General features: G+C 43.5%; 1 protein-coding gene across 1 annotated transcript; it reads right to left on the bottom strand.

Annotated features, from left to right (window-relative positions):
* Positions 1-33,982: 33,982 nt before the first annotated feature.
* Positions 33,983-140,421, bottom strand: LOC147692893 (parapinopsin-like). The gene is made up of 4 exons (XM_086936855.1): positions 140,094-140,421; positions 92,726-93,054; positions 54,133-54,375; positions 33,983-34,998 (listed from the first exon to the last, which is right to left on the bottom strand). Exons 1-4 carry the CDS (start codon positions 140,419-140,421, stop codon positions 34,864-34,866), a joined length of 1,035 nt encoding a protein of 344 aa, XP_086792981.1. The 3' UTR covers positions 33,983-34,863.
* Positions 140,422-144,179: the final 3,758 nt, after the last annotated feature.

Below are 144,179 nucleotides of genomic sequence, written 5' to 3'. Positions count from 1 at the left end.
CCACGTAAACTTTATTGCACGCACATCCAATAACATATACGGTAAATGTCATATTGCAGTTCATAATGGTGTTAATTCTGACATTTCTTTCTGTATTATATTGGAATTCAGATATTTAGTGCATTCCAAATTGGCAAAGATTACATGAACCGCACGTAAAAAAAACCCATTGGTTTCTTAGGTAGCCATGTAGTCATATCGGGCTTCTGATTTTTCACATAGTTGGGACAGAGCATGTTTTTTAATGTTTTGCCCCTTTATATACCACTTTCGGTTTATCGGAGAAAGTTTCAACTGGTAACTATGCAGATTTTAATAGGTGCCAGTTTCGCCATAGAATGTTATAGATGTGGTGGCTATGAGCATTGTATTGGGTTATAAACATAACATTTTCACTTTCATTTCTCCCTTCAGCTTATGGTTTTTGGATTAACATGCTTTGTCTATTTATTTTCTTAATCCTTGTCCCCGCCTTTTGAAGGCATCTGTCTGAATAGCCTCTGCATTTAAAATTCTTTTTTATTGTCTCTATATTGGCCTGAAAGGTGTTTTCCTGGCTACAATTTTGTCTAGCGCGAACCATCTCGCCATATGGGATGGCATTAATGGTTGCGCTAAGGTGTGCACTCTCCGCGTGTAAAACACTGTTACATGAGGTTTGTTTTTTAAAGATAATACTTTGAATCTTATTGTCTAGGACATACAGTCTAAGATCCAATAATTCAATATTGTCTCTTGAATATTTGATGGTTAGCTTCAGGTTGAACGTATTTGTGTTAAGATAAGACAAATACGACAACCGTTCTTCCTCTTCACCATTCCAAATAAGTAGGACATCATCTATATATCTTGAATAAAAGATAATGTTGTCACTCCATTTGCTTGAGCCTGGACCCAAGGCATGCTCCATCTCATAAAAACCCATAAAAAGGTTTGCATAAGATGGAGCAAACCTGGATCCCATGGCCGTCCCTTGCTTTTGTAGGAACCATGTTTCATCATGCAAGAAGACATTCATGTTGTGTATCATGCTCGACATTTTAAGAAGCATCATGGTGTGCTCAAGATGTTTTGCATTATTTTAATAAAGGAAATATTTGAGAGCTTCTAAACCACGGTCTATGTGAATGCAGTTGTATAAACTTTCAACGTCCATTGTCACGAACATAAGATCTCTACTGTCCCAAACAAAATCCTCTAGCTTGCAAAGCACATCTCTACTATCTTTGATGTATGCCGGCAAGTTTCTAACTAAAGGTTGTAAAAATCCATCAACATATTCTGAGAGGTATCCGTTCGACAACCTTTACCAGAAATGATGGGCATTCCTGGTGGAAACACTCCCCCTTCATGAATTTTGGGGAGTATATATATATGCATGGATATCTACTGTCATGTGCATGTAAGAAGTGATATTCTTGTTCAGAAATAAGTCCTGACTCATGCCAGTCCTGTAGGCGGGCATTAATTTTCCTCCAAATGTTTGTTATTGGATGTTCTTTCAATTGCTCATAGCAGTCATTGTTTTTTAATTGTCTGTCTATCTCCCCAATATAGTCCTTATGGTCCATAGGGACTATGTCCCCCCCTTATCTGCTTCGGGGATGACTAGCTGGGGATCATCCTGTAATGTTTTGAGGAGGGCCATTTCTTCCCTGGAGAGATTATACTGATGTTGACAGTGTGAATTTTTCCCATGTTTATCCTCCAATTGATACAACTGTGATGTGACCTTCTCTAGAAATTCATCTACATGAGGATCCTGAGGTCCTGGTGGTACAAAACGAGACTTATTACGTAAACTACTATCAATACTGGTATCCTCACATATATTCAGTAACCTCGCCTTCTGAAGAATATCTACATCAAGATCATCCTCATCTAAGGTGGCCAACAAATGAACATTATCTAGTTCCGCATGTCTAAAGCTTGAAACATTTGCATCGATTACAAACGTATCAATACGAGCAGATTGATGTTCAGAGAAATATTTTTTTAATCGCAACTTACCCAAAAATGTATAAACATCAGTACGTACATCTACAAAATTACAGTTCTTGGTCATGCAAAAGTTCAATCTTTTTTGTAGAACAGATACTTCATTAGCATTCAAGGACTTAGAAGATAGATTCACAACAAATAACTCATTGGAGGTCAAACATTCTGCCCCCATCTCCTGACTTATATCATTCAGAGCTGACATTATTTCCTTATCTGAGTCAGTTTGCTTTGTTGTCTTGTTTGGACCCCTGTTCTTACATTTCTTCAATCCTCGCCTTGTTCTGTACTTTGATTTCTTTTTTTGTTCCCCAGCCTGTACCGCTGGACTTCTTGTAAAAAAAGAGAAGTAGGGGGTGCAGTCTCGCTATTGCTAGTCCCATCCCCAGGGTCACTTCCTACAGATGACAAAGATGTGCTGCTGGAGGAAACCCTAGCAGGTGTTTCTATATCTTTTGGCACAATTACAGGTCTTGGTGTAATGTCATCATATTTTTTGGAGAAGGTAAAGATCCTACCTCGTTCGTATTCAGCTTCATCCCTTAATATATTTTTTGTTTTTTGTCTTCAAGATAGATTTGGTACCAATTCAATTCTTTTTTCATAATCTCATAATTCTTTTGGGTGGCTTCCTTAAGATTCATTTCTAAAATTTCTTTCTCTAAATTTTTAATATCCTCTCTAATCTTTTTCACCTTTCTCTCTGCATTGGTAATCAGAATGCCCATCATTCTGAAGGAGGAATCATAGAGACCTTCCTCCCATTCCTCCAATAAGTCACTCTCCAAATCTTCATAATTAGGGAAGATCAATATTCTTAGGCCACAGGGTATTTTTCTATTTTTCAAATATTTTTTCAATGTGGCCCCGTCCACCACTTTCCAAGCTCTTGTTTCATCAGTCTCTCCAGACGGAAGAATTTATCTTTCAGACCCTCACACTTCTGGTTATTCTTATTCACACTCTCTGTTGGTGAGCCTTTCTTTTCTTAAATAGCTCCCCCATCATTTCCTCACAGTTATCCTCAAATTCCATTTTAAATGATGTAAACCCTAGGTAGTGCTAGTCTGCCCAAAATTTGAAATAAGGACACAAAAATTCACAGGGTATTGGGCAATAGCGACTGCACCTATCCCCTAATTGGGTTGAGGTGATTTATTTGGGTGCCAAAGGGCCTGAGACCCCTATGGAACACTCCACAAAAACAATTATGAACAAAGAATAATCTGGCACTCCACTCGGTAATGCATATGTTATAGAGAACAAATTGGCCCAAACAAAGATGGCTTCCCTTATTTCGCTATATTGAAGGATATATTATTCACACAAGTGGCGGCAATCCTAATATATATATAAATATTTTCCGGTTTGTGGAGCATCTGGGAAATTATACAATTTTGGTATGTGGTTAAGGTGTCAAGATAGAATTTTGTTGGCAAATATCGATGCCATTGCTTCTCATGGCTTTTTTAGCGTTTTTACTCCACTGCAAGATGGCGGCTATAATTTGGATAGGAGATCGGTGCGCTCACCGTCATTGACTTCAGGTGTGAATGCAGGGGGTTATTTAACCGCCGGTTTTTTGACAGATTGTTAGAATGCGAAATACGGCCAGGACGTTTTCAGTCAAGGACCTAAATGATGTTGTGTGGCAAGTAAGTTTTGGGATAATCTTTGTTCCTATCTTGGTCTCCACATTAGCAATATTATTTTTTTATTGTTATGGGGACATAAGGGTGGTTTGGGTTACGGTATAAAAGCCCAAGCATGTCATATGCAAGCCACATGCCCCTTTTAGGGTTTTTACTTTTTTACCTTGAATCTCAGCTGTTGACCAAATTAGGACGGGCTATATGATCCCATAGATAATATATAGTAGGTATCATGCTATTTTTGGACCATTATAAGATGGCGGTCAAATTTGTTTATGAGCTTCCAACACGTTTAACTTGATTTTGAAGGAGAATGCGGGAGTTCTATTTAAACGCCATTCTTTTTAACCGACTTTTGGGTTTGGGTTACGGTATAAAAGCCCAAGCATTTTATATGCCTTTTTATGTATTTCATCCTTCTATCTTGAAGCTCAGTTATTGGCCGAACCAGGATGATCTATAAGATCGCTTAGATAACATATAATGGGTATCATGCTATTGTGTCCCATTATAAGATGGCACCCATAATTGATTACGAGCTTCCTACACTTATAATTCGATTTTGAGTGCGAATGCGAGCGGTTTACTTAAACACCAATTCTCTAACATACTCAGATTAGTGTTTAGCAAGTTAACAATATAAAGAATATATTTTGCAAGTAATGTTTTATGGTGTTTATTCTTATAGGTGACGATAGGTCTAAATACCGTACCTATATTACCGATGGATGATGACTTTGAACTTATTACTATAGTATTATGGATTTGATATTATTCCAACCGAGGTATGTCTACATAGATAAACAATTCACACCTTCTAATGTGTTTAGTAATGGGACTAAAACTTTAACATACACTGTACTGTACCTTTCAGGATTGCCTTTTAGGAAATTATTTGAAGCGATTGACATGCCGCAATCTCTTCATCTCTTTTTGCTTGCATAAATCTCATTTAAATATCGGAAAGGGATATTACAAGAATACATTTGGTAAGCGCACTTACAGCAATTCACGGGTAGTGCTTCACGTCAGATTGTAGAATTGCCATAATATATCCTTCTTTTTCAAACTGAAGAAGTCTCTCAGGGTACTTCATGATAACACACACTACTCAACAGTGGTGGATGATGTTTTTTTCTTAAAAGTTATGATTTTCCTCCTCTTTTTAAAGAATCAAAATGCTATTTGAAGTTAAAATGTAGTAAATACAAGAGAACTTAGCTTGAATTCTGACCCTCTTTTGTGATCTCTTAAACAAGATGTAACTTAGACCCTATTTGAATCAGCAGGTCATGGTTTCATCGATTTGTGTCAGGGGAATTTAATTATTTTCCTCATGCTTTTGTTTGTTTCTTTAAAAATGCAATTGCTTACTTCGATATATTAACTCAAATACTCATAAATGAATAAGAAATTAACTGGATACCGTTTGCGAGTCTAATAAAATCCATTATTTTTTTAGGTTTTTCATAAACAGGTGTTTTTAAATGTACATAGTATTAATTTGTATATATTGGTATGTAAAAAAAGATTTTGTATACATTGTCTAAAATTATGTTTATAAATATTTGATTGTAGACCTGAAGAAGTCCGAATGGATGAAACATGTTGGCTACCTCGTGCCATTTTTAAAGAAGAATTTTGAATAAATAAGGTACACAACGACCTGCTGATCTGTGTTTGAAAATGTGTTCTCTATAACATATGTATTACCGAGTGGAGTGGCAGATTATTCTTTGTTTATAATTGTTTTCGTGGAGTGTTCCGTAGGGGACGAAGGGGTATTGCGTCTCAAGTCCTTGGCACCCAAATAAATCACCTTAACCCAGTTAGTGGATAGGTGCAGTGCTGTTTCCCCATACCCTGTGAATTTTTGTATCATTATGATACTGAATAAAGAATTGCGTGTTTGTAAAGAGAGGGTGGCTGGATATTCAGGAAGAAAGAGTATCAGGCATGGGTGTAAATCCAATAAGAAGTTTAATCCAATATAATCGGCATCACACGGTAGCGCCACTGGCAAGTAGCAAGCACAGCAATGAAATGACAAGTTGAATACACAATTCAGTTATGCAGAGGTTAAACAGGCATTGCATCCTCGAGAGATGCACCTTCAAACATAATCATGTTTGAAGGAACACACACTCTCGAGGATGCAAGGAACAGAACATAGAATGTAAAATAGGTGACCTAACACGAGCAGAGAAAATCAAGGAAATAAAAGAAAGACTACCTTACATCATCTCCCTTCCTATAACAAAGAATAAATAAACATAAAAGAAAAACTAAGACATATAAAAATCCTTAAACCTAGAAGGAATGGAACAATTGCGACTTGGCCTAACAGGTTCATACATTTCACTTGACATTGGAGAAGTTTGTAAAACCATACCTGCAGATGAAATAGAAGGAATAACAGAAGAAGAAACATTGTTATGAAGATAATCAGAGGGAGTACCTAAAGGAAAATGTGAACATTCAATATCACTAGAATCAGTTTTATATACACAAATTCTTTTGGCTTGATCATTAGAAACTTTGACAAGAGATCTTTTACTCCACCACCCCTTTTCCTCAAGAAAAACTGAACCTTTAGAAGTCTTGACAATCTGACAAGGAGAAGAAAATGTTGACATTCCTTTCACACATTTCTTGGGGTTCTTAAACAAAACCCAATCACCCACTTGAAAATCTTTAACAACAAAATGAGAAGAAGCATCAAAATACTTCTTTTGTAGAGCCTGCTTCTTCATAACATTCTCCTTAAAAATACTTTTATCATGACAAGAAATACAAGAAGAAGTGTCCTTCCTTAATTCCTTCAACCAGTTTGGACAAATAACACCATTCGGATTTCTTTTTTTCAAAAGTCTGAATGGAGAAATACCAGTTTTAGTATGAGGTGTGATTAAATAGGACCAAATTTTTTTTCTCAAAAAGTCTTCAACTGGGAAATTACTAGCAAGAGCTGTTTGCACACCCTCTTTTAAAAACCTATTAAATCTCTCAATTAAACCATTAGCAGCAGTAGAATAGAGAGCTACTTTCAAATGTTTAATGTCGTGTGCTTTACAGTAATCTTGCATGGCCAAGGAGCAAAAATGTGAACCATTGTCTGTCACAATTTCTTTTGGATAGCCTTCTACGTGAAAAACTCTTTCCAAAAATTTGATAACAGAAGAAGAAGACGGAGAGTCACAAAAATCTATGTCCGCCCATTTAGAGTGGTAATCAATTAAAGCTATTATAAAGCGATCACTAGCAGGTAATAAACTAAAAGGACTAGAGAAATCCAAAGCAACTTTAGACCATGCCTCATCTGGAATAGACACAGGATGAAGAGGCAATTTATTGACTCTCCAATGTTTGTCCGACAAAAGACAAGATCGCACTTATTTATAAACAAAGTAACATCCCTGTCTAATGCAGGCCACCAGAAAAACTCTTCAAGTTTTCTTGAAGTGCTTCCAACGCCCAAATGACCCTCGTGAGCACATTCCACCAATTTCAACAGTAAAGAGAAAGGTGGAATGCATAGATCACCGCGCATCAAGATTCCACTTACAATAGAAAGATCTTCAGCAACTTGAGCAAAAGATTTAAGGGAAGCGGGTAAAGAACGTTCTTTAGGCCAACCATTAATAACCATATTACTAACAGCTTGTAACGCTTCATCTTCACTATAAGCCTTGAACCATAAATCTTGAGTCAAAAATGGAAAAACCTCACTTGAATCAGAAATTGAAGCTACAACACACTCAACATCAGAAAACTTCGTCTCTACATAATCCTCCTGGAGGGGAAGTCTCGACAGACAGTCAGACCTTACATTGAGACCACCAGAGACATGACGGATCGTGAAATTAAACTCATGTAATCTGGATAATAAACGCACCAAACGTGCCAAAGCCTTCCCTGTGCCATTTCCATTCAACAAATTAAGCAACGGTTTATGATCACTTAGTAAAACAAAATGCGTACCCCAAATATAACTCTTAAACTTTTCTACAGCCCAGGAGCAAGCCAACGCCTCCCTCTCAATGGTGGAATAATTTCTTTCTGCAGTAGACAGAGACCGAGAAGCAAAACCCACTGTGCGCTCCAAAGAACCTGTATGTTGAGACAAAACTGCGCCTAGACCTAACTGGCTGGCATCAACTGAAATAGTACATTCAATTCCTGGGGTAAAAGAAGACAAGGCTGGAGAGTTCAAAATTGCTTCCTTAATTGACATAAAAGACTTATTAACAGCAACAGACCATTCAAATTTAATATTCTTCTTGATTAAATCCCGTAAAGGTTGAACAATCTGAGAGTAATTTGCAACAAATCTAGAGTAATACTCTGTCATGCCAAGAAATGATCTCAAGGAATCTTTGTTACCAGGAGCTGGGGCATCTGAAATGGCTTTTGTAAGTGAAAATTTTTGTCTTATGCCTGACGAGCTAATGCAATGGCCTAAGTAATCAACCTCAGATTTTAAAAATGTACACTTATCCTTTCCTAAAGTAATGCCAACATTTTTGAAACAAGACAGCACCTCCTTCAAGGTCTTAACATGGTCCTCCACACATTTAGAAAAAATAAGAACATCGTCCTGATATGCTTGAACATTTTTGATTTTACCCAATAAAGAATCCATAAATTTTTGAAAAACACTTGCGGCCGAAGCCAGGCCAAAGGGCAACCTCAAATACTTATAAGCACCAAATGGTGTAATAAAAGTAGTTAAATCAGCTGATTTTGGAGACAAAGGAATTTGGTGGTAAGCGCTACGCAGGTCTAATAGCGTGAAAAACTTACATCCATCAATACCAGTGAGGAGATCCTGAATTCTAGGAATGGGATGACAATCAATCAAAATATTTTTGTTTAAAGACTGAAGGGCTGCACATAAACGGATACTAGAATCCTTTTTACGAACAATAACAATTGGACATGACCCATTGCGAAGAATTTGTAGGTTCAATAATTTTGTCTGTAACCATGTTATCCAATAACTTTTTCAAATCATCCCTGACACTGAGAGGAGTTGACCTGAGTTTGTGAACAACTGGAATTGCACCAGGTTTTAACTTAATAAAGTGTTCAAATCTTTCAACTTTACCAACGTTTGAATTAAACACTTTGATTTAAATCCCATCCTCGTCGCCAAATGTAAAGAGAGGGTGGCTGGATATTCAGGAAGAAAGAGTATCAGGCATGGGTGTAAATCCAATAAGAAGTTTAATCCAATATAATCGGCATCACACGGGAGCGCCACTGGCAAGTAGCAAGCACAGCAGTGAAATGACAAGTTGAATACACAGTTCAGTTATGCAGAGGTTAAACAGGCATTGCATCCTCAAGAGATGCACCTTCAAACATAATCATGTTTGAAGGAACACACACTCTCGAGGATGCAAGGAACAGAACATAGAATGTAAAATACGTGACCTAACACGAGCAGAGAAAATCAAGGAAATAAAAGAAAGACTACCTTACAGTGTTTTACAATCAACGTATGCTTATAAGAAATGTGAATGCCATTACTTAACTAGAGATCTGTAAGCAAATATTTCTGTCTTTAGTGTAGTTCATTGTTCCTCAGTGAAACTTTTAATAAATGATAGAATTCACACTGCAATAGTCTTCTGTGGCAAGCAAGATTAAACTTTTCCCAGTTATACAAATGTTTAGCATGGTCGGATACAAATTGTTAGTTGATCATGACCTCCATGTGTTTGCTGGGGGAAAGGAAGAATGAAGCTGCTCACTGTCGGAAATTGTCTTCTCATTGGATGGAAGCGACCAGATCCACAACTTTGTTGTTAGCACGTTCTCATGTCTTTAATATTAGTGAATCTTTCTAGTTGGTTAGTGCCACTTGCCATTAGCTTCTACCCTTTGACGGAGACCCTCACTCCCTATTCAGCTATTTGCTGTGAACTACTTCTTTTGGTGATTGCTGTTGCCTGACACTTTGTAGGTGACGATTCTTTATCCTTTACCTGGATAGGTGTAGCTACTGCAGCCTCTGTTTCCCAATTTTCCTGACTGTGATTTATTTCTGTACAGTTTGCTACTGCAAATGTATGACAATGCCTTTGGAGAGATGAGACTCGGCTGAGTTTGAAGAACTACGCTTTATGGGGAATTTAACTACTTAATTCTGATTTCATTTTTGAAACTTCTTTGATCTTGCTCTCTTCCAGGAACTCTTTAGATTCTTTTTAGATAGAACCTCTCATACATCCACACACATGTCCTCACAACCACTCACATACCCATTCACAGACCCATGCAAGTTCACACACAACCACTCACTCATCCATAGAGTCACTCACTCACCCACTGACTCACTCACATAGCCACTCACAAAACCACTTACTCACCCATACAGTATTTATACAACTAGTCACTCACCCGTACAGTCACTTATACAGCCACACACTCACCCATATAGTTACTCACACACCCATGTATTCACCTATACAGCCACTCACATACCCACTCACTCACCTATACAGTCTCTCAACACTGCCATTCATTCTCACATACAAGCACTACCCTTCCCATTGCCACATCCATACATGCATTCCATACACCTGCTAACTTACCCATACAGCCATTCACACTGACTCTCCAAAACAGCCAATCACACGCCAACTCATTTAATCAAACACCCACTCAAATACCTACTCACTCACCCACACAGTCACTTACTCATCCAGTCACTCACTCATACAGCCATTCCAACACCCACTCACTCACCCACAGTCACTCACACAGCAACTCGCTCACACAGTTACTCACTCACCCGCTCATACACCCATACAGCCACTCAGACACCCACCCACACACAGATACACACAGTCACACAGCCACTCACAAAATTTGTGTTAGAATTAGTATCACTCATTAGTAGTACATCTAGTATACTACTGTAACTTTTGTAGTATCTTAGTATATATGTTTAACAATCATAAACTCTTACACTTACTGGATGGATGAACAAAACACTTACACTCACTGGATGATTTAATCAGTGATGTCATTTCAGATGTTACAAGTGATGTCATGAGTGATGTAATATGTGAGGCCATAAGCAGTGAATTGTGGGGGCGTGAGTTATAGTTAGCTTGGGTAACTGTAATTGCTGAATTTCTAGGGTTTTGTCCGAGTGAAATCTGAGCCTAACTATAACATCCCTGTAACCTTTGGGTTTATTTATTATTCCCCAAACTTCACCAGGAAGAAAACAGAGCACTCACAGTTCTGTAAACATCCATTTTATTGCCCAACAGATGCATTTTGGCCTTTTCGCCTTTCTCAATTTTGGTATAGCAATCAAATGTCATGTTTGCGTCCTTTTTGAAGGGTTGAAACCACTCCCACTGATTGACTTCAAATCTCATCGGGTTACCTTCAATATGCTAGCGTACACAGCAGCCATTACTAAGTGTATATTTTAGTACTTGTTGTTGCTTATTGGCGTTGACTTTGCAAGGTTTTTGCTTTAGTAGTGCCATTCACATAATATGTAATGGCTGTATATTTTGTTTTCTATTACGAAAAGATCTTCTGATATTTGTAATCCCAATGCCTATTAAGAGTGGTTTCACTCACAGTCCCTTGTTGCCACATTCACCAATGTCTTTGAGGGGGCCTGAAAATGTAGATTATACCAATCCTGTTTAGACATTTCAGTAATGTTCCTTCACAGGGCGGGCATTTCCTCAACACAGGCATGCGGCGGTTCAGGCAGCGTTGTAAGTATTTTCCATCAAGTTCGTCATAAGCTCATAAGCTGCTGAACTCCTTAATATGGGTGCTTCTGGTGTGCCAGTAGCTGCACATAACAAATTATTCACCAAACTTCACCAGGAAGAAAACAGAGCACTCGCAGGTCTGTAAACATCCATTGTTTTGCTCAACAGACATGTTTTCGCGTTCTCGCCTTTATCAATGTTGATATAGCAATCAAATAAAAAAACAATTGGCCGGTGCCCGGGGGAAGGATCCCCGGGGCTGAAATCTGCCTGGGAAGGGGGGATGCACGGCTCCCCTCCCCTTTTAAATAAAAAAAGAAAAACATAGGCCTAGGCTCCCTTTTAAAATAAAAATTATAAAAAGAAATGTCCTGGCCTGGTAGATGCGGCCCTCGGGCCAAAAATGGCCTGGGGGGCGGAGGGCCTCTCCCTTATATATATATATATATATATATATATATATATATATATATATATATATATATATATATATATATATATATATATATATATATATATATATATATATATATATATATATATATATATATATATATTTTAATTGCCTGGGCCTGGGGGGATGGCCATACCCGGGCTGAAATCGGCCTGTGAAGGGGGGTCGCAGATCTCCTCTCCCCTTCCAAATAAAAAATAAAAGCAAAGGCCTAGCCCCAGGGATGGAGTTCCCGGGTCCGAAATCTGCCTCTGGAGGGGGCCCGCACAGACCCCCTCCCTTTGTATGTCAATAATAAAAAAACAAATGGGTCAGGCCATGGGGGATGAGGGCCCCTGGGCCCAAAAGTGTCAAGTGAAGGGGATGCCAGACAGCCCCCCTTCCTAAAATAAAAAAAAAGAAAGGAAGCCGGCAACTCGCCAGAGGCCCCGCCCCCTTTCTCCACCACTCTGCAAACACACCTCCTGGTGCACTACTGATTGGGGGATGAAGTCCACTTTACTCCTGAAGGACCTTTGGGGCCAAGAAGCCCTCCTGGTACCTCCTGTAAATCCTGTGCAACAGAATTCCTGAAAGCTGATCTGAGGCGCAAACCCCTTTCTCCACCACACTGCAAACGTGACTGCTGGTTGAAACACCTTAAAAATTCACACAAAAAACAAAGGTCACAGGGACGTTATAGTTAGCAAATAGAATTTTGAAAACCTTAGACATTCACTAAAAACAACAAAGGTTACAGGGACGTTATAGTTAGCAAATAGATTTTAAAAAACCTTGGAAATACATAAAAAAACTAAAGGTTACAATGACGTTAAAGTTAACAAATAGAATTTTAAAAAACCATAGAAATTCACTTAAAAAAACACAGGTTTCAGGGATGTTATAGTAAGGCATTAGCATTTAAAAAACCTTAGAAATTCATTGAAAAAAACAAAGGTGACTGTATTGGTGAGTGACTGCTTATATGAGTGGCTGCATGGGTGAGTGAGTGGATGTGTGTGTAGACATATGAATCAGTGAGTGGGTATGTACTTAATGGTATAGGTGTGTCTATGGTTTTGAGAATGGTAATCTTAATTTTGGAGTGGGTGTATGAAAGATTATATTAGGGTGTGAGTAGGTGCATCAGAGATTATGTGGATGATGTCTATAGTCATGTCATTTGAGATGTCATCAGTGATGTCACTGACCATGTCATGAGTGATGTAATATGCGACATCATCAGCAGTGTATTGCGGGGCGGGAGTTATAGTTAGTTCACCTAACTATAACGACTGAATTTCTCTGGTTTTATATGAGTGAAATGTCAGTCTAACTACAACGTCTCTGTAACCTTTGTTTATTTCTGTGAATTTCCAAGGTTTATTAAATGCTAATTTCTAACTATAGCGTTCCTTAAACAGGTGTTTTTTCAGTGAATATCTATCTATCTATCTATCTATCTATCTATCTATCTATCTATCTATCTATCTATCTATCTATCTATCTATCTATCTATCTATCTATCTTATCAGGTTGGTACACATATGTGGAAAATCCTGACTTATCAATACATATTTTATTTTGTCCTTGATATTGTGTGTCATCATTATTCTGTTGTTCATAGTCATGGTGCATGCCATAGTATGTGATCCACTGCTTTACCTAAGCGCATGTTTCCTATTGCATTCAATATTACATCTCCTCTTAAAAATAGCAGTGTGCTTCCCCCCACATACCATCATAAACTACGCTTTTTGTTCAAAGTATTGCAGTCCTCCCATTGGTTATCAACTCCCCAATGAGGATAGCTGTCACGTCATTTAAAACTAACCAAACGCTTTGTACTATATGTTTAGCACTTTTGAGCATGGAAGAAGGCAATACGCCGAAATGCGTCTGCTGCTGTTGATAAATATATTGCAAACTCTGTACCTCTTTCTGAAGCAGTTATTTATTTATTTTTTGTCCTCATTTGCCTCTCTCGTACCATTTCGCTTTTCTCGCCAGCCGAAATGTCTATAACCTCATTTGCTGACATGAGACCCCGACGGTGGAGCAGCTGTAGGGCACCATGGAGCCACCAATCACACCGTACCGAGCCCAATACATATACCAACCCGGTGAAGAAATAACCCAATCACCATGAAGGAAGGTACTATCAGCCGAGGCCAAAAAAGGGGGCTTAATCATAGGACTCCCAAACTAAATAGCTGTGCTATCAACAATTCATTATAGGTGCCCAAAATTCCTGTCTTCCACGCCCCTTAATTGCGTTATCTAGTTTTGCCACATTTCTTACAGATAAAAGCCAGCCTTCCTAACTTGGAGGGATCGGCGACACCCACAATTTACAAATTTCCCGGCGGGCCAGTAGGATCGCATAGAATATCAAATTTAGATGATTCTTATTGCTTACACTTTCAGAGTCCAACAATCCAAATATAACTAGTAAAGCGCTTACCTCAACTTTTATAATCAAGGAATCAGATAGAGCTTTACTCACGGCCATCCAAAAGGGCTGGATCTTTGGACAAAGGAAAAACATATGAAGGTCGTCTTCCCTCATACCACCACATTTTGGACACGCCACATCACCTCCTCGACCGGACCTTAATAACCTCCGAGGAGGCCAATAGGCCATGTGAACGGTGAAGAGATGATTCCTTCTCAGGTATGCAGGTTTTACTATTTTGTATAAAGTACGCATAGATACTTGCCATTGATCTTCAAGCGTAGTTGACAGCAGGCATCCGCCCCAAAAATCATCAGGAAGGCTGAAATTCCCGTCCTCCATGTCCACCATGAACCAATAACAAAGTGCGATCTTCTTGACTGGAGACTGCCTGGAAGCCACTTTCTCCTCGAATTCATTATATCCTCCGGCTTTTGCACTAGAAGCTTGAAACCAGCTCAAAACTTGGAGATATTTAAATCTTGATACTCTATGACCTGATATCCGGTTACATTCCTCCCTTGAAATCAACTGATCTTCCTGTAAGAGATGATTCCAAACTTCTATGCTCGCTTCCCTCAAGGGTGCGGCCAATGCATCTTTGGACCATTCGGGGGACCCCGGAGAATCACAAATTGGAGCATAATGGCTGAAGTATGGCAGCTTCACAGTTCTCCTTACTCTATACCATGTCTCAGCCATGCCTCTTAAGATTTTAAGCCTTACTTTTTTGAAGTACCTTGGGTCGGCGTACTTAAACATAAAACCCCCTTCCCTCAGGTTGTGGCTTTTCAACTGGACCTCAAACAAACCGCCTATTTCTGAATTAGATGGTGTAAGAAAAAGCATTCTTACGTTTTTTAACAAGAAAGACCAAGAGTATAGCACCAGATCAGGTAATGCTAGGCCCCCTTTGCCAATCTCCTTCTCAACTTCTTCCAGGAGATTCCTGGCCCATTAGAAGCCCAAATAAAAGAGCTAATCTGCCCCTGGAGTTTTAAATACCAAACTTTAGGAAAGGGGAGAGGAATAGATTCAAATAAAAACGTAAACTTCGGCAGTATCACCATTTTTATAAGATTAACCCGATCGAACAGGGACAAAGGTAAATGCGCCCAGTTATTCAGCAGGGTGACCACTTCCTTCTTAACAATCCCAAACTTTACTTCCCTGAGCTTAGCGATATCCTGTGTAATCCTTACCCCTAGATATCTCATGTCCTTAGTGAATCTTATCCCATCTGCAGTAAGATTCCAGGTTATGATCTCAGTTTTCTGCTTATTATTCCTATACCCTGAGATATTCCCAAATTCATTGGTAATAGCTAAAACAGCCTTAAGTGCACTATGTATCTCACTGGTAAAAATTAAGATATCAGCTGCATATAGGCCTATCTTTTTACTACACCCATTATAATTAAAAGTTTGGATTTCTGCGTAGCCCCTAAGCCGTCTAGCTAGTGGCTCTATATATAGGTTGAATAACAGGGGAGACAGAGGACAGCCCTGTCTCGTTCCCCTTGATATCTGAACTGGTTCTGTCAAAGCTCCATTAACTAATACCCTAGCATGAGGTGCCGCATATATACCCTCCAGCATTCTACATATATTTGGACCCACGTTAAGAGATTTGACTACTGTTTTTAAAAAGACCCAATTGACACGGTTGAAGGCTTTAGCGGCATCTAGTGTCATTACCGCTAAAGGGAGATTATATGTGGTGGCCAGACCTATTGCCCCAATAAGATTGAATGTCAGCTCTTTAAGCATTCTCCCTCAGATAAAACCCTTTTGATCCTTATGTCCCACCAAGGAAATAGCCCCGTTAAGCCTTTCTGCTATGATCTTTGCAAACGTTTAAAAGTGACACTGGCTTATATGAATCACAGTTTTTTGGGGATTTGCCAGGTTTCAAAATTAAAGCTATAGTGGCCTCTTTCCAAGAGTCTGGAAAACCCTCTCTAGACATAAAAATATCATTAAACATATGAAACAGGATCGGTCCCAAGATATCCGCCAAGGCCCTATAAACTTTGTGAGGGAGACCATCTGGTCCTGGTGCCCTCCCTTTCTTTCCCTCACTTGTTGCTTTCTGTAATTCCTCAATGCTAATCTCTCCATTCAGATGCCTAGTCTTCTCCATTGGTAGCTGCTCATACGGATCTTTCGCCAGCCAACTTAGCACTTCTTCTGGGGTAACCTCCAAATCCTCCTTATACACATCCGCATAATGTTTATAAAATGCAGCTGAAATAGCCTGGTTATCCGATAAAAGAGCCCCGGTTTGTTCACACCTGATCTCCTTAATTGTGTTCCTAACTTGGTCGCTCTGGACTTTCCAAGCTAATAACTTACTAGCCCCCTCCCCATACTCAAAATGCTCTAAGCAGCTTGTTTCCCATCTCTCCCTAATCTTTGCTTGAATAGTGGCTGACAAGGTTGTCTTCAATGACTCAATTTCAGTCAGCCTGGGATCCTGTTGTCCCTGGTCCTCTGCAGTGATCGGACCGGCCTCTATCCTCCGAATTTGTTCCTCTAAATCCAAAATCTTCCGATAGTATGTTCTTCTTCTGGCTGCTGCAAGATTGCCCAGCCTACCTCTCAAATAGGCTTTATAAGAATCCCAGACTATTCCGAGTGAGGTGGAACCCTTGTTGTTATTAAAGAACTCTGCTGTCTCTAGTTTCAGCATACTAATGGACTGTGGGTCTAGCAAAATAGAACAATCTAATGCCCATCTAGACTGGGGTCTTGCCTCCACCAGACTTATACAAAGGACTATAGCTGAGTGATCTGACAGGTGTACACCTACATGTTGAATATCCAAAACCAGGTCCCTTAGCCTATTATTGATTAAAAAATAATCGATCCTAGAGTGGTGTCTGTATTTCTTATTATGGAATGTGTAGCTTCTACAGGGACCAACTCTCTGCCGCCAGATATCACACAGACCCAGTTTTTTAATCATATGGTGTACCAGTGCCGACATTTTCGGATTCACTGCTTCTCTACTATTAGATGATCTATCCAATTTATGGTTGATCACAGCATTGAAATCCCCCGCCATAAGGACCGGATCAGGGAAGTTTAGTAACTCTGCGTATAAATCTTCAAGGGGACCCGTGTCGTCTTGATTTGGGCCGTAATACCCAACTAAAGTATACTTATGTCCATGAATCCTTAACTTTGCTATCAAATACCTCCCCGAGACAGTTGAGACATTGCCTTCCACCATGATATCCATCCCCTTTTTTGTCAAAATTGCAACTCCTTTGTTTACCTCCACCTGCTTTGTTACAAGTGAACTAGAAATCCATTTTTTTGTTTTAAAAAAGTCCTCACTCTCAACCTCTGTCAAGTGGGTCTCCAGTGAGATAATAATTTGGGCCCGGCAATCCCTTAGGTGCTGCAGTATTTTTTCTTATCTTGCCCTTACCCGCAACCCATTCACGTTCCATAAGAGTATTCTTATTTCCTTAACTACTCTTTCAGGCAGAATGAAGAGATTTTAAACTGAATCAATCGCTGGCTTGAGGCTAAAATACTGATATGGCAAATGAGGATTAGTTTTGTTTTTTTCCCTTGATGCTCCCCACCCTGTGCCCCCTACAACAAAACCCCCCCCCCCAGGAAAACCCTCCCCTGACTTCCCAACTAAAGCAGTTATTGTGTAATCTATGAGACCCTACCCTCACTACAAGAATGCACTCGCCCTGAGTTTTGCAGTCACAGATGGGAATTCCAAAAATGGATTTAATTGCCATACCGTTGAACCGCTGCTGATGGATCTTCCTGTTGACTGATGAAGGTTGTGAATTATTCAAATTCATGGTCATCTAGCCATTTGACTAACACCTGCGGATACATCATGGCTGTACATCCAGCGGCTGTGACGAGAGGTTTATAGAGACATAGAGACTTGGTTGTCCAGAATGTAGGGAGATGTGGCATCCCAAGTGAGGCTTTATTGGACTGTGTAAATACTATGGCCAACAATGTCTGCGAGGCACAGTGGAGAGCATATTAAATCCATTGGGGAGAGAACGGTTAATTGAGCCAAGATTGGACACAGTGGAATGGCAGTGTGGTTACAATGTGAGAACAGCATGTTGGCCCATAGAAAACTGGAACAAGTATTGTAGTCCTCCCGCTGGCTATCAACTCCCCACTCTGGATAGCCGTAAAATTACTTAAAAGCAACCAAGCGCTGTGTACTATATGTTTAGCACTTTTGAGCATGCAAGAAGGCAATTACGTTGAAACACATCTACTACTGCTAATAAATAGCATGATGTTCAGAGGAGACAGGACTATAGTTTTAATACATTAATGGGCTAAGCATGGCCAGGCACTTGTTCAGCTGATCACCAGTATGAAGAACTGTTAAATTTCCACTGTTATTTTGATGTATGAAGTGTTGTTGGTGGTGTCCAGTCTCTTTCCGTCTTTACCTTTTCCCTTTCTCACCTTTACTACGTACTTATCAGATGGTATAAATATGTTAATGTATTAAGACTATAGGACTGTCTACACTGACTGAATCGGTCCCAGAATGCTTGTTTCCGGTCCAGGGAAGACCTGGTCTGGCAGTTTGGTCTGGACTGTTCCGATGAGGCACAGGGTCAAGACTGGTTTGCATATATAGCTGTGTCTGAACAGAGGTGGCGAAGTGAGCTAAAGAATAATGATGGATTCAGTTAGATCTGTGACCTGAGGTGAGTGTCTGAAAAGTTTCAGCACTCCGTCCATCATCTCCTTGTGTTTGCTTAGTTCGCCTTAAGTTGGCAGGGTATGCCCAGACGTGGGTCCTTTGCTCACTTTGCCACTGGATTCAAGCTAGCCTGGCTGAAGAGGGGGTTACCCCGAAACCGGTCCCAGTATGCTTGTTTCAGGGCCAGGGAAGACCTGGCTTGGCAGTTCGGTCCAGACTGTTCCCATGAGGCACAGGGTCAAGACTGAATTGCATTTAGCTGGGGCTGAAATGGGGTGGCAAAGTGAGCTAAAGAATGATGACGGATTCAATCCAGATCTGTGACTTGGGGTGAGTGTCTGAAAAGTTTTAGCTCTCCATCCACCATTTCCTTGTGTTTGCTCATTAATATATTACCAGCATATGAGGGATCAAGTATAATGTACACATGCATCCCAAATTGGGTATGATTTCTTCATCCCATCATCACCATTATATGTCCTCACTGGCATGCCCACATTGGTACCCTGTGACCCATATACACATGCCCTACGGGGCAGTATAGAATTGCTTACCAGCACTGACGTGCATATGTTTGCCCACCGCAGCAGCATAGTAGACAAACTGGTTAAGCCAAACATGCCCACTTGCCACTATTGCAGCACAATAGTATTTGCAGTCAAGCATACAAACTCACATGCACTGCTGCCACAGGTCACATTATCGCATTATAACTTATAATATATTATTCTAATGGTTTCATATTCTTTGATTGTACACATTGTAAAATGGATACTATATGTTACTTGATTACAAAAACAAGATCTATCGCTATTTGACCCGGCAGTAGACAAATAAGATTGTCATGGTGCATCATCATGATGGGAACTGTTGAAAGGTACAGGCCCCTGTACACATGCAAAATTTTGTATGTAAACGGCCACTTGGGCATTTGTGGACCCCAACATTAGTAGGGGAGAGGAGTTGGTCTAACGGCTAGGGCAGCCGCCTTGAATCTGGGGAACCGGGTTCTAGTCTCGGCAATGACGCTGAACTTTCTATGATTCTAGACAAATCACCTAATCTCCATGCCACAAACATGAATGTGTCCTTTTAAAAAAACAAATATATATTTTATTTTTATTCATTTTTTCCTAAAAAATCAAAACAAGGCACAGAATGCCAACTCAAAGCCAGCCAGAATACATCTACAGTTCAAACCATAAATTAGACATAACATTTTGCATCACTGTGCCCAGTACAGTTCTCAGAAATATCTCTACTTAATACCATATCAGATTCTAGTACAAGTACATTTGTAACATGCAGTTTCAGGAGTACACTATTAAAAGTTAACATATACAATACAATACAACTCCATGCATTTTACATCCAGCAATTAATGTACCTCCACACATTTACACATTCATAACGGCGCTTGCGCTCCCTGTATTGTCAAGCGGCAGCCCCGACTCCTCTGTCTGCCCTTCATCGCATTGTAGCTCTTGTAATTCCTGCTCCTCAACTGTCCTTGATCATTCCAAGCATGGTTCCCATATATCCCTTGGATGGGATGCAGACGGCATCTGCTCCCAAAAGAACTTCAATTGTGTATGCCCATAAGTCACATCCAGTAGCCAAGTTTTAAATTGCGGCACTCTTTTTCTACCCCATCGCATAGCGACTTGTCTACGAGTGTATAACAGCAAAAGAGCATGCAGTTTACGTCTCTTGGGCACCGTTTCTCACACGTATTCCAAAAGTCCCAACAGCAGAGAAGGCTGATCAGTTCTGCCAATTATCTTATTGACTGTGCTAAAGATCTTACTTCAGTATTCACGCAGGTGCTGGCAGTCCCATGCCACATGCAGGAAAGTTGCCCCATCTAGCCCACATCTCCAACATCTGGCATCTTCCCTCAATTTCATGCGGTGTAAGCCCACCGGAGTCTGGTAATATCTATGTAAAAACTTGAAGTGGATCAATCGCAAACGATAGTTAGGAGGCAAGTCTGTCAACTGCCCACAACAGTACCCCCATTGTTCATCTGTAACCTATGGGTACAGTTCCCCATTCCAAATTTCCATAGATTTCGGCCTTACAACAGGATATGAGGATTGCATGAGAGTCTACATCCTCGTGATAAGTTTTTTTGCCGACCTTGACCCCAATATATTTTCCAGTGGCAACATGATCGGGGGTGCCTCAGGGAACTCCGGGTACAGTGCACGACACGCAGTGCGCAGCTGGTGATGAGGAAATCGTTCAACAAACGGCACCGTTCTCTCTTCAATGTCCAATTGGGGGGGACTTAAAACTGCCATCTGGATAGAGGTCAGCAAAGGTGTCCAATTTCAGTGCAGTATTCAGGGTTTTGCCGACACCACCCGCCATGCAGGCCAGAATAGGATTATTTTCAAGCACCATTGATGGCGCATATAGCGTCTCAATCTCTGCCCGTTTCTGAAGCTCTTTCCATGCCCAGCATAACATCCTAGCAGTATAGACATCTTCTCTGGGCCTGCTAACATTGCGATACAATTCCACATTTAGCGGCGTTGGTGCCACCACATCTCTCTCAACTGCAACATGTGGCTGAAAGGGTGTCTCATGGACCCAGAAATACAGAAATTGTGCCTGTGTGCATATCAGGTGCTCCCAGCCCACCCTGTTTCAGGAGAAGAGTCAAGAGATCCCACAATACTCTTGCCTGCCCTCCCGCCCACACTAGGGAAAGTAACTGCGTACGCAGCAATGCAAAAAAGTGTTTGGTAAGCGGCACAGGCACATTTACAAATAGATAAAGAAATTTAGGCAGTATAACCATTTTGGCCAATGCTACTCTTCCCGCCACCGTTAGAGGCAGTGTAGACCAAAGAGACACTTTTCCTTCCAGCAAAGCATACACTTTCCCAAAGTTTAGTGTCCATATGTCTTGCAGGTTACGGCTGAGCCACACCCCTAGATATTTAACTTCTGATGCTTCCCATCTAAGAGGGAACTCAGAATAGATTTCCTTCATGCCATCTGTGAGCGGAAATACTACAGACTTAGACCAATTAATTGTAACGCCCGTAAGTCCTCCAAACCTGATAAATTCTCTCAGTACCGGGTCAAGGTTAACTCCCGAGTCTAAAATTTAAAGGGTAACATCATCAGCATATAATGAGATCACAAGACTGCATGCACTAAATCCTATACCTCTGGCAGTGTGATGTTGTCTTATCCTCGCAGCCAGTGGCTCCATAGCAATGGCAAATAGTAACGGTGACAATGGACAACCCTGTCTCGTGCCCCTCGATATTTTGAAGGGATCTGACACCATGCCGTTAACCTGGACCCTTGCGCATAGGGACCTTGACAAAACGGGTGTCCTGTAATGCTCGTTTTAAGCTTATTCATTTTAACTTTCTTCATCGCACCTATCTTACCCCCAAAATGGTGAGCCGTTACTCGACGGATGGACGGGACAACTGCCCCAGGTGTGGCGCAGCAGGGATAGGATTTTTGCATATGGCCTGGGAATGTTCTTCGGTGGGGAGCTTCTGGACCGGGGTGGTGGGTTGCATTGCGGCCACTACCGGCCTCCGAATTGACCTTTCCCCTTGCATTGTCTCTTGGGTTTGGTCCCTAGGCCCAGGAAGCGGAAACCTCCGTGTAGGCTGCTGCAGTTGATGCTAGTTTTAGCTAGGTGCAGGGTTGGTATTACTTGGATGAACAGAGGGCCCCTGAGGTAGATATTTGGCTTAAGGATGTGAGGGAGTGGGTACTTGCAGAGGAGGCACATATGCAGAGCTTCAGAGAAGATGACAAATTGCAGGAAGACCTGTTGGCTTGGCGAACCCTGTGTATGGCAGGCTTTGGAGCGGAGTCACTCTCTGATTCCGATGGGACCAGCGGCAACCTGTTCTCTTCATCTGAATCAGGCCCGGAGGGTGGGAGGGGGGAGGCACGTCTATGAATACCTGAATGTGGGGTGCGGCTCTTGGGTCCTGCTCTGACTTCCTCACGTATACTTGAAATGTAATTGTGGTAATGTTTCTCTGTCACATGAACTTCCTTGTTTACAGATGTAGTTCCTTCTGTAGAGTGCCATAATGAGTCCATCGACCTGTGTACTATTGTTTGTAATGATGCCCATGTGGGGGGAGAGGGCCTTTTTGCTTTTTGTATTTCTCGTAAAAACTTTTGAAAATAAAGATTTTGAAAAAAAAAGAAACAAGGGGCTGAATCCCATACATTGAAGTATCAAGAATAGTAGACCACTCCAAGGAATCAAATGCCTTGGTGGCATCAAGAAAAACTGCAGCAGCCTGAACACTTGGATGTAAATAATGTATGACAGAGAATAGCGTCCTTAGATTGTGTGATGTCGCTCTCCCCGGAATAAAGCCCGACTGGTCAGGCAACGCTATCATTGGCAGCATCGGTTGGAGTCTGTTTGCCAATAACTTAGTGTAGATCTTAACATCTACGTTGATTAAAGATAGCGGTCTATAGGAGTCTAGCTCATTTTCAGCCTTGTCAGGTTTCAATAAAGTGATAATCATAGCCTCCCTCATCGACGGAGGTAAGATTCCCGTCTCGAGCGCCTCCTCGTAGACTGCTATTAGTTTTGGGGCTAACTCTACAGCGTATGCTTTATAGAAGGCAGTCGTCAGGCCATCTGGACCTGGAGCCTTATTTAAGGGCAAGCTTTTTATCACCTGTATTATGTACTCCTTCGTTATGGGGAGGTCCATATATACTCAATGTGTATCATTGAACCATGCCAAGGCAATGTAATCCAAAAATTCTGCCATGTTATCCGGGTCAACCATTCCCATCGTGCTGTACAAATTGAGGTAGAATTCCCGAAATGCCTTCAGAACGTGGTACTGGCCTCTAACAATCTCTCCCTTCCCGTTATTAATTTCATGCACAAATGTAGACCCCCTTACTGGCCTAATCATATTCGCCAACGTGCGCCCCAGCCTATCTCCTTCACCATAGCTCCTCGCCTCAGCATATTTTCCATGGAATTTCACCTCTCTGTTTGCCTCTTCCTCAAATTCTAATAACTTGACTTTTAGAAGGCCCACCGTCTTAACATCATTGTTCAAGAATAGTTGATCTTCCAGTTTTTTGATCTCACCTACCATTTTAGCTAAATTCCCCCTAATGGTCTTCAGAACCCCAGCCTGTCTTGCAATACACTGCCCACGTATAACCACTTTAAAAGCGTCCCAAAGTATAGCCATAGTATCAACTGACCCCTCGTTCATTGCAAAATAGTGCTCAATGTCCGTTCTAATCTCTACTTTGAATGCTTCATCTAGCAGAGCAGTCTGGGGCAGTCTCCAGGTAAAAGTCCGAATTGGAGCTCCAGGTAAAGCTAAACGAAGGAGACAGGGAGCATGATCTGATAGTGAACGTGCCATATAGACAATCCCCACCGTCTAGGACGCAACACTTCTTGAAACCAACCAAAAGTCCAATCTGGACCATGCTTGTTGCTGGGCGGATATGCATGTACCCTCCCGCAGATCGGGGTGTCTTTCCCTCCAAACATCAATCAGCACTCCATCTAGCATGATATCATGTAGAGCTGCTCTTGCTTGTGGCTAAAGTGACCTAGCTGTACCTACCCTATCAATGTCGTCCGATAGTATGGCATTAAAATCTCCTCCCCAGATCACTGTTTGACACCCAATAGACCTAATTTTTTACCATAGTTGATGGGAAACATCCGGGTAGTCTGTATTTGGACCATACACTGCTGCCAATGTTGTTTCCTCCCCGCTCAGACTTCCATTCAAAAGCTCATAGGGCCCTTCTGGGTCTATATGTATATGCAGATATTTCCAATCAATACCTCTCTTAATAAGGATAGCAACATGAATGTGTCCTTGTTGGACTTGGCCCTTTTTGCAGGGTCATCCCTGAACTTTTTGCCTTCCTCCTGTATTGTTTCATACCTGTTTGTGTTGGGTTTAGGACTATGGGCACTTTACCACTGCTGATCAGTGCTAAAGTGCATATGCTCTCTGTATAAAGTGTTATGGTAATTCGTTGTCCATAATTGGTATGTTTGCCTTACTAATAAAGTCCCTAGTAAAGTGCCCCATGTGTGCCAGGGCTGGTAATACACATGCTACTAGTGGGCCTCCAGCACTAATTGTGCCACCCACACAAGTAGCCAGAAGAAGAGATCTCTGGCCTTCCACTGCAGTCCCTGCGCGCAGTTTGTTAACTGCCCTTTTGTCCTGACAATTGCATCCACTTGCCAGGCCTTACCTTCCCTTTTTATGCACATCAGATACCCCAATAGTAGGCCCAGGGTACCCCCCTGGGCAGGGTGCAGTGCATGTTAAAGGTAGGACATGTACTGAGATGTGTACCATGTGCTAACAGTGAAATACTGCCAAATTCATTTTTCACTGTTGCAAGTCCATCTTGCCCTTAGGACAGAATGGGGAATGCTGTGTCCCATGTTTCCCACATATCTTCCCATAGGCATAAGATGGAGAGAGAGAGTTTAGTGTGCCTGAACTCAGAATTTAATACACATATTTCTGTGAAGATGGTTTTTAAACTGTGTTTAGAAACCACGCTTTTAGAAATGGCTGGTATCTTGTCTTAAACCATCCTGTGTGCCTTTGCCTGGTTGTATATTGCCTGCCTGGGTTTAGATGTGACAGGGTCTGGGAAGTGTCCTGACCCCATGAAGGAGTAGGTGAGACAGCTACAGGCTGGCCTACTTTGATGGGGGGGAGGAGTAGCCCCCTGGATGTGAAGAGGGCTGTGTTGTTGATACCAAAGAATGACTCCACCTCCTGCTGAGCGTATGGGCCCCAGATCCTGAATATCAAAGGAGGAGGGTTTGCACTGGCAGGAAGGCACCCAGGTCTGGTTCCGGAACGAGGTCAGAGCCCCCTGAACACAAAGACTTCAAAGACATTTAGGGGTATAAATGTAAGAGTTGAAACCCCTGAACTCAAGACTGAAATCCAGACTGAAAAAGGATTGAACCTACTTTGTGGTCAAGAGGAACCTCTGCCAAAGAAGAACAGCTGAAGAGACTGAAGAGAAGGACTGCCCTTGCTGTGTGTTCTGGGACTGGCCTGCAGTTTGCTGATTTGACTAAAGGGGGGACAAGGGACTTTGCTGTGTGAAGTGTCCCCCTGCTTTTGAGGACTTTGCTGTGGGCTGTGTCTAGAAGTAGCATGTCTCCAAGGGCCCGAGGAGAGCTGGTCCCCTGTTGTGGAAATTCAGGAACATAAAAGTTTCTAACCGTGTCTCAGCGACGCTTGGTGCATGGTGCTTTTGCACGCCTGAGACTGCCGTGTGGTCCGTGGTACTGTTTACGAGGTGTCCCGTGATCCCATTGCCCCTGCAGCTTGATATATCATCCACGCTGCTGTATTGCTGTTTGTGGCCTGAGCCATCTTTGTAACTGAGGCTGTGAGTAAGAATCAGCGCCGCTGGCCTGAGTCGCAATCTGCTAAAGGATTTCTTGCAGCTAGGAATGCTGCAAGGTGAAAGGGATCGTGATCATTGTTCCCCGAGAGGAATCTGCCCAAGATTGTCAACGAAGGAGAAGCAGTGCAGTAACCTGTCCGGCTGCAGCGTCGCCTGACAACGGAGCTGCCACGTCATCAGGGCTGGCCAGCAGGAAATCCAACGAGTGGGGAGAGAGAGAGAGCGAGGCAGCGCACACCACCAAGAAAGGCTTGGACTCCGGTGAGGGGCTGCAAGCGTGTGTGGCCTGGGGAGGCATGCAGGAAGAGTACCAGAGTGCTCCGAGCTCTCTCCCACTGTACTGCGCTAGACATGCTGAATCCCCGAGCGCCCCGTATCTGCCCAGCAATACCGGCCGCCCCTTTAAGCTTATGACTGTTTTCTCTGGCATTGGGGGCTAGTTGGGGCCCGAGTTGACCGCACAGATTTCGAAACCCATTATTATTGCATTACGAACTGCCTGATTCTTGCTATACGAACTGCATTATTATTGCATTACGAACTGCTTGATTCTTGCATTACGAACCGCATTAGTCTTGCATTACGAACTGCCTGATGCTTGCATTAAGGACTGTCTTATTACCACTTTACGAACTGCATGACAAACTGCATAGCATTGCATTAGGACTGCATTAGAGATGGTAAATTGCTCATTAATACCGCAAGAACCTACAAGTGATTTCTGGCCTAGTAACCGGTAAAGCTAAATATTATGAATACGCGTATGTTGGATTTCTATCGTTTGGTCTCATCGTATTCCTTTCTTAGAAAGATACCGCTATTTTTATGAAACCAGTGTGGTGTCCATTTGTGGTGTTATCACTGTTTTACTGGGAGTGTGGTTGCAAATACTTTACACATTGCCTTGGAGATACGCCTGGTTGCTTGTGCCAAGCTACCAGGGGGTGAGCAGGGGTTATCTAAGGGTGTGTCCTGCCTTACCCTGACTAGAAGCAAGGTTCCCTATTTGGACTAAGGTACCTACCTCAACCAACTAGAGACCCCCAGTTCTAACAGTCCTCATGTAACGCAATTGGTGTTATGTAAAGCGCTCTGATACCCGATACCTTTGGGTTAAGTTTGCGCTATATAAAACTCTGTAAAATAAATAAATTTATAAATAAAGCAGTTGCAAAGTGGACACATGCGATAATTGTTGCTTGCATGTAAAAACACTGCTGCCTGCTAAACTAATCCATGCTAATTACCCGTGTTTCACACACATATGATGGATACACATTACATACCACAAATGAGAGCGTTAGATTGCAAGACAGTGGGATATATTGCTATTTGCACACTAATTAAGTCTCGACTGGGTGGGCACCGATTGGAAGTGCAAGACATTTTGTCTGAAGAGAGGTGTTCGCAACCGCTGCAGTGCATTGTGGAACATCCAGGCTGGTCATTTCCTAAGTGGGATTACGGAAACATTTGAAACAATGGAATGTCATATTGAATGAAACCAGAGGCGCAACTAGTAACACATTTGGGGGGGTGGGGGGGCTACTAAAAATGTTGTTGGGGGAGAGGTTAATTCTTACAGTGATAGCCAGAGTTTAGCTGCAGGGGTTTTAAGAAGGGGTGAAAAACAACAAATCCTCGTTAGCAAGTAAATGGTCTTTTAAAGGCCTGTGAAGTACTCAGGTGAGGATGTGCGTGTGCCCAGGAAGCTGTCTCAGCCTGGGCTGACACACACAAGGGGGAAGGGGATGCTAAAGCCCCTTCAACTCAATGGGCATTGCCCGCCTGAATGAAACAATATGTGAAATCTCACTCCATGGCCTATGGATGTTTTAACAATGTTAAGCACGCACTGTACTGTTAGTTTCATTTTGATTTTCATTTTTCAGTGATGACATCGTTGAGCTTATTTTTAACATATGTTTTTTAAAATGGTGATTGTTGTGTTGTATACTTTCTATGGAAAATAGGCACTTCATTTGAGAAATACAGTAATGTCGAAACACGTTGTAGCTGACATTGTGGCAATAAATATTTCTACACTGTGAAGAGTGCCTTGGATTTATATGACTTTGGCTTTACATGATTACAGGTTCCACAAACTAGTGGTTTGGCACTGGCGTGTTAGGTGGATGCTATCGACATCCTCATGTGGACATACAAAACTGTATATATACCGAAATTGTGTTCCGGCAACCGCGTGGTCATGTCAACCAGGCGGGGCTGGTGCAGGTAGATGGGTGTAGGGCCCATTTCATACTGTCCAGAGTCCCAGATATAGAAGTATCTGATGCTGGAAAATGACTTGCACTCCACAGCTTCAAATTCTCAAAGGATTGATAACGGCAACGCATTTCACCCTCTCGGCGGCTTGGTCACGGCCAATACAACCACACTATGCACTATCACCTTTAAAAAGATGTCATTTGATAACATAGATATGGAAAAGTGATATCACTTCGTAGCGGCTAGGGGGTCACAAGTAATTACCAATGACCAATTACTGTTGATATACATTGCATAGTTTTAAAAATTGCATGAGAAATAAAAAAGATGTATGTATACACACATTAATGGTCAGAGTGAAAATATTAAAGATAAGCATCCACTATACCAATCTTTTTGTCATGAGACTTCCTGTATGTAGACTCTCAAACAGGAAATCCTAATGAGCGGTTCCCTCTACTTATTTGAACGGACAATGCGTCAGGAGCTGATTGCGAGCTACGCATGCCTCTCAATTGAGACAATTTGTTGGAAAATAAACCAGATAGTGATTCAAAGCAAGATAAATGGGAGCCGAGTGGCTTAAGAAACATACTCCTACTGATGCTAGTATACCATATTCCGTATAAAATCTATTTGGACTGACATGTCAGACCAAGGCAATAAGTTCTAACATATGCGTCTGGATTTAAGGCAAAGTGGCCAATAGAACCTCCTCCTGCTGCAGAAAGGACCCTTCATGAATATCAGACCTGAGATTAAAAGAAAGAAAATTGAAAAAACAAGGGTATGAAACATAATATCAATATCACATTTTTTTAGTGCATCTATCAGCGAAAGACCCCACCATCGGTCACCAGTAGGTAGTTATAGTTAGGACCTAGTTTCCATAGGAAGAACATTTTTTGTTTTACCAATAACCTTGGCACCGCTTGATGAATCTTCATGGAATTTTGAAAACTTATACTTTAGTGGGTCCCTTTTTTAACAATCTATAAATAAAGGCTGGACCCCAAGGAATGGCGTACCCAAGGCTGAAATTTGCCCAGGAAGGTGGACCGTGCTCCCCTCTCTCTGTAAGTTTAAAAACATTTATTTTCAAAAAGATAGGGCTCCGGGGGAGGGGGCCACTAGGGCCAAAATATGACCCTCCCTGTAAGTTTTAAACTTTTTTTTTTTAAAGGCCAGGCCCTGGGGGATGAGGTCCAAGGGGGCGAAATCAACCTGGGGAGTGGGGTCAAACAGTTCCCCTTCCCAATTCAAAAAAGGCCTGGCCCTAGGACATCGGTTCCCCGGGGCGAAAGTCTTCTCAGGGCAGCGGGGGCCAAGTGGCCCCATTCCCTAACAAATAAATTCATTTAAGATAAAGGATTGGCACATCATCAGAGGTCCTGCCCCTTTTTTCCGCCACTCTGCAAACGTGACTACTAGTTAAACAAGGCTTGACAATGTAATCAGACTTGCATTTGTGAAAATTAGAGCTATCATCATTTTAAATGACAATGTTTTTTCCTTTTGTTTTTGTGTTTGCAGTAGAGTGATTATATTTTCATTGTGCTCTTGACATTCATATGACCTTGCTGCACTGGAGAACCAGAAAATGGAAAATAGGTTACGCGGTAGGGGAGGTGGGAAATAAATGACATCAATGAAAAAAGGAATTTTAAAAAAATGGGAAGTAGTTGCTGTAAAGGGTGTGGGATAATGTATGACAGTAGAGAGAGTAATATCAGAGCAAGAATATTTGCATGAGAGACAGAGAGAGCAACATAGGGTTTACAGAGAAGTGTGCGTAGCTATGTTCTAGACTCTTTCACAGACACAGTGCACAGCCATTGGATGCCGGTAGCAGATGAAAGGTGGGTGTTTATGGACATCCTGTGGCACCATATTTAACTATGTGAACCACAAAGTGAGGGTGATCCCGTTCTATGTTAGTGAAATAAATGAACATGTAAATCAGTTAAAGAAGAGATTTAATACCAGCATGCACACATGTGGTACTTTTTGGTTTGCACAGACATACCTATTGTTTAGAAAGCAAGAAACTGAAATGCCTTAACAGGGAATGTTGTAAATCCGAGGGGACAATTTGACAGTGCACTGAGACAGTGATATAACCTGCAGAGAAGGTGGCTTAGCTGCAGAACTGACGCGTGGAGAGGATTTTCAGATAAGACGGCTGAGGGGAGATTGGGGAGATAGGAGCCTGGGAGTAACACTGGAAAGCTTTATAAAAATGGTGCTGCTCGTAATCCACAGACCAACCTTCTGTTATATATTAAACAGTAAAGAATAATAAAAAGGTTTGAGATACACCCACACACATATGAATTCGACCTTTGTGTGAAAACGAATATAGAGCTGAAGGGTCTGTGCACCCACCATCCTCTGATTATAAGAAAAAGAAGGCTTTCTCATAAGCTATAAACTCACTTACAAAAGCTCTAAACTCTGAGAAACATACTGGTATGTTCCTTCATAGTCTTTTCTGTATTCAGAGCTTTGATCATGGCTGAAAACTATTTTATTCCTCTTCTTTTCCAGCTCTCTACTGTATCTTTATTGGCTTTTCTAATTTAGGTTTTGACAATCCATGTTCCTTTGTTTATATTACCATGTGGTGAAGGGGTGTGTGTGGTGAAGATGGGGTGGGCTGTGCCTGCGCTTTTGCTTGACAGTTATAGCACATACTTAAACAGCCGCTTTGTATAACAAATAAAGAATATATGTGCCTGTTGGCAGACTACAAACTGCCCAAGTTTGAGATGTCATCATTGATGTCACTGACCATGTCATGAGTGATTTAATATGTGAGGTCATAAGCAGTGCATTGCAGGGGCACAACTTATCGTTAGCTTAGCTAACAATAACTGCTGAATTTCTCTGGTTTTGAACAAATGAGATGTAAGCCTAACTATAACGTCCCTGTAACCAAAGTTTTTTTTTGGTGAATTTCTAAGTTTTTTAAAATTCTATTACCTAACTTAATATCCCTGTAACCTTTGTTCTTTTCAGTGAATTTCTTTAGTTTTTCAAAATCTATTTCCTAACTATAATGTCCCTGTAACCTTTGCTTTTTTTCAGTGACTTTCTAAGTTTGTTTTCAAATTCTAGGATACCTTTTCCCAAGTGATGTCGCTTTTCCCTCACACTGTCTTGGTGTAATCTAAGCTTAAAACAGAAATGGAAGTGGCCAAATCAATTCTGTCCACAGACTGACAAAGCCAGAAAACATGTTAATTAAACTGTTTCTGCTTTCCTCAGAGACAACAACCATAACATGGGCTCTATCTACAACAACCATCTACGTTTTTTCATGCATGGAATATATAGAGGTGATGGAGTTCACTTTACAGATGAAGGGAAAAGGGTGTTTGTAGGAAACCTGAAACTTTGCATTCAGTTTTATGTGTAGCTGTCTTATACACACTCTCAACATGAAGGCTCTTGTCAGAGCCACCAAAGAGCCCACAAGTTTATTCATTTAATTGTAAAATTATTATTCTTTTTGTTTTTGAAAATTGCGACAATATCGCAATCAGACATTTAACAACCACCACAACCACATTAAAAAATGTTAACTTAAAAATTAATTCTACTTTTACAATACAACATGTTTTCTCACATATATTTGTAGTAACCTTAATTTGTTTGAACCCTACTTCCGGATTTTGCGATCACGCTGAGAGTCTTGATGATTTTGGTAACCGTGGAGTTGTAAAACACATATATTGGCAAATTTTACAGTTTTTTTAATCACCAGGGGTTTGTTAGTGCACTGTTCAAAATCATAATTTTCAAGGTCGTTTGTATAAAATGTAACTTTCAAATCGATATTCAGTTTTTGCGGTGATGCCGGGTGTCAAGACTACGTTGATACCCACAACATTACACGGGAGTTCGCACTGAGAGTCGTGTCATCAGCGCAGATATCACACATAATTTAAAAAATGGGTCAGAGTACCTCTATGTTGACCCCTTATGTCACTTTAAAAAATAAATTTCAGGCCCGAGAACTGTCCCCGATGCATAAAATGGTGGCTGCAACTTCCTTTTTGCAGGTTGCGTCCAGACAATCAAGGCCTACTGAATGGATTTGCATAAATAAAAGCACAATCTGAGTAACAACATTTACATTTCATCCAAATTTGGCGTAATTCCGTTTTGCGAGTCGGGCTGTAGGTTCGACAGCGCGTTCCTATGTGAATTAACATTACAAATGCACCCTTTTTTGGCATCCATATTTCTTGGCCTTAACTGCACAGATCACCCCCAAACTTTCCATGACACACAGAACCAATTATAACCCTTTTTTATGAAAAATTTCATGAAGATTGGTCAAACTACGCCAAAGTTATAAGAAAGTCAAAATACTTTTCCTATGGAAACTAGGCCCTAACTATAACTACCTACTGGTGACTGGAGTAACAATTCTATAATTCGTTTTGCCGTGAGCAAGGCGTATAGCCGAAACGCGTTGGATTGCCATTGTCATTAAATTGGCTATTTGAAGTATACACAAGCGTCTGAGTATTTTCTTTGCATGGGAGAAATGAGTTCTGGAATCGTGGGTTACCCGGTAACCTGACTCAGACCGCCCACCGAGACAGCCTCATAAACATACTGAGACTGGTGTTTAGATATATAAATATATATATTTTGCAAGAGAAGGTAGATGATTTAGGGTGAATCGCTGAATGAAGAAGAGGAATGATGCAAAAAAACAAGAGGTGCCAGGTAATTAGTTTACCAGTTAGGAAGAGTGGAGAACTTAAAAATATGTGCAGCTATAGCCTATATAACCAGCATCAAAATGAAATATTCCTGATTTCTTTAGTCTGTCTTTATATTCATAGATCTTCCTATGAATCTCATGGCCCGAAACCCAGACTTTAGTATCTTATTATTACATCCAACGTTTTCTTGCATTCTTCTTTTTTCGGTGAATAACAGTGACCAATATTTCATATTGTTTATAACATTAAAAAGTTTTTACTTCAAATTTTTGCATTTCCCAAAAGACATTTTAATTACTTTGGTGGAATTTGCACCACCACTGTTTAATAAAGACAACCAACAATTGTATGTTTTCTATAACAGACTATCATGTAAGAATAGGAAATATTTTTCTTTGAACATGCCTTGGACGATTAGTAGTTAGATTCTGCACTTAAGAGCTACTTTAGCAAGGGTGACTAAACAAAAGCACAGTGTGGGAAGGTGTGGGCAATCTACGTAAAACGCTGAAACATTATTAAGTATAAAATGTAACTTGCGGTACACACACCTTGATGAAACGCAGGAAAATATGAGTGTTTAAAAATGTTTTATTTTTAATTGATACATTTTTTATCTTAAAAGACAAATTCCATATGCCAAAGATAGAATAAAGATGAAAACATTTTAACGAATGTTATGCAAAATATGCCCGTAACTTGCGCCTTGAGACCCTAACGGGTGAGTAGCGCTCTATACAAATTCCATTGATTGATTGATTGATTGAAGTACCGCAGTATCTGATAGTACAAAACAGCTCAATCGACCTATAATTTCACAATGGTTCTATGAGTGGTTTTTGACAGGAAACAGAAAATGCTGTCAGATAAAATGATTGCCAGAGTACCCTGATGTGACCCTGCTCAGTGTTCAGAGCATAGGAAAAATGGTGGTCAGATGAGCAACAAAGGGCTATAACAATCTCCTGGCACAAGTCACACAAATATGTAAGATCACTTTTGGTAATATAAGCAGCACAATTTGGATTTACACCAATAGAAGTACTTTCATTTGAAGAGGAAAGGTAAACATATTTTTCTTGCAGTAAGTGAGTAAAATTGCTGTTGGTAAATGAACAGTGTGGAGTGTTGGCCCTACTAATCCAGACATAATTATTGATGTTATTGTTAATCAGCATTATTTGCTAGAATAGAAATGTTTATGTTTTAGAAAGAGAATATATGGTGTGTTGTGATCCGTCTGTGCAATTATATCAAGGGAAACACACGGACATTTCACAGCTCTTTGCATTTGTCTCACACACACCAGGCTAAGCTGATTCTCTTTTTATATCATATGTATTTGTGATTTTTTTTTTACGGAACATTGGTTTGGGTAAGAAAACATTTCAATAGAGGTCAAAACGAGAAAACGTTTTCACTACTCAAGAAGAAAACTTTAAAAAATATATATATTTTAAACGGGTGCAACTTTTCCACGTCTGGAAGAGGAGCTGACAGTAGATGTTTCCGTAGTGGTTGATGCCCTCACTTCTGTAGCCTTTGGTTTCTTCTTTCCACACAGGAGGAACGGGATAGCACAGTCACGAAACTACAGCAGAGCAAGAAAAGAAATTTAAAAGTATTAACCAAAGGCTATGAAATATGTTTAAATTGCAAGTTGTCTGGCTAGTGCGAGGGAGTAACAAAAAATTGAAATTGCCACCTATTTGAACTAAAAAGAGGATGCCACCAAGCAAGCAAAGCAAGTGAGCCGGACTCTCCATGTAAGAGCTTCCTTGTCTGTTCCATCCATACATCTATCCATTCATTTTTTCCTTCTTCCATCCACCTACTGATATCCACTATTTCACCTTCACACCTGTCATCCATTCATTATTTTATCCATCATTCAATCTTTCCCCATTCCATCCATTCACCCATCCACCCATCCAGTATGGCACTCATCTGCCATTCCATCCATCTTGCGATCCACCCAACCATCCATCCATCTATTGCAACACTCTGCTATTCATCCATCCATAAACTTTGCAATCCATCTATTAACTCTGCCATACGTCCAGCCATACATCCATCAATGCATCCATCCATCCACCCATCCATCCATCTATCCGTCCTGCAATCCATCCATCTAGATCCTCGGCTATCCATCCATCCCTACACTCTGCCATCAATCCACTTATTCACTCTGCCATCCATCCCCTCTGGCATTCACGCATTAATCCATCAAATCTGCCATGTATCAATCCACTCTGCCATCCATCCATCCATCCATCCATTTGTCAACTCTGCCATCCATCCATCCACTCTACCATCCAGCCATCCATCCCCTCTGCCACCCATCCATTTTGCTTTCAGTCGACCCACTCTGCAATCCATTCACTCATATTTTCACCCACTAATTCATGCATTCCTTTACTCTGCCATCCTTTCACTAATCCATCCACCTATCCATTCACCTATCCATCCATCCATTACTTTACTTTTCATCCTTTCCCCTTCCTATTCAGCTATCCTTCACTCATTCATCCACCCAGCCACTCATTCATCCACCCACTCACTCATCCATACTTTCTTCTTTTTTCTTCTTTTTAATATTCCTTATTTCTTTCCCTGTTACCCAGCAGTCTTTTTTTCTTCGCTCCTGTTTGCTCTTACATTGATGCTGCAATCCAGCGTTAATGATTAGGTTTTGTCTACCGAGTTGCACACAGAAGAGGCCCATAAAGAACCTATCCCCGCTATAGCTGCTAAAGCTGGGGGGGGGGGGGACATGGCCCCTGGGTTAGTGCCATCATGTGCATATTTCATAATTATTATATTTAGGAAGATGTTTTAGCTGCATGGCTTATCATCCAGCACAGAAACTCATTACAGAAATATGGGGTCTACCAAGTATTAAGGGCACCCTCAAATGTGGTAGATGCAGCATTTGTAAATTGAATTATGAGATCCATATGCCGAATGTGATGGATAAACTAAAGTCTGCTAATGAGATTTATATGATCCCTGTGATCATTTATCCATTGGTATGACAACCAGAGAGCTTAGAATAAGGATAACTGGGCCTAGATTAGCAATGAAACAAAAAGAGAGACTGCACCATTAGTTAAGCATTGAATTTAGAAAAAAATATTCGTAGGATGATATTAAATGGGTAATTATTAAATAACGAAATCCAAATCCAGGAAAGGTTGATATAGCTGAGAGACTATTGTTAATAAAACAAAGATATGGTGTCTTTCAACTCCTGTGGCTGGTGATAATTGTGTGGAAAAACATTAGAAAGAGTCTGGATTCCCAGAGTGCAGAGGACCGCTAAATACACAGCGACTAATGTTTCCGGTTTCGGAAGTTACGCCGCTCAAGGGATGCCTTTACAGTGGTTACGATGCCCTAAGTCGAGAGAAAACGCAGTTTGCTTCTTAGACGCGTACGGGAGCTCAGAGGCTTAAAATGGTGGCAGCTCGATGAGTGTAATAATCACCCCTCTGAAGTGAAACTGATAGTTTCTCACAACAGATAAGGTATTTGGAACATTTTTGCCAAGATTTGTGATGCTTTACACACCAGCGCCGGCTTGCCTGACCTACCAATGGCGTCCATAATGTGACATTAAAGCTCGTATTTTACCGAGCATGCATAAGTTGCATTAAATCAAGCGATTGTTGGAATCTGGACAGTGAGCACAAGGTGTTTGTATTACCACATGTTTAATCACAGTGTATGCCCTGCATTGCTGCTATTCATCTTACCTAAATATACCTGATAGTAAAATGGCGGCGGCTCGCAGACACTGAATCGAGCCCATCTATCAGTAGAGGGTTACTGCTCGCTGTGCACCAGCGCAAGTGTGTTGAACTATAATATAATAAGGACCTGCATTGTTGCGCTTGATCTCGTCTGGAGGCGGCAGACGGGAGTCCCGCGAAATGGTGGCCGCATCGCGGACACAGCGGACCTGAGCTGGCGGGGGTGCATAATCCCAGAGAAGGTGCTGAGCCATCTCTCTGGGTTCTCTGAAGGCTATTTCACCGGCGGGGGTGCATAATCCCAGAGAAGGTGCCGAACCGTCTCTCTGGGCTCCCTGAAGGCTATTTCACCGGTGGACTTTGCAGTGTGGCGAAGCTGCACTCACGGACCTGAGAAGTGGGGGGAAGCTCTGCGGGCACGCGACCTCCGCAAAATGGCGGGCGGCACCTTGCTCGAATCAGCGTCCGCCTATTTCATAAAAAAATTCTGACATGCAGTATGCCAAGATGGCCACCAGAGACAAAAGAGACCAAATGTAGCCCAAATATCACCCAGATGTAGCCCAAGTATAGCCCAATTACAGAATGTCCCAGAGTGTTCTAAAGAACAACTAGAGCGCTAACAGTCTTACTTATGACAAAAGTATGGCACACCAGAAGTCATCTTGATTGGAATGAAGTGGTAAGTCTGAAAACATTTAATTTAAAAAGGAACAAAATGAGGGGGTTCATTTTGCCATAGAACGTATGATTAGTGCTTCAGAAAGAAAAATTAGAGCACATTTTGAGTGACTTCTCAAATCCTCTTCTATTTCATTAAAAAATTCTGACATGCAGTCTCCCAAGATGGCCACCAGAGACAAAAGAGCCCAAATGTAGCCCAAATATCACCCAGATGTAGCCCAAGTATAGCCCATGACAGAATGTACCAGAGTGTTCTAAAGAACAACTAGAGCGCCAACAGTCCTTCTTATTGCAAAGGTATGGCACACCTGAAGCCATCTTGATTGGAATAAAGTAGCAACTCTTAAAACATTTAATTTAAAAAGAAACAAAATGAGGGGGTATATTTTGCCATAGAAAGTATGATTACTGCTTCAGAAAGAAAAATTAGGGCACATTTTGAGGGACTTCTCAAATCCTAGTCAATTTCATAAAAAAATTCTGACATGCAGACTGAAAAATGCACTTTGAATACCAGCAGCAGACTTCCCTGGTGAGCAGTAGCTTTACTACAGTGATCTAATGAGCAACCAGAGGGCTAACATTCCGAATTTATGGCAAATGTGTGACACATCTGAATGGAACCAAAGTAAAAAGGCATTGAAAATGCAATAGAACTCGCCCTCGTTTAAGTTAAAGCCATTCTGTTTGTAATGAGGTGGCTTTTTAGCTTTGCTTTTATTAGTGTTTTTAAAACTTTCATGTAAATAACATGCATATGTATAAATATATGTATATGTACGCATGCATTTATATTTATATAGATATGCAGATTATATATGTTTATATATATATATACACATACATATATATAAATGCATATGCATATATATGCATATATATATGTGTATATGTGTGCGTGTAGAGAGAGGTAGAGGTAGAGAGGTAGAGAGGTAGAGACTAGTAGAGAGAGAAGTAGAGAGAGGTAGATAGGTAGAGAGTAGAGAGTGAGTAATAGAGAGTTGAGAGTGAGTAGTAGAGAGTAGTAAAGAGTGAGTAGTAGAGAGTGGTAGAGAGTGAGTAGTAGAGAGTGAGTAGTAGAGAGTAGTAGAGAGTGAGTAGCAGAGAGTGAGTAGTAGAGAGTAGTAGAGAGTGAGTAGTAAAGAGTGAGTAGTAGAGAGAGAGTAGTAGAGAGTGAGTAGTAGAGAGTAGTAGATAGTGAGTAGTAGGGAGTGAGTAGTAGAGAGAGAATAGTAGAGAGTAGTAGAGAGTAGTAGAGAGAGAGCAGTAGAGAGCGAGTAGTAGAGAGTAGTAGAGAGTGAGTAGTAGAGTGAGTAGTAGAAAGTGAGTAGTAGAGAGTAGTAGAGAGAGAGTAGTAGAGAGTGAGTAGTAGAGAGTAGTAGAGAGTGAGTAGTAAAGAGTGAGTAGTAGAGAGAGAGTAGTAGAGAGTGAGTAGTAGATAGTGAGTAGTAGGGAGTGAGTAGTAGAGAGAGAGTAGTAGAGAGTAGTAGAGTAGTAGAGAGTGAGTATTAGAGAGTAGTGGAGTAGTAGAGAGTAAGTAGTAGAGAGTATTGGAGAATATTCCAAAGTTTGGCACAGCACCACTTGCACAATAAGTCAAATCAAATCATATCACTTAGAGTCCTTATTGAAGTGCTGAATCTTGTTGTATATTCAAATGCTTTTATTTTCCTTAAGTTTATGTACCACAGCCAGCCGACGCGTTTCGTTCTGTACAACAGAACTTCTTCAGGGCGTTCTTATTTCCTTCAAGTTATGTCAGTATCCATATAACTAGATATTTCTTCCAAATGTTAGACGAGACATAAGTACATTCTTATTCAAAGTGACTAGGTATCAATTTTACCCACACAATTCGGGCAGACTTGAGTAATTTATAGCATCCTCAAAGTCAGTCTTGCAAAAATTCCAAAGTATAGGACATGATAATCCAAATCCAAATGTTTCTCAAGAAAAGTCATTTTCAATCGTTCGGAATATCGGCGTTTGGGCAGATATGACCCAGGGACCCCCAGTATGCAAGGGGAATTAGTCCCCCTCTGCAAACGCGCCAGAGGCCTGCGTTGCAGAGAGGTGTAAAAAGGGGCATAGCCTCATTACACCTCTGTGCAATGCAGCCCCCTGGCGCATACTGGAGGTTCCAGGTGGGCTGGTTGGCCCCCAGGTGCCCCCAGTATGCAAGAGGAATTAGTTCCCCCTCTTAAAACATGCACGGGGGCTGCGTTGTAGAGAGGTGTAAAAAGGGGCGTGGCTTCATTACACCTCTCTGCAATGCAGTCCCCTGACGCATACTGGAGATTCCTGGTGGGCTTTTAGGTCTTATATAGTTAGGAATTAGCATTAAAAAAAACTTTGAAATTCACTGAAAAGAACATAGGTTTTAGGCCTTATATAGTTAGGAATTAGCATTTAAAAAACCTTGCAAATTCACTGAAAAAAACATAGGTTTCAGGCCTTATATAGTTAGGAATTAGCATTTAAAAACCTTTAAAATTCACTCAAAAAACTATAAATTTTAGGGGTATTAGAGTTAGCTGGACATTTCACTTATACAAAACCATTGAAATTGTCCCTATATAGTTAGTTGTACTAACTATATTTCGCGTACCCGCAATCCACTGCTGATGAGGTCACATATTACATGATTCATGACATGATCAGTGACATCACTGATGACATCTCAAATGACATCACTGATGACATCATCCATGTGACAATCACATACACCTTTTCGTACACTAGTAAAATCTTTCATCACTCTTTGTAAAATACAGAGTATCATATTTGAATCCATTGTTACATCAATACAAGTATCTAAAAACCCACTCAGTGATTCATAGATGTATACACACATCTAATCACTTACCTGTAGATTCACTCATACATGCTGTCAATGAACAATAGAACACTATCAAAAATACTTATACACCTAAATTGACATTACACACCAGCACACATCCTATTCACATATGAAGTCATCATACTCACTTATGCAAACAATGGATCATACTTACATATTTACTTAGCTACACACTTATACAAACACAACTTCATCTATTCATTTAGATAGTAAGTCATACTTAGTGAATTATAAAATCATTATTACAAGTATAAAGTTATCCATACAGTCACTCACACAATCATTGAGTCTTATGTATACGTATTTATATACAACAACTGACACATACACTGCCTTTATTTTTCTAGTTTGTTGGACATGTACCATTGAGAAATATATTTGCTCATCACCACACCCATAAAGATATTCACTCACCCAAACAACTGTTAGAACATGAAGTTTTAACTTCATATATCTAGTGAATCAACAATTCACACATCTTTGGGCAGTCACCCCCCCCCCCCCGAACCACACACACATTCACTCTCCCATACAAATACTCAGTTAACTAATCAATAACTAATATAGACTTTCACATAGCTAGTAACCAACTGGAGAACCAGTTTACACAACAACTGACAAAGTGATACAGATATTCAAACAGTTTAGTCACTATCCACTATATTTAGTGAGACACTATAAATTGGTCAAGTAAACAGTCAATTACACTGCTACTAAATCCTCCATCCAAATATTTATTTTTATATATCCACTCATTCTTCAATGCAAATTGCTATATATATAATGCATGTTTAAATAAGAAAGCAAACCACATTCACTGGATGATGTCATCAGTGAGGTCATCAGTGATGTCATTTGAGATGTCATCAGTGATGTCACTGACCATGTCATGAATGAAGTAATATGTGACATCATCAGCAGTGTATTGTGGGTGTGCGATATATAGTTAGAACCACTAACTATATAGGGGCAATTTCAATGGTTTTGTATGAGTGAAATGTCCAGCTAACTCTAATACCCCTAAAACTTATAGTTTTTTGAGTGAATTTTAAAGGTTTTTAAATGCTAATTCCTAACTATATAAGGCCTGAAACCTATGGTTTTTTCAGTGAATATATATACATGTATTCACTGAAAAGACACAAAGATTAAAGTAATGTTATAGTTAGGTGAAATGTTAAGTAACAATGTAGCGTTTTAAACCCCAAAAAACAAAGAAATTCACCAGTTATAATAAGAGTTATCTCTAGTAATTATAACTTGTGCCCTAAGGTAACTATAACTCACACCCTGCCCTGTACATTTTTCTCATCAATAATAGCCTTCTTTGTAAGAAGAATCTAAAACGCTGGACTGACTAGTGGCTTGACTTCAGGCATTGGAAGAGCAGTGGGTTGGTGTTGCTAGCGAAGACCCGCCCCATCACGTCAGACGCAACCAGAGGAGCCAGAGAAGCCGCGATCGCTACCGTTACCGGAGTTACCGGACCTACCTGGAATTGCCGGGCTTCGAGTGCCGGGTGCTGGGGGCCGCTGGCCGCCGCCGACTGCAAAATGTTCAGCGCTAGCGGCGGTGGCAGCGGGGGTTCACGAGTGCAGCACTGCTGCTGTGGAAGGCGCCAGAAACGTCAGAGGCGTCAGAGACCTCGACGCGGAGCTGATGTTGAGTTGGCGCAAGCAGGAGCGGGAGGCAGAAAATCACGGCTGCAGGTGAGCACAGGTACAGGCATTGCAGGCAGCGCAGGAAGGAGGCAATAGCGGCTGAGTAGCCCCCTTAAGCAATCTACCGCCTCGGACTATGCCTCTGCATTAGCCTCAGTGATACCGCCCCATATTGAAAGTCAGAACCATACCCTCGCTTAGGACTGACATAAGAACATAAGAACTTGCAACGTAAAAACCATTTATGAACGCATAAATACCAGCCGAAAATCCACATCAGAGCTGCTACTCCCGTCCGGACACTTCCCCCTTGTACAGGTGATACAGGTGGGAGTAGCGCTTGCCAAGGTGCAGCGAGAGCGACTGCCATTAGCGGGCGCCGCAAAGTAAGAGCCGGGGGTGGTTCGCAGAGGCGACCTGTCTAGGACAGGCACAGCCGGCGGCCCCCCGTGAGCTCCGCTTGCGTGGGACAACAAACCAACATTGCCCATTGCCCTCTGCCCCTGCCCAAAAAACTGAGCAATGAGGTCGGGGAGGACAAGAGGGAACCCACAGCAATCCACGAAACGGAAATCTAAATCTAAAAACAAAACAGTAACCATTAACTCCGAGAACAAAGAAGTTAACTCTCTTACAACCTCATTAATACCACCAATTTATTCGATTTTCGGCGCAATAACCCCTACAAGTAAATTCACATTTTTGAAAGACCCAGTAACAGCTATTTATACAATGCCAGCAACCCTAAATGGACTTCAAAAACCGTTGACACCGAGTAAACCAAGCATGCAGTTGCCAGTAATACCCACTACCATACCTGATACAATCATTAATATAACAAATGGTACCAATATAGAGGATCCAGGCAGGAATACGGCATCAGCCCTTGAGGCGTACAGGCCAACAGGTCAGGAGATTAACAAGTGCACAATTCAAACACAAGCTCAAGTGCACACGGAAAATGGTGGCCATGACCAGGCGCAACTCAAAACAAAATTCATCACACTGCAAGGTCCCACTGACAGGATCTCAGACAACACCATGGAAAATGCCCTAGAAAATAGCATAATGCATATAAGCCAAAAGAGCTCAGTAAGGACAAACACGCCTCCAGCGTTAACAATTAGCGACACAAAATTAGACCAACTAGGGGCTGGCACCAACTCAGCCATACATAACGACCAGGGATGCATTAACACCAGCAATTTAGATGAGGCATATAAAGACCAACCAACCAAGCACTCGACACCTAGACATGAGTCATGTCTAAATCATACAAAGTTTGTTTTCATCAAAAAGGATGTAGTGTGTAACTCCTGGTTGGAACCCAAAATTCTCCTCGACAATAAGGAATCACTAAAAGGTCAATGTACAAACAATGTCAATGACAAGCAAATCAAAAACATTAGGGAATCCGATCTGGAAAAAATGAAACCAATCAATAAACTTGAAATTACAGTCAAGGATGTGCAAGTAAAAGCCCAAGTTGGCGGCCATGCAAGCTACCAACTGCTTAAAGATCCAACAAAGAAAAACCTAATTGAGATATCTAGTGGGTTGGAAAAGGAAGCATACCCACCCTTGGATCAATCGAAAAAAAACAAATAAAGTACCCCCCCAGGATGCAACAATAATAGAAATATCGAGCGTTTGGGAATTGTCCGGCTCTAAACACCGAATTCCGACGGATAAAGTATCTTCCCTGGCCAATGTGGGCACGGAAGAACGAGTCACCATGGCAGAGGAAAGTGTCGAGGAACATCCCAACTACCTAGCGAATACATCCAATTACCAGGATAATCAGAGCCAACAAGCCGGAAAGCTCGGCTCTAATCAAAATCTGGAATCCATAATAAAACTCCATGGAGCCCTAGGAAAAATACTAGAAACATCAATTAAAATGCTGAACATGCAGTCGGATAAACTCGACATCCAAATCAATCTCATGAGCATAATCGCTGAGTATATTTATGATATCAATAAAAAGCTCGATGCCATGGCAACCACATTTGAATCCCTTCAGAATCGTAATACCCACCGGGTTCTTTCCCCAAACTGTACATGTAGTCCCATACTTGAAAAACTAAGGGACCTCCCGTCAATCCTCAAAAGTATCTTGCAGGAATGCAGACGTACAAATCTTGGCTCCAACCATCTATTGGAAGAAAGAGACCAGCATAAAACCATACCTAATCTTGCCACACTTAATTCAGATGTGAGGAGTGAAAACACCTTGATAGAAATAGAAACTTTACAACAAGTGGCAGATACAAACACTCAGCAGAGTAAGGCAACAAAAACAAAATCTGGAGAACCATCAGAAGAACAGAACATATCCCAGGACCAGATTAACAATCGTCAACATCCGACAGCAAAAGAACAAACAAAAGCAGATAAGATAAATGCCACAAATAATCAGGAACAAGTTTTAACTAAAAGACAAAAAAAACGTGCAAGAAAAACCAGAAACCAACAATTGAGCAGAAGACCCGCCAATAAGCAGGCCTTGATCAATTACCCAATTTTTAATCTCCCAAAACCCTAACGAATCTTGAAACTAAAACATATAAGGGGGAATATAAGTCAAATACTATGAGCAAGACCCCAAGAAATGAAGTACAACAGCCAACTGTACTGGTACCCAACTGTAATGTAAGACCCCAGGTGCCGACATCAAATGCACTAATGTCCATAGAGGAATGCAACGATGATGAACTCTCAACCCCCTCTATGGAAAAAAGTTGTGCAGACTGGAGCCTAGAGAGTGTGGACGCTGAACCCACTCAAATGAACAGAAACACGCGGAGCCCAAAGGGCCATCTTAAAAACAGTGGGACAAAATTAAAACCATCAGTCGATATATCTCAATCAGACAAGGCACAGATCATAATAGTCCAGGAGCAGACCTCAATTGCAATGGCGAAGAAGTGGCACACAAGTAAATGTACATGTAAATGTAAATGTAAATGTATAGGCATTTATATAGCGCACTACTTACCCGTAGGGTCCCAAGGCGCTTCGACCGCTGCGAAACCCTTCCTGGCTTCCCTGAGAGATGGTCCCTTAATGGGTATCTCCAGGGTGAGACCAGGCATCCCCGGCGGTCTGGTGGGGCCGTTAGTGAAGATGAGGCAAGCTAATGCCCAGAGTTGCCGAGTGTGATCGCTGATCAGAGTGGGCACCGAGGCGAGAGAATTATCGAGTCCGCTGACCCTGGTCCAGAAACCTGCCGCGCCGGGAATCGAACCCTGGTCCCGGGCCGTCCTCTGCTCTCGGGTCTGCCGCCTCTAACCAGTGAGCCACACTACTGTCAGCTTTAGCAATAGCCTCCCTTCACAAGGGAGGCTATTGCTAAAGCTGACAAAAACACACAAAAAGTATCCCTCCCCCTGCACACAACATTAAGTCCTGTAACAACAACCTCCAGAAGGGACGTTAAAACACAGAGGCAAGTCACAGTGATAGCTGACAAAAGTCTGCAAGAATATCTACCACTCAGAGTAACAACAGACCTAGATAGACTCCAAACAGATGGTGGGCCGGATTTAGGAATAAGGACAGGATCACTGCAAGCAACCACCATCAATGAGCATGCATTAATCCATGGGTTGCATTGCCTGGTAAAAGAAGCACCTAACTTACCTACCCACGCAACCGACCCCCCCATATACACAGGGAGGGAGGTTAACAAGCACAATACGAATAATTCACCCAACGAAGCAAAGGATAAAGAAAGAATGAACATATCGAGACATGGGTCAAACGTGGTAATGCAAGGAAAAAAAACGAACATAAATGGAGGGCTCCTCTTCATTCCAAATTATAAACCACAAGGCCCACAAGACTACCTAAATAGAGGAAACATCCTACACTTGACATCTGTAATTCCTAGTCTCAGCCATCTAACAACTGATGATTTATTATCAATAGAATTTGTAAACTCAGACAACTACTCAATGCAGGACGGCACTTTAACAACCTGGAGGAATAGCGAAACAGTCACGAAATTACTCAATGAAACCACTAAATTTGATGAGTGGGGGATCACCCTGAAAGCAGAGGTAACACCAGGTTACCCGTCCCCTCTCTTGATGAAATACCGTACAAGAGCAAACAGTCAAGTGGCAAAAAGAATCACATACTCTGTATTGCAAGGTGCCAGGGGCGCGGAAAATCGGAAGCCCGAAGTTCAATTCCGATTATTCCATGGAACACGAGAGGCTTGAAATAATACTCAGGGCACCCACTTGGATCAAAACCCAGTAAAAATTCTATCCTGGAATATCGCGGGAGCAAAAAACATCGTAAGTGATAAAAATAAAACGGACTCATGGGATACCTATGACATCATTGCACTACAGGAAACATGGCTAACATCTATAGTTGATGTCCCGGGCAGGATAGGATTCCATGTTAGTGCCACTCGAACCCAAAACTATGGCCGAGCAAAGGGGGGTCTTTCAGTCTATATCTCCACAGCACTAAACATCAAGTCCTCTCAGATACCAGCATCCACTTCAGATATGCAAATAATTAAACTAGAAATGGGATCCCTGGTTGGTATCAGAACTGTTATTCTTATTAATATCTACGCCCACCCAAAATCTAAGGTTAAACAAGAGTTATTCAAGAAACTCAGTGGTGTAATAACAAAATTCCGCCTAGAAGAGCCAACATGGGAAATAATACTCACAGGTGATATCAATGCCAATCTACTACACCCTCATGAGGATGAAGAAAATATCATTACAGCTAATGAATACTGGGCTGTCGAAACACAGGATATCCCGCACGCGAAGAGATTGGACAAAACGGGACGACAGTTGTTGTGGGAGCTCGAACAACAAGGACTACGAGTGTTAAATGGGAGAACAAGCCAGGACAGACCCCCGAACAGCACTTACATCGGTCCTAGCTCATCGACAATTCTGGATTACACCGTTGTCTCCCTTCCACTCTTGGGATTAATTAAAAAGTTCCAAATTATATGCTTTCCAGATAGTGATCATTTGGCCCAGCATATTGAAATTAAACTAACACCTTCAAAACACCTAAATGCACCAAAACTAGCAGGGGACACTTCAACGACAAACTTGAAATGGTTAAAGTGGACAAGTGCCACACTCCCGCAAATAGCCCAAGATGCAAAGAATTTGCTGCATAAGCTTACCCTAGAAAATGAACTAGCCATGGAAACGTGGGTTGCCTTTGTGGATAAATTACCAGAGACCAAACTCCATGTCAATACAAGGCATAAGGCAAAGAACATTAGCCATTTCAGCCATGCAACACTCTCTTTAAGAAGGCGCTTGCGACAGTCCGTGAGGAGAGCACAAGGTCACAGTTCACAATCCATGGCATGGCAGGACGTACGTTACATAAATAAACTTTATAAAAAACAAATTTGGATCGAAAAAAAACACGAGGTCACTGATTTTTGGACAAAAATAATGCATAATGCAAAAAAATCTGATTCCAGAGCATTTTGGTCTCAAGTAAATACACTCAACAGATCATCTAGCCCTATATGCATGACCTGCATTACTGAAAAGGCATGGACACAGCATCTAGTTGATACCTTCTCAATAAATCCTATGAAATCTCCTTCGCTAACAGAAATTTCAGCATTTCAAAGATCCAATGCAGATACAATAGCGCTTGATCTTATTAACATCAATCAGCAAGATTCCGAACCACATGAGGAAGCAGACATACTACAAATAATAAAGAAAAGCAGGACAGATAGTGCACCAGGACCGAACGGCGTTCCTCAGGCAATTTACAAGGAGGATCCTTACTTCTGGGCCAGCAACTTTTACAAATTGTTTCGGATAATAAACATCGGTGGTCGGATTCCGGAAAGCTGGCGAGGGGCGATCATCAACCCAATCTACAAAGGTGGTGACCGAAAAAATCCTGTAAATTACCGCCTGATAGCGCTCATTGACGCAGAGGCAAAGTATTATGCCTCATTGGTATTAGCCGACCTTACAAAATGGTCTGACAATAACAACAAAATACCTGTAAACCAGTCAGGGTTCCGCCGTGGCATAGGTACCATGGCAAACGCCGTAGCGATAAGCCTGATTGCCGAAAAAAGCCTTCAAAATCATCAAGTACTACACTTATGCTTCGTGGACTTTAAGGCGGCTTTTGACCGTGTCCGCCGACAATTACTCTGGGCAAAATTGAAGCAGCAGGGCCTGCCGGATGCGATCTTAAACCTAATAATGGACCTATACACCAACACCTGGATGCAGGTAAAGATTGATAATGGCAATCGGCTGACGAGGAAGATCGGCACCTGTGATGGTCTAAAACAAGGCTGTGTCCTGGCCCCCCCATCTGTTTAACTTATTCATGGCCGAGTTGACACCAAGGCTTGATGGGACCAATGCACACCCCCCACGCTTAGGAATAATGCCCCTTACGCATCTCTCCTACGCTGATGACGTTGTTCTCCTTAGTCAGACGAAAATAGGATTGCAACGTCTCATAAACGAACTGGCTGAATACACCAAACAGAACATTCTGCAAATAAATACCACGAAAACAAAGGTCATGATTATAACTCACCGTCTTACAAAAGTACTGAATTATACAATGGACAATAACAAATTGGAAGTAGTGGATAATTATAAGTACTTGGGAATATACTTGGATACACGGTTCACCTTCTCCGCACACTTCAATGACATTGAGAAGAAAGGGACAGCGGTACACCATGCATTCAGCAGTTTATCTAAATCGCTTAAGGGCCCCCTGTTCACCCCCCTTTTAACAGTCATCAAAGCCAAGCTACTTCCAACAATATCTTATGGCAGTGTGGTACATTGTGGAAAGAGCGCGCCGCTCTTGGACAAAATCCAAACAAGGGTGTATAAACGCATATTCAGATTGCCATGCGACACCTCACCCGCCCAGGTTCGGCTTGAATTTGGATTGAAGTGTCAAACATTGCAAAAAAATACGACACAGTTAGATTCTGGTACAATGTGTGGCTAAACCGTGAGGTACAAATTAACCTTGCTATCTGGGAAGCCATGCAAAGCAACCCAAACTCCCAGCACGCAAAGTATTTAAAATCCTCCCTAGAAATCACAGCGCTGGCGTCATTGTGGCAAAAGCAGTTACCAGTGTCTTCATTCAAACAGGCTGCAAAACAGGCAGCTAATTGGCACTCGTTGATTGATAATAAAACAATCCTGAGACAACGCTCACACTCCTGGATGATAATCCAATCATATAAGAAGCTGGCCCCGGCACCCTATCTAGGGCTAGCCTTTTCCTCACATCTGAAATCCAAATACCTAACCCTACGAATGGGTAATTTGCCTACAAATGCTGACCAACCGGGCTGGAGGACACCAGGCTCAAAGGAGTGTAACTTATGTGGCGCTGCGGTACAAGATCTCATTCATCTGATCTGCATTTGCCCGCAACTAGACAGTGAACGTCGGCACCTGCTCAAGGCAAAATTCAACAAACTAGGAACCCACACATGCCGCTCAGCCATAGTCCAAGTGTTGGACTCAGCGGACCCTCAATTTATCTGTCGAACAATTAAATATGTTATCAATTTTGAAAAAACCCAGAAATTGTGTCAAGACCTACTACAAATTTGATCTTCCCGAACTTTTTAACCTGCATTTTATAGAATTTGAATTAACACTTACAATTTTTTTATCAGTACCACTATTATGTTTACCTTTTAAATCAATGTTTGTTTTATTATTCTATAAGAATGTGCTTTCTTTGATCCATCTTAAATCAATGTTGCATCTTATATTGTAATGGCTTTTATTAACTACACAATAAAGAATTTTACATGCTCATCAATAATGTTGTCTCAAATGATGCAGAGATATTATCAACGACTTCATAGAAGATGTTGTGAGTCATTTACAAGTCCTGAATGCGCTGTGATTACTTCCTTTAGGTAGATGTTGGCCCAGAAAGAGTGCTTTTTGTTAAATAGTATACATCTGTTCAGTAGTTTCGGAGTTATTTAAAGAAATTAACAGTTTCCTGTTGTATAAATAGTCATGCTGGACCCATGAATCCCACCGAAACCTTTTTAAATAAGGAAGCACTGATTTCTGCGCTTGGTTATTAATTTGCCCATAGGTGGGATAGGTCCCAGGGGCAGTGTGCAAATAAAGGAGGGGGGCTTAATATGCCCCAGGGACCACTACCTCTTCAGGGCTTTTTTTATTTGAGAAGTGGGGGCTGCCTGTTCAGCAACCCTATGCCCTGGGGACCGCCACCTCCCCAGGGCAAAAGCTTATGTTAAAGCAGGGGGTGCTACCTCCCCAGGGCAACATAAACCATTAAAGTGGGGGGCCACACGCCCCTCCTGCAGTCCTGGGGACTGCCTGCTCCCTGGGGCTAAAATGAAATTAGAGCGGAGGCCCATGGGTATGAGTTTATATGTCAGGTCAGTGGCTGTATTAGTGGGTGGGTGTATGAGTGGCTATGTGGGTGAGGGAGTGGATGTGTGTTTTGATGTATGAATCAGTAAGTAACTGTGTAAGTACTGGTATGGGTGTGTGAATGGGTTTGAGAATGGCAGTGGGGAAGTTAGAGTGGGTGTATGAAAGGTTATATGGTGTGTGAGTGGGTGCATCAGAGATTCTGTGGATGATGTCATCAGTGATGTCATTTGAGATGTCATCAGTGATGTCGCTGACCATGCCATGAGTGATGTAATATGTGAGGCCACAAGCAGGACATTGTGTGGCGTGAGTTATAGTTAGCTCACTAACTATAGCTGCTGATTTTCACTAGTTTTGTACTAGTGAAACCAGGGCCTAACTATAACGTCCCTGTAACCTTTTCTTTTATCTGTGAATTTCTAAGGTTTTATTTATTTCATTTCCTAACTATAATGGCCCTGTAAACTTCGTTTTTTTCATTGAATATATATATATATATATATATATATATATATATATATATATATATATATATATATATATATATATATAATTTTATGAAGCAGGGCTGCATAGCATTTACTGTGAATTTGGGAAGGACATTAACAAGAGGATACTATATCACATGTTTTGGAGCTCTCTCAGCCACGTTTTTAATGATATTTGAGGGTGATGGGTTTGTCTGCTCAGTTAAATTTACATGGGGTCTTAATGTTTGTAATGTATCTAATGAATTTTTGTCTATTTGAAGAAACAGGATTTTAATAGTAATTACAATAAATATGTTTTTGAATGATAAAGGGTATTCCCTATATTTTGCAAGATGGGTCTCAATAATATTACTGTATAGGTACTTCATACTTACTCCATAATTCAATGAGTAACCTAGGGGCACAATGACTTTTTCCTGGAATGCAGGAATAAGTCAGGAGCACTCATAAGTAAGCCTTAGGAGTGTCACAAACACATATATTTTTGCAGCTAATTGTGTTACATTCTGAAATCTTGATCCTTTTTTCACTCCCAAGCCCTCAGTCCCCCTAGCTTTTGGCCTTAGAGTAAGGACTGACCTCCTTGAGAATCACCCAAAGGAATTTAACTACATAATCTATTGGAGTCTCCTTTTACAGCTATGAATTCAAGGCTCTAGTGTATTGGTTTAGAAACAAATATTTGTTTGTAAAGATCTGAAGCAGTAAGTTGCTACAGATGAAGTCTATATGAACTCACATTAAATCAGAATATTTCCACTTGCTCATTGTGGCAAACTGGTCAAGCTGGGGATTCCCATGAGTCCAATGGAAATTGAGAGGGAAGAAGGGGCTTAGCAGTCAAAGGCGCCGAGTTTGAGACTGGGGAACCAAGCTGAGTCTAACATCCTGTGATTCTGGGCAAGTCACTTAACCATTCTGTGCCTAATAGTTCTCATGTAAAAAGGTCAGGTTCTCAAGACAAAGACAGAGCTATATAAAACTGTAAAATAGGAAACTAGCATTGGCAATGCCAATAGGTCTGACTTAAAGGAATGTTGTATGGCAATGTGAAACTTTACACGTTTATAGCATGGGTAAATATATGTATTTCTGTGGAAACAAAGAACTGTAGAATAATATTGGTGTAGTTTAAAAGTTCAGGTGACTGTTGCACCATTAGTCCAAACCTAAAAATGTGTTTAGGGTAATGACTACACTCCTCTTATCTGTGCTGTTGCCAGAGAAAAACACATTTTCTAGTTACCTAAGATGCTTTAATAGCATTCCAATGTCATGTGTGTGACCATGTAGGTTCAAACTCGGGCAGCTGGATAAGTAAAATAATCACAGCTGCCTTGAAGGGCAAGCACTCTTTATGGAAGCACACAACCTTGGCCCAATCAAAACATGTACTTCTGGCTCCCAACATCTAGGCGGAGCCAACGCCCCTCTCTAGTGATGATAACATAATTGTCTTGTGACAGCTGCGCTGTGAAACCAGACTGCAAAAAAGTAGTTCAACCTTGGCTGACATTTAGAAGGTTGAACCAAGCTACAACACATTCCTCACGGGAAAATATTTTTGGTTGTAGTGATTAACAAGTTAATCACTCCAACAACAAAGTAAGATGGAAAGAAGAAAATGGATACACAGTTAACTAGCGATGAGAACAAAGACATTACTATTATTCAGTGGTTAAGGAAGGTTACATGAAAATCCAATAGATAACCAATATTAATAAAAAGCTTTCAGGAAATATTGTTCCATTATAATCAATGGGAATCCAATAATGAGCCACGAATGCAGTGCTCAACTCCTGGTTTTGCACTTTGTCCAAATGTTGCCTTGTCAGCTGCTAGCTCAGTTTTCATCGTGAACATTAGCATATTTTAATTCTACTTTTTTAACAAAGAACTGGAATTGAAAAATTGATTTTCAATGTATGTACTTTGGGTAAAGCTGTCCTTACTATGTGAAAGTACATCTACTCTTATCCTATAAAACAATAAGACTCGCTGCTCATATAAATAACATAATAATATCAATGTAGCAGTTATAGAGTTATAGGAGGACAGAGGCTGCAGTTATATCTGTTAGACCAGTAAACACTGGACGATGTGCCACGCTTTGGATCAGAAAACAATGACTGCTTATATGAGTAAAGTGAAAATGTTTTTATTTTGATTGTTTGCAAATATTTGCAGAATACATTTTGGTGAGCATAAGAAATGTTTGTTACAGCAAATAATTTATAGACAAAGCGCTCTGCAAATTCCCTTTTAAGGTTAAAATTGAGAAATACAGACTGATGATAGTTGATGACGTGGAATACGTTAACCTTGCAATGGAAAAATTAGGTGAATCCTTCCATATTTGAGAACATATGCTTTGTTAGAGTGATACGCCTTGTTCACAAGGGAGTGGGCGGCTATTCCTATACTTAAATATAAAGTAACAGACTAGAAGTTAAGGCTACATCCACTGAATGTTATAGCAAGTGCTAGAAGAGGAGATATTGTTTTTAATTTATATTTCTGCCTACGTGTTTCATTGGCCTTCTGTGAACTTTAAGGTTGAAATTGTTATAAGGAAGTTCTAGCTTTTTCCCTACATCTGTCTTAAAAACTTAAATAAATTATGCTCAACTTAGGAGCTAAATCAACATAGTTTTAGGAGAGTGTAGGCATTGACACAGAGGTGATCACAGGAGCAGACTTAACTGCACCAAATTTTGGACTTTGTGGAATAGTACTTCAGGCAGATACCTGTGACAGCTCCAGTGATGACACTGTAGGTCTTGTTTTGTCGAATGCAGACACAACAAGCTTAAGAACAATAATAAAAGATGATTATAGTTACCTGTCTGTTCATGAAGATGTAAATGATAGGGTTGTAGACAGTGATGGTTTTTGTTAGGTACATGGGAACTGTAGCTAGAATAGGATCAATGTAAATTCCAGGATTGGCTACCACAGTCATTGCGAAAGCGGCATACGGAAGCCAGCAAATCAAGAAGGCAATTATCATTGCAAGAACCATCCGTGAAACCTGGGATTCAGCTTTGTGAGTTGTACCTCCTTGTGCTACCCCTAGTTTGGCAACCTGATGGAAAGAAAGACATTTATATGAGGGATTACATTTAAGTAACATTGTGATAAGGAAGGATAATAATTATTAGATAACATTTCAAACCACTATCTACATTGGATGTTTGAGGCTGTTGACGCAGATTGAAAAACCAAAGGGAATATTCTCGTACCATATAAAATATATTTCAACTCACTTGCTGGACTGTAACACTGTGAAACATAAGAATTAGCAGATGCACTCACATCTATGGGGAAGAGTTAAGTGTGTGAGATCTTGTCATTGATAATATGTTTTGATTCATCATATAATGTTCACTCTCATTTAAACCTTCTTACATATTTGAAATCTCCTCATATGACATAATTCCTTCATTAAAATGAATTAAAAAATAAAAGGTTTTTGATAATATACTTGATTTTAAAATAAGATATATATTGAGTGAATCTGCACTGTTGTAGGAATATAATACAGAGCCAATTTAGAGGGTGGCGGATGGAGGTTACTCCATCAGGTTAGCAGAGGGCATTACCACTTCCATTCTAAAGAAACTCCACCCACCAAATATAGAGATGTCCACTTGCCCCATGGACATCTCTCTATATTAACAGTAAGCACTGTTATGGTAGTTCTTGTCAATATAGGGAAGGTTTGACAGACTTTTCAAAAGTTTCTTGTTTTAAAAGAACAAAATCCCAAAATAAGAGTTTGTTTTTTGAAGAACAAACAACTAATGAACACCACACCATGGAAGATTTCTTTCAGGGTTTTTAGCTGTCTCTCACCAACAGGCATCTATGGACATGAAAAAGCATTGCACCATCCATCCTGACAAGGGTGTAATATCCTTCCTCCAACGGCCACTACTGTAGCCTGCCTTTGGAGGAAGTATACAGTTGACCGAGCCAAAGGGGGTTCTGTCGACAGATAATTAAGTGCACCTTTCTCGCAATTAGATGTACAGACCAAGGTTTTGGCAGACAGGTTCTCTGTCATGTTTGTAATGGAGTATTCTGTTTTTGAAACTCTAAATCGGGCCTTAAGATATGTATTCAGTGTTTCAGTACTGCTATAAGGCTAAAGATATCAACAACATTAAAACCAATTTTTAAAGAAAATATTTAAAAATGTAGAATGTTGGTGAAAAGCAGACAATTAGTTGAGTTTTTATTTATTACATTTAAGGATACATAAAAAATATGGTTTTGCTATTTGACAGTTAAAGAACTTGAACCACTAGGTCAGTAGAGAGAAATAAGGTTACCTGAACTAGTAACTCACCATCTGGATGAAAATCTGGGCAGAGACAGACTTCTAAAGGAAGAGAGTTTCATGTGCCACTGGCATAACAAAAATTGAGGGGGGGGGGCTCCCTGCACGGTACGTAGAGGGGCCCCCTCCAGGCTCAATCAGGAGCTCTCTGGCCGGAGTGAAGTGCCGAGGGGGCCCCCTGGAGCTTGGCGCCCCCCCGCACCTCAGGGACTGCGGGGGCCTGTGTTACGCCCCTCTGTTTTACAAGTCGTGTAACAATCCTTAGCCCCCCTGCAAGGAATGTTGAGTGGGACTCATGCAGTACCAATATCCTTTAGACAACAATCACCTTGTAGAAGCACTTCACACCTCTGCTACCTGCATCCACATGGCATCAGTAGAAGTTGCAGTTATATATTTAACGTCAAAGAGAAATAAGTTATCCAATTAGGATCAACATGATCATTCTGTATCACATTGAGTTCATATTTAAAATAATAATTATTATTTTTATTACCAAAAATTAAGCTTAAGGGTTGATTCAATATGCCCCTCATTGATGTTTAAATGGGTGAATATGTCTGTAAGGAATGTGCAGATGCTAATTAAATCCAACCACAAAAAGGTGAAAACTAAAGGGGTCATGTATATTTCGGACAAGCTAATTGCTCTACCATTAACCCCTTCGATGCTGATGACGAGCTCAGCTCGTCATCAGCCACGGGTGACGTGTGCGGATGACGAGCTGAGCTCGTCATGTAACGCGGTTATTCGAAAACAGCCGCACAGCGCAAAAATAACGGCAGCAGCGATGCGGTTAATTGGTAGAACAATTTGGCTAATCATCTTCCCATTTAAGGCCTCATTCTGAGTGGCCCTTCATGGCATCTTGCCGCTCTGGTAATTCTGCCCCGCTGCTGGTGATCGGTTCCCCAATTGTAAGCCCATTCAAATATATTGCCTGAGTCTACATACAACTTTCAATGTCTCATACGTAAGCTCAGATGCACCACATATTGAATTTGTGAACAATATGTATCACAAACTTATTACAAAGACGATACAAGTAATGTCCAATTTTTTGAAAAAAATCCACTTTATTGTTCCATTTATGTTCAAGAACAGCCGACGCGCTTCGTCCCAGGCGGGACTTCTTCAGGGCTGTATAATGATAAAACAAAACATACAAACATACAATTAAAATCATCACGTATTAGTCTGCTCAGCCGAGCAGTAATAGTCACAAACTAAAAAAGACCAGGAATTACTGGCATTACAAAGGTTCGATTCTATCAAAACATACATTTGGTGCTTTTGATAACAGACCCTTGAGCCACAGGCTCCCCAAATACAGAACCATATTCTTTAAAAAACAAAACAAGAATTTACACATACAGTTGAATTAATCTCAGTTCATTCCTCATTAGACCATGCGAAGTGAAGGAAAAAATGTAATGAAAAGAGGGCATTTGTATAAAATTCAAGGAAAGCAGAGAATCACATACAAAGTGGCATTCATAACTGATGTCTATCTGCAATTTTATTTTTATTATTATTATTATTATTATTATTATTATTATTATTATCAACAGGGAGGAGGGTGAATTTCTAAAATAAATTGGATGGCAGCACTACGTAACGTGAAGGAAATTAGGAAGAGGTGATGTGAGGACCTACCGTAAAAGATAAATATAGGTAAAGCAGCCGGTCATGTAAGGCAAATGGCAGTTGGATTAGTTGCTGGGAATGATATCGTCCGTACCAATCTATGTTAGACAGGGAAATATATAAAACTATGTGTATAAAAAAAGAAAAATATGTGTATAAAAAACAACTTAAATTAAACATATGTCCTCCATGACCTGATAACGCTCTCCTCCTTTTAATATAAAGGCGGCCAGGAATGGAAACTATAACAAGAAAGTAGAAAACATCACTCACAACTGAATAGATGTGGTAAAATATATCTGATCACTTTTTCGAAGGAGACAAGATCCCTGGTCAAGGATATTGAAGGAAAGGCTGTAGTGAAGACTGTGAACAAAGTATCAAAGAGAGAAAGAACAACAACATATGAATATCAATATGAGTATATAAATCCTTTGACCAATACACTTCCCAGCAAACAAGCTTTCCCCTATTGATCCAAACGATCGAGAGGTATGTGTGCATATAGCACAATCAAAGTTGTGTGCCGACCTTGGACCCAGTCAGAAAAAGAGAGACAAAACAGGCAATAATAGACACTGTCCTATTCCAAAAACTGACAGTATTGAAATTCAAATGGTGTTTATACAACATATTATATGAATTGGTCGTAATCTACCCAATCTCCCCTAGGGGGACCCCTAATAGTTCCCAGTCAAAGAAAGCATTCCCATTCTGGAAGTGCTTACCCCTAATCGTCTCGAGGGTCAAAACAACTTCTATCTGCAGACTGGGCAGCTTCAAAGTGATGTGCCCCTTGAAGCCTAAGATAGAAAAGATAGGTATATTTAAAAGTAAACTGGCCTTTAATAAATCTTCAATTCATAGGGCCAGGCACAAGGAGGAAGGACTTTTTTACCTGGTATCCAAAGTAGTAAGTCAGATCGGCATTTTCAGTTGAAACCGGGAACGTTCCCTCTGGCCACAGCCGATTCTATGGAAGACGAGGAACAGGGTTAAGTAACTGGAGTAAACAAGAGGGGGCTCAGGGGGATAATCCATATGGATAGGAGACAGCCTTGTTGTGCCAGCATAATGTACCATTGCTTTTGCAAAGTACTCAAGCCGTGCGTCTTAAGCATACATTATGAGTGGTCCTAAATCCGGTCCTAAGGTGATCCTGTTACAGTCCCCCTGATTATCAGCGTGGAATAATGTTAACTTGCCGGTTGTATGACAAGAGTGACTAAATATCAATTAAGTAGCGTATGACTGCGATTCCCCAAGAATTCCGTATATAAGCACCCTCTCACGTATGGGCAGGGCAAGCCAGCGGATGAATATAGCGATTTAATCTCGAAGACGTTATTTCGAAAAATGAGCGCGACAGCTGGCAGAATAAGAGTCTACGTAGGTCGGTTATGGAAATAAAGTACCAAATCTAATAAAATCGCATCCCTCAAGTTACCCTGGGCCATAAGTTGTTCTCGGGATCGCCTAATTAGCATGTGCGCTTACCGCGGGAGCACGGAGAGTGCTCGATCAGTCTCCTCGGGAAATAGACGTTCCTCCAGTCCGTATAGCACCTGGTGGTGTGGGGCCATGGGTAACGTTCCTATATATACACCTGGGAATAGAAAAATTAGAAACACCTGTGTGTATGTAACCAGGGAAAAAAGGACACCGCAACCTGTCCTGCAGGGTAAAGTCTATAACGGCTGCCATCTTGAAGTGTAGACAAAAGGGCCGATTATGTGTGGCTAGTGTGTATAGTAGATACTAAATGTTGTGTATCACGACCTAAGAGTTAGATTGTAATTTGACAATCTTAATTCTTACGGACTAACCGGAGGTGAAAAAAGAAGACAAAGTGATGCGACATGACCAGCGTTAATGTCAGTTACGACGAGTAGAGACAGCGGCCATGTTGGAACGGTAAAAGTTGTATTAGAAATTCCAAAACGGACTGCCCCACCACAGGGACAAGGAAGGAGTATAGGACCTGGGTGGAGGGAGACAATGAGAAAGGGAATCTAAAAAATAATTTCCAATTGCACGTTGTGCTGCCATGTAGATACAAAGAAAGAATTGATGTTCATATCAAATGGAAAGCTACATCAATATTCGAAACTTTAACCCATCCTCGCTGTGTGTTTAACTCTTATAATACAGTGTAGAGAAATTCATATTATACCACTATATTTCGTACAAGCAACTTAATACAGTTTCTATGAAAAGCAGATAGATTTTAGTGCCATATTCTACTCCAAAGGGTAGTAATTTGCAGGTAAAGGAGAGGGCTGACAAACATTATCAGGAAAAACAAGAGAACATCTATATTGTGTATACAAAGGACATGATTTAAAGAACCCATATGTACGGGGTTTCCACCTGGCCGCCCTATCATCTCTGGTGTTAATTCACCAACGGAACGCCTGTCAGAATATCCTTCCTTGTCCCTGTGGTGGGGCAGTCCGTTTTGGAATTTCTATATATATATTGTTTTATTGGTTGTCATGTCACTGTTATGTCATTATGAATGGTACTGTTGTACCTTTTTAAAAAAATTTGCATGAATAAAATGAATTGTAATTAATCGTCTTTGGATAGTACACTGAGTCTGTGTTCATCAATTCATATGTAAAAGACCTGATTTTAGCCAGGTTTCTAGTTGCCTAGGAATGTTCTTATTATAAGAATTGTTTCCCTGTCCTAGGAACTTCTAGCAGATTCAGGGGGTCCTTTTACATATAGTTGATTCTGATGCTGTGTTCACTGACAGTGGATATACAGTGTCAAAGCACAACATTTAAAAGTAATTTTGTGGCACAGGATTTATAATGGATGTTTTCCTTCTGGGATAGCGCGCAACAGATACTATTTCTGTTGTGGCAAAATACATATTTCTCCTTGCCGCCAGTGTTGTGAACAATACACTTTTCCATAGGCTTGCAAACACCTCAGAACTGCTTCAAACCCCGATGTTCTTAAATTAAATGTTTGGAAAATTTATTTCACTAACTTGGAAGCTGCAAGCATATCCAGAGGTTACGCTAAAATACCTTTGAAGTTATTCAATGTGCTCCTCGACCATGATAGATCTCTGGGTGGGGCTGTTCTGCATTTTCCTGTTGGTAAACTGTGTTTTAACCAGTCGGAAATGAAAAGTCTGAAAACAGCAAGAACATTTGAAGTACGTTGTCTGAGGAGATCAATACAAGTGCGGATCACCATGCGCTGCTGTGCTGGTTGCGGTCCATCCGCGTCCATCATGCGTTCAGGCACAAAGTTGTGCCAGAACACAGGACTGAACGGGGAAGTTAGGGCCAAAAAAGGTGTTTCTAGAGGAAGTCCTTCTCCAAAGTTTCAGATGAAGATGATAATAGAAGCTGCCAGTAGCGGCTGGTGACATTTGAAAGTGGTGAGGCCCAAACTGAGTTGCATAGTGCACCGTAGCTAGCGAGCGCAGCGAGCGAGCCCGAACCCCATAAGGGGGGTTTGGGGGTGTTACCCCCCCCCCCGAAAAAAGTTTGAAAAAAGAGAAGAAAATTGTGCATTTTCAAGCAAATTTGAGAAAGCAGGAAGGTTAATAAAGCAATTGTGAAAGTGCAGTTATTACATTAATAGATGGCATAACATAGGTAGCTGCGTATTCTCTATAACCACAGAGCTTCATACATTCCGTCCTATTACGCTCAGGTGCTGAATTCAGACTATAAGACTTTCATGAAAATCTCAGCTCTAAGAGTAGAAGAAGTTGCACAGCAGTTGGGAAACAGCCTTCACAAAGCATTGGGAACCGCGCCTTACCTTTACCACGTTTCCATTAGAACGCTTGTGACTATCACGCATATCTTTCCACACAGATGATAGTGTTTAGGTGAAACAAAATGTACTTAATAAGCCATTCGATCAGTAAAATCTGTGTAGTCTCCAAATAGAACAAACACTAGAAAACTTTTAAAAACAGAGATAACAATGCATTTCTGAGTATCCAACAAATACTGTGGGAAAAAAACACAACGCCCCAATTCTTTCCTTGCAGTTTGCATGCAGCTCTTAGATGACAGTTAATAGCTCACTGTTGTATGTTAGGATGTTAACTTACAAACTGCAAGTAACAAAAGGATCTCTCTGACAAAAGCAGTGACTCACTGACCGATTTAAATCATGCACATGTTGTGATCTGCATCAGGTACAAGATAAGATTTAAAGGCCTGGTTACAGAGAGGCAGGACTTGGAAGGATCCAGTAAACAAGGAATGCCCACGAGAGAGATGTACTCAAGCTGGACAGCCCAAAGCAACTAAAAACCAGATAATAAAAAGGAGGCAACTGTCAGTTACAAACTACAAAGACAATGGTAAGCAATAGGTGAAATGAGTATGAAACAAACAATCATTATTTCTGCAACACTTCTAAATACGTTGAATTTTGTGAATTATAGGAGCTTTCAGGACTTTCATGGTAAGCAGAACATGTTCAGCCTCTTCCTAGATCTAACAACAACAGCGGGTTAGTAACTCACCCTGCTAAAACCAAGAATATATTTTCTGTTTCAAATTCAGTTCGAGCTGAGCTGCATCTTGGATTTGTTAACTAGTGTAATGCAAGACACTCTGTGCTTATGTCTTCTATCGGGCACAGGCACAATTTGCCATCCAAGCTGTCGAGCCACACACAGGCCCCAACTCTGAGTCAAGCAGAGCAAAATTACTGAATGGAATTTCACTCAGCCTGATCCAGGATAGGTAGCTTTTTGCTCACTTCATCAGTGAGTGAGGGTGCCTGCTGAACTGACAGTTGTGTGTGTTGCATCCATGCTGACAGACTGGGGAAGCAGCACGTGGCAGGCAGCAAGAAACACACAGGGCAGAGGCTGCTGGGCTTGCCACTGCCCCCCACATGCCCTTGGGCCTCGGCTGCTGTTGCTACAATGCCACGGTAACCTCTAAGAGCGTCCCTGTCGTGTGTCCTGGTGGATCACATGCTCGTGCTGCAGACGGCACTTAGAGTCAAGCGGACCGTGCCTGGCAGAGAGCAGGTGTGCTGCTACCTGCAGGGGACCAGGACGGGGCCGGGGCTAGACCCCCTCCATCCCATTCTCCCGGCGGAGCTCTGTGCGATGGGCTGCAACGCTGCCCGGACTCAGATGCACTCATTCATAATTAATAAGGCCGGTCCGCTGCCGGCCTGGCTGTGCCAGGGCTTATTGATCCAGCAGCGGAGGTTGCTGGAGAGGGGTCTATCTCTTTATAGGCCTCAGAGTGGAAGTAAAAAGGAGAATGGGGAATGGGGTGAGGCTCGTTTGCCCGGTGGCTGGTGGGAGGTGTAGTGGAGTGTCTCTTGTACGTGTGGTAGAGTCTAGTTCCCAGTAAAATGGGGCTTTGAACCAGGCCTGAGCAGTGCCGGCCTCAGGGCCGCAGCTGCAGTTGGTGCGGCAGGTGCAGTGGCACCAGAGCCAGATGCCTGACGGGGACCGCAGAACCTTGATTATTGCTGTGTATTATCATTCAAACAGCAGGGTGGAGCTGGAGCAGAGGCGACATGTCCTTCCTCAAACTGGGGGCCATGACACAGGCTACTGTAATGGCTGCCATGTTCGTGCTTGCAGTTCGCAATGTAGTGCCTCGTTTGTTCTCGAAGCACCCGCACTGCGATGGTCGAAGTGGGGGAAAAATGATGATCGGTCCCTGCGAACATTTATATCCTGCTCAGAGCAGATGGTAAACGTATGCGTTAAACCCGCAGGGAATTTGGAATTTTGTTTGGGCTTAGTTCATGACCTGAAAATGGGACCCAGGTCGTAATTCCACATTCCGTGGAGTTTTGCGCGTATTTGCATGGTACAACTGGTGCGGATTTCTTTCACTCACTGTAACAGTAAATCGATCTAATGCAATTTTAGCATTACCTCTGTGACACTCTGTGTTCTGTTCTACTTGTAATCAGGCCCACGGCGCGTGATTTCAGAAAAGCGCTCAGGGCAGGGCATACTAATGGAGGCAGGCAGCGCCGCGTCTCCAAAAGCTATAGTTATGAATCGTGCATTTCTAAGAGACCAGGTGTCCTTACTTACTCACAAAAAAAAACTTTGTTGTAGGCTGCATTAACCTCATTAGCACTTGCTTGGATCATTCATCAAACTGGCGTAAAAGGTGCTTGAAGGGAAATGCATGCATATAGCGCATTAAGAACCTGCGCGTGCGAGGCATCAGGCATGAACATTCCTACTCTACCCATATCATTAGGTGCCTGAAAAATAGCACAAATCTGCTCACATTTTACACACACAAAGGAGACAAGCCCCTTTGGCCTGCTGCTGCCACGGTGACATGAGCAGCACTCACCCACCTGTGTGATTCAACTGAGGTCCGAGTCTGACGAGTCGACGGACGATGTGACCCTCTGCTGTGTTGTCTTGTTGTGTGGTGACCGGGGGCTGTGTACCGCTGGTCGAAGGTGAATGGACCACGTCTGCTGCTGGGCTCAGGCGGCTGCTGGCTCAATGTCACAACGGCGCACGCGACTCCCAAAGGAATGGCCAATCACTGCTGGCTTCATGCTGAAGTCACACAGTGATTGGCCAGATCTATCCACAGTGCTGAGCATCTGCCCCCTCCCACGCGCGGCATCCAATAATGGATGTTGCGGGGTGGACCAGCCAATCCTGGCACTGCATGCAGCACCAGGATTGGCTAGAGGGGCACATTGTGTACTCGCCCTGGCGGCCCTTGTAAAACCAGGGGCCCGGCTGAAACAGCACCCCGGCCCCTTTTGACCCTCTCTCAATGCCTCACTGTTTGTCATCACATCTGCGCATGCTCGTGCAAGTCACAGCCCAATATTTCTCATGCTCAAAGTGTGCTGCTGGTGGCCTGCTGCAGTCAGAGACTGTCACTCACAGCAGCAGACCAGCAGCCCCGCAGCCACCCCCTGCTCACTCCTAGTCCGGACCGCACCATAATAAATTATCCCTCCTCCTGTGTGTGGCGTGGCGCTATAATTGATTGTTTGAACTGTGAAGACAATGTTTATCGCAACTTCTTGCCTCAGTGCGTCCAGGGCAGGCTTAGTGGGGCTACGCCCCTACGTCCCTCCTACTTTCTTACTAAATGGCAATTGTGCTTGTCTGATAAATCACAGACTGGGCAAAAAAAGTGTTCAAAGATTATCCCTGAGTGATATTGTTACAAAGATGAATAGTAGGAACTCCAGACGTAGCCATGGGGTATAATTCAAGTAGAGGTTTATTCAAGCTTAGATGCAAGATGGTAGTTAAGATAATTCAAGGCCCCACCAGAAGCAACATCCTTGCTACTCAGCCCACAGTCTCCCAGATTCTGCTCTGTCATTAACATTCTAACATTCCACATCACATTCATACTGGCTGAGCAGCAGGGAAAGGAAATCAAGGTGCAACAGATATCTCTCACATGCACTGACATGCGCACACACACGCACGCACGCACACACACACCTGTGCGTGCACACACACAAACTCTCTCTCTTTCGATGACTCTCATTTGGAGGCTGTCCACTACCCATGATCCAACCAATTTAAGTTACACTGGCAAGGCCGAACATCTCATTACCTGACACTCATGCGGAGCCCCTTCAATTGGAAAAGTTCACATTCTGCTAATGACAGTCTATATCCAGCTAACTGCCACAGACAGCACCAAGACTCCAAATAAGTAATGAACCTGTGCTATACAAAAACAATTTAGCATAAGGAAAGTTTAAGGCAATGAAACATCCTAAGCCTGAATTTGAATTCCAAGCTACCCTCTCACAACTCTGATCTACGCCAGTTATGCAGTTACTGGACAGTTTGTCTTCAGGAAAATGTATTTACCTACCTAATGACACAAAACAGTAGCAAAATGTAAGACCCTGATACTTTAACAAAGATCATATAAAAAATGTCCTGGAACATAAGCTGTTGTCACATATTATTAAGAAACATAAAACAGAAATGGATTGAAAGCAGTAGCAATACATTTTGAGCTTTCCAAGTATCAAAAGAGCAGATAATTGTCTTATTTTTCCACAACTTCAGAATTGGACCAAGAAAATATACTGGTTAGCAGAGGGCATGTGATTCTGAACATTGCAATAAGCTTTGTTTTTTTCGTATCAGAGTTGTTCACATAAAGTGTTATGGAAAATAAAGGTGGTATTCAAAACCAAGCACACCAGGCTTCCCGAGGCCCTTTTTGCCCTTGTTCTCTTCCTACAGTCATCTGCTTTTTAGTGCTTAGGTACACTATGGTTTGTGGCCTATAAAAGGGCTTCCATGGATACTAACCTTGTTTTGAGGGACATTTTCAATTAATAAAGTCGCTTTAAAATACTGTATTCAGCCGTTGTTTATGTTTCATGCCCCAGCCCTACGATGGGAGACTTCATAAGCGGCCATGTTTATAGAAGTGATGTGAGGATTTCTGGTTATCCAGCAGAAGAGTGGATTGCCTGCTGAGACGTATTGTTCCTACTCTTTTCTGCAATTCTTGTTTTTCATTATGTATATTAGGATAAGTGGGAGGCCCCTGCAAAAATACAAGATGGAGGAACTTGAGCTAAGAAAAATGAAAAGAATTAGGCTAAGACAGATGGGGGTACCTGTGCCATGACCCGATGGTGGTATTTATTAGTCAGACAAAATGGAGGTACTTATGCTAGGACAAGTTGGTGGTTAATATGCTAATACATAGCTGTCATTCTTGTGCAAAGAGGCAATGGAACATCCTATGTTAAGCCAATATGGTATAATCTGTGTGACGATAACAAAGTACATAGTGCGTACGACAGAGACAAAGTAAATCTGTAATTCCACAGTGCATTATACATGTTAAGCAGGAGGCAGGCTCTTATGAGATAGAGCTAAACAAAAATCGAAAAACAAGCCAATAATGATATCAATATTCTGGAAAAGGAATTGGTGATGCTTATAGTAAGAAAACAATAGATTTTGTGGTATATATGCTAATCTCTGATTTATGAACTTCTGGAAAGATAAAATAGAAACTTCCTATGTGAAGCCAAGATGGAGGAACCTATACAAAGATAGTAGAGACACTCAGAGGCTAAGATGGAAATGAGTCCCTAGTTCCGAATAGAAAGAAGACAGTAGTCCTTGAAAGCAAGCATGAACTTTGGAGCACAGATGGGCATCTCTGACACTGCAGAGTTCCAATATGCATAGGCCCTGGTATAAAAGATTTCCCTCACCCTAATTTCTGAGGCAGATTGTGCATATTTATCAGAAAACCTTGTCATATCATAGTTTGTAAAAGTATGTATTTACGACACTCAACATCCTGTGATTCTGGGGAAATGCTTAATCTCCTCGTGCCTAACAATAAGTAATGTTTCCTTCTGTATCGAAACTGGTGCTCATGTAAAGCGCTCTGATAGCCGATGTCTCGGGTCTAATTCGCGCTATATAAAACTAAAAAAACTAAATAAAAAAAAGTCTAAAAAACAGTTTTGTTATTTACAAAATTAGCTTGCAACATTCCCTCAAGAGCCTTTGTCTGGTTAAAGAATGCGGCTTTCTTTTAGGGGTTCTCTGAGGGTGCCCCAGCTACTCCGGTAAAGGGACCGTGCATGTTGTGACTTAAAAAGGAAAAGGAACCACATACATTGTTTTGCTTTTCTTCAGTCCTGGGTCAGAATGTGTGTCAGCTCAGAGCATGCTGCACTCTGCGCCTGCCTTAGAGAGGCAAACCCATTTACTGTACTGACAACTGAAGGAACAGTTAAGTCTGAATGAACGTACATCTGCTTCGAAATAGATCCCTGGAAGAAGAGAGTTACACATTTCGCATCCACAATGGAGAATGTCTGCACTGAGGATTTTGCTTTTTCAACGGAGTATTTGTGAGCATTAACGGATTTCTATTGTGAGTTATAGCAGTCTATAAGACATAGAGGGATTGGAGACTAGGTGTCTTTTTTATCTTCAGTGCTTTGAAAGTAAGAGAAGTAACTGTTGAAAGTCACCAAGAGTTTGAAAAATTTGACTATATTTCATTACACTCAGGTGGAGGTTGAACAGAACACAGCATTGAAAGGAGAAAACAGGAACGCAAAGAATATGTTCCATTTACATGTATGAATCAGCCATAAATATATTACCATTACCTAGCAATATTCATAAGCAAAATTGATTGACAAATATTACTAGAGATCATATCTTTGAAATTAAACATCAATAAACCTCAACGTGTAGTACAAGGTTCCTATAATTCTATTCTGTGATGCGTTCATGCTCACCACAAATCTTTTACCTTTTTCTGAAAACTATTCATGTTGGTGTTAGTACTCTGTGCACTGCAGCACTGCTAATCAGTGAAACGGTGTGTGTGCTCTGTTCCTAAAATGGTACTGTTAAAATTGGTTACACCCAGTTGGCATATTTATCCTTCTTGCAAGGCCATAGTGGGTGATGTTGAAGTTAAATGCTCTACGTGGACTACAGTGTGTATTTGGACGACCCACATTTCTGACAAAATTATGGCTGCTAGTTGCATTGCTGTCCCCAGTCTGTGATGTAATTTAAAACCCCTTCAGTGGCACATAAGAAGGAATGTACCTTTCCATGTAGGAAAACCTGATTTTATATTTTAATTAGGCACCCTTAAAGAACACCTTCTAAGCCAACAATTCTGGCTGTTGAATAAACATATACTATATAGAAAAATGGTCATTTAAATATTAGGTTTATTGTTCCCTCACAATTTACAAAGCTATTTTCACTGTAATGTTAATGTTAATGCTACATGGGTATTTATAAGAATGCACGTTCCCCGAGCGGTCTCTTGGCGCTGAAAATCTGAGCAGAGAGAGATCAAACAGGGAGACATCTAGTTATAGACTCAAACCTGAGGGAGATAGATAGTGAGTTCCAGAGCTTCGGACCCAGAAAGGAGAACTAAGGGGCATATTATCAAGGGGGTTTATCTCTGCTTTTTTGTCTTTAAAAGCCAAGAAAGCAGAGATAAAATTATCTCCCTATTACCTAGCTGTCGCTAACACCAGTAGGAGATAGCGACCATCTTGGGCCCCACTTTGCATGTCAGTGATATTTATCACTAATGACATGCAAAGCGAGCGTGCCAAGATGTTAGCGACTGGAAACAGTTGCTAACATCGCTATCTCCTATTACCAACTTTTGGAGATATTCGCGCTAAGTGCGAATATCTCCAAAAGCTAACACCTACCCTGAGCAGTTCTTAGCCATGTTATCCAATGGGAGGTGGATAACATGGCTAAGAGCATTAGCTCGGTAATGCATGAATATCGCAGACTTTTCATCGATATTCATGCATTGCGGCCGAATTTTATCGTATTTGCGATAAACCTTGGTAATACCAAGGTTTATTTGCGATAAAAATCGCCGCAGCTTAGCGGTAAAATTTTGTCTCTAACCAAGCAATAGCGATAATTATCGCTATTGCTTGGTTATATGCCCCTGAGTCCCTCCAATGCATTTGTGTCTGAATTTGGGCACTGCCAAAAGATTAGCGAGAAATGAAACTAGGACCAGTTCCCGGAAAAGCTCTGAAAAGAATGCATCCAGTTTTAAACATAGCTTTCTTCTCCACTGGAAGCCAGTGGAGATCTTTGAGCAGCGGGGTAATATGGCATCATCTATTCTTGATTTTGGATCATCTGAAGACGATGTTTCTGATTTTCTGGAAGGCCATAAAAAAGCGCATTTCCATAATCAATTTTTGATACAATGAGAGCAATCACGATTCGGCAACGTCTAATCTTACACAGCTTGCGGAGTTGAACAAAGCAGGTGGATGTAACTGAGCCAATTTGGGCCCTCATAGAAAGAGTCAATATGGAAACCCAGACTCTTTATCACTGGTTTGGAAAGTGGAGTGGCACCTAACTCAGGGGGCCAGTAAGAGGGTGTCCAGTGTGTGAATTTGTTACTGGGCATGATTATCTCAGTCTTTCCCGAGTTTAATTTTAATTGGTTATTGTTCATCGACTTCTTGACATACATCATACAGTTCCTAACAAAATCTTTGGATTCATTTGAGTTCTCCTTGGGAAAAATTAGATGCATGTCATCAGCATGATTAAAAACCTTTACCCCCATCTGCCGCAGACTGGAAATAAGGGGATGTATGTATACATTAAAAAGGATCTGCAAAAGAGAGGAGCCCTGTGGGACACCACAACTAATGTCTGCAGTATTGGACTTTTAGGGGGAGAGCCACACCGATTGTTTGTGGCCCTCTAAGAAAGATCTAAACCAATCCAGTGGCGATCCCCTGAGACCCGCTGCGACCATGCGATTTTACCAGACTTTTGTGGTTCACAGTTTCAAATGCCGCAGACAGATCAAGGAGGATTAAGGCCAGAGTACAAAAAATGTCCTTCTGTCCTTTAAGGTCATCCACGACAGATAGAATCACAGATTCAGTAGAATATGCTGGGCGAAAGCCTGCTGGATGAGTATCCACAAACTTGGTGGTTTCCAGGAAAGAACTGAGACAGGTGGCTACATGAGCCTCTATCAGTTTGGCTGGAAACGGGATGAGTGATATAGGGCTATAGTTCTCCAATTTTTTAGGATCCATACCCTGCTTTTTTTGTAGCCGGATTACCAAAGCTTCCTTAAAGACTGATGGTACGGTGCCAAGGGACAGGGAGAGATTGAAAAACTAAAGAATAGTGTTGGAGAAAGCCTGAAAAAATGCTTTAAGTACGTTAATAGGACATTCCCCCTTAGGGGAACCCGATTTGACCTTTACTACAAGATCCAAAAAGAGTTTCTTATTCAACATAGGAAAGGTGCTAAAAGAGGAGGGGTTGAAATAGGCCAAGCTGCCTTAAGTACTACTGTAGCTGGGCTCAATGGAGTTTAGAATTTTTTTTATTTTTTCTACAAAAAAGGAATTTAGGTCATTACAAAGATCCTGGGAGGCTGTAAAAGGCGGAGTCATGCAGCTGGGATTTGATAGCTCATTCACGATCTTAAAGATTTCTTCAGAACTGTTGTTACAATTAAGTACTTTGTTAGTAAAGAAGACTCTCTTCGCCTCCAAAATAGCATTTTTGTATGTGTGTAAATTTACAACATATTTCATTTTATCCTCCACTGAGTACGATTTTCTCCATTTTTGTTCAGCTTGGCGTACATGAAATTTTAAGGTTTTCAAATCCTCAGTAAACCATTTGGATGCTTCATGTTGCCTTAAGCGGGACATTTTAGTTTGGAGGGGGCATGGATATTAAAGGCCTTCAATTGCCAGTTAGTAATCTCTCTTTCCCAGCTGTCCAAATCTTCTTTATGGGCAGGCTGCTCGCATGATAAGGTATCCAAGAGCGCATTCAAATAAATTCTGTTCCAGTTTCTAAAAGTGCTTCGTAGGGGAGATGAGTGTTTCAGCAATAACAAATTATTCAAATTAAAGCAAATAAAGTAATGATCTGACCATGCACAAGGTTGAAAGCCAGATTATGCAGAGTAATATTGGTGGACCACACTTGATCAAGTGTATGGCCTTTAATATGCGTGGGGGAGTGGATGTGTAGAATGAGTTTTAGGCTGGCAAGGGATTCATTGAGTTCCCTAGACAGCTTTCCCCCTTCTGTCTCATTGGCCCAATAATTCAGACCTCCTACGACCAAAGCTTTGTTGTAGTCTTTAGTCAAGGATGCAATGTTATTTGCTAAAGCTTTAGGGAAATCAGGCATCATTATTAGAGGTCTATATAGTACTACACATATCAGTGTGCTGTTGTGTAGGTCCAGTTTGACAACTAATGTATCAACTGAAGGAATTTCAAAGTGAGGCAGGAAGGTGAAGGAAAAACCTTTTTTAATAACAGTGGCCACTCCACCGCCTCTTTTTCCTGGAGATCTATTGGTTTGCAGGAAAGAGTAGTTGTTGGGAAGGACTGCTGAAATCTCAGGGGAGGATTTCTCTGTGAGCCAAGTTTCAGCCAGGAATAACAAGTCTGGAGCATCAGTAACCAAGACGTTATAGATTTCTAGTTGATGTTTGACCATGGAATGTGTGTTTAAATACATAACATTGAGATTTTTAATTGTCAGTTTGTGTGCGACAGTCCTAAGCGGAGCTGACAAGCTCATAAACTGTCCAGCCAATTTTGAGGTATCAGTGAAGGGTAGAGGGTTGGAATTTAAAAGCTCAAAATTTTGTATCAGATGCTGTTCAAGCAATTGCACATTATTAGGTGCCATGTTTTTGAGGCTAGTTGCAGAAAAGATGTATTTTTGGCCAGAGTAACATGCCCCATGCCTCGGCCTGGCGCGGACGGGCGCAGACAGGCTTGGCATTGATTTATAGACTGTGCCAGCGTCAAGGGCTCCGCCCCCTCCCAGCTGATGGCTAACCCTCCCATTAACTGAGGACAGGTACGGGGAGTGACCTAGTCACTGGCCCTGTAGCAGAAAGCAAACAGATTCACATTCATCAAACAATGGTTAAAATACGGCGAAAGTACAACATTTTAAAAAGACAACAGGCTCAGAGGCTAAGTATCCAATGTTGCGTGCAGAAGTCTCTGCTCTGGTGTATAGATTATACTGTCTAGAAACACTTGTATGAGGGAGATAAGAGTGGTGCGTATAGCGTGTGTTGCTGCTAGTTGTTCTTTCTGTGTTATCCATATATCAGCTCATGGTGTGTCTCATTTGACTCACTTAGGGGTCGATTATGATTGCGGTGAATCCGCATCCTCCGGGCCGGTGGAAGTCACCGCCGGCCCGGAGGATACGGATTCACCGCCGCGGACCCTGAAAACACCCCCGCCAGATCATGATGGCGGTGGGATCAGCGGTGGACGTCAGGTCCATCCACTGCTGTTCCGTGGGGTCTTGACCGCAATTTGGTGGTGGTGTCTGCAAGACACCGCCAGCCAAATTAGCATTTGTGTACAAACATGCTATTCCGTGGCGGATTTTCCGCAGTGGAAAAGGACGTGGAGATTTGTTTCTGGGGGGCACTTGCGGGCCCCCAGGGTGTTGGGGGTGGGGGGTGCACATGGGGGGTACCTATGGTACCGCCCTGCATTTACATGCACAAAGCGGCAGGCACCGAGCGGTGCCTGCCGCTTTGTGCATGTAAATGCAAAGCATGCATTTTGAACCTTGCGGCGGGTGCTGCTTCAAGCAGCACCCGCCGCAAGGTTAAAGATATGGGATGTGACCGCCAGGGTGGCGGTCACACCCTAATTGGTATGGAGGGACCGCCGCTGCCCCTGCGGATGGTCCCTCCACCTCGGGGGTGGCGGACGGACGCAGGTCCGTCCGCCATCCTAATAGGCCTCTTAGTTCCAGGAAGCCGCATGGGAGAACAGAAATTAAAAGGAAACCAGTCTCTCTCAGAAAGTTACATAAACACTCAGCTATAAGCTCCTGCACAGTGTAGGATGCCCAGCTCATCCAGGGCACGGTGTTGCGGCAGCAGGAATGAGTCAGATCAGTGTGGGAGGTTTTATGGTAGGCACACACTAACCTGCTGCGGAGTCACCACACCAGGCATTCTGTGTTTGGTTTTCATTAACCGACAAAGATTGGTTGGGTTGGGCTAGCTCAGGTGGGGGGTACTGGCCCTGTGTGCGTTGGTTCTTGGGTTGGGAGAGCCCTACAATAGTAGAGTTATTGTTGACAGTGTTATAGCAGAGCGCTTGCTCAGCCACTCAAGCACTGCTTATGGCAGTGGCCATGTTTTGCAGAGCCCATATGTGGCTTCTGGCCAGTGCCGAGTTCCACTTTAAGACAGATCGGCACAATAGAGTTGGCTCAGGTGGGAGGTACAGTCTCTGAATGCCAAGGGGAGCAACGGGATAGTGCAGGGAGTAATATAGTGGGCGTGCTCTTACCTGAAGTGATGTCTCCATGTATGCCATCCCTCCATGCACTCCGGGCGTCACAGGTAGGGCGTTCTTGGCAGGTTCGGGTGGGAGGCACTGTCCCCATGTGCGCCAGTCCTAGGGTTATGGTCTGGGTGCCCCCACAGCAGTGTATTGTTTTGTCTGCCAGTTTGATGCTGAGTGCTCGCTCAGCCCCAAGAGTTGCTTCTGACTGCGGCCATTTTGTCTAGAACCATCATGGTGTCTGGGTTGTGGAGGCTTCCAAACTGGTCTAAAGCGGCAAAACAGTGTCCAACAAATATACCAGCCTGCTCTCTGGGTGATTCTAGTTAGGATGGTTGCATAGAGTCAGGGAACAGCACACTGAGAGCACTCAAATGTCTGGTAAGGTTGTGTGCCGAGGCAGAGAAGTGAACTCAAGTGACCGCCTTGCTCGGGTGCTGGCAACTGACCTCTTTATTAGGTTCCTCTGCTACATCATCATCCAGAAAGGTATCCACATGAGGAACTTTAGGTGCGAAAACATTGTCCATTAGCAGGAATGTCTCTACAATAGCCTGCTGAAGCACTGATTGCATGGAAACCAGAGTGGGCACCTGTGCAGAGGGAGCACCAAGTTCAGCTTTCTCAGCCACTGAGGAACTGGAAGACTGCCCTTCCTCAAGATGCCTTTTGTGTGAGAACTGCAAGTGCATCTCCATAATCCATGCATTCCCTGAATTTAAGAAATTGAATGACTAGGCTAAGTAAAAGCAGTCCTCATAGCAAAATATGTTTCCCGGTTCAGACAAGCACTTCAATCTAGCCTGGTAACCATGGAGAAAAGATATTATGTCTGAGCCACACATCAAAATCTCACAGTACCAACACCATTTTAAAGTCAGGCAAGGTTGTGACTTTTCAAGCTAAATATTCTAAAGCTTCTTAATCTAATTCCATAGAATTAGGGGAATCAAGTATTTATTTGATTCAGAGTCGATGAGCCGGTCTGTAAGGCTTGCCATTTATGAAAAAACAGCGCAATAATTAATTTTACAAGGGGTTCCCTGAAAGGTTTATTGCTGGCTCTAGAAACCAAATGTATTTCCCATATGGACCACGACAGCAGATTCATAAAACACTGAGTTATATATATATAAAACAGAAATGTATCACATATCGTGTTAGTCATAAAGTTCAACAGAAACAAAAAACAGGAAGTGCTAAGGATGAACTTCTTCCTTATCTAGGAACAGGTGTGCGTTCTTGTCTTAGTAGGAACCACATTGGAGATGTGGGATATCTTAAACTTGGATAGGTAGCCAGGGCTGTGGATGGGGACAAAATGCTCATAAAGTAAGGACTGGGACGAGGAACAGGGACGAGGAGGTAATGAGATATTATTACCATGTATAGAACAGTGCCCTGATTTGAGTCGTTAATTCTCAAAATTACGAGTTAATTGCTATTGAACACAACCGATAATTGTCAGGTGCGTTGAATACCTCTATGTTTGTTTACTTTCGTCAGGTCAAGCTTGCAAGAATGTAACAGAAGAAAGGTTTGTTTTAAACTCCAAAATGCACATTATTCCCCAGATATTCATAATAGGTGCTATTTATCGCACCTTTAAATATCGAACCTCATATTGTTATTCATCATGTGCGATAAATAGCACCAATACTTGTAATCAAGCCCTATCTGTTCAACCCTACCTTGTGCAATTGACTCTACTATGAAATTGATATTTGCAGAAATGTAGAATGGGTGAAATTTTGGGCATAAGCTCCACATTTATAATGGATTGGCGAATCAGTACTATATTGATGATATAAGTGCATGAGCACAGAGGAAGGTACCCTTGGTTTAGGCCTTTCCGAACATACATTAGGTTGAGCACTAATAACGGTCTGTGTGTGGCAAATGCCACAAACCTTTCAAGTCTCGTAAAGAAAGTTAAGACAATATGATGTCATTTAATTTCCATTGTACATTTAATATCTCTTGCATGAATACTTGGCGCTTAATCCATTTTAGGAAAATGTGTATCATATTTTGTGCCAATGTGAAGCCACAAGAAGTGACGCAAACTGGTGCAGAGTGTTGATAAATTGTTTACTTTCCAGCGCAAAACGTTTTTTTTGCTGGAAATTAGCCCTAAAAGTATGGCAAATAGCACTTCGTTTACTTTACAGCAAGGGGCATCAGATGGATGGTACTTAGGTGTCCCCATGCTACAGCCATGATTATTTGCTCAAAACCCAATCTAATAACAAGGGTATACAGGGTGTTGCACCAAACATAATGCTGCCTCAAAGCAGGAGCTACCAAGAATTATTTATTTGTTTTGCTTACCTTTTATCACATTGTATATTTGCTGCCTTGTATAGCACATTTAGACCATAGGAAACATTTAAAATGTTATCTAAGTATATTATTATGTACTGGAATAGCACCCTTACAGTTCAAAACCTATGCCAGAAATCAGACACATTTTGTGCTATGTTGCAAGAGTGTGTGCATGGTGCTAGGCAGCCTGAAAGAGCACCAGCAATGTGCAAGAGAGCAGCAATGTCATATCTTACTAGTTATTGTGCTTCCCTTCTTTTTTGGTCTTAGAACAAAGCTGTGCTGCATTGCTCTATAAAATAGTCAATATCCCCATATAGTGAAATGCAATTTAGATTCCAATAGTTCTGCACTGTGGGTAGCCAACCTCTTTTGGGTGAGCATTGTTTGTTTTGCCATCTGCTGTAAAGGAAAGGATTGTTCTGTTTCTTAAAGTTGTTTTGAAGACTTGTGGCATTAATGCACAATGGTCAGGTGGAATTCCCTTGTATTTTGGATATTGGAAGAATAATGAGTAGTTTGGGCTGAGGAATGAATGTAGGAGTAGTAGAGTCTCACACTGAGGATCTGCAGGGGATTGCTTTAGATGGATTTTGCAGGATATTTAGGATTTGAAAGTTGATCTAAACATTGACTAGGCACCATTGTTTTGTGTTCAGAAATATACATGTATGGCTCTTCCTTTTCTTTAGCAGATCTGTGCAGGCCAGATAGCAGTAGCACTTTTCTGCACTCATTCTGCTCTTCTTGACTAACAAGCATTAAGCACACCACATTCAACAGCAAATGTTTGGTGGCTACTGTCATGTGTATTGTAATATGAGGCAACTTTTTTCAGGCCATAGCACAACTCATTCAACAGAAACCATGTTTACTTACCAGACTTACTGTCAAAATAGTCCAGGCATATCAACTTTGCCAATGCTTATTCATTGTAATTCTATATACCATGAGAGTGTGTGTGTTTACTTCTGTCCTCCTTGCTCCCTGTGTTAATTTTCTTTTTATTGATTGAGGTGCTGGCAGAAGTGCTATTTTGCCATTTTCTTCATTTTTTACACTGTCACACACTTTCTTTAAATTCTTTTTTAATTTAGTGTTCTAAAATTGTTTTCTGCCTTGTAAGAAATGTAAATAAAAAATAGCCATTGAACATCATGACGCACACATTGGTAGCTGTCGTGGGTGGGTTTTCATTAAAAGAAAGACAATTGGAAGACTGCGAGCCCTGTGTACAGGTGTCATGATTAGGTCTACTGGAGTTATGTGGCAATAGATGTCGGAATTATGTGACAAAGATGATGAAATTATGTGCCCATAAAATACATGCTTTGCTGCATATTGAATCATAATATGCAGCAGTATTTGGTACTTTGTCATTCTGACAATTATTAAAAAAGTTTGGGCAACATTGTACCCCAGTACCAGTTTATCTCCTCAATACAGCAATCAGCAACTGAAAAGTGGCCAGCTAACCATTTTTAAGAGTTTGTCCTTTTCGGAACCATTTTCAACGTTTTTTGTTTCATAACTTTGGATCCATTCGACCTAAAAACAACAATTGTTGGTGTAATCTGCAAATTATGCAACAGATGGTGTACTATGTTGTAAATGCGGCCAATCCATAATTATATAGAATAAAACATACTGGACTTGGCCATATTTGCTGGGTGATCACAAACTTCTCACTTGCACCCTCCTGTTTTCTCAACCTGTTTTTGTTGGCTTTTAGGTGATGCTGCAAGCGCAAAGTAAGTGCTTTTATTTATTTATTTCTGTACTCTCCACTTTATCGTTGTATGTCACACTCCACTACCCCCCACCAAGCCCCGCCCCTGCCCCGCCTCGCAGCCCCACAGTGTTACCTGTGCAAGCCCCCACTGCTACTACTGCTAACCAGTGCTAAAGTGCTGGTGCTCTCTCCTTTAAACAAGGTAGAATTGGCTTGCGCACAATTGGCATTTTTAATTTATTTGTAAGTCCCTAGTAAAATGATACTAAATGTCCCCAGGGCCTGTAAATTAAAATACTACTAGTGGGCCTTCAGCACTGATTGTGCCACTCACGTAGGTAGCCCTTTTAAACATGTCCCAGTCCTGCAATTGCACCCTGTGTATGCAGTTTTAAACTGCAATTTCCACCTGGCAAAAGAAACCTTTTGCCAGTCCGAAACCTTATTTCTTATTACATATGTAATTCCTAGGATAGACCATGACCCCATTGGGCAGGGTGCGGCGTATTAAAAAAGTTTGGCTTGTACTTTTAACTCTTACATGTCCTGGTAGTAAAAAACTCTTAAATGTGTTTTTCACTACTGCAAGGCCTGTCATTCCCATAGGATAACATTGAGTTACCTTATTACATTTAACAAGTGCAGACTTTAACATGGGAGCTGGTATGAATATCTAGTTTGGTGTATAAAGAATTTCAATTTAAAGACCATTTAATTGTAAATTTGGATTTTAAGACACAATTCTGAAAATGCCACTTTTAGAAAGTTATTTTCTTGCCCTAACCATTTGGTGCCTGCAGCCTGTATACTGGGGCGCATAATTAGGTAGCTTGCAATTGGTCTTTATGTATTGCTCCCAGGCAGCCTGACAAAAGTGGAGCAGGTCTTGGTAGTATGGGATATCTCTGACTTGAGTGGAGAGTGGAGCTGTCACTTACAACAGTTGCATATCACAAAGGCTCAACCTGAGCACCCTCACAAAGGGTTTGGCACTAGTCTTTTGTGCTCCTAGAAAAGCTGGGCCAGGGAAGGGAGGCAGGAAATTCCAGACACCTCTGGGAGGAGAAACCTTCAGAACCTTCTCCTATTTCAAAGGTTTACAAGTATAAATAGAAAACCCTCTCTTCTGGGCATGTGGACCCTGCCACAAGGAAGGACTGCTCATCTGTGGAGTCTGGCCTCTTGACCTGCTTGCTGACCAAAGGCTACTTTGCCTCCCAAGGCCTTCTGTGGCTGCACCAGGAATCTTCTGCTGGTACGAATGCCCTGCTGAATCCAGCCTGCATGTGTAGACACAAAACTCCAGGAAATCTCAAAGGGTCAGTTGACTCTCCCCTTGTTCTAAGCGACAGGGACATAAGAAGTTTCTTCAACATCGAAGTATCTTTCTGCGGCTCAGCTTACCATTGACTTCGATCTAGCATAACACAGCTCATCTTTGACATACCTCCCTACAAGTCCATGCAGGCCCCGGCGGCTCCCTTGAGGCAGGACCTCTCATCACATCTTTTTGTCAACAGATCACTGACATGTCGCTGAGTAATGCATATCCTTGATGACTGCCCATCAGCCCTCCACTGTGTGACCCATCTTAACACTGGACATCGGGGGGCGTGGCCAGGCTCCGGCGAAGATGCCCGCCTGACTCGGGAGCTCCGCCGAGCCGAGCCTTCACCTCACGCAAATCGGTAAAAATCCGAAGATTCCTACACTCCCTATGCAGCGCTGACTCGGCATGAGGCAGAGGAGCAGATTGATCTAACTCCGGCCCTGCTGCCTGCCTCTGGTGCCGGGTTGCGTCCTTGTCACCTGGGACCGGCGCATCAGACGAGGCCCCGGCTTAGCGGCCTAGTTGGGACGGCGCGGAGCCCGACTCGGCCTGAGTTGAATCATACGGCTTGCATCTTCGGGGCCCAAAAGTGAAGCGCTGCCAGCGTGGGGCCACAGAACCCAACTCTGCATTGAAGCTGGCCCCCAGTGCCAACGGTAGGAGCCAGTGTGGAGATCGGCCTGGGGGCACGCGAGGGGTGCGGCCCGGAGCGTGTGTGGCCTGGGGGAGAGAACGGATGCTGGACAGTGACCTTAGCAGGAGACGAGGCGGAGGGCAGCAGAACGGGGACCAGTAGGGGGCGGCGCCCACGAACCCAGAGGGGGCCCACAATAGCGCAGGGGCTCAACAGAAGTCAAGTGGAAGTCCTGAAGGGCTCGAAAGAGATGACCGGACAGGGAGGCCCTGACAGCTCCTCGGGCCATGTGAGTGAACCTCTTCTCTGGAGACAATGGTAGCCATCAGGCACGGTCGTACGGACATCGTTGGAGCCCCAACCGGGTAGGAGGTTGGCTAGTGGACTGCACATCCTCGATGAGACTGCAGCCTATACGATGGTGCCGTGGGCAAAAGCGAAGTGCGACGCTTGCTGGGACGTGGCGGAGAGCGTAGCGGATGGACGACTAACAGCCGGGGGCCCGGACCGGTGGTGTGGGGGCCCGCCAAGTAACTTGGTGGCCTGAGTGAGAGCACGAGGGAGATGGTGAGACCCTAGTGGTGTGCCAAGTACCAACGGTGGTCATAGATGATATTCCCAGACAGGCCTGTGCGTGATACGTGACAGTGGCTGACCGCGTGGGAACACAACCACCATGAGGCCCAAACAAAATACGAATACGCAGTCTAACAAATTGGATAAATTGACGATCCAGATGTGGACGCCGCAGGCGGAGGGTGCTGTAGGTGACCAGTCCGGCCCGAAAGAACCGTCGCTGGCCTCCATCATGGCGGCCATACAGTCACTTGGTGCCAACTTGGAGACGAAAATCGACAAGGTCTCCATCGAGGTCACCCTTCTCCGAGCAGACCTCAGTAAAACTTCGGAAAAGACTAAAGCCAACAAAGCTGATATCAAGGAGCTACAGAGGTCAACCAGGGCCCTGGAACATCGTCTTGTACACTAACACCGCCAAGTGGCGCTGAGGCTGGAGGACCAAGAAGGGAGGGGCCGCAGAAGTAATATCCGCCTAGTAGGCATACCGGAGGATTTGAAGGGGCCTAGTGTGGAACTTTTTCTGGAGAACCTGATCCTCAATCACTTAAAGCCTAAATGCCTGTACGACATATTCACCATAGAACGGGCACACCGTGCACCTATCCCTAAACCTAAACCAGGGGCGCCGCCCAGGACAATAATTGCAAAAATCCTGAACTATAGGGATAGAGACTCCATCTTGCAGACAGCCAGGCAGGTGGGGGACCTGCACTATGAAAATGCCACAATTCGTTTTTTTCCGGACTTTACCCTTCAAGTACAGCGAGAGAGGCATTCCTTTGTAGGCGTGATGTTTTTTTCCTGCTAGGCTCAAAGTCCTTGCTAGGGGCAAATCCTTGTTCTTTACTTCACCCTCGGATGTGCAGGATTAGATTGACCGGGAGTCGTCAAAAGCTCGGGACCGGGCCGGTGGTGAGAGCGGGAGAGACAATCAGGCTGCGTCGCCGGAGTCGCCGGCCGGAAAGTCAGATGTGGATAGACAGAGTCAACGCTCTTGGAGGTCGAGGTCTGTGAGTCCACGTTGGGGGACACTTCGAGAGGCGGCTGAACATTGAGGGTGACTGACCTGCAACTATGGACCTCTACATACTGTAACGTACTATGGGATTTGATGTTTGGGTGTGGGTTTGGGCGTGGGTCATTTTCTCTCTAGTGAATCCTGGGTGGTGGGGGAGGGGCGATATTGCCTCCTGCAGGGATGGGGGGCCATGTTCCGACTGGCAGATTTTGTTGATGACCCTCCCCTCTCTTCTTTGACTCCGTAGCCCAAATAGTCCACGATGGGCTGGAACATTGCCTAAATGGGGATGACACTTAACCTATATGGAGAGTAGGCTTTAATGGTACACTGTTATTGTCTATGGGGTGAGCATGAGTGGCGGCTGGAGCTGGAATGAGCCCGCGCACGCTCCTCTTGGAGAAGGTTTATCGGGAAGGCAAGAGGGGGAATTTTTGTTTGCTTTCTCCCAATTCCAGGTTGGGTATTGGGCGAAAGGCGCTCTGCTAATTGGGGATGTGGGTGGTTTGAAGCCTACGGAGCAGGGAAGCAGGGTCGGGGGTTTGTTGCAGTTTGTGGGGGTGGGGGGACAAGAGGGGGGTGGGAGAGTAGGCGGGGATGGTCACACAGAGGAGGGTTGGGGGCTGGGTTGTTAAGGTCACACCGCGGTAGGGCACATATTCTGTAACAGCGAAGCAGGAAGCACAGGAATGAACTGGCTAGCAACAGTGTCCATGGCTACGAAGTGGGATAAATGTCTTAAACTAATTAGCTGGAACGTCAATGGTCTTGGGGACAAACTTAAACGGAGTATTGTGCTACTGTTTGTGAAGAGACATCTACCGGATGTAGACTTACTGCAAGAGACACACTTGAGGGGTAACACATGTCAGGCGCTAAACAGATGGGGGTACACATTGGCGGCGCATGCCAGTTTTACTTCACGGTCTCGAGGGGTAGGCATTCTGATGCAATGAAACTTTCTCATGGTAGTAGACCATACAGAAGTAGATCCCCTGGGGCGCTTTGCTGTGATTTTGGGGAAATGGGAGGGTCGTAGACTCAATTTAGTGACAGTCTATATTCCACTGGGTCTCCAAACGCAATCCTATCATGATCTGGGAGAGATTTTACTGTCCCTCCCGGAGGGGCTCCTCCTGGTAGGTGGCTACTTCAATGCGGTTGTCTCTGGGCAGATAGACAGGCAGCCGGCTAGAGACATCGGGACAGGGAAAGGTGGCTTCCCAACCTCCTAGAGGCGTTCAGACTTGTCGATCTCTGGTGCCTCCTGCTCCAGACACAAAAACAATATACTTTCTTATCAGGTCCACACCGTACTTTCTCGTACCTGGCGCGAGGCATTTCGGATCACTCTCCTCTATGGGCACATATAACGCTGGACGACCGGAAGGTTGGGTGTGTGGCTCCTATTGCCGCGTGGCATTTAAAGGGCGAGGATACAAAAAAGAAAATTACTCAGTCGATCGATCGCTACTTTTTTTTTTTTTTTTTTAAATTTTTGAAGACCTTTATTGTGCATGTTACAGAAGAACAAATACGGGCCTACAACCATCCGGCCGGCCACAACACTTATGAGCACAGGTGTCAACATTACGGTCTTCCGACGGCATCAAGTATTACGACAGCAGTTGAGAACAGTTACACTGGAATGGACATGCCGCCAGGGAGAAGGATCAGTAAAGGTCAAATTTTAAAGTTTTTGATGAAATAAAAGTCAATGAAGGATAGGTATAAAGGAGATCCGAGTCCGTACATTGAGTCCACATGAGTAGGCAACAGTAGAAATAATATCAATTACGTGAAGCTCTTCGTCAAAGCGGCAAAACAGTAGAGAAACAAAACGGTCAACAGAAGCCACGCTCGTGCCACTTCCAGTGCCACCCACTCCCAACCATCCCCTATCACAGACCCAGAAAGGAAAACAGTGTGAGAAAGCGCAGGAAAGTAAGAGAAAAGGCCCATAGAAACTAAATACAGAAATTAAATCTACCCCCCCACCCTGCACCAACGCGGAGGCTACGGCCTACCCCCCCCGACAATGTGCCTGTCGCCCCATAAAGAACCCGAAATGTAGTTCAAGCAAAAGAAGAAGAAAGGAAAAAGGAGGAAAAATAATGAAAATGTTACCATGGAATATAGAGAGTGAGAAAAGGCCATCCTAATCTGCGACCCTCAAAAACTACAAGTGAAGCGGGAGGAGGAGCCAATCAAACCATTCCCGGTACCCCAGTCAGAAACACAACCCCCACACAATTTGCGACTGTTGAGAGCCAGATATTAGTACAAAAGCAGTTAGGGAAAAACATTACAACTTGTGCGACTTAGACAAGAATGTACAACTTCCAATCCCGGTCCCACCAGCCCAGCAACCGACAGTACATGGAGAACCTAGCCCTGACCCGACCTCGGACAGACCCAAAAATGAAGCGCATGAAAAAGGCCCGCCCCCATCAAGACAAAGAACCAACATGGCCGCACATCGACCTAGCCCTGTCCCGAGCGTGGATACACCCCCAGACGCGCCACCCAAGAGAGGCCCGCCCACCACATGACAGAGGAGTAAAATGGCAAGAGGGAGGAGGACATCAACAAGAAAGCACAAAATGGCTGCGATGGGTCTTCAGGGAGTCTAACGAGTGTAACAAAATGTACCATAATTCCACCAAAAGCACACGTTGTTGTAAGCAGGATAGAAAAGAGGCTCAGCGCAGGAGGAAGAGGCAGCTGCAACATCCCAGACAGTCCTCGAGGCACACACGACAGGGAGTCCAGCCACAATGTTGCACACTGCACTGGGAGGGGAAACAAAGTGTCCCGTGTAGAATCTTCAAGCTGAAGGTCTTGGGCAGCAGCGAAATACACAGCGAGCTCAGCTGAACAACAGGCGAGGGAGAGCGCAGGCTCCCGACACGGTGCAGGCGGTGACAGACGGCAACTTTGCGACTCCGGTTCAGTAGTGCACCGTCCCGACACAGACGCCATTTGGTCCAGCCTGTCCCCCAATTCCAGGTAGCAGCGGCAGGCTTCCGAGCGGAGATCGTGCAAGGCCGACAGAACGGCTCCAAGTGAAGGTTCAGATTGTTGCCCCTGGGTTTTGTTTCCCCGGGGGATCCCTCGAGTTTCGGGTACTCCTGTCGTCAGGGCAGCACCGGTCTCTGGCGTGGACGGGCGCACCTCCCCGCAAAACCTGGCGGCGCACTCCGCCATTATGTCCAAATGACACAACAGTCACCTGTGAAAGGAGAGCACCGGCGCCCTCCCTTTTAGCTGCTATCAGAGTGGCGTGCTCCGTGTCTAAAAATTATTCCGCTCGCTGTAAGCGTCCCTCAGCGAGCACGGGCGGCGAGTCACGGGGTCCACAGGCGATACGTGACCCAAAATGGCCGGACAGTCCTCCTCCCGTACCTGCCGTCTCCAACAAAGGCTCCGCTGTGACGGGGTTCAACAGCTCCGTAAGCCCTGTCCTCTCTCCGCCTGCCACGCGTCACCCCAGGCGGCTGAGCTCGAGAAGCGCCTCACAGGAGTCACACTGGTTCCGCCGCAGCCAGTGCCGGCGGAGCGCTCCGGCCGGCAACAGGTCCCCGGGGCACGGCAGGAGGAATCCTCGCATGTGGGGTCCAGGGTCAGGAGCCAGGAGGCGGATATCTTCGGCTGCCGGGCGGATCGAGGGTCCGGGAAAGCACCGCCGAGATCAGCGCCGTTTCGCACACAATCCACCGTCAAGTGTGCCAGGATTTGAAGCAGGATTTCAGCACGGCAGAAAAAGACTAGCGGAGCCGGGAGCCTACAGGTCCGCTCCGGTCGCCATCTTGGCTCCTCCCCCCGATCGATCGCTACTTTGACAAAAATGTGGGGACCGTAGATTCAGGGGTGGTCTTGTGGGAGGCCTTCAAGACGGTGTTAAGGGGAGAAGCACTCTCGGCGATAGCGGGGTGCCGCAAAGAATGTGAGGCACAACTGCGCAGAGCGATGGGAGCCCTGACACGATAGATCAGCTACAGCTGAAGGCTGCAGAGTACAAGGACCTTGCTACTGACGCGGCCAAGGCACTGGCGAGGGACAGAGATGGTAGGTTATACGATCAGGGTGACAAGGCGGGCAAATTGATAGCGTGGTTAGATAAGAAGCAGGAGGCTCAGAAGGTGGTGGCTGAACTGAGGACGGATACGGGAACTGTTCTTACGGACCCAGACGAGATTGTCATGGAGTTTGCATCACATTTTAAACGGGTCTACACTCGGAAATCCGTAATGACTGAAAGAGAATCAGCGGCCTTCTTGGACGACATTGTCCTTCTCTCCCTCTCCGAGGATACAAAGGAGACTCTAGAAGCACCCCTGACCGTGTAAGAGATCGTGAAGGCCATTCATGATCTTCGCCCCGGAAAGGCTCTTGGGCTCTTGGGCCCAATGGTCTACCTGTGGAGCTCTACAAGCTAAAACCTAACAGCCTTGGTACGCATCTGAAACAGATGTTCGAAGAAAGTAGAGAGCTAGGTAGCCTGCCTTGGGATCAGCAGATAGCTACCATTGTTGCTATCCCCAAGGTGGGAAAACCTGGCCAACACGATCAAACCGGTCCTCCATACCCTAGTGCACCCGGACCAATCGGGCTTTATGCCTCACCGCAATACGGCACTGAACCTCAGACGTCTCCATGGGGTGCTGGGTTGCTGCCACCGGTTACTCAGAGATGCAGTGGTGGTGTCCTTAGATGCAGCGATGGCTTTTGACACACTAGAATGGTCGTACATGATGGCAGTACTTCGAAAGTTGGGGTTCGGCCCTGACTTTGTTAGCTGGGTGCAGCTCCTTTATACAGACCCATTTGCTCAAGTCGTTGTCAACAATAAACTCTCAGAGGCCTTCCAATTGGAGAGGGAAACGAGGCAGGGATGCCCCCTCTCACCCCTACTCTTTGCTCTGGCTCTCGAACCATTGGCAGCGTGGGTGAAGCAGACCCCCTCTCTGCAGGGAATACGGTGGACTGATGGTTGGGAGGATAGGATTTTGCTATATGCTGTGGACATCCTCCTGTACCTTAAGGCGCTGCACGAGTCCCTAACGGCAGCACTAGATATCTTTCGGAGTTTTGGGAAGTACTCCGGCTACAGTATTAACTGGGGGAAATCTCTCATTTATGTCTTGCACGGACCCCCCCCCCACAGACGCCGGCTGATTGTCCGATTCAAATAGTCAGCTGCGGCTTTACATACCTAGGCATATACATCTCTAAAGACTGTGCCGCAAGGTACGAGCGGAACCTCTTGCCACCCTTACAGCGGCTCCAAAGCCTACCCTAGCACCAAGAAACCGCTTGGTATTCGTGCGCTCTATAAATATTTTAAAATTCAAATTCCAATTCAAATTCCAAAGAGATGCCGCAGTCTGGAAGAACCTCCCGTTATCGCTGCTTGGCCGGGCTGCCGTATTTAAAATGATGGCGCTGCCACGATTCCAATATGCCCTCCAAAATCACCCGGACCTAGTCCCACAAAAGTATTTCGCCACTATTGAGGCAACCCAGAGGGACCTTCTCTGGACCGGTACACCTCGGATCTCGCTCCAGAAGCTCACGTTGGGCTGGTTTGATGGGGGATAGCAATCCCGGATATCAGGAAATATTACTGGGCGGCGCATCTGTCGGCCATTAATCAGGGGACATACTGTGCAGGGAATGACCCAGGGTACGAGATGGACAAATGGCTTCTTCCAGGAGGAAACTTCGAGGCGGCTCTCTACTCCAGACCGGGAAGGTACCGATTGACGGGGCCAACCAAACACTCTGTCCAGCTGTGGCATATAGTTCACAAGAAATTGGGCTGGGCTGTCAGACTTACCCAGGCAACCCCACAGTGGGCTTCAGAGAAGCTAGGCACCCTTAGCCGTGCAAAAGGATTTAGAAACTGGGATCTCATAGGCATTTCTCGGGTCAAGGATTTATGGAGCCCAGAGGGAGTACTCACATTTGATGCCCTTCAACACACATATGATCTTGCCTGGACGGAACACTTCTGTTACATGCAGGTTCGACATGCACTACAGGCCAATATTCCTCCTGGGACGCAACTCCCACAGTCCTCACCACTAGAAGATAGATTGGTAGATGGCCACATCCCGGTGAAGGCCATATTGCTCACATACAAAAAGCTCATTAACCATACCCAGGACCCATTACTAGCCCTTAGAGAGAAGTGGGAGGCAGACGGACTAGAGATTGACGATGAAGAATGGCGCAAGGCGCTAGCGTTCCCCAGGGAAATAGCGATATCAGCTAAACTGCGACTGATTCAATTGAAGATCCTGCACAGAGTGTACATTTCTGGTACCAGGCTAATCCTTATGGGGCGCAGCGATGAAGGACTGTGTCGTAGGGGTTGTGTGGAGATGGGAACCTTTCTGTACATATTGTGGGAATGCCAGGAGGTATATGCCTATTAGACACGGTTACTTAACTGTATGAGGGACTTGTGGGGGTGGAATTGCGGCCTGAGGCGAAGAGGTGTCTGCTTAACATATGGGAACCCTCAGACCTCTCAGCGAAAGGCAAACTATGGGCCACACTGGGTCTGGCAATAGCAAAGAGAAACATTGCGAGGTTATGGGGGGCAGCCACACCACCAACACTGGGGCTTGGCAGAAAGATATGGATTGGAGCATGGTTCAGGAAAAGACGGTATATGTGGCTAGGGGGTGCCCGAGAAGGTGGGTAGCGGTGTGGTCTAAATGGAATGAATACAGGGGAAACATATGTGAACCCCCCACGATTACGACTGTTGACGAGCTAATTGATTGATGATTATGGTATTGTCAGAAATGGACTTAGACTTATGATAGATGTTGATTCGCCAGATTTTTAACTCATGTGTATTCCTGAAGATGTATAACAAATAATGCAGGTATGCCCTGTGTGTGACCGCTTTATGTTGGTTTTATTTTTTCTTTCTTTGAAAATAAAAAGAAGTTAAAAAAAATAAACACTGGACATCACTGCTCCTTGTTGATGGCTCCTCAATGGCAGCCTATGTGGCATGGCTTAACAACTTAACAACTTCGCATCTCAGCGCCCAGGCCAACAAGGTATATTTTTAGCAGATTGAACTCAGTCCTGCCTTCCATTCACACTCCATTACGGTTGTTCAGAACTTGTGACTTGGGCTCGGTCTACCTGGACCAGATAACTGTGGTTGGCATTTTTTGCTTCTTAGCAAAATTGTATATCTCCAGTTCTAATAATTAAATTTTTGTTGTTTTGGTCTCAAAAAATGTAACTATGTTTTTCTAAATTAGTGTGGGATTTTTCTTGTGCTGCGTTTTCACTTTATTACTTTTTGTGTGCTGCAGAAATACTTTACACATTGCCTCTAAGTTTAGCCTGACTGCTTTTGTGCCAAGCTACCAGAGGGGCAAGCACAGGTTAATTTGTGGTTACCCCCCACCTCCCCCGGGCAAATTAGCATTTTTAAAAAGGTTTTGCTGTAGAAATGCTATGGAGCTGCAAATCTGCAGCAGAAATGTAACTAAAACAAACGTGGGCTCCCAGGCTTGTTTTGAATCGAGGCCCCAGGTGGTCCAAGTGCAGGGCATTTTTTTTTAAAGTGAGGGGGCATACTGGGCCCCCCTCCTAAGGCCCTCCTCCTAAGGCTCATTAAGTCCCAGGGATCACCACCTCCCAGTGGCTTTATTTTAAAAAATGGAGGGGGCACATGGGCCCCCCTCCTCAGGTTCTATCAACTCCAGGGGCCACCAACTCCCTGCAGACATGCGAGCAGGGAAAGGGCTGAAATGATTGCTCCTGCATAAAGGGAGCTGACTTTCCAGCAGCTCCCTTTGTGCAGTAGCAATGCTGGCTCCCACAGGGGGCGGGGAGCCAGCTGGGACTGTGGGGCCTGCAGTCCTCATCGAGCACACTGGTGACATGGCTGGGCTGTGGAAGATGGGGTCTATGTGGCCAAAATGGGTCCAGTGAGTGGGGCCGCATTCCTCCCTCCACATTAGATTATAAATATTATGAAACCAGGCCCCAGGGGATGGAATACCCGGGTCTGACTCTGAAATCGAACTGGGGAGGGGGTCCAAGACCCCGAGGAATGGGGTCCCTGGGCCCTAATTGGTATGGGGGCCCCCTCTCAGTGATCTAAGTGCATTAACAAGTAAGGGAACTGTCATGCTGTGCTCAATGGGGTCGAGGTCAAAGGCGTGGCAATAGTAAACAAACTTTTTTCGGTCTTTCACCTTCAGGTATGTACATATAAAATAGCACACACCTTAAATGTCAAACAAATGCAAGTTAAGTCAATCAGTGGGAAATGCGCTATCATACTTTATGAAGCCTCTGTTAGTTAATGCACTGCAGAGATCTGTTTCTGGGAGCCACAGAATGTAATCCATGGAGAATAGTTAGGAGCATAACACAGGCAACGCAAGCCCTTCAGGCCTGGGGCCTGTGTTATGCCCCTATCAAAAGCACACACTTCACAGTTCATCTGGTAACTAGGGGTGGACGAGGCTTGTGGAGTTGCACCACATTGAATTCCGCGGAGTGAAGACAGACTTAAGATAGACTTAAGTTAGGATTTTGTCTTAAATCTGTCTTAAGTCTGTCTTAAGTCTGTCTAAAGTTTGTCTTAATACAAACTTAAGACAAAATCCTAACTTCTGTGAATACCAAAAGTAGTAAGTTCATTCTGTGAATGCCAAAAGTAGTAAGTGCATTCTGTGAATACCAAATTAGTAGTAAGTTTAGGATTGCGTCTTAAGTTCATTTTGTGAATCGGGCCCGTAGTCTCTAGGCTAGACCTAATTTTTAGCAATTCACCTTTTGCAGTGCATGGACCTTCAACATTCCATGCTTTACAATGGACTCTTAAATATACTACAGTATTTATAAAGATGAAGGATGGTGAAGAGGAAACAATGACTGAAGGAAGCTGCCGCCAAAGAAACAATTGCAGAAGGAGGTTGAACCGTCATTGTTGCTCATGACAAAAGTTAAAGCAGGGAGTGTTCCTTTTAATGGTCATGGAACTCCTTGGTGACTTGTATTGTCATCATAATGTTCGCAGGAGTAGTTTATCATATATATAATAAGCAATTTATGACACATCTAGCCGCCCAGTGGCAGCTTCTACTTAACGGCAGCGGCAGCAGTAGTTGGGACGGGGGTGGGTGAAGGAAATGAAAAAATTAAAATAATTCACTTACCTGTCTGCCAGCCGCCACCTCACGGTCCTCTTCGCCTGCTTCCAGGACTCCAGGGGCAGGAAGCAGGAACAGGAAGTACCCAGGCTCCCAGACTCCCCATGCCAATCACAATGCTTCTTATAGCAGTATTGTTATTTGTCCGAGCACCGTGGTTCAGCACTCAGAGGGGGACTGGGAGCAAGGGTATGTTCTCCACCTAGGCTGTACAATACAGCTAGTGGAAAACATGCCACTTGTGCATGATGGTTTGGCTAGCCCAATATGACTGGCCAAACCGTCAGGTGCACTTGGGAAGGGTCTACCACTCCCACCCCACCTCTACAGAAGAGTACTGAAAAATAAAATAATAACGTGTGGCTATTATCATTTTATTTTTCCTGTCTGGCGACGCCCATCTGCTTTAGCGGAGGAGCCACCCCTGTAGTCGTCTATTATATAGATGATTGATTAAGTACCCTGTACAGTACATTATAAGGATATTGTAAGTCACCAAAGAGTTTCATAACCATATAGGGGAAGGAGGGCAAAGGCAGAGTTCCTTTATAAGGATATGGCACATCAAGGTGACTTGCAATATCGTTATCATATATGACAGGGGGTACTTTATCCCTTATAATACATGATCACGCCATCACCATCACAATCACCATCACCACAAAAGACTTAAATCCTTAGTACATAGCTCTTTCATTTAAAAGAGAGAGCATGTTTTAAAACATAAAGAATAACAGTATCTCTTATGTACAATTAAATGCATCAGAAAGCTGTGATATATTTCTTGTAAGATGATATTAGAATCAGTTTAATACAAGTCATTTTCTAAAAAAAGGCACAATATCCCAGAATGTGTAGAAACATGTCGAAAGAGTCTAAATAACTAGAGGTTTACCAAACATATTGCCATACTTTTCTTGTTTCTGGCTATCACTGAACAGCTAAAAAACAGAGCAGAAAGAAAGAAAATCCATGTTTTGTTTTGTTCCTTAAACAGCTGCTTCAATTATGCTCCGTGATTTGACCTGCCTTTCCACTTGGCTGCTGACTATTGCCAATTATTACAGTTGGGTTAATCGGCGACTGAGTGAGTCACAAGTCGCCTGATATAAAGATATACAGACATGTTTTTATGCGGGATTGCAGAGTCCCATGTGTTGTACAAGAGAAGAAATCCCCCCCTGTTGTATATTATAAGGATATTGCAAGTCACTGAGGAGTTCCATAACCATATAGTTCCTTTATAAGTTTATGGAAGTCTGAGTTGGCTTACAATATCCTTATTCATGTCAGCCAGGGGTTATTTTATCTCATATAATACAGGTCACAACATCACCTTTCCCAAAAACCACTTAAATCCTTGGTGCGAACTGTTTCATATGAAAGAGGGAGCATGTTTGCAAACATGAAGACTAAAAAATAACTCTCATGCAACATTAAACCCATCATAAATCTGTTACATATCTGTTGCAAACAGATATTAGGAACAGTACAATACAAGTCAGTTTAAAGAAAAAATAACAGCTGCAGTAGCTTGGAATGTGTAAAAATGTGCAGAAAGATTCTATCTTTTTTCTACCTAAGGAGTGCAAAGATAAACATATTCTCTCTGCTTGCCACTGTAAGCTATTAAAATAGAGAAGAAGAAAGAAAACAATGGTCATTTTGCTGCTATAAACAGCTGCGTTAGTTATGCTCCCTGACCTGACAGCCTTTCCCCTGGGCTGCTCGCTCTGACCGCAGGCATTGTGAGGTCAGAACTCAACTGTAATAACCTTTTGACAGTCGCGTTCTGACATCCTTTTTTTATTATCGGCGACTTGGTGCATCATAAAAAGAAATTAGTGACTGCTATTTATACAGGGGTTACAGAATCCCATGTATTATAAAATAAATTACATTAGAAGTAATATCTTACTACAGTAGAGTTCTGACGTCCCAATGCCTGCTGCCAGGGCCAGCAGCCGAGGGGAAAGACAGGTCAGGTCACAGACCATAACTAAAGGAGCTGGTTAAAGAAGGAAGGAGTGGACCAAATACATTTCTTCACTTTTCAAATGGGAGAGCTGAAACTAAGTTGGAGGTAAAATCATTCTGTCCTCTTCTTTATTGTAAAGCTGGGTAAATAGTGCAAAATGAGTTGGCATACGTTGTTAACAAAGGTTGTTGCTGAATTCATCTTCATAGATCCTACATGTGTAAACTAATTTATAAGTACAAAAATTCTCCGTTTTTAAAATGGTTTCAGAATCTCTTTTCCATAATGCAGAACCGGTAATAAGAACTTCTGCAAAATGTGTTCATTCCATTGGCTAGTACACTAGATGCAAAGTGGTCTAAAATATATTTGTCTCCATTCCGAACCATTGGAAAATGTATGTAATCATTGCCCAGAGTACTGTTGCATCCTGTAACCTTCGTTGCCTCCTGTAACCTTCCATATGCACCAATGCCAAGATGTTTTAGCCATATTTTGAAGATAGGTTCCTTTGCTTTCCACAACAATTCCTGTCAAAAACAAACAGTTCAATAATATCTCTTTCACTCTCTCTGGACCCACTGCCCATTTTCAGCTCCAGTACAGGACATTCAGAGCCCCAGGCAAAGTTTTTGCTGTTTTGGCAACCCCTACTTCTACAATCAATAGGCAATATTTGAAGCCATTAGCCATTATCTAGTACTTCCTAGTGATGGCGCCCTAAAGCGTAAATGCTGCCCCCCCCCTCACTTTTCTGTAAACTACTTAGCTGTTGAAATTGAGTTGCTCTTTTGTTTTTACCTGTCTCAGGGTCCACATCAGGTATCCATATGAAACCACAATGGTGATAAATGGAATTAAGCAGCAGAAGGAGAAGTAACAGATTATGTATGAAACATTGAACGGATCAGTGCTGTACCAGTTGGGAGCACAGGATGTCTCCACCCCTTCCAGCTCGTAGCTACCCCAGCCAAAGAGAGGCGGGGTGTTCCATATGAGGGACCACATCCAGGAAATGATCACTCCAGCCGCTGCTTGCCGGCTAGAAAACGTCACTGTCCCCAAGGGCTTGCAAACCACGATCACACGTTCCACGGCTATGACTGCCACAGTGCACAGAGAGGCAATACCTGCACAAAAGAAGCACACATATTCATTTGAATAACGATGAACACATGTTGTTCTCTAAATGCAGCTGTGTTCCGGCAGAAATATTATTTCTGACCATATTATCTGAAAGGATAAACGATTAAAAAAAATATAACAATATGACACAGATTTGCATGGTATGGAACTATGCATGATGTGTTATGAATGCAGAAAAGCAAACTATTTGTAAATATAGCTGCCTCACCTGGTAAACATCGTTTACCCCAAAACCGGATAACCGCTTGCCGTTACAACACATGCCATTACTCTGCAAGTCGGAAGAACGACTTGGTCTAGGGGTCATAGGGTGTTGGAATTAAAATCCGAAACCTTCCTTACTGTTGCACAGTCTAGAGTTGGAAAAATAAATTATACTATTCCAAAATCCAGCGCCCCCCTAGAGCAAGTCGTTGGTCCGACTTGCGGAGTAATGGCATGGGTTGTTACAACATGGTTGTTGTAATGACTGCATTGTAATGGCATGCGTAAAAAAAGCATGTGGGAAAACGAGGCATATTCCATCACCTAAATCCTTTTTAGCTCTGCTGTACATGTTAGCAATACAGATCCGCATTCATACACATACATGCATACAGTATGAACTTTTGGTCAGCCCCATTCAGCCTTTGACTGTTGACATTTTCTTTAACAATTGCCATTGACAGGGTGGGGTGTACTTTGATGTAGCAGGGATTGCTTTTTTATTTGCAGGGATGCACTATAATCCCATGTGTAGAACAAACCCGCATATAATCCTTTGTTGTATTAACATTAGGTGTTAGAATTTCAAAATGTGTTTAGGCCATTAAATAATCACAGGGAAAACTAATGGAAGGTAAATTTAACTAGCCGAAAATATTAACTTGAAGAGCTTGTGTTGTTGGATTAACATCTATTCATGTATTAGAATCTTCATTAATTGTGCCATGTCATACATAGGTAATGCAATTATCGAATTAGCCTTATTTCCTGAGCAATTTTGTTAAACTCATATGCCATTGTTCTTATGTTAGCTGAAATTTTGTAGGCCTGAAATGCATTTCCCTGAAGTCTCTCACTTGAGAATTAATCGTTGAATTTTGTGTGCTTTTGATTTCATTCTTTCTCATGTTTTGTGTTGCAGTTTGTAGTACTTACATTTATGCTGCTCAGCCAGTGTGCATGTGTGTATGTATGGAACCTTGGAATGCTTGATGACTGTGTGGAATGTTGGTGTGCCTGGTTGATTGGAAGAATGTCAGTTGGTGAGTGTGGGCTGAGCAGCGAAGATGCAGCTCCTGGTGGGGCTCTGAACCAGCTCTGATTTGGACTTGAATTAGCTATGAGCCTGTAACTACCATCTTGGATCTTGGCAAATAAACCTCTACATGAAACTACTTCGTGGCTACTATTTTACATTACAACACAGTTGGAAGGAGCGCCCTTCTTCGCTAGCATAATGTCTTTGTGTTTTAGTCGGGCAAGGAGACAGAAGGAGATACATCGTGAGCTAAAGCCTTTAAGGTAAACTATTGTGTTTTCACACCAGAAATCAAGGTCAGCATGTTGCAGTTCAGGAACACCGCTTTCCATGGAAAATTAAATTTGAGATGACTTCCAGAGTGGATGCCGTGACCTGCAAAGACTCTTGGAAAATGCCTGTAATAATGCAATGTTAGAGTAGGGAAAGTGCCCACTTCTTCTCTACCTTCAGAGAGAGAGCATCTTAGAACAAGCTCTGTCTCTGAAGCTTTACGTGGAGAGTCTTCTTTCGGAGATTCCACAGACTGACACCTTTATATCTTGCCCCTGGAGATGCTTAAGTAGAGATCCCATTGTAGTGGTAGAGTAGGGATAGATTGATGCTTCATATTCATCTACCCTCGATGCAGGGAAATTTTGACTCATGCTTTCTGATCCTCTGCATTCTATTTCTGGAATTAATTGTTTTATTTATGCTGCATTGCCTCAACCTTATTCACAGATTTGGTGTTATGCTGATTCCCATGTATTTTTACACTCTCATTTTGATGTGACTTTATGTACAGTTATTTCTGGCTTTGTAATAAATTAACTAACCTTACATAGTTGTCTGTGGTTACTATGTGTCAAAAGAATTCCTGTTGAATTGACTAGTGATAATTACAACTGTTCTCCCTCCTATGCTTACATGCTGCTGAAAAGAACCATCAGACTGTGATTCTAGAACAGATCCAGAACTTACGGGCCCGGCCCTTTCAGCTTCAAGCTATGGCATTTCACAAAGGTAACGGGGGTCTTTAATTGCTGCTCTGAAGTAACGTAGCTCCTATGCTGTTGGCAATATTCTTCTGCCTCCCCACCACTAGCTGTCATTCTCTCCCTCCCCTGCCACCTCCCACTCACCCCCCAGGGTCAGGATGCAGCTGATGCCTTCATCCTCTGCCACCAATTGCTATGTGGCACTACATCTCATGCTTAAGTCTTTGCAAATGCTTAATGAATGATTCAATTGCTCTACAAGTTTTGATAAAGCCAAATCCCTTCAAAATGGCTACTGCTCAAACATATGCATACACAGCAGGAATCTACCTTTGGATTTTCCCAAAAATCTAAAAAAAATCTAAATTCAAGATGGGCACTGTGAATGCGCATGCATGCCCAGCAGCTATCTTGTAAAGATTTCTTTTTAACTAAGAAAATCAATTCACAAGAAGGCACTCACATGCATGGTGGCTATCATGAAGTGGATTTAAGGCTGGCATTCCTCAGTTATGCAACATGGCTGATGTCCACCTCATTAGGAAGATATCAATCAATTAATCAATCAATCAGGGTTTTTATAGCGTGGCTACTCACCCATGATTGTCTCAAGGTGCTGGGGGGAAACTGCTGATCTGTCTGGACATGGAGATTTAGTCGGAGGGGCAGGCTGATCCAGGTCTTGGTGGCAAGGTAGGTTGACGGATCTTCCTCGGTTATGGTGGATCTGTGGAATGTGAATCCGGGGGAAGGTGGCCAGGGCAAGTTGGGTGAAGCAAAGTAGTCTGACTGGTACGTGGAATGAGAGGCAGTGGTTCAGATATGCTGTTGTGGAGAGCTTTATAGGCATGTGCGCGGAGCTTGAAGATGATTCTCTTGTTGACCTGGAGCAAGTATAGTTGTCGAAGGTGTTTGATGATGAGGCTGCGGCGGAGGATGTTGAAGACCAGCATGGCTGCGGCGTTTTGAACGTTCTGTAGTTTCCTTATCTGTTTCTGGAAGACGCCAGCGTAGAGTGTATTGACATAGTCAAGTTTGTTGGTGATGAGTGTGGGAGTGACTGTCTTTCTGGATTCTGTTGGGATCCATCTGAATGTCTTTCGAATTAGGCAGAACGTGTGAAAGCAGGATGAGGATAAGGTGTTGAACTGGCAGGTCATTTTGAGCGAGGAGTGCAGTATGATGCCAAGGTTGCATGTGTGATCCGGGGGGCAGGGGGCACCCAGTACGGCGGGTCACCAGAAGTCATCCAAGGCTGAGGGGGTGGGTGCAAGTATGAGAACTTCGGTCTTGTCCGAAATGAGCTTGAGGCAGCTATCTTTCCTCTAGGTGGCAACAGCCTTCATTGCGCTGTGAAAGTTGATTTTGTCAGCTCTGGGTTCATTGGTGAGGGAGAGGATGAGCTGGGTGTCATTGGCGGAGGAGATAATTTTGAGTCCGTTGATTCTGACGATGGCTTCGAGGGAGGCCATGTAGATGTTGAAGAGGTTAGGGCTCAGGGAGCATCCCTGGGGCACTCCGCAGCTGATCTCTGAAGGTTCTGAGAGGAATGGAGGTAGTCTGCCACGCTGCGTTTGGCTAGTAAGGAAGGAGTGGATCCAGTCCAGAGCCTTGTCAAAGAAGATAGATACTGGTATTGTGAATGTGGTAATCACAGTACCCCCCCTCTTTATCCACTAGGCGGGGGGCTGCACAATTAGGCCTCACCATTGCCATCGATCTTGACGGAATTTAGTGGGGCTGGGACAGTGACAAATGAGTCACTTATCCCCTCTGCCTGTGCTCCAAATTGTGTGTTCAAATCAGTGGTCACATATTGGACTTGGAGCAAGGGCTCAGCAGGAGGAGATCAATTTGGTGACTGCTCCAGTGCATTGTGTACCTGCACTTAATAATAATGTGATTTCATGAAGGACCCTGATGCAAACAATTTGTTTTTAAGTTGTGCTGTGGGTCAATAGCTACAGTGCTGGTAGTGCAGTATCAGACTAGGCTCATACAGGGTCTGGCTGACCATAGAGGACATTGGCCATTTACCCGGGAGGCTGGAAGGGTGGGGGTCGGTATTGGAGTGATGTTGGCCGGTTTTGTTACTGAGGGACAGTTTTGCAGCAGTACTGCAATATTGGCCACTAGTGAAAACAAGCATTGGCATAGCCAATAGGTCTCGCCTTTGGGACCTTATAAGTGTTTAGCCATGCAACAGTTGATGTTGTTGCACCAAAGATATTGTGCTGGATAACTAAACACTTATAAGGTCCCAAAGCCAAGACCTATTGGCTATGCCAATGTTTACAGTTGTCCCATTGAGGAATAGATAATAAGCTAGCAACGCCTATCCGCTAAGACACACCTGAGGGCCTGACAGTTGGTTGTAGCGATACCACCAACACACGGGAAGGGGAGGAGGTAGAGCTGGGGGCAGGGGGTTGTTTACTGTTATAGTTTGGGGGTTACCCCTACTGTTTGATTTAATAAAACAAGCATGCTTTGTAACATGGGGGGACGATGGGACTTCTCAACATGAGAAACTGGTCTCATACTAGCAGTATAAATATATATTAATGCTTCCGACCCCTGACGAGGCGTTGAAGCGCTTGAGCATGTGTTGTCTCAGTAGGATTTTGCTTTTACCACGTAACCCATAGTATATTGTGAATTGGTCCAGTCTGGAACAACTAGTCTTCTGTAGAGTTGTATAGATGTTGTTAGCCCTTAGAAACAGGAGTGCGGTTTGAGGCGCTATATAAAAACATTACTGCTTTTAACAAAAAAAAAATAGACCTGCTAAACCTCTAGAAAGGTGGAACTTGACCCTTATATGTGCAACATGGCCATTCCAAGCCCCATCACAAGCTTTAAAAGGTTGAAACTTTTGTCCCACTTCGCCCCTTTCCACGTTGAAAGAACGCCTTTGCGAATGCTTGTACTTTGTCATGGTTCATGTGTGTGCATATTCAGACATGTTGTTGACATTTTTTCTGTGCTCGTAAAGAATGTCTGTCGAACGGTGTGTGGTGTGTAACTTTCCCCTTCACCATGTATTGAAAATGGGCAAGTTTCGAACCCCCCCACCGCTGCAGGCATTTTCCCCTGTCCACTCTGCATTCGAGCAAAGAAAATGGGTAAGAAGCTATCATTTTTTGCTAGTTTCAGGAGCAGCAGAAATGTATTTCTGGACGAGGGACTGTGAGAAGGGCATAAGACCAGCCCGGGGGATATTTCGGGCAATCCAGACAGGGAACAAGTTTAATCAAACCTTACGGGGCACTGAAAGCAAACACGAACGTTCAAATGTGTAATTTGTAGCGCTTTGAACAGCGCTGTACTAGCCCCATAATGTATAAGTGGCTTGGAGTGAATAGGGTGTTAAGCGAGAACAAAATGTGCACTCGTATTTTTTAGGCGCTTTGACACAGAACGCGCTGGTAATTACTAACAAGCAATGGCCTCACGGCTGTGAAAGTGACACGGCTACGCGGTACAAAATTGAAACAAAAAGGAAGAGCTAACGAGGAGTGAGTGGGAGACGGGAGGGGCTAGGGGAGGGCATTAATGCGCTCGATCAAAGAAACCAAATGGCAGCTGTGCATGTCGTGCACGCTCTTGTGCGCGTAATAGCAAGCTGGTGACCAGCAAGGTAGCACTTTTAAAAGCAGCTACTAAATGTCTAGGCCAGACCAGCGCATGCGCTGGATCAGGCCGAGACCTAAAAAGCAGCAGTGCTTCACACTTGCACCCTTCCTACCAACATTATCACCACCCCAGGAGGAAGGGGGGTGTTCTGAAAAAATTACCAGGGCTGCTTTGGGTTCCCAGCCGGCTCGGGGTCCATAGACTTGCAGTGTTGAATATGTGATTACTCCGGAGCCTGACCTTGGCAGTCATCCATCAGGACAGGGATCAGGCAATGACAGTCAAGTGACTTATCCACTTTCCCTCCACTCCCACATGTTTGCATTACCAGTGCACATGCATTGGACTTGGACTGAAGGCAGAGCATATGAGTGAGCACTGTTCTAACACTGTGCAAACATCAGAATTCAGTGATTCTTTCTGGGTAATGGCGTACATCTGGATAATAACAGGATTAGTTGGTGATTGTGCAAATTTGAACATGCAGATTTATTACTGAATGATAGCACAAATCTAAGCACACACATACCTGGGGTTGCATAGTATGGTTCAAATGTGCACATGCAGTGAGGATTAATGAGAGATGTTGCGATTACAAGCGATCAATCAAGGCAAGGCGCTCGGGGGAGGTGCTGATCCATTGAAGGTACCGAGGTTACTGTCATACAGCCAAAACTTCTAAGTGATGGTGCAAATCTAGGCCCAGACTCAAGATTATAATTGCAGATCTGAACCAGTAATGGTTCAAATCTGAACATGCACCAAGGATTACTGGGTGAAGGTGAAAATATAAATATGTAGTTGGGATAAATGAGTGATGGTGCAAATCTAATGTACAATAGTGATTGCTGGGTGAGAGGAAAAAATCTGAACTCGCACTATGGTGATAAATCTTCACATATTGTGGTCAGTCCTTAAACATTAGTGCCCACTACTTTGTCATGCTGACTCTGGCATAATGGTGGATATCTTTTAGGGATGCCTGGCACAGTTGGGCTCACACTTAGGGCCAAATTACGAATCAGACCGCTAGACCTGTGGTGGTGGGGTGGTAGCGGTCCAGTCCCCACTGCACCAGCAGTCAAACCGCCCAATTATGACTTAGGCGGTTGGATTGTAATGGGACTGCCAGCTCCGGCAGGGAACTGCTGGTTCCTGGCAGTGGCTTGGTGGCCAGGGGCTATGTAATATGCAGGTGGTGCCACTTGAGAAACACCATGCATCTTCCAAGCTTCAGGACAGTCTGCGGTTTCATGGAAACCTTTCCTCAATGAAAAGGCTGGCGGTGCTGAAAGAAACGGGGCACTACAGGACCTCCTGTGCCCCCCTGGCCTAGGGGTGAACTCAGGGGGGGGCACAACATGTACCCCCCTATGTGCATGCACCCAGATTGCATGCCGTGTAGGAACCCTGTGTGGCATTCCCATTGCGGTGTGTGTTTCAAAGGCACTGCCGCTTTTGAAAGGCGCACTCTAGCGGGACCGCAACGCCGCTGGCCCACCAGCCAGACCAAATAATTAGTTGCAATCTGGCGGGTAGGTGGCTGCGACTTTCATGGGAGCAGTAGCACTGCAGGTGGCACTGCCGCACCACTGCTCCACCAAACGTCGTAATTAGGCCCTTAGTATTATATTTACACTGGTATAATTGAGTAAGTGTGTAGGGTATTGTTGGCACAATGATGATCAGCCCTCATTGTAATGGTTACACCACCATAACATTGGTCGTTTAGTTTTTTTGTAATATTATCACCCATTCACCTGCGCACGCAGCTTTCTGTCCATGCGCACACACACTTATTCCACCATTTATTCACCCCTTCATGCACTGCCGAGACATAATGGATACTCCATACGCTCAGTCACTGATCCATTCATTGATCTAGGCACTCACTCAACCATCCAATCAGTGACTTAGTCTCACATTCACACACACTATCATCCCCAGATCCATGCACCAAAACTCATTGGCCAAAAAAGTAGCACTTTCACTTGCAAAAAAGACTGCTCTATTTGCTTTGCCATTGCTTGCTATTTGAGTCCTTTGCTCATTTACCCAGGCCCCTGGCTGTTTGCTATCAGATATGTTGAGCACCTTAAGTTTTGAGGGGACGTTGAACAATTATAGAGTTTTCGTAAATCTATATGTCAATTTATAATTTAGAGAAAAAAATACTTCTGAGCTATTACTATATAGATGGACTAATCAATTATCATACAATGGCTGCTAAACTACAGCACATATTGGGAGTACAATATTTGCAACATAACTTTAAAACCTCCATAATTGATTTACCTATTTGTAATTATGATAAACATTTTTCAGGTTGGAGATTGATTTAGATTTGCAAATCAATACTAGTGACTGAACTGGATTAGTACAGTAATCTTTATGACGGCCATCTCAGTGACAAATAGCAAGTAACTCCAAGCCCTTGTAAAAGGATGTAAAGGTTCCCTGGGGTTCTTTTTGAGTGCAGTTTTACTGTCAAACTGCCAGCACTGAGAAGTGAATAAGGTCCTTTATTTGGGGAGCTGTTTCTACTAGACTTCTGTTATCATTGAATATGTTGCAGTTAAATAATTAAGACTCAATTTAGTTCTTCATGGCTAGTGTTATCCCCTCCTGATTCTCCTAAACCCAATATTCATTTTTATCTTTTACAAAATGCTCACATTTTAATAACTGAAGTTTAATGGGCAATACCTGTGTGTTAAGTAAACTTTAGCACAGACAAACTCAGGTATTCACAATATTAGGTGACTCAAAGTGTCTCTGTTTTTTTCTTAAATCCCCTTTTTTGCAGCCTAACCAAGAACATGTAACATTATCAAGAGCTTCTAGAGGAGTCATTATATGTTTCTTCACAAGATTGTGTAGCCCCAGTCAGTGCCTCTCAACATTACTCATTAATGAATTGAGTTACTGTCAGATTAAACAAAATGAAAAGTGCTAAGATTATGAAAAACATTTGCACAGAAATGTTGCAGTGTAGAAACGTGTAATATAAATTACAATTAAATATATCTTTAATATAAAGGTGAGGCCCACGTTAGGTGCAAAGAAGTAGTCTACAGAAATTCTGTATTCTACAACAACAATTAGAATACAATTTATAGGTGCAGTCCATTGTATATAACTTCACACAATATCAGCAAGACAAAATTAACATTTTGGAATCTTGATGCTGAAGTGTACATAAGAACATCAAGTCAAGATATTCTGGTCTTTTTATCCTACTTTACATTCTTATAAATTACATACACTAAAGTGCATTAAGCCTGCGATTAACAGTGATAATCATGGAAATTACTCAGTCGTTACATTTTGATAACTCAGCATAATTAACGCCATGGAATTTGTAGATGATCTCATTTGTGTTCAAAGCAAAGTGAAAAGCGTTGTTGAAATCATTTAGGAATTTAGGCACATATATACAAAGGTATTTTGCATTTCTTAACAATGTAAATTGCTATTTTGGGCCGTTGGGAAAATGCTAAATACCTCATTGCAATGTACGAAGGGCCTGTGCGTGGTGCAAAATGCCAAAACTACCAAGAAAAATCTGATTTGGAAATCCCAAAATAGTAAATTTCAAATAGCGATTTCCTATATGCGAATTGCAAAGCAATCGCAAAATAGCCATTTAGGAAATACAATTAATATTGAATTGGATCAGGTGAAAACTATAAAGAGGTACCCAAAATGCATCAGGTTCCTTCAGAATGGTGGCCCTGTATGTTTTGACAAGGGGGATTAAGATTTTGGCAGTGAGGCAGAGAAGGAGGAGACAGGATATTCAGGGTGAGGGTCACCCTGTTTGGGCAGACAGAGGAGGTGGTCCATGAAAGGTACAGACTCAGTAGTCAGGTGATACATGGTTTAATTGCTGAGTTACCACCTCAGCTACAGACTCCGACACTCAGAAGCAACACAGTCTCACCATATGTGCAGGTATTGTGTTGTCTACACCTCTTTGACGCAGGCAGTTACCAGGTGGTCATAGCAGTGGCAAGGAGTGTCACAAAGTGCCCTGTCCAAATTCTTGTGCCGGTTCCTGGACATCATTGTGACCAAAGTCAAACAATATATATCATTCCCCAATACCTCCAACCATTGCAACAAACCGAACTGATGTTCTACAGGGTAGAGCAGTTTCCAAATGTCATTGACTGTGTTGATGGCACACATATTGCCATATGTCCTCCCTCCATAAATTAGTACATTTACAGGAACAGAAAAAGCTCACACTCACTCATTGTGTTGGTAGTGTGTTATGCCTCCTGTATCATAACGGACCTTGTGGCTAGATTCCTAGGCAACACCCATGACTCATTAATGTTCCGCCACAGTTAACTACATACCGGAATGGCACAGGGTGAATTTGGTGATGGCTTTCTACTAGGTAGGAGAATCTCAGACTTAATGAATACAGTGGCCAGGGTGGTGTGTGTAATAGGACCTTAAGGTATACCTTCTTACACACTTAAGGTGACAGTGCATATGACTTACGTCCTTGACTCCATGAACAAGAAGAGAAAGACCGCACAACAGGGCACACACGACAACATGCTCCATCATAGAGAGGACCTTTGGGATCCATATGTCCCGCTTTCACTGTCTCCATAAGTCCGGCAGGGAACTACTGTACAGACACGATAGATGCTGCGAGATAATCACCACATGTAAGAAATGGGGCCTCTAGTTGTCAGTGGTTTGTACCCTATCCAAGAAGGGTCCCTCACTCTACTCAGGGTAAGTTACACACCTAAAATAACCCTGCTCAACCCTTGGGTAGCTTGGCATGAGCAGTCAGGCTTCTCTCAGAGACAATGTGTGAAGTATTTGCACACACACACACACACACACACACACACACACACACACACACACACACACACACACACACACACACACACACACACACACACACACACACACACACACACACACACACACACACACACACACACACACACACACACACACACACACACACACACACACACACACACACACACACACACACACACACACACACACACACACACACACACACACACACACACACACACACACACACACTGAAAACAGTATAAAATGTATCCAAAACAGTTTAGAAACAGAGCTAATAGTTCTCTGAATAAAACAAGACCAAAACAACAACCCAACATACACAAGTGAAGATATGAATTTTCAAAAGTTAAATAAAGTTGTAATTCTGAAAAATCAATGAATGCCCTTGATCTGGCCAAAATACCCTAGATGTATCAAAAATCAAACACAGTGCAAGAGTAGGGTAAATGAAGAATCGAAAAAGCAGGTGATGCATTGGTGCCTTACTGCTAGGTAGGGAAGGTGATGTGTCGTTTGGGAGCATGAAACCTCGGTTCCTTACTGCGGTGCTCTGCCAATCAAGAAATCGGGGCACAGGGACGATGTGTCCAAAGTCAAGTCACACTGTGTTGATTCCATGGGCTTCAAATGGGGGACTGGTCATCTGACACCTTATGATGGATGCCCTGCATCCACTAAACACTAAAAAGGCCCTTAAATATTTTAAGCACAATAAGAGTAGCTTACAAAAACAGCTGCCTTTCATTTGAAATGAACTGTTCACCTTTGTCCACTATTTTTGAAAGACATTCATGTAACAGACGCCTGTTAGAAATGTTATCACTGCCATGGGGCTGGGACTTCTGACAAACTTGGATTCGATCCCTCTAATACAATAAGCTGTCAACTCAATTGCATTCCTCAAATTCCGAGACAAAACCTAGAACGGATCCAGAAAATGCCCGGTTACTCACCGGTAATAACCATTATTCTGAGTCTTGGTCTCCCCGTCCCATTCCTGATACATGAGCAGCTAGTCTGCTCTACAGAACCCCTACCTAGCTGAGCTGTTGGCACTTCCCCCTAGGATGACGTCACCATCACGTGACTACAAAAGGGGGAAGTGCCGGAAGAATCATCCTGAAAATACCAAAGACAACATAACGAAACACATACAATCACCCACAGAAAACCCAAACCAGGGAGGGAGGGAAGGGCTCAGGAATGGGACGGGGAGACCAGGACTCGGAGTAATGGTTACTACCGGTGAGTAACCGGGCATTACCTCCTCATCCTGGTCTCCCCGTCCCATTCCTGATACATGAGCCCATACCCAAGCACATGGTGATTGTAAGAAAAAAACAGACCAGAAGAATGTCAGAAAAACAGGTCCATTTTAATCAGTTCAGTTCAGTTCAATAAACTTTATTCGGTTAAAAACAAATAACCATAAAAGTAGCAGACATAAAAACAAGTTACAATGATTACAATAATTACAATAATTACAGCTCATAATTGTGAGTTCAGTGAGGGAGATCAAATAGGAAATTTAAACCATTTCAGTTACCATTTGTTTCCTTAGTTTAAAAACACTTTTTAAATAATTTAAAACCACAGTAACAGTTAAAACCGTATCCATTTTCTGGACTTCTAAAAAGGCTGGGCGACATCTGGTTAAATTCATTTCTTTTAAAAAAGGGACAATAATTGTTCTGCGTGAGGCACTATAAAATCTGCAGAAGAAAAGGATATGGATATCTGATTGTTGAGACATACCGTCACACAAACAAGTGGGCAATATACGATTCCATGAGTTCATGCTAGGAAAAGCCACTAATCTAAAAAATATACAAAATCTAAAACGAGTTAAAAGAAAGCGATCGTAGTTTGTCATGGGTAGGGATAAATATGGCTGTACAGAGTTAGTCTCACAGAGAGTAGGGAGGTGGGAATATACTGAATGTTTCAAGATTTCAACTCTCTTCCTCTTATCCACAAGATGGTCCAGGCAAAGGGTTTTTAATGTACTCCTAGAAATGCTATCCATTGAAGATGGGTCGGAATAATAGGAATAGCATCGAATCTCGGTCAGGAAACATTTTACATATCCCAACCATTCTGCTCTGTCCACAGGATCTAAACTGAGGGTGTCCTGTGGCAGGGCCCGATTCATAACGCATTCATTTGTAGTCCATACCCTATGCCACAATAAGATAGGTTGAATTTTGATAAGATCTGTTATGTAAGGTTGGCCAAGTTCAGCGTGACAGTTAAATGTGGCAGCACACTGTGGAACTGCAAGGACTCCCCTCAAAAATGTATTCTCCTCCACCTGGATTTGATCAGCATTTGCATACCCCCACAGACCTGAGCCGTACATAGCCACAGACAAGCATGTTGCTTTATATATAGTTAGCATTTCTTTTATCGGCTTCCTACCCAGTTTTCTGGCAAAATTCTTTAGGGCCATGATCGTTTTCATAAATAGAAGGGTTCTAGCCTTAATTGCGCTTGTCCAAGAACCTGACTCATGGAATAAAATACCCAAGTAGGAAAAGGTTGGGGTGTTATCCAGTGGCACATTATTTAAAAACATCCGTTTCATCGGTTTACCTGATTTTGGACCACAGTTCGTTGTGAAAGTCTTACTACAGTTTACTAGTAAATCTAGGTTCAGCATGAATTTCTCAAAACTAACTACTAGTTTTTGCAGAGCCCGAGGAGTGCGTGCCATAAGCACGGCATCATCCGCATACATGAGCGCAGGGATTGCCCTCCTCCCCACCCTGGGCATATCCCTGCACTCCTGCAGCAGGTGATGCTCGAGCCCATTGATGTAAAGGAGAAATAAAAATGGTGCCAATACGCAACCTTGCCGCACTCCACGGCCCACACTGAATTGTCTAGACTGTAGCGAACAGAAGCTGTGGCTCCACTATAGAGTTCCCTCAGGAAACAGATGATGGTTTTATCCACTCCCAAACCTTTCATTATTGCCCACAATTTGGAGTGCGATACGCAGTCGGACGCTGATGAAAGGTCCACAAAAGTAAAATACAAGCGTTCCGATTTTATCCTTATATATTTGTGCTGCAGTATCATTAAATTTAGGCCTTGCTCGATTGTGCCAATCCCTTTTTGAAAACCAAATTGCAAATCGCTCATGATTTCATTTTCCTCAGCCCAGCTTTGGAGTCTTGCCAACACAATACGTCCCAGAATTTTTATTGATGAGTCAAGTAGGGAGATTGGTCTGTAACAGGCACAACTGTTTCTGTCCCCCTTCTTGTAAATCGGGACAATGACAGAGGTAAACCAGGATTCTTTCAGGCCCCTTGATAGAGCTGCATTAAAAAGTTGTACCAACATTGGTCCCCAGATTTCAGTATTGACTTTGAATAGGTCTGCAGGAATCCCATCGGGCCCAGCTGCCTTACCGCCTTTGGTGGATCTCAAGGCAAACAGTACCTCATCAAGTGTTACAACCAAGTTATAACTTGGTTGTAAATCCAAACTAATATGAGGACCTCTGTGGATATCTTCCTGTGCCTTATAAAGATTGGAGAAATGATCTACCCAATTATCCTCATTTATTGCGATCTCGATTCGCGCCGTATGGGTTTCGTATGGGAAAGGGGTATTAATTACTTTCCAGAATGCGGCAGGATCTTTAGTTTTTGAGGCCTCGCAAAGGGAATCTAATGCCTCCTTATTTAGCACAGTTTTCCTTACTTTCAGGGCCTGATTATATACGGACCTGCATGCTCTTATTTCACCTATATCCCTAGGGCATCTGTGAACTGCCTGTTTTAAATTTTTCAACGCCCTGGTACATGCATTATCAAACCAACTCTTGGGTCCCTTACCTGTACGTTTTGCCTCCACCCTTAGGCTACTTTTTATGTTTGTGGCTATTATATCAAAGTGCTCAATTATTTGATCATTATTGGAGTTATCACCCAAACAGATCCTAAAGCTATTTGAGCACGCCTCCCATAGTTCCTTAAAAAAGGTTGCGGGGATTACTTTGCTCCAATTAAGTGTGTACCCATTTTGTCTCCCAAGGACAACATCAACCGCTGTCTCAATTAGAGGCGCGGCCGTAGATGGGTCTGGGAACAAATCTAGTACTTTAAGGCATTGTGGAAGATGGTCACTTATGGGCAGTTGGATATTTGTAACCCCCAACACTCTATGATTGAGATTACTGGAGGAAATAATAAAGTCAATGGTTGACGCTAAGCCTCTACCAACAAAGGTCGGGGCAAAGGGTGTGGGTTTTAGGGCTGATTCATTAGCAAACCCTAAATCAAACATAAATAATAATTTGTTAAGCAGGTCCCCCATCAGAGTGTGATCGAAATGAGTCAGGTACGTATCTCTCTCTGTCATTAGGCCACATAGGCCCTGACTCCCTTTAGCACATAATGAACAATTAAAATCCCCTCCCCATAAAATTACTAGTTCTCTGTCATTTTTATCTACCTCTAACTGAACTTCTTCCTTGAGCTGCTTTATTACAACCACAATTTCTTCCCTCGGGACATTATTGTAGAAGTTAATAATCATCACCTTGGCTCCTTTAAAGTCTCTTAAAATTATGAGCTGAAAATAACTAGAATGTGAGTAGCAGTGAGCTTGTTTGATTTTAAGTTGGTTTGAAACAAACGTAGTCAAACCACCCTTTGCTCTACCAAAATGGCCTCCAACAGCTGGGGTAAAGAAGGTTCTATAGCCATTTACATGGATTGAGTCCTGAGTCCATGTTTCTTGCAAGGCCAGTATATCCTGGCCATTTATTACAGACTCCCAGGCTGGATTAGTGATTTTTTGCCTCAACCCTGCTACGTTCCAGAACAACAGTGCACAAGGGACACTCTTTGCCTGTATCGGGCCCTTTCCTGTCTGTTCCCCACTCCCAATTTTAACACCTACGGTAGATTGCATCTGCTCCAAGATATCACTGTCGCATGGTGCCAATCTATCGGGGGTGAAGGTCTTATGTAATGTGGGCAATTCTTGTAATAGCTCACTTGAGGCCTCAATATTATTAAGGAGAACCCCATCCTTAGTAAGAGCTTGAAAAACCGGGGGAGAGGAATTTTTCCCAGCCATATTTTCTCGGGGTATCTGAGCTTGCTGTCAATCTACCCCCTCCAGACCAGAAAAAATCTGGAAGCGATTTTGTATTGGTAGATTGTACATGTGTGGAAGCAATTCTCTGTTATTCCATGGTCTACCTTGAGTGAGGTTAGGCTCCAGATATAATGGATATTGATTATTAGGAGGGGGGTATTGATGGTCTTGTAACTGATTTCTGGAATAAAAGACCTCCGGCCTCTGCATGTAAATAGGGGAGTCCTGGGCATTTGCATAAGCAAAACTACCCAACATTGGTGGTGCCCCCCTTGGACCAGCCCTGTCCCATGGTCTTATATTTCCAAACCCCCGTTGTTGATGGATTGGCTTCTTAAATAGCTGCCTGTCCCAGCCCCGTTTATTAAAGCCTTTTGGCGGTGCATAGGGATAGAAATAGGATAAAAGGTGTGTGGAGATGGCATCGCTGCTACTGGCATCGAACCAATCTCCAATATGCCTTACGGCCCTATGATCCTTAAAATCGATGATTATAACATCACCCCTTCTATCCTTCGGTCTGACTCCCACCCAATTGGCACGCCTTACACTGATAATTTCACCATTGATTGATGCAGGTAACGGTCTGTTGTCTCGGAGCCAAAAGGTAACCTTGTTCCGTAATGCTGCATGATCTTCCCATTTACCTGCAGGAAGTTCTGGGACCCCTGCCATTACAATAACATAAGGGGCAGAATCTGGGGGTAAGTCTATAATACGACTCGTCTTTTCAGGGACGATCGTCGGAGGATTCCCATTTCTCGACTTAGTCGGTAATAGGTCCTTGCTACCACCTTGATTTTGAGGTCCCCCTGGTTTAGGTGTTTGCTTCTTAGTTACTGGGGCCGCCAGCTGGGTTATAGGCAATTGTGATGTGGGAGTTAATAACGTGATCGTAGGGCTACCAGATCTTACCCTCTCTTGCACTGGTTTCTTTTTTAGCACTGATGTTGGTGCTATAGGTGCTGGTGTTATAGGTGCTGGTATTAGGGGGGAAGCTATTACTTTGGATTTTACAGGTGGGTTCGTTTTTACTGTAGAGTTCATCTTAACTTTTCCTGGGCCCTTTACCAGGTCAAGTAAAAGGAGGGAATTCTGTTCGACCTTTTTCTCTATTTTATCTAGATGTATACACATCATGTTGGTCTTATCCAGAAGTGGTTGCATCACACCCCTGATAAGTTCTGCAATCTTGGCCATCATGGCCTCCTCACTTGCTAAAGTTTGACCAGTTTGTGACTGGTGGGAATGAACTGACCCTTTCCTTATCTTCTGTGCGCGATTGCACAGTGGCTCACCCCCCCCCCTTTTTTACTATTTCTCGTAATAAGGGGAGAAGTAGAGGACCTAGAAGATGACTCAATAGGAAGTTTTGGGGAACCTGATAACCTAACACTATCATTCCCTATAGGTAGATCCAATAATGATAAGGTAGTTGGTGTGCTAGACAAATGATGTTTGCTCATTATATTGGGATCAACAGGAAGGCTATCAATGTTGTCTGTGTTCCCTGATTGAGACAAATCAATAAGCATCACAGAGTCTCTAAGGCAAGTGGGCGAGGTTGCATCCCCTATTCCCCCTAGGTTGGATGACCTCAATTCTGAGAATAAAGATACAGTTCCAGACTCACTCCCCCCTCCTTGTGTGATTTTATGGCTTGCTTTCCTTTGCTTCCCTCTTCGTCTCACTCTGGCTTTCTTAAATCTTCTAGGGGATTCTTTTGTTACAGGGTCATTTATTTCTGTAGAAACTATGCCCAACCCTATGGGGGCTTGGACATGAGAGACTTCATCATGCTGCCCCGCATGGACCATAGCATGGACCATAGCAATTACAGTAGTCACTTTGCCTGCGGGGACCGGATGTTCCTTTACCAAAGATGTATCGGAGGTAGTAACTGGGGGCTCAGGTGTAGTAGTAAATGTAGGCGAATGTTCCAATCCCAAAGATGCCCTTCTGTTGCTATTAATTAGCGCAACCTTTTTAATCAAAAAGTTGTCCATGGTTACCAGTTTAGAGGACATAATGGGAGATAGTTCCAGGCTCAAGTAGTACAAGAAATAACTATATTAATGATAGTTTTTCACTCACGTGTTTTTAATCAGCACAGACGAACAAGGAGCAGTACAGGACAAAAGGGGTATGTCCCCGGCCCGGCTCCTCGGTCCCCGGAGGGCCACAGAGGGCCCGCCCTTTGCCCGGGCTTAGCCCCGGGCGTCCCGCTCGCGTCCCGCGACGCTGAGGGCTTGCTCCTTTTCTAGCCCCTCCTGGCGCGTGTTGCGCGTCAGGGAACGCGCCGCCGCTGAGCCAGCCGGGATATGTAGTCCCGGGATGGCGGGCGCGTCTGGAGGGAGCGGTGACTGTGCTCCTGGGTTGCCGGCCGATGGTCTGCCTGGATCCCGCCTCTCAGTGTGGCCGAAAATCACCTCTCCTTAGTCCTCAACATCCGCAGGTAGTCCTGACATTTACTTTTGCGTCCCCCCGCTCCCCCGAGGGCTTGCTCCTTTTCTAGCCCCTCCTGGCGCGTGTTGCGCGTCAGGGAACGCGCCGCCGCTGAGCCAGCCGGGATATGTAGTCCCGGGATGGTGGGCGCGTCTGAAGGGAGCGGTGACTGTGCTCCTGGGTTGCCGGCCGATGGTCTGCCTGGATCCCGCCTCTCAGTGTGGCCGAAAATCGCCTCTCCTTAGTCCTCAACGTCCGCAGGTAGTCCTGACATTTACTTTCGCGTCCCCCATTTTAATCAAAGCAAACAGTGCAAAATCATAAATCAAGCACTGCAGACAGGACACTAGTCCCAAAGGCAGCGGAGGCCTCCATCCCCAACTCCAGACGATAATGGGCAACAAAATTGTGGGGAGAAGCCCACGTAGCAGCATTGCAAATGTCTCGCAAAGAGGCACCCCTGAACATGGCCCAGGAGGACGAAACGCTCCGAGTCGACCGACCCTGAACAGAAGAAGGCAGTGGACACTGGACCGAATCATAAGCAGAAACCACTGCGCCCTTGACCCAACGAGACAAGGAGGACAAAGAAGGACGAAGCCCCAGACCCGACAGGCCGTAGGTGACGAACAGGGAATCAACCTTACGGAAACCAGCCGTACGCTCTAAGTAGATGTGGAGAGCCCTCAACACATCCAAAGAATGGAGCAGCTCCTCCTCAGGAGAGGCAGGAGCAGGAAAAAACACAGGGAGAACAATATCCTCCTGACAGTGAAAAGTGGAAATCACCTTAGGGAGAAAAAACTGACTCGGTCGGAGAACGACCTTGTCAGCGCAGAAGCGCAAGAAGGGGGGGAATCCATCAGCGCACCAATCTCACCAACCCTACGCCCAGAGGTAATGGCCACCAGGAAGATAACTTTGGCAGAAAGGAATTTCAGGGCCACTGAGTCCAAAGGCTCAAACGGGGGACCCGTCAAAGCCCGCAGAGCCAAGGGCAGATCCCAAGGAGGCACAGGGGAACGGGAGACAGGACGTTGAAGCAAGAAAATCCTCAGAAGGCGAGCCACCAACGGGGATACAGATGAAACAGAGGAACCCCGAAAGGCAAGAACGGCAGCCTACTGCGCCCGCAGGGAAGAAACAGCCAGCCCCAAGACAAAACCATCCCGTAAAAAGTCCAACACCCGCACGGCCTCACAGGAGACAGGAGAGAGATCCCTCCCAAGACACCAGGTGGAAAAATTCTTCCAGTGACGGGCATAAGACTTCAAGGTGGAAGGACGCCGGGAAAGCTGAAGACACTGGGCAACCTCTAATGAGCAACCCAGACCCAGCAAACTCAACCTCTCAAGTGCCAAACCCCCAGCCGGAGGCGACGCAGGGAGGCAAGACTGAGAAGAGGAGCCTGCAGGGGGGAGGGAGACAGGGGAAACCTCCAATGAGGGCAAATGGCAAAAGTCAGCAGCAGGGGAAACCAAGACTGCCGAGACCACTCCGGAACCACCAGGAGAACCTCCGCCCGATCCAAACGAATCTTCCGGAGGACCCTCGGAATCAAGGCAAATGGAGGGAAGGCAAACAGCAGACCCCCCGACCAAGGAATCGAGAAAGCATCGGTCGCCCAAGCCAATGGAGATGGAATGATGCTGCAAAACAGAGGAAGAAGGGCGGAATCCTCCGAGGCAAAAAGATCCATCCAAGGAAGGCGGAACCGGAGGACAATCTGCCCGAACAGATCCGGGGACAGACAGAGGGACACCGAGGAGGGGAACACCCTGCTCAAAGTATCCGCAGGCCCATTCTCCTTCCCCGGAAGATAGACCGCCGCCAGAGACAACAGATTTGACTCGGCCCAAAGGCCGATCTCCCGGGACAGGAGAAATAGAGAATGGCACATGCCCCCCTGGTGATTCACATAGGAGCGAACCACCTGATTGTCGGTCTGCACAGAGACCGCCCGACCCCGAAGGAGAGGAGCGAACCAAAGGAGAGCAAGCCAGACCGCTCGCAACTCCTTCCAGTTCGAGGACTGTAGGGACTCGAATCGGGACCACCGACCCTGACCCTTGGAGGCACCCAGAAAAGCCCCCCATCCCAAAGCACTCGCATCCGTGGACAACACGACCACAGACTGAGGGGGAAGGAGATCGAACCCCCCGGAAAGGGAGAGAGGAGACAACCACCACTGTAGATCCGCCCGAATCCCCGGAGTGACAGGGATCAGAGTCTCGTAGTCCAAGGAGGCGGGATCCCAGTGAGACAGAATATGATGCAACAGGGGGTACAGATGAAGTCTGGCCCAAGGAAGGAGATGAAGAGTGGACGCCATCTCCCCCTGACTCCGCAACCAGAGACGGGCAGACACCTGCGACTGGGAAAGAAGCCAAGAAAGGTGGCGAAACAAAGTCAACTGGCGCTCCTGGGAGAGGAACACCATGCCCAGGTCCATCCGGAAGAAAGCCCCCAGGAACTTCAGGGACTGAGAGGGCACCAGGGTGGACTTCTGGTGGTTGATAAGGAATCCAAAGGAACCCAGCAGATGACACACCTGGGCCACATCCGACAGAGCCTGCGAAAAAGAGGGAGAGACAATCAACCAGTCATCCAGATATGGAAACACCAGCAGCCACCTGGAATGAAGAATACCCACCAGAGGGGCCAGGAGCTTGGTGAACACCCTGGGCGCAGAGGACAGGCCGAAAGGCAGCACCCGGAACTGGTAGTGACGGGTCTCCACAGCAAAGCGCAGAAAACGCTGGTCAGCAGGATGGACAGGAACATGCAGGTATGCATCCATCAAATCCAGGGACGCCAGGAAGCCACCCGGAAGGACCAGAGGTAGGATGGACTGGAGGGTCACCATCTTGAAAGGTCGATGGACGACGAAGCGGTTGACACGCTTCAGATCCAGAACAGGACGAAGATCCGAAGTGTCCTTCTTGGAAACCAGAAAGAGGATTGAGTAGCAACCCTCGCCCCTTTCCAGCGGTGGAACCTCCACAATAGCATTTTTCTCCAACAGGAGTCGAACACCTGCCAACAAAGACACTCTTCGCAAAGGAAGATGGGGCAGCGGAGTCCGAACAAAACCCGGAGGAGGAGGAGAGGAAAACTCTATCAGGCAACCCTCCGAAACAGTCTGAACCGCCCAGGCATCCGGAACCGACAACCACTGGGCGCGGAAGCACTGGAGTCGACCACCAACGGGTAAAGGCAGACAGTCATTGTGAAGAGGAGGAAGCGGGGGTGGCAACACCGGCAGCGGCCCGGGGTTTGGCATTTCCAGGGGCCCCCCGGCCACGACCCCTGCCTCGAAAGGGCTGAGAAGCGCCACGAGCAGGAGGCCCAAAAGCGAGACGATAACCAAATCCACGCCCCCGAGCAGGAGGACGGATCGGAGCCACCAGCTTGCGGTTCTCCGCGGACTGCTTGACCATGCCCTCCAGCTGAGGACCGAACACCTTAGAACCTTCAAAAGGCAACATAAGGAGGACCGACTTCTGTGAAGAGTCCGCATTCCAGGAACGCATCCAAATATGACGCCGGGCAGCAATGGAAGCACCAGAAGCGGCGGCAACCGCCCCCAAATTGTCGAAGGAAATGTCCGACAGGTAACGCACCTGCATCTCCATCAAGGACAGAAGAGGAGTGGCATCCTCGCCGTCGTTCAGCAGAACAGACAGAGACTGGAAGTCCTTAAGGAGCGACTGAACCATATAGTTGGAATACGCAGTCGCCCGGACAGAGAAATTAGAAGCAGCATAGGAACGCTTCACTGCCCCTTCAACACGCTTATCCACAGCGTCCGCAGGAAGGGTATCTTCAGAAACAACCAAACCCTGAGAGGAAAGGCCAGCCATCAAATTGTCCACTTTCACAGACTGAGGGAACTCATCTGCAAAACCCTCAAGAGGGTAACGTCTGGACAGGAAACGAGGAAAAGAAGACTTGTCCACCTCCTTCCACTCGTGAGACAGCACATTGCGCACTGCACCATGTAAAGGCAAAGTATCCGGAGCAGGCTGGACATACTGCGTAAAAAAGTCATCCTCAACAACAGCATCCGCAGGAGGAGAAAAACCCAAGTTGGACCTCACATGGGCAAACAGGTCAGCGAGCTCAGCACCCTGAACAAAACGACCACGGACACCCTCATCCTCACCAGGATCAACGGCATCCTCAGGAGCATCTTGTGGATCTAAAGACACACGAGGCACCTTGGGAGGAGGCCCAGCCGCGTCCCTAGCCAGGAAAGCAGCAGCCACAGCCTCATTAATAATGAGGCGCAGGGCATCAAGAGGAGCCGCAGAAGAAGAAGCATCCGAATCCATAGCGGAAGCAAAAAGTCCAAACAACACTCCCAACAGGCATAAACAAGAACAAAAAACATCCCAACTAGGACCCCAGATATAGCCGAGGACCCGAACACCTGTGGGAGGAGAAAAAAACCAGGCCGGTATAAAAAGCCCAGCCAGCCTCCAAAATCGCCCCCTTAAAAGATGCAGGACACCAAATTCCACAGAAAAGCCCCTGCCCGCTAGAGCAGGGCGATAAACGGACCGGAGAATGCCCAGGAACGGCCGCTGGAACAGGCCAACCTAAGCCAGGTGAGCACCATGAAGCACAAACATCAAAAACGGCCGCTAACGCGAGCCACGTGTAAATAAGCGCCCCCAAACAGAGCCGGCTGCTAACGCGAGCCGCGTGAAAGAAAGAAGCCCCAAAACGGAGCCAGCGCGGGGGAAACGGCAGCGCATCAAGCACAGGCGGCCGCTAGAGCAGGCCGCCGCAAAAACAAAAGAAAACAGCCAGGAGACTTACCAGGACACAGGAAGCCTCCAAACAGCACAGCCAGGAACGCGGTCGTAGACTGCAGAAAAGAAAAAAACAGGATGATTCTTCCGGCACTTCCCCCTTTTGTAGTCACGTGATGGTGACGTCATCCTAGGGGGAAGTGCCAACAGCTCACCTAGGTAGGGGTTCTGTAGAGCAGACTAGCTGCTCATGTATCAGGAATGGGACGGGGAGACCAGGACGAGGAGGTAATGAATCCTCATTGTTTCTATTTTACCTTCCACAGGCAGCATAATAGCTTTTCTTCCTATTAGACCTTTGTCTGTTACCTTACTCACAGGACAGCGTTCTCCTTCCTCATTTCAACCTCTCTCTGCTCTTCCTCCCCAGTTCAGTTTAATTATTTTAGCTTCACAGTACACAGTAAATCCTCCTATCTTCCTTCATACTCAGCACCTTTTCTGGCTCATCTATGCTCTCGGGCACACAGGCAGTCTCGTTTTTTATTGTATCGGCCTGAAATATTTTCCAACTTAAAGCTACAGTCAATTCAGTTTGCACCCGCTTTACTAATCTGACTGTGGATCGACTCACAAAAACATCTGCCTGTTGCAGAATGTAAAGAGTGGTTGGGGATTTTCATTGTAAACCCAACTTCTCAGCAGAGCATGTGCAGACAATCATGTCTTTCCTATGGCCTTAGGCTTTAGGCTCAAATGTTACACCTACTCCCCCTTACCAGCTGCATTGAGATAACATCACTCCTATGCTAACCTGATAGTGTCCAGAATAGCGCCTCGTGAGGACCCGAGCATTGTTACCTTCACCATCAACTCGTCAATCTTTGGCCAAGGTTGCACATCCTCCAAGTATTCTGGTTAATATTGTCATCAGTGTTCAAAAGGATCTCTCCATTCCACTTGCATGTACAGGGAGCAATGTAACGTATGTGTCTTGTAAAGCGCACTGCTGCCCTGAGGCGTCGTGGCGCTGTGGACCGGGGAACCCGTCCTGGCTATCCCTGTGAGATGATCCCTACTGGGTATCTCCAAGGTGGAGCCAGGCATCCCCGGCGAATGTGGGGGCCGTTGTGGAGATGAGGCAAGCTAATGACCACAGTTGCCGAGTGTGACCCCTGGTTAGAGTAGGCACCGAGGCGAGAATTATCAAGTCCGCTGACCCTGGTCTAGGCACCGAGGCGAGAATTATCAAGTCCGCTGTCCCTGGTCTAGGCACCGAGGCGAGAATTATCAAGTCCGCTGACCCTGGTCCATGACCCTGCCGCGTTGGGAATTGAACCCTGGTCCCGGCCGTTCTCTGATACCAGGTCTGCCACCTCTAACCACTGAGCCACACCACTCCACAGTCAGAATTCCAGGGCTCAGTCCCCATACTGCCCAATCTTATAACTTATCACTGTTTTTACAGACTAAAAGAAGCTTGAGTGCTTTAAAACAGATTGAGCCTGAGATTGTTTTTCCCCCTTGAAAATATGACATAAATTTGCTACTCAATTGCAGACCTGAAATGTAATAAGTTTGTAGTTGTGGAAACACGGTTAACAATTCTCACTGTGGAGCTAGGACACTGAGTCAGCTCAGCTTATTTTGTATATTTACAAAGTGACTGAAGTGTCATTTCTATAAGCCAATAACTGCCACTATGTCTTCTACTAGTGTAAATATGACACACAAAAAAAGTGACCACATCAACCATTTGGCATTAGGGCTGGGTAAAATTTAAATTTGCCAATTTTCCAAATTTGAGATTTCATAGAAGCCAAAAAAAAATCACAAAATTCTGTACTATGTGTTTTTTTGGCGTAATCTTTCACCCACGGGTGACCACGGGAGACAACATGTCTCCTACTGGTATCTTTTGTGCGACGGATGCCTTTATGTGAAAAAGGTAAAACGCAGTACTAGCACCCCACATTTGAGTCAAAATCGTAATGTCCAAGAAATGCAAATATAAACATTAATAGATTTTTCGCACCACTCAGATGCTGCCCCTAGTGCAAATTAGAGACAGGTGGAGAACAGTGAAAAGAAGACTGCTGCACATTGCTCTTAGTTTTACACATTTCAGGAACCAGGAAAAGGGCACAATGTATGATTCCCTTGTTGACACTGACTTCATGTGTGACCTTCACCTCCTGCCTTCACCCACCTTTACCTTATTGCGCCCAGCTGTCACTGAGTGCAAGGATGCATTTGCATGCGTGGAAGTGCAGACACGACGTTGATTTTAATTTCCTTTTGTACAGTGCTTAGTAGAGTGTGAGCACAGCGTGGCTATAAATTCTCATCAGACGACAAACCACGAGCGATAAAACAGAAGCATATAAAAGCCTAAACGACCTAAGCCAAATAATTGTAAGTTCATATTTTAACTCTCCTGACAGGGAAGGTGGGGGCTGGAATAAAGCAAGTCAATAGGACACTAATTAAAACTGAGGGCGCGAAGCACTTCATACCCTTTGAAAAATAAATGAGTTAAACAGCCTCCCACCGAAGGTTGTTAAATCTATAAAATCTGGCGTCATTAAACCTTAATCTTGTCCCCTGGGAAAAGACAAAGGGAAAGGAGGGGCTAAGCAGCTACTGCGAAGCGAAGCAAACAAGATAAATTGAATATTCGCTGCAGAATTACCCACAACGCAAACCTTTTTTAATACTTTCCTTAACTGGATAACATTTGCATTGAACGTTATGTTTTAAGCATGATTTGCATGCTGCGTTACAGCATAAAATCATATTTATTTCAGAACACTACGATAGTATTTGGAATCTAAAGTAATTCATTTGCAAACTAGCAAAATGCATGAAGAGGGATGCAAGTATATGACTGCTATTTTACCTCGTCCTATAGAACTGCTTACTGTGGCAAAGTGCATAGCTGTAAACAGGCCCCATTTTATTAGGGTGACTTTCACCCCTCCTGAGTAAAGTGCCAGAGTGTTTTCCAATGTACTTAGCTGTTTATATCTAGGAAAATTGAATTAGAATGACTCAGAATTTCTAGTTAGGTAGAAAAGGGAATTTCCTGCCATTCACTTCACACCAGTGGCGGCTGGTAAAGTTTGAAAATAGTGAGGCGTAAAATGAAGACACCAATTTTCGATTAGTGAGCAAACATGAGTAGGCATAAGCTGGACATCTGCGCTGTTTACAGTCCCCTGATATTTAGGAGACAGTAGTGGATGTCTGTGGGACTACCCATAACTCAGGAGTGGCTTGTGTCAGGAAAAAGAGGCAGGTCCGGAGGGTGGATGGGGGACGACGGAGAAAAATGTATAAAAATAAATAAATAAATAAAAGAACTTACCTGTCGTCCTCCAGCATCACGTTCTTCTGCTCCTTTCCACTGCATGCATGCACAGGCTCCCGGACTGGCCTGTGGCCAATCCTGAAGCTGTTCTCATGCATGAGAACAGCTTCAGGATTGACCTTAGTGCAGTGAACTTGCATTTCAAGACAGACTGCAAGTCTGTGCCTGCTTTCTCCAACTCGGCAACGTAGCTCAGGTTCGAGAGAGTTTCAGTGCGCATGACAGTTTGACCGGCCTCAGATGGCCAGCCAAACCATTATGAGCACTGATAATAGTGCCCACCACTCCGCCTTCAGTACTGTCACGCCCCTGGCCCGCCCCCAAGACTCTGCATAGAGTCACGCCGAAGAAAAATAAAACGATAATAAAAAAGGTTTTAAACCGGTTTTATGTTTCATGTTTTTGAGGGTGCTGAGAGGGACAACGCAGGGAGACGGGGGGCGAGGCTCCTCCATCATAGCTGAGGAACCCCCGCTGCCATAACTGGCAATGGTAGTGCAGGAGGACTTGTATCTAACTCCAAAGACCTTAAGTAACAGCTTAAGATATCACTGCCTACCAAATAAATTAATTTTGTCGACTTCAGGAATCTCTAGTATTGGCCTAAGGTACTACAGCTTCCATCAGGACAGTGCAGATTTCAGACTTTCAGGTCTCCGACAACATGCAAAAGCCCCTTTTGGCTGAGTTGTTTTTGTGTGTTTTGTGTTTATTTAAATTCCCGGTCTTTGACAGGTGCATAGTTCAGTAACACTAACTAGTGTGGCTGTTAGACCTGACACCCTTAGTGGGAGTCCCCCAAACCTTTTGCCTTGAACCCTCCTGTTTCGCTGAATTCCTTTTTGTTGGCTTAAGGACTTGGCACACTTTATCACTGCTAACCAGTGCGAAAGTGCTTGTACTATCTCCCTAAAACATGGGACAATTGGCCTACGCCTAATTAGCACATTTAATTGACTTGTAAATCCCTAGTAAATGGTACTCCATGTAAATTGAATGCTACTGCTCAGCCAGCAGCACTCAATGTACCATCCACATGAAAACATGTTTCAGGCCTGCCACTACAGCTTGTAGTGCAGCTTTAAACTGCAATTTCAACCTGGCAAAATAAACTTTTTGCCAGGCTTAAACTTTTCTTTTTAATACATATGAGTAACCCCTAAGGTAGGCCCTAAAGGCTTGTAGGGCAGGGTGCATTGTATTTAAAACTCGTTTTTCATGGTTGCAAGGCCTATCTCTCCAGTAGAATAATGTTAGTATACATTAAAACACCCAATAAGAGATAACCTAAGTTTGGAAGCAGATAGGAAAATTATGTTTACACTTAAATGAACTGTAATTTATAATCCTCTTTAATGGTAAGTGTTTGAAATTGAGGTTTCTGTTTGGCAGGGTATACACCCTGACCAAGCAGGAACCACAATCTTGGTAAGTGTAAGTTAGATACACAACCTAAATTCACCTGTGCTCACCTTCTGGTAGCTTGACACAGAGCAGTCAGACTTAACGTAAGAGGCAACATTGCCAGGTCTAACAGCAAGGTCGGATTATAAATCACGATTCTGAAAGTGACAACTATGGAAAGTTGGCATATTCTTGTCCTAACCATTTGGTGCCTGCTGCCTGTCCTGGGTAACTTGACTGCGAACAGCTTGGCAGTTGGCCTCTGCGTATTACTCCCAGACAATCAGACAAAGGTGGACTAGGTGATGGCAGGGTGGGCCATCCTGCCAGGATGGTTGGGGCAGAATTGTTCCCTGTCCCAATTGCATTTGATGGGCTGATTCCAGAACACACATAAATGTACCTGACACCAGTCTCGTGAAACCAACCCCAGACTACTTGGAGCCTTGGTAGGGGAAGTGAAGAACTTTCCAGAACCAAATGAAGGGGTTGTATAGGGAGTCCCCCTAGTTCAAAGGCTGGCACCAGGTGTAAATATTGGCCCCTGAGCCACTTTTCAGACCACTTCTAGACCTGTGGAAGACTCAGAAGAAGGACTGCCCTGCTGCCCCGCTGCTAGAAGAACTGCCCTGCTGCCCCGATACGTTAATTCATAACTGAACCAGAACCACCAAAGTGACTCCAAGGGCTAGCTGGCTGGCCTCTTGTGTGAGCTACAGGGACATAACAAGCTACAGAGACCTGTTCTGTATCTTCCCAGCTGGCCAATCCTGCAAGTGAACCTGCCTGAGCCCTGCTAGAGTGAATCCGGATCCCCAAGTGGTACCTCCTCAGGCCCTAGACCCTTGGCTGGCATCAGAGCATACTCCTCTGTTAACGTAGAGAGAACTCCGGATGTTTTGGGCTCTTTGCAACCATGAATGGGTCTGTTCCTACTGAGACTCTGCCACCCATGATGTTCGCCAACATGAAGCTCTGGTAAACCTGACTCTTCCTGATACAGCGATTGCCAGCGACGTTAGACAATGCAAGATCTGCACTTCACGCTGCAGCAACGACAGCAAGTTATGACCAATAACGAGAAACTCTAGCAAAGACCGTCCACGATGCCCAACTGGATCTTCCTACAACAGTAACGACTGCCCATGATGCCAGTCCTGCTCTTCGTAATAAAGCGAAGATCATCTGTGTAGCTGTCCATGCTCCGTGTAACCTTCTCCACCCCAAACTGAAATCTTTGCGCTGGACTTTGAGATGTTAACTTTTTTAGTGGAACTAATCAGGTCCCCGAATCCGGCCTGCGTTCCATCACAGTTGACCTGAACTTGACTTTCTACCGGTCTAGCACTTCCAGGTGATCGAAAGAGCCACTTTGTCCTTTTCGGTGCCTTACTTACCTAAAAACTTTGAAATTGCATAACCATGGTTCTACTGATTGAACTTTTGTCATTCATTTTATTTATTACAATGTACTCATTTTTTCTAAAATTGTGCGGGATTTTTCTTGTTTTGTGTTTTCACTTTATTTCTGATGGTGTGCTGCACAAATAATCTACACATTGCCTCTAAATTAAGCCTGACTGCTTTTGTGCCAAGCTACCAGAGAGTGAAGTGCAGGCTAATATACTGACTTTTATGATTCACTTTGACAAGTATTGTGGTTGTTGCTGGAGTAGGCCCCCCCCCTCCTCAATCAAAAACCCAAATTCTTTCCGTGATAATGTAAATACACACCGCTGGAGCTGGTAGACTGGGCATGAATTTTCAGTTACAAGTGAGACCTCTAGGCCTTGACAGAGCATGCTTTATAAAAGGAAAACCCGTTGGCTTTGCCAAAGTTTGTTTTGATTTGTCTCAATGTCGTTATAATTCCATAACTACTGAATGAAATTATACATTCCCGTAGTTTTTTATTGGAGACTCGTGGGTCGTTCAATTTCGCATTATTGTCAAATTTACTGTAAGCACAAAACAAAACATGGATGGGGGGAGGGGGGCGAGGGGGGCGTGGCACAGAGATTTGGGAAAAATGAATGAAAATTGTTATAAGCTGTGGATTCATAATGTCTCATGCGAATTTAGGGTACTGGGGTCCTGGTCGGGCCATAACAGTGAGACAAACATTCAGTTATGGGGCGGTACGTTTGGGCAATGATGTTACGTTTAGAATTGCACAAACACCACACAGAACAGTCCGTGTCGTTTCTACTTTCTGTAAACCCATTTATTTTATTATCCCTTTCCTGGATTTGAGGGATATTTGCGTGGGGGAGCACGAACCAAAAAAGGTATGGCGCCTTCAGAGCCAAATCTCATCAGATGGTATCGACGTAATAATCCACCCTTATTTAAAACACATCTGCCGTCTACTGATAATGAATGAATACTTCCCCAGTATATTCCTTTCTGTTAAGAGGCATGTCCACTAATCAGCTTTCATTTGAGAACAGATCAAAAGATATACGATACCCTTTTGCTTATTGCCTCCCAGTTGCTTTTTAGTACTTTATTTTGCTTTTCAAAATAACATAGCAAATTTAAGAAATAGATTTCCGGAATATGAGGTGAATTCCTTATTTGCAGAACAGTAGTTCAGTTCAAAAGATAAAATTATTTTGACCATCGGTCATTAAACAGCATAACAGTAAAACACAACATTTGATTACATTGTAAAAAAACAATATTAAAATACAAGGGATTATTACAAATTAATTTTTTCCTTTGCAGAACAGTACAATATAAATGATATATAATACTGGGTACTTTAGAGAGTTCGTGTCCTACTTACTTTTATGATTCGTATTCATTTGTTGATTTTGTTTTGTTTGCATATATTGACGAGACCCAACTCTTTTACATAGTCACACTGAATTTCAAGGTACTCCGGAAATTATTTTTACAGTTTAAATTAGTACAATGAGGCTCAGATAGCTAGACGAGCAAACAGATACAGTATATCTACATACACATACGCAATAAAAAAAACTACAAAACATCATATGCCCGTTTTCAGAGAAATTATAGTGCACACTACCGAATCACCTGTCGTCCCTTGTCGCCACGTCTAAAGTAGCACGTTCGATTTGGCAATGTTGTAGAAAAAGTAGGAATTTATGAAAAAAGTATTGTAGGAGGGATTTCTTCAGATGAGAGGAACAATCTAGTTCTATTCCTTGGGCGCATTTTTCGAAAAAGATTGACTCAAAATTCTTGATTTTCTGAAAAGTGGTTTTAAAGTTGAAGAGCATTAGCACCCCCTTGGCAGCGAGTGCCTAGATTGAGAATGCAAATTCTTAAACTAGATCAGTTGGGGCCTGTTATGCTGTGCAGTCTAGTAGTTGGGGTGGGCGGAGCGAGAGGGGCCAAGGGAAGAGGAGGAGGAACAACAGGAAAGAGGCAGTGAGAGTAAGGACAGGGACCAGATACCATATGTGAAATAAAGCTCCGTGTTAACTGAGATATTTGTCTGTCTTTATTGCAAGCAAGACATGACATCTGGCGACGAGAGTGGGATGAAGTGACCTGCCATCCCTGCTGCATCGAGGAGTATCCTGTCCTGGGCACCAGGTAAGACGTGGTTGCTGCTGCACCGTCTGTGCCTCAAGATACCGCTGCCTACAGCCTTGAGCCCGTGGTTGCCGAGCTGTTTTCACGATCGGGCGATCGTGTGAAGCCTTTTAGGACAGCGTGTGTGAAGCGCTGTGTCTCAGGCCCCTGAAGCGCTCCTTCGCGCCGAAAATTGTGAGTGTGCCCCGAGGGAGATGTGCTAATAAAGAAGAAACTGGGAGCCCACCCCAGTCCTTCAGAAGTGCCCTGAAAGCTGGGGAGCATCTGGAGAAGCCTGTGACTCCTACGGAAGCGCGAGAAGAAAAGCGCCGATTCTGCCGGCATCGGGTCTCACTCCCGATGCGTGAGGAACGGCACGCGGCGGACGAAGGAAATCGGAACTTGTCATGTGGCCTACCTTAAGGGTGGAAAGTGGCCTAGAAGTGGTAGCGGTACTGCAAAAGTCCTGGTGTTAACCTCATCAGAGCTTCCAACGTTCAGCGCCCAGTGCTGAATGTTCGAAGAACGAATGCTGGCTCGACGGCCAACGGTCGTGCGCAGCACTGGGGAGGTAGTGCTCGTGACGACCGTTGGCCGTCGGCAGCAGTTAAGGGGTTAAAGAAGAGATCCTCGGTGAGCGCCCTGTGAGACCGAGTGAGCTGAAGAATGCATGGAACCCAAACCTCGTGGTGAATGAGAGTTCCAGTGGGGCGGCCATCTTAGAGTCAGGCAACTGGGAAGGACATCCCTGTGCACTTTTGAAGCGGCCATTTTGAAGTCAGGCATACAGCAATATCAAGAAGTATTGACAAAGTCAAATAAACAAGCATTGGCAGAAGCAATTAAACAAGCATTGGTGATAACAAGCAAAGCAGCATTGGCAAGAACAAATAAACAAGCATTGGCGTGAAAGAATAAACAAGCATTGACAAGAGCAAATTAACAAGCATTGACAAAGTCAAATAAACAAGCATTGGCAGAAACAATTAAACAAGCATTGGTGATAACAAGCAAACAAGCATTGGCAAGAACAAATAAACAAGCATTGGTGAGAAAGAATAAACAAGCATTGACAAGAACAAATCAACAAGCATTGACAAAGTCAAATAAACAAGCATTGGCAGAAGCAATTAAACAAGCATTGGTGATAACAAGCAAACAAGCATTGGCAAGAACAAATAAACAAGCATTGGTGAGAAAGAATAAACAAGCATTGACAAGAACAAATCAACAAACATTGACGGTAGCCAGCAAACAAGCATTAGTAATAACAAATAAACAAGCATTGGCGAGAATAAGTAGACAAGCATTGACAAGATCAAATCAAGAAGCAGTGGTGAAAATAATCAAACAAGCATTGACATGAGTAAACAAATAAGCATTGACAAGACCAAATAAACAAGCACTGGAGAGTAGAAGCAAACAAGCATAGGCAAATGCAAGCAACAGGTAAAGGTGATGGTGAGCACATACCGAAGAGCGCAAACGGGAGAAGAGCTGCGGGGCAGAATCGCAGAAGATTCAGAAGAGGGCAGGACTGCAAAAGACAGTTACAGAAACAAGCACAACATATACTAGACTTCTCGCATCAATGAAGTGACTGGAGGATTTGCACTAGTGTAAAGGAAACGCCCGAACGAACAAAGATGTCAAATGTGCCCAGCATCACCGCAGAAGAGTCGTCAACCACCTGCAATTAGCATGCGACTCTAAAGAGAGGGAGCCCTGTGTCTAGTACAGTGCAGCTGAGTGGTGGACATTCTGAACTCAAGAAATCTAAGTTTTATTCACTGGCGCATACTGTGATGGTTGCAAAGATTCTCAACGTCCAAGCAAATGACCAGACCAAAGACCTTGACTAAAGAGAGTCAGCTAAGAAGACGAGAAGCAAAGTAAACAGCCTAGTGCCCCGCGAGTATAATAGATCAGAATCTTCCTCTCATGGTGGGGGGAGAAGTAGCACCACGGTTCACTCCCTGCATTGAAGTACCGCCCCCAGCGGTGCAGACTGATGCTTGGAGCCAGAGTCTCAAACGGAACCGATGGCTGGAAGCATTGGATGACTTCCTGGAAGCCAATGGTGAGCAAAGAGAGAGAAAAGGTCTGATACTACTCCTCCATCTGGTGGGTCCTGAGGGCCGATGCCCAATCAGTACATTTTCCAAAGAAGACACAGAAATCTATGAAAGACTCAAAGAGAAGCTATGTGCCCATCTCAACGCACAGGCAGATGTGGATCATGATCGCATCGTTTTCAACACAGCACGGCAGGAACCAGGCGAACCATTGCCAAATTTCATCATTCGGTTGCAAAATCTGGTACAAGGCTGCCATTTCAACACCTTTACAAATAAGGACGCAGTTCGACTCCGGATAATCGAAGGCCGCGCAAACCCCGACACAAAGCGCAAGATCCTGCGAGGGCATTGGTCGCTAGAGGAAATTATCAGGAAGGCTGAAATTGGAATGCGCGTCAAGGCAAGAGACAGATCAAAGGACTTGCATCTGAAGGCAAAAAGTCAAGACACCTGGACAGATAAAACTCTGAAAACAAACAAAATGAAAAGGAGAGAGGGGAAGGCAGACCAGTGAAAAGACAACGGGAGAGACAAAGTGACAAAGAAAGTGACAAGGATTACTCTGAGTCAACCATTCAAAGGACAACCCCAAGGAGTTATTCACCCTCAAGGTGTCATTCAAAGTCTGACACACACTACTCTGACGAGGAGGGAGTGTCAAGTGGGACAGATCGCACCCCTGAACAAGATGGCAACCTGCACAACAAGAGGGTAAGGAAGACAAACTATAGAAGAAGAGATCACAATGGTCAACACTGGAAATCGGCGCAGGAACACTATTCGCCAAGTTGTGAAGATGAGTCCGAGGGAACATCCAGCAGGAGAACACATCACACCCGTATCATAGGTGTCCGAGCACCAAACAAGTGGGAAGAAGAAACAGATTGCATAAGACGGACTGATCCTCTCCAACAACGAACAGGAAAAGACCAATGCATCAATGGCACCCGCGACAACGAAGAAACTGAGAAGAGGTCGTTGACATCATGCGAGAAGGGCAAATATGAAAAACCTTGAGATCAAACACAAGGAACAAGCACGTGGTTATCAAACAACCTCTCAAATGAAACAACACCAAAGACAAGTCGACAAAGGCACCCGGAGAAGCGTCTCAAAGACAACCCTGAGTTAAAGAGCAACTTGTCACGGCCTACTCATTTCAGAAATCCATTACTCGAGACACTCTCAAAGGAACATTCTAAAAAGAATGTGGCAAAGGACTCCTTTGATTCAGAGAGCGCGTCTGTCCGATCCTGGAAGTCGACAAAAGGCTCCTCTGACTCCGAAAGCATGTCTGTCCAATCCTGTGAGTCGGCTGAGTCATGGTCCCGACAATGGCCATGGTGTCAAGCACCTGAACATACCATAGAAACAAAGGACACCCTACCCATCAAGCGCACCCTATCCCACACCAATGTGCCTGAAGACTCAATCACCTCACAAGATAACCTGGCATGGTGGTCGCAGGTAACTCATGACATAAAGAATGTGCCATCACCCCTGACGGGGTCTGCGAGGTTGACTCAAAGGACATGCCGATGGAAAACAAACATAAGAGACACTACACATCGAAGGAGAGAGGAATATGCACCTACTCAGATAGCTAAAGGGTTCATCAGCCTTAGACGCGAAGGGGAGTAGGTGAGACAACCAGAAGCTGCAAAGGACTCCCCGGACCAGATGAGGATGACCCGTTCAGATATTACCTTGCCATCTGGCGCACATGACTTTGCACAAGAGGACAGTGGTGCCTTCGACTGGACCAGACAAAGAGACACAAAATCACACATGGGTGCTCGGAAGAGAACCAGAACAACATCTGCTCATGAAGGAGAGCGAGTGTCAATCGAACAAGAGCCCGACACCTCACGAGGGGCAATTAGGACCGCCCAAGAAGATGAAGATAAGTGGACAACCCGGAAGTACATTGGAATTTGCCATGAATTGGTGGACAAGAAGGTCACACGAGACATTGTGCAGTTTCAAAGATGCATTCGTGTTGTCAAGGAGACTCTTGTCAAGGCAAGGGAAAGTCACGCCACGGAAATGGATAGGTGTCCCCACAGCTTAAATGGGATAACTGTGGACCTGTGTGGCTGACGGTGTACTCATACTATGGAAGAGGCTCTCAACAAAACAAAGGAGCAACCGCATACTGAGAGGCTTGATCAAACAGCTGCAGGGCAGAAATCGGAAGTTCAAGCAGAGGGTGATCCTGATGACGGAGTTGTGGTCCGTAGACCGCGACAAAATATTCAGTGACCCATTTGACTGATAGACTAATGATGATCAAGTTGGTTTGTTTGTTTGTTAACAAAGGGGGAGATGTTATGCTGTGCAGTCTAGTAGTTGGGGTGGGCGGAGCGAGAGGGGCCAAGGGAAGAGGAGGAGGAACGACAGGAAAGAGGCAGTGAGAGTAAGGACAGGGACCAGAGAGCATATGTGAAATAAAGCTCCGTGTTAACTGAGATATTTGTCTGTCTTTATTGCAAGCAAGACATGACAGAGCCCGAGAGTGTGTTGTTTTTTAAATGGTTGACAGCTTAAGATACTTTTTTTTAATAGTTGAAAACATATTACAAATATTAGTATATTTTATGTGTAAACGTGTTGAGCAAGTATAGCGCCTCTTGCTTTTTGCCATGCCTACTTCTAGGGTGTATAAATACACAGCAATAAAGAGTATTGATGCAAGGCAGTTTAGAACCTAATGTGAGCTAATATACGCAAAAAGGAAATGAAGCGGGATGAAGATTTGGTATCAAACCACCGTTGACCAACTCCTGCCATATTGGCCTTTCTATTGGTCTGTCCTTTTCTGTTCCCTTTTTAAAAATATTTTTTATTGAGGTAATGGATAAGACACAGTAATACAACAATACAGGTCAATCAATTGGAAGGCAAAGATTTAAGGGTATAACATGACTAAGAGGCAGCTCAATGCATCACATGGGATATAATATGGAACCGAAAAAACAAGCATAGGCAATGCAATAGGTCTTGCATTTGCGAGTTAGCGCTATTGGCATTGTAAATGCAAATGTTTTTTACTTATGTGTTTTGGAGGTGAGTGGATGTATGTAGTGTGCAGTGGAATTGTGTGGTATGGGGTGCAGTGGAATTGTGGATTGTAATTTTGTGGTATTTACTGTACTGAAAGTATATGGAGAGGGATTGTGAGTTATGTAGAGTAATTTTGAGGTATGGTATGTTGTGTTGTGGAGTGTAATCTAGTGGAGTTTAATTATATGGTGTGTTGTTGAATTTTCTAATGTAATCTGGAATTATGTAGGGTGGAGAGTATATATGTGGTGTGTTATGTAATTGGTTTGTTGATTTGTATTATGTGGTTTCTTGTTGAACTATGTGGTGTGGAATGGAAATGGATTGAGTTGATTTGTGTGGTGTGGAACTGTGTGGTGTTGAGTGAAATTATGCTGATTGGAATTCAAAGCAAGCACAAGGAGATGATGGATGGAGCGCTGAAACTTTTCAGACACTCACCCCTAGTAACAGATCATGGCTGAATCAATCATCGTTCTTTAGCCCACTCTGCCACCCCAGTTCAGACATGGCCATATGCAAATCAGTCTTGACCCTGTACCTCATGGGAACAGTCCAGCCCGAACTGCCAAGCCAGGTCTTCACTGGACAGAAAATATGCATCCTGGGACTGATTTTGGGGTAACACCTCTCATCAGTCTGGCTAGCTTGAAAAAATGTGCACACTGACAAAGGGACTCACGTCTGGGCATACCTTGCCAACTGAGGGCGAAAAAGCAAACACAAGGAGATGACCACCAAGGGCGAATCCCACTACATTGAGTGTTAGATGAACAGCACCACTCCTGTCTTGAAACGGTTCATTTGGGGGAAATCAGGGAATCACAGAGGTCAGTGTCAGTGCCCTAAGATGGTAACAAGAAATAAGTATTCTGCCCTTTCCTGCAGGCTCTGTCCATTCAAGATGCTGGACTCACCTAGCCACATGCTCCTCCCACGGAAGACAACCCATGCTGCACAACAGTGACCAGGAGATGGACCCATCGAAGCAGCTGACTAACATCTACATCACAGCCAGAACCCATCACAGCATCTCCATTTGGAGCTGGGGTGTCAACTGCTGCTGCCTTTATTTACTCCAGAAATGTCCTTTAAGTATTCTGAATACCTGCAGCTTTAAGAAGAGATCCCAAATACCCACAGCATGCTGCGTTCAGTAGGAGTGAGGGGACTTCAGGCAGAATAGCCACTGAAGCACATTGTGTAAAGGTGGGCACCCTGTCCCCGAGGTGCTCATCAAGGATGTACACTGCAGGACGACCTGGTGCTCTGACCAGTGATGTGGAGGGAAGCAACAGACTGTGGTGCATCCCAAGATCAGCTGAGCTCCACCAAGTAGTATGCAGCCCTCATCAGAAATTAAGGATGGAGCTGGAGGATAGGGCTGGGCTGCTCTCACACAGTGGATCTTCTGCTTGGGAGCATGGCCGTAGACTCCAGGACAGACAAGCAACAGAGTGGATCAGAGGCCACCGCATATCTCTTCAATTTGATACACTGGCTGAGCGCAGCAGGATAATCAACCAAATTCAGAAGCAGTGATGTTAAATTGCTCATTAAATATGAAAAATATCAGAGTGAGCTTCTGCACTGCAGTGATAGGAACTGTAGCTCAGCCCAAACACAATCAGGGAGATTCTCTGCAAAATAAGTTCACATCTTCAAAATAAGTTTCAGTGCTGAGCACCAGCAAACATAGGCTCAAATTAAGCACAAGCTATATCTTTTCAGAAACAAAATAATAAAGCCTTTGTGTAAATATGAATGTCCATCCAGCCATCAATTCATTCTCCCACTCATCAATACATCCACTCACTCACCAAGCCACCCATACTCGCACTGACTCAGCCAGCCACCAACCCAAACATGCAATCCTTTTGCATATTCCAAATATGCAGGAGACGTGAACAATTAGGAACACCGTGAACAGTTGGATGAAAGCTGAACGACTATGTTCTGAGCTATTGTGCACTTGAGTGCATGATGTTTAGCGCCCCTTCGCAGTACAGGTGCTGCATTACATATGTCGCGTATTGTCCCCTTCTGCTCCATGGTGCACCCTGTTTGGCTCTACAAGGCAAAGAATGGCACAGTGTGTCTGATTAGGAAACTTTTTTTACTGTCCCCAGAATTGGTAAGAACTTGCACCTGTAATAGGGGCAGTGCAGCATTTAAATATAGGCTGGCATAAAACTGCCTGTCTGTCTTTTAATCTACAGGGATTGGTTTTAGAAAATACTGGTATATGGATTTCCCCCTTATGTGAGGGATCACACTGTTTCGGTTTGCAAAAATCACTACTTCTGACAGGTAAAAAAATAATGTTTTTCCCAATGCTACAAAGATAACAGTGTAAATATAGGCAGGTGGGTGGTGGGGGGCGAGCGGCACAGGTATCAACAACAGTACACTGAGCAACTCAAGAGGCAAGGCAGACAAGTGCCAATCTACAGAGGGATTTACACACCAGTAACAACAGCTTGAACAAGGCTCGGTGGCAGATTGAGAAGCAACCAAAAAATTGGAAGAGGGAGTTGTACGGGGGCAGGCTTAACACAATGTGTATCTCAGTATTAGAGAGAAGTTGCTGGAAGCATAGGATTACGGAGAAAGGCAGAGTAGGAGGATTTTTTAAATACATTTTGTGTCGTGAAAGAACAATTAGATTGGAGTAAAAAGTTAAGGGGATAAAAATGTAAATTTGTATTTGTAAAGCGCAAACTACTCACCCTTATGGGTCTCAAGGCGCTGGGGGCCGTTGTGGAAATTAATGGGCAGATTTACAATAACTGGCACATCCCTGCATATCAGCAGGGATGCACCAGTTACTTTGCGTCACAGCAGACACCTGTTGCACCACCATATGTTGCGCACCAAGGCGCAAGAATAGACCGATGTGTGACGCATCTGATGCCGTAAAGGTGATGCAAATGCATCTCCAGCACTGCTCGGTGGCGCCCTATACTAGCTGCGCTGCGTTACTCCTTACGCCTGCTTCAAGCCGGCATAAGGTTTTGACACAGCGGGGTCTGCAAAGTGACTGAGTAAAATCTTGTAGATTTCACTAAGCCACTTCTCAGAGGCGTTCCTACGCCGGAACGCCACCCCTCCGGGACAGAACACCCACATGAAACCTGACGCAGGATTCATGTGGCGCATGGCTTTATAACGTGACACATCTCCCTAGATGCGTCACGTTGTAAATACCCCGCAGCATGAGCTGGCTTTGCACCGCCGCTGCGTCACAGAAGTGACACAATGGCAGCATACAGGGCTTGTAAATCTGCCCATTAATGACCCAGTGTACTGTAGAAGATAGAATATAAAATAAATGCATGCACCTGAAGCTGGAATCAATGAAAAAACAGCTGCAAGAGACAGCCCCTCTGTTGCGCAGCCTCTCGCTATCTCTCAGTTGCAGTGTGTGGGTGTTGTGTAATCTTGCACAAATCTGAATAGTTTCAGCCCAGGTTTTATCTTTCTTCCACCTACAGCTTTAATGTGGGCATTTAATCCCAATCGTATGTGGCAGTGATCAGGCATTACTCCAGTCTGGGTTTTGCATCACTCATTTGTCGTCTCAGGTTTCTACTCATTCCTGCAATGCTGAAGGAGAGCGAGCAGGCGGGTGCTCATAATTCAAAACAGAGAGGGAAGAAGGAGTATTGAAACTTCCACCTCATGCTTTAGAGTTGCACTCCCAAGTATGGCGAAGGCCTGCCTACAGCTTATAAGTAGGAGTGAGGTGTAGAGCTTCAGCACCACTCACCTGGGAGCACAAGCAAAAGTAACATGGCATGAGGGTGGGGATGGGAGCAGCGTACTGGTTCCTCGGGAAACAGTCTCTAACAATTGACCCCGGTCTTTGAATGCACAGCAAATGCAATGGGATAAAAACATGATTTACAGCCCCATTTACAGAACCTGACCCCGGAGGACTGAAACACATTAAACCCTCTGCTCAAATGCTCTTGCAGAAAGCGAAAAGAAGTCCTTAAACAGATGGTACAATGAGACAAATAGAAGGGTACAAGTAATGGGGCGCTGTTCTGTGCTGATGAAAAGGAGGGACAAAGAAGAAGGATTGACCACAAGCAAGCAAGGATTTTTAAATCACACTGAAACAAAAAAAAACAAAAAGCTGTAAGCCAACAAAGAGAAGTATATACTAAAGTATATACACGAGGTCTCGGAAAGATCAACCTGAAAATGAAGAATGCAGAGACTATGGAGACGGGTGGGCATGATGAGACTGTATTCACAAAAGATATCCCCTAAATGGCTCCCAGATCTTCCGGAACCGAATACGTTGCTCATCATTGTCTATAGTCATGCACTCAGAGTGACCCATATTGATAAATTCTGCCATCAAATCATAGGATTGGGGGACTGTGTCAACAACCAATGTAGGTCAGAATTAAATGACCTAAGGCAATAGAAATGAAGTAGATACCACTAAAGTGGGCTGGATATAAAGGTTGTGCGACCAAATATCATTAATTTAGAATCTAACCTCAAGGTGATTGGAAGTCTTTCCATTTCCTAATCTTCGTTTCCAATGTGCATCCTTCCATTTGAAACGTCAAGGGTAGGTTTTCAAAAGAAACATGCATACAGGTACCTATGATCTGGTGGTTGATGTTTACTTAGTTTTGCATGAAAAGTTGACAGCTTTTAAGCAGCTGAAGTGACCACTGACACACTGAGTTCTGGTGTGTTTGGTGTGGCTGCGACAGGCTCTACACTAACATGTATGGCTCAACTACAAGGTCTATGAGTGGTGTGAAGTGACATTCAAAGGTGGTAGTGGAAGAGGAAAAGATGAAATTCACATGGCTCACCACAATCAACACTCCATAAACCCAGGCACCATCATTTTTGAGGATGTTTAATGATAAGCAACAGGCACCTAGGTCCCTGAGCAAACACCTATCACTAGTAAACCCAACAGTCAGTTGGAGATAGTGGGGCTTATGTGAGGCAGCAATGCTGTGAGAAAGAAGGGAGCCATGGAGCAAGAGGACAGAGAGCTGAGGGTTCAGGACATGGAAGACAGGGGTGAGTGGACCTCTAATGAAGGCAGAAGGAAAGCCAGGTGGCTGGATCTACTGGACTTGTTCCTCCTCAACAAGATATGTAGAAATGAGGGTTATTAGTAGGTGTCGGTATTCACCCTCAGCTAGTAATAATACTGCATTCACTAATAGATCTATTCAAGTCGCATTCATTTAATCCTTGCTCAGCACTTGGTAGCTTAGCAAAAGAGCAGCCAGGCTTCACTTAGGACACAGGTATGTGTAAATCATTTAATACCACCAAAACAATGAATAAGTAAAAGATACAACACAATAAAAATCCAACATCAATTAATAAAAAATAGAGAATAGTTTTATCTTTAAAATGAAACCAAAACAACAAAATTCCAAAGTAAGGAACCAGATATATGAATTTTAAAAGATTAAATTAAAAATTGTGCATTCTAATACCAAAAAGCTTAAAGTGCCACCTGCAGCTATGTGATCATTATAGACTGGGACAAAGTCAACGTTTTAGGATGAACGCAATGGAGCACGGGTTAGATAGGATGAAGGCTAGGTTCTGGGTAAAAGTTTAATTTCATACTTTTTCTTAGAGCTTTTCTCTCTTCAACTGGCTCATTGGCAGGTCTTCAGGCTTCTCAAATCCAATCAACAACTGCAGCCTGCTGCTGCACGATGCCTCGTTGAGCCTCTGGAAGTCGTTGTCCTTAATGTTGATGACAAGGCGGCCCAGAGCTTTCAGCAAGGCAAACCAGCGTGATCATGCCGATTCACAAGATGACGTCTGCGACTTTACTCTCGACGTCGAGCTGGTCTCCTCCTGGAGCTTCTCTGCAAAACTTTGCAGAAAGTTTCCAAGCTTTCAAATCTTTAAGTTTCATGGTTCCTTTGGGGAATATAAAGGTAGACTAGCTCAGGGCAAGGCATCGGAGACTCTGGATTGTCTCTTAGGGGCTAAGACTCAAATTCCCACAATTCACTTGCACAGTCTAGGGAACATCCAGTTACAATGGTCAGTTGGAGTGATCCTCTCGTTGGGTTTGCAGGTGACTTCCTCCAGCTCTGTTGTACCTTTTGCTGATCAAGGAGTCCACTCCTTTTTCCTTTGAGACAGGCACAGCCCTTTTTTGTGGAGCTTCGAGAGTTCAGCAGGACAGTCCTTTTGAGTGCAAGCCTTTTGGAGTGCAGTCCAAGGGTCCGGCAGGCCAGTTCTTCTTCTTTTGTTCCAGGCAGGTAGTATTCTGAGGAGCTCCTGCAGTTCTCCCATATTTATCCTCCATCTGGGCGGGGAAGGGTGGGGGACACCCCAACCAATAGGGGTACATTTATCATATAATTTCCTGCAGAGTGTGGCATATTTTTGACCCAGAATGTACTATTTTGCCAAAATTCATAATGGATAAAATCTCTCCTCAGTGTGTGTGTCTTTGTAACCCAACCTAAAGGTGTGGCAACTATCTGACTATGGGCCATATGTATCATTCCAAATTACGATCACAAACACCGAAATTTGAGGAATTTCGTAGTTTGCTATAGCAATTGGGCTTAGTGGTATGTATTAATGAAAAACTGCCTCACAAAATTTCCCTATTTCGCAATTGCATTTAAGAAATCGCAAATTGCGATTCCTTAAATGCAATGTAAGAAGCACAGAAAAAGTGCAATTTGGCCAAAAGGAATCGCAAATTACCACCAACTTCAAGTTGTGATTTCTTTGAAAAATGCATTTGTTTGCATTTTTCAAAGTGCAATGTAACGCACATACATACCCTTAGGGCACGTATGTGCGCCACTTGTGCACCCATGATTATTTCAGGGGTGCAACAGGGTGTCCTTATGACACCCTTGCAACCTTGAAATTGCATTCTCAATTTGTGATTCTCTAATTGCTAATCGCAAATTGAAAAAGTCTTCCCATTAATTCCTATGGGCCTCTAGGCCCATAGGAATGAATGAGGAGGGTTTCCTTAATTGCGAATCTCACTTTGCGATTCACAATTAAGGAACATGTAGGATTCACAAATCTGCGATTTCCTATTTCGCGATTGAATTTAATAAATCGCAAATTGAAATTCCTTAAATGCAATGTAAGAAGCAAATTACCACCAACTTCAAGTTGTGATTTCTTTGAAAAATGCATTTGTTTGCATTTTTCAAAGTGCAATGTGGCGCACATACATGCCCTTAGGACATGTATGTGCGCCACATGTGCACCCATGATTATTTCAGAGGTGCAACAGGGTGTCCTTATGACACCCTTGCAACCTTGAAATTGCATTCTCAATTTGCGATTCTTTAATTGCTAATCGCAAATTGAGAATGTCTTCCCATTAATTCCTATGGGCCTAGAGGCCCATAGGAATGATTGGGGAGGGTTTCCTTAATTGCGAATCTCACTTTGCGATTCACAATTAAGGAATATGTAGGATTCACAAATCTTTTTTGCAAATTTAACATAAATCTCGTTTTGCGATTGTCAAATAGCGATTCTCTAAATTTAGCTATTTGAGAGTCGAAAAACTAAACTTTCATACATATGCCCCTATAATCCTTTTCCTGCCTGCTCTTAATATAATTAGGGGAGCTGCCATCTGGCTGGGGATCATGGAAGTGGGGGCTGTCCTGTGACATCTGCCCTCCTGCCTTTAAAGTCCAACTTATCACCCCTGCTCCCTTCCTCTCCCTGGCTTTTCCAGGAAGCAGATCTCCTCCAACCAAATGGCTTGGCTCAGGCTGTTGAAGGCTGACCAAACAGAAGAGGCTGCTACAGGGCTTCTTTAGAAAAATTCAGGATAGTAAGTTCTAAAATGACCTTCTTTCAATACTTATAATAAATCCAACCTTGGCAAGTCGCTGGATTTACTGTAAAGATAGATTTTATTAAGTTTAGTAAAGCCTTGCCATGTTACCCTATGGGGCTAGCAGCACTACAACAAGGAAAAAAGACTTTGGCTGCTTTTCCTACCATTTTATACTACCTACATATGTTATACTGCCCATACTTTTTATAAGAACCCCTGAGACACCTAGGGCAGACCTTAGGGGTGTAAGTTGTAAAAATGCAGTTTTGGGCTTTGGAAGTACTTTAAATTCCAAAGACGAATTTGGCCACAGTTTTTTTAAAACCAGTCCACAAGGCAGGCCTATCTAGAAAATGACAACAATCACCACAGCAGTGAACATTTAAGTGCATTAAGCCCACTGGGGTCTCGAAACCTGCATGCCGTACCATATACTAGGGACTTACAGTTAGGGTGCTTTAGCCAATTAGAACTATACTTATTGCCATATGACTTTAGATGACAGAGAACTGGCCCTAAACCTGGTTAGCAGAGCCCAGGGCACTTTCAGGGTCAGTAACCACCAGCATCGGTCAAATAATCTGGGAGATCAGGGCAAAAAACATGGCTTTCCTACAAGATGTCTTCCAGGGTATCCTAGCCACACTCACCGTCTATCACACTAATGCAAGGTCAGTGTCTGGCCTTCAGCTAGCATTGTTGTTGTCCAAGAGTGCCCCTATCTACACCCATAAAGGCAGAAAGACCCAATGGTGGGTCATTAGTTGCAGGCACTCAACTTTAGTACGTAAAGGCAATTCAGGAGTCACAGACAAGTTATAAGAATACAAGTGCCTGTGCAGGCACACAAAGAAGTCTCAACTGCCTCTTATCTATCTTCAACTATACTTAGTTACTCCTGTCTGCTTCAGGCTCCAAATGTCCCAGAGTAAGACGCATATTATGCACAAAGGATCCGAAAATGACTCTGCTTATACCTCAATCTCAATCTCAAATTCTATACACAATGAAAGCTGATCACAGCTAGATTCAAAACGTTTGCTGATTCAAAAGTTTACCTAATGCCTGCCACATGCCAGCCACAGCAAGCTATTTTCAAGGAGCCCCTTTGTTCCCATAGCTATCGCTGTCTTTAATTAGAATGGCAGTGGCAGAGACACTATATCCTCCAGAAGCAGTAGAGGGGAATGAGATGGCAAAGGCGACAGATAAAACAATCAAATCCTTTCAAAGCCCAAAGGAAAAACACTCATTCGTAGCATAGTCCCCGAATGAAGTGAAGACTGTGGATTCAGACCAATAGAAGGTGCATTACAGACATGTTCACATCCCTCAACAACAAAAAAGCAAACAGCGAATGAAAGCCTATTGCATGAGATTAGAAGAGAGATGCAGCAACGAAAAACTCTGAGGAAAGAGTATACTGGTGGTAGTAGTTCCCTGTTTGCAAAAGAAATGTGAAAGCCCATCGTATCCAAATGCCGAGAAGCAAATGTGTTAGGTTTCATCAGATGTCCTCAACAAAAAAAAGACCCTGTAGATGGAGACTGGAGATAAGAATCCCACAACTCAACATCCCAGCAAAACAATGAGAAACTCCCTCGGGTCCAGTCCCTAAAAATGCTGTGGTTCTGGAAACATTTTTGGAATTCCTTAACATGTACAGTATATTTAGGAAATGCATTGGGAATCCGAATAACAACACTAGTCCCACTTTGTAAGCAGGGCAAACATGCCAAATGCCCGGTGACTACCACTGCACCTGGAAATGTCCATGTTTCTACGAGGAGCCCAAAATTAGGACTGCAGCAAATTTGGCCACATAGTAGATTTTCAGTAGGAGTGTGTTCTGTAATAAAGATCTCAATAGGAATCTGTCAGTTGCTCTCAAAGGTAAAATTTTCTGGTAAATAGTTGGGTATGAGTGCTTTCAGTCGTGTATGATGAGGTGTGGGTCGGATTTCAACAGGAATGTCTACATGCACACACACAAAAACACACACACACACTCTCCCTTGTTCAGTTTTGAAAGTCTTCAAAAAAGGTTTGTAAGTTTACAAAATACTCTCTCCCTTACTTAGTAGCCCTACCAATCTGCATTCTTCTTCCCTTCTACTGCACCTTAAGTTTCTCTCATGCACCCTACCCTCGTATAATGTATTTTAACCTTATATGTCAGCATGATTGTTGGGAAATCTGAAGCTCACCCCCGCCCCCCCCCCCCAATCTTACTGACCAAGATACGCCCATTCCATGGTCAGATATAGTGAACTGAAGGCACCTTTGGCTTGGTTGTTCGTTCGTGACATAAAAACAGTACATATAAGTGCAATTTTCTGATTTTGTGATATATTTTAAATTATTCAGTGCATACTTAAGGAAACAAATCACGTAGCTAACTATGGTTAATAGTAGTAAACACGGATCTATATATTGTATCATTCAATCTATGTTAGATGTTTCTCAGTTGCATGTTATAGTCTTAGATCTAACCTGCTTTAACCACACGTCCATAAGAAAGAACAATACATTGGTTAATTATAAATTGGTAACTACAACATGTATGATCAGATAAAAAAAAGTTTTCAGTGTTAATAAAATTAGAGTTTGCAGATAAAATTAATTTTAATATCTCAGAGCTAATAGGAGACTGTCAGTATTAATGTAGACATTCAGTAACTTTACTTACCGAAGAATGCCACAGCAAACCCCTCAATCACACAACCGGCCCTGCCCAAGTTAAAATAACCAACTGCATTGGTTTCAACAGTCAAGCCTCCTCCAAGGACAGCAATGCCCAGATCGGCCACAGCGAGATTTACCAGGGAATAGTTGATAGGCTGCCGGAGCTGTTTGTACTTGCAAGTCACTGCAATGACCGCTGTATTCAAGAATATGGATCCTGTCACAAATATTGCCATTATGACTGCCAGTATGGTGTAACCAATTCTAGGCATTAGAACCTTTGGGACATGCCCCTCCTCAGAGATGTTCATCGCGATTGTCTTGTCATCCATGATGGTGTCCAGGTTACTGGAAAGCGCAGAAGTCAAGCGATTCGTTTCAGCGTGGCTGGCCTTAATCAGCTTCTTCAGGCTTGGCCGCCAGAGCCTATTCATTCAGTTATTAGTCCCTTACTCGGCAGCTCCCTCTGATACAACATTGCAATTGACACAAAAAACTGATAGATTACAGGACACGTGAAGTTAATCCAGAGATCCGGATTTCTTTCAAAATAATACTTTCCATCCATGCCACTCTTCTAATTAATCTGCTGTAGCACTTTAAGGATTAGAAGAATATGACTAAATCAGGCAGACTCAGGCGCTTTGTACAGGGCATCCAACCAACAACTAAAACAGGCATGTTAAAAAAGATGCTCATGGGCACATAACCTAAACAATCATGTACCAAAAATATTTAAATTCAATGTTAACTAATCTGTAACTTCTTGCGATTGGTTGGAGAAGTGTTCTCTTGAGGAGATTTTTTGCACTGCAATCGATAAAATAACTCTTGATTGAAGGAATCTTGTGTAAGTGACCATGTTTAAGTGGGAAGAAGTTGACGAAAATGTGAGGGTCCAGTGTATAAACATATTAAAGAACACAGATGAATGTCATACAGTGGATTTGTGTTTTTGCATTTAATTAATTCCTTGGCGGTAAAAGAAGGATTTTAAAAGGATTTTATATGCATTTCAATCCATATTTTCAGAAGATTAATTGCACAGCTTGAAAAAAAAACATTGATTAATGCCATATTACAGGAAAAAACATTTTGATAAATGTGATGTAACAAACTCGTGGTTCTCGCTCAAATCAGTCTACTAATGAATAGAACATTCTAGCACACCCAAGTCTGGTTCACATAATCCCTTTTCAAATGTTAACACCTTCCATGCTGCTGACGGAACCGTTCCGTCACGCCCCTCGGGTGGGCTGTGCTGGTGACGGAACGGTTCCGTCACTGCCCGGCCGCCGCGCCTGCGCGGCGCTGATTTCGCGCCTGCGCGGCAGGTTTAATTAGGCGGGCGGGGCCGTGACGGAACCGTTCCGTCACAAGCACAGCTCACCCGCGAGCCGTGACGGAACGGTTCTGTCACCAGCGCGGGTGAGCCGCTCGCCCGCCCGCGACCGTTAGCGTTGCGGCGGAATAGCCGCCGCAGCGAAGGAGTTAAGTAAAAAATCTGCCATTATTTAATTGGGACAATGTAAAATCCTTAGCTATAACTCGTCCTCGAGCGTGAGGATGTAACTCCAAACCGGCTTCGCACAAGAAGTCAGAGAGCAGAAAATGTGAAAATAATTTGTTTTCTGCCTTTGCCCCAAAACAGTTCGCTCACCGTCGGTCACTGACATAAATGGTAGGTGTCTTTAAGTAAAAACGTTCGACTGGTTGAATATCCGCCTGGTACTCACAATGGAGTCAAGTAAACACTTTTAAATTCAGAAATATGTTTATTAAATGAAAAGCAAATCTCAATACAAAAAGCAAAATAACAGTGTATAGTCACATGATACATCTTTTGAATACAAGGAGGAGGTAGGTATATATACAGTCAGAATTGGTCTATCTAAGCAGAAAAGGTTGATAACAATAGAAAAAAGAAAATCACACGGTGTGTAAACTGTAATGCAAAGGAGGAATAATTGAGCATATAAAAAGTTACAATAACAGAAAGTCATGGAGGTTTGGAAACGTCTCGTTGTACAGGAGTTAGAGAAGATGAACACCTAGCACTAGCTTCAATGAATGTTGTAACAGGTAGCCACAAACACAGACGTTTCGTGGTCATGGTAATGGGGTACACAAAAGCTGTATCTAGTCTGTGATTATAACAAATAGCATACCACCAAGCTTGATAAGATAATTTGGTGAGGTCTTTCCAATTTTTTGTAATCTGTTGAAAGGCAACTGCCAATAAGAGGTCTATAATTCTTATATTAAAAGTATGATCTGACCATATCGGGGATAGACTACCGAAAAATACCTTAGGAAAAGAAAAAAGGAAAGTGAGAATGAAAAACTGAGTTGATTTTGGTCCAGACTGGTTTTCAAAAACATGGACAGGTGGACATGTAAAGAGTAAATGGTGACGGTCTGCATGAGGGGAGGAGCATGTCCAGCAAGCATCCAAAACACAAGCGTGTTGTTTATACAGAGCAACTCAAGTAAACCATTTAAAACATTTTGCCAGCAAAACGTGTTGCAACCTCTCGCAGAGTAAGAAAAATGCAAGAACCTAGATAATGTGCAAACTAGGTTGGCTGATCTGCCTCAAAACATAGACAGCATCCTTGCAGTCTACCTGATTCGCAATGAGCCGTCGCCTGGGAGAAGTGAGGGACTCTGGTTTTGTGGCACCTTTCCCTCTTCACAGGTGAGACAATATTGCTAGCCTGGTCCTGGTGTTGACAGTCAAGAACCTTTTTGTTCGCTCTTAAGAAACTGTATTCTAGGAACTCTAAGCTATGGGCAAACATCAACCATGGTCATGACTTGTTCCAAACCGCCTATGCTTGAGGGCCACGCCAGTTGTACACTTGTCTTGTTAGCCACAGAGTTTTTTTGGGGCTGAGTGTAAGCTGACCAGATAATACAGCACTGAGGCAGTAAGAAATCTGAATGTAGTAGCCTACTAGGAGCAACAAACAAACAGATTTGAGGAAGCCTCACTGTATTTATACATCCTCAATCGCCAGCATATTCTGAAATAAACATTACTCTGCTTATTAGGGCGCACTTTCCCTGTTTGCACCTGGCACACCTTTTTGAAAGGTGCACTGAGGCACAAACAGGGGACGTGTGCCTTAAATATAATTCTGCTGCATGTGTTCTAAGTAGCAATGCTGGTTTCCTGATTGACGTCTGTTCTTGTGATTGCATCCTCCATCCAGGAATCGGATATGCTTGCTGGCTTTGCTGTGGGTAAGGTCTTCTTACACCTGACATATCTAAATAATAGCTTAATACTAACCTCTAAATCTTTCTTGTACTCATTTACGGCCACATGCATCATTGTTGCCGTTTGCGATTTCTTAATTGCGAAAATTAAGGAATCACAATTAAGAAATCGTAAAAGGCTATGCATCAAGAAATCGCAATTTTTTTTGCGATTTCTAAAAATTCCTTAATTGCGATTCACAATTTGCGAATCGCAATTAAGGAATCCCTTACCATTGATTCCTATGGGCCAAAAGGCCCATAGGAATCAATGGGAAGTCATTCTCAATTTGCGATTTGCAATTTGCGAATCGCAAATTGAGAATGCAATTTCAAGGGTGCAGGGGGGGTCCCCCACCTGCATCCCCCACCTGCACCCCTGAAATATAACTTTAAGTGCATTTTTCACACACACATGCCCCAAGGGCATGTGTGTGTGTAAAATGAAACTTTCAAAAATGCACTTTTGTGCATTTTTGAAAGTTTTTGCAAATTACCATGAAGGTCACCTTCATGGTAATTTACCTCTCTCTATTTGCGAATTCGCAAATTTAAAATGTTCATGCATTGCATTTAAGAAATCTCAAATTGCGATTTCTTAAATGCAATCGCAATTTTAGAAATCGCAACATGATTGCTATTTCTAAAATTGCGAAAAAATGATGGATCCCAATTTTGTCAATTGCATTGGCAAACGGACGAAAATTGTGATTCGCACCGTTTGCGAATGCAATTGACAATGATGCATGGGCCCATTAGCCTTTACTATGTACACCAGCTGAGAACAAATCAATGTGCTAATCCGCAAGCAGATGCTACTCCACCCTGG

This window comes from Lissotriton vulgaris, chromosome 9 (assembly GCF_964263255.1).
Source record: "Lissotriton vulgaris chromosome 9, aLisVul1.2, whole genome shotgun sequence".
NCBI classification, from domain to species: Eukaryota; Metazoa; Chordata; class Amphibia; order Caudata; family Salamandridae; genus Lissotriton; species Lissotriton vulgaris.
The sequence above is the reverse complement of the archived record's forward strand: the minus strand, read 5'-3'. Positions and strand labels throughout refer to the sequence as shown.

Excerpts from the sequence above, each read along its gene's own strand:
- LOC147692893 (XM_086936855.1), bottom strand. The coding sequence starts at position 140,421 with ATGGATGACAAGACAATCGCGATGAACATCTCTGAGGAGGGGCATGTC. Across the intron at positions 93,055-140,093 it reads GTTTGCTGTGGCATTCTTCG|GTATTGCCTCTCTGTGCACT; the intron begins GTAAGTAAAGTT and ends TCTTTTGTGCAG. Across the intron at positions 54,376-92,725 it reads TGATGTGGACCCTGAGACAG|GTTGCCAAACTAGGGGTAGC; the intron begins GTAAAAACAAAA and ends TCTTTCCATCAG.